At 45.4% G+C, this 144,179-nt stretch overlaps 3 protein-coding genes across 5 annotated transcripts; 2 read left to right on the top strand and 1 right to left on the bottom strand.

Moving 5' to 3' along the window:
• The first annotated feature begins 3,403 nt into the window (after nucleotides 1-3,403).
• Nucleotides 3,404-19,580, top strand: LOC137380367 (caveolin-2-like). The gene is made up of 3 exons (XM_068052298.1): nucleotides 3,404-3,547; nucleotides 8,785-8,972; nucleotides 19,430-19,580. The coding sequence occupies exons 1-3, from the start codon at nucleotides 3,404-3,406 to the stop codon at nucleotides 19,578-19,580; spliced, it is 483 nt and encodes a 160-aa protein (XP_067908399.1).
• A 20,824-nt stretch (nucleotides 19,581-40,404) lies between these two features.
• Nucleotides 40,405-59,059, top strand: cav3 (caveolin 3). The gene is made up of 3 exons (XM_068052299.1): nucleotides 40,405-40,601; nucleotides 47,162-47,278; nucleotides 58,517-59,059. Exons 2-3 carry the CDS (start codon nucleotides 47,165-47,167, stop codon nucleotides 58,856-58,858), a joined length of 456 nt encoding a protein of 151 aa, XP_067908400.1. The 5' UTR covers nucleotides 40,405-40,601; nucleotides 47,162-47,164; the 3' UTR covers nucleotides 58,859-59,059.
• Nucleotides 59,060-83,989: 24,930 nt separating this feature from the next.
• Nucleotides 83,990-126,987, bottom strand: oxtra (oxytocin receptor a). Of its 3 annotated transcripts, none has more exons than XM_068051443.1 (3): nucleotides 126,737-126,987; nucleotides 124,914-126,183; nucleotides 83,990-84,778 (listed from the first exon to the last, which is right to left on the bottom strand). In XM_068051443.1, the coding sequence occupies exons 2-3, from the start codon at nucleotides 125,824-125,826 to the stop codon at nucleotides 84,519-84,521; spliced, it is 1,173 nt and encodes a 390-aa protein (XP_067907544.1). In that variant the 5' UTR covers nucleotides 125,827-126,183; nucleotides 126,737-126,987; the 3' UTR covers nucleotides 83,990-84,518. The 3 variants fall into 3 exon arrangements, with proteins under 3 accessions (XP_067907544.1, XP_067907545.1, XP_067907546.1); XM_068051444.1 differs by having other exon boundaries at nucleotides 126,730-126,987; XM_068051445.1 differs by lacking the exon at nucleotides 126,737-126,987 and adding an exon at nucleotides 126,676-126,709.
• Between the last annotated feature and the right edge of the window lie 17,192 nt (nucleotides 126,988-144,179).

Raw genomic sequence — 144,179 nt, forward strand, 5'->3', positions numbered from 1 at the left:
CTCAGATTCACCAGAATAATACCAGGGCTAAAAGGGTGAAATGCATAAACTCGGCTTCTATTGCTTTGACTATAGAAGAATAAGGGGTGATCTAACTTGAGGTATTTATGATGGTGAAAGGAGTTGATAGGTGAGATAGAGAAGAGCTATTTTCTCCGGTGAGGGAGTCCAGAACAAGAGGGAATAACCTTAAAATTAGAGCTTGGCTTTTAAGGGTGATTTCAGGAAGCACTTCCTCACACAAAGTATAGCGGAAATCTGGATAGAACTCTCTCCCAAAATGCTATTGAGGCTGGGGGTCAATTGAAAATTGAAAAGATTTTTGTGAGGTATGGAACCATAGCCCATGGTAGGTAAATGGATAAGATACAGATTAGCCATGATCTAATTCAATGGTAGAACAGACTAAAGGGGAGGTATGGCCTATTCCTTTGCCCTAAATAGCTCTTGAGACATGAAGATAAGGAGCTGGACTATAGGGCTGATTCCACAATCAGACTCTTGCTGCTGATGAGCAGAGCCTTGTAGGTTATGGAACTTCAAGTGCACGTGCAAGTAGTTCTTAAATGTTATGAGGGTTTCTGTCTACAGTCCTTTCAGGCAGTGTTCTAGACCCCCACCACCCTCTGAGAGAAAAGATTTCCCCTCGAATCCCCTCTAAATGTCCCACCTCTCGCCCTAAATCTATGACCCTTGGTTATCAAAATCAACCAAGGGCCTTCCTATCTATTCTATCTAGACCCTGATAATTTTATACAATTCAATTAGGTCCCCCCTCAGCCACCTCTGTTCCTCTACACTTTTCAGTATCCTACCATTTATTGTGCCTTGTTAGCCTTTTACAAATGCGTCACCTCACACTTCTTCGGATAGAGCTCCATTTGCCACTGTTCTGCCCACCTGAATGGTCCATTGATATCTTCCTGCAGTCTACAGCTTTCTTCTTCATTAACAACCACACAGCCAATTTTTGTATTGTTTGCAAACTTCTTAATCATATCCTCTACATCCATGTCCAATTTATTGATATATACAGCAAAAAGCAAGGGGCCTAGTACTGAACCCTGCAGAACTGCATTGGAAACAGCCTTCCAGTCACAAAACACACATCGATCATTACCCTTTGCTTCCTGCCTCTGGCCAATTTTGGATCCAACTTGACACTTTGCCTTGGATCCCATGGGCCTTTTCTTTCGTGACCAGTCTGCCATGTGGGACCTTATGAAAAGCCTTGCTAAAATCCATCTGGACTACATCAAATGCACTACCTTCCTTGTTACCTCCTCAAAAAATTCAATCATGGTAGTCAGACACAACCTTCCCTTAAAAAATCCATGTTGACTGTCCTTGATTAATCCGTGTCTTTGTAAATGAAGATTTATCCTGTCCCTCAGAACATTTTCCAACAATTTTTCCACCATGGAGGTTAGGCTGACAGGCTTGTAATTACTCGGTCTATCCCTTTCTCCTTTTTAAACAATGGTACAACATTAGCTGTCCTCCAATACTCTGGCATCACACTTGTAGCCAGAGAGTATTGGAAAATGATAGTCAGAGCCTCCACTTTTACTTCCCTTGCTTCCCTTAACAGCCTAAGATACATTTTGTCTGAGCCTGGGGATTTATCCACTCACAAAGATGTTAAACTCCTTAATACACCCTCTCTCACTGTTAATTGCGTCTAATATTTCACACTCTTCCTCCCTGATTGCAATATCGGTATCGTCCCTCTCTTTTGTGAAGGCAAACTCCCTGATGCCGTTCCACCATCGACAAGGCACAAGTTAGGAGTGTGATGGAATATTCTCCACTTGCCTGGATGGGTGCAGCTCCAACAACACTCAAGAAGCTCGACAGCATCCAAGACAAAGCAGCTCACTTGATGGGCACCCCATCCACCACCTTCAACATTCACTCCCTTCACCACTGCTTAGAATAGAAATTTACAGAACAGAAGGAGGCTATTCAGCCCATCGTGTCTGTGCCGGCTGAAAAACAGCGATCCAGCGTAGTCCTACATTCCAGCTCTGCGTCCACGGCCTTATAGGTTACAGCATTTCAAGTATTTTTTGAATGCCACGAGGGTTTAAGCCTCTACCACCCTTTCAGGCAGTTAGCGATGTGTACCATCTACAAGATGCACTGCAGCAACTGAGAAACTCACCAGGGCTCCTTCACAGCACCTTCCAAATACGCGACCTCTACCATCCAGAAAGTCAAGGGCAGCAGGTGCATGGGAACGCCACCTCCTGCAAGTTCCCCTCCAAGGCACGCACCATCCTGACTTGAAAATATATTGCCGTTCCTTCACTTTCGCTAGGTCAAAATCCTGGAACTCCCTCCCTAATAGCACCTACACCAGATGGACTGCAGCAGTTCAAGAAGGCAGCTCACCACCACCTTCTCAAGGGCAATTAGGGAGGGGCAATAAATTCTGGCCTAGCCAGTGATACCCACATCCCACGAATTAGTAAAAAAAGACAAAAATATGCCTAATGCTTTAGCTGAGCGACCCAATGGTGTCTTCTACATCTGAGGTGAAAGGAGGTGAAGGGTCAAATCCCATGGCAGGGGAGAAATAATGATCATTCATACATCTCATTCCGCAGCACATTAGCTCAGTCAGCTAAGCAAGGGAGCTGTATAGAAAGCTGTGAGCCACTTGACTATTTCACAAGCTTATAAGAAGCTTGTATCAAAGAGTGAGAATCGTCATGGATTGGGTAATTCTTTGAGCTTTCCTGCAAATATTGGATACGTTTGACATCAGAACATGTTGTTATACTGCAAAAACTTCATTCTATTACTTGCTCATGGGAATGATAAACAGCTGTTGTTTCCTTTGGCATAAACACAGTGCCCCTTTAAAGGCAGTGCCCCTTTAAAGGTAATACATAGGGCAATGGGGCAATAAATAGAATCAGTGGTGGGGGCGGGAGGAAGAAGCTATGGGAAAACTATAAATGTAGGTGTAAAGTTACAGGACAAGTTGATTGTGGAATATTGCACTCTGTCGTGAAGTGCTCCCAGCTTCATTAGCACTTGAATGAAGAAGTCTGTATATAGTGAGAGAAATCTGTCACCTATGCTTCAAACAATCAGTATTTATACAGCATTAGTCTGAAAACCCAAAAGTTGGCTGCCATTGCTGCATGGGCAATGCAATTGGGCATTCCTTTCCCTGGTATGTCAGAGGCAGAATCTTCTCTGCTGCTTTGGGGAACAGCTGATCCCAGTGACAGGCCTATCACATAGCACAGTCTGTCTGAGGGAGCTATAGGTTTACATGGGATAGGACTGTGGCATCTGCAACTTCAATCAGAACTCTGGCACTACCTCCTGACACTGCTGCTGTGTGTCCCTCCTGCCCGACAACCAAAGCTCTGTAGTCGGATGTGCAAGCATGCTCACAGGCGAACATTTGAACGAAACCAAAATTGACCTTGGCGAGGGGCAAGGGGAACCAGATCAAAATGTTCCAGCACCCAAAGGGCAGATCTCATCGCTGGAAGACCGGGACCCCAAAGGCATCAATACCCACTTAAAGGTAAGTGACGCTTGCCCATATCATGGCAACTGTAAGTAATGTTGCAAGCAGGACTGAAACACATAAAACAGTACAGTCAGGGACTTTTGCAGTAACCTTGAGCAGATGTTGACTATAATCTTGCATAAGAAAGCCTTGTCTGTAAAGCTGGTCACGAAAAATACGAAGTTACATTTTCAGAAACTCCGCCCCCAGTGTGAAGTCTTGTTTGAAGACAGTGCAGGTCAGAGAATCGAGCACAGAGATTCACATACCTCATCCATGGTACTCTCTGTTCACTGGACAATATGCATAATATGTAACGCTTCGTACATTACAACTTGATTCTCTGATTTATGACTTGAACAAAATCCTCTCTATATGGTGCAAATAAATAATCTCTTCATAAAAACACATTGGGCACAAATGTTTTCTTGTTAAGGAGGAGGGGGAAAGAGGCTCTGCAGGAGCCAAGCATCATCTGCAGCTTGGTGATGTCATTCAGTGACGCAATTAGGGTCACTGTGCTGTGTGTTTATAAGCAAACAATTAGGATCCACTAAATATACATTTCTGTATGCAGATCTTGCCATTTTAAAGCTGTGCATCGATATATGACTGAAGTGTTTGCCAATGAGTTGCCAGTTGTTTTTTGTGCGTAGGGCCTATCTGAGTAGGAAGTAGACTAGCTAGGGCTATTAATGCATGCTGTGCTCAGTTGGTAGCCCTCTTACCTCTGAGGCAGAAAGTTCTCAGTTTAAATCCCACTGTAGCATTTATATGCAAAAATTAAGGCTGAAGCTCTAGTGCAATATTGAGGATGATGCTGTCACTCAGATGAGCCAAGTCCCTTTCTGCACTTCTCAGGTGAACATAAAAGATCTCCTGGTGTTATTTTGAAGAAGAGCAGGGGAGTTATAGATAGAGAATCGTACAGCACAGAAACAGGCCCTTCGGCCCACCGCGTCCATGCCGACCATAATGCCTATCTATACTAATCCCACCTGCCTGCATTAATTCCATGTCCCTCTATGCCTTGCTCATTCAACTACCTGTCCAGATGCCTCTTAAATGTTGCTACTGTTTCTGCCTCCACCACCTCCTCAGGCAGCTCATTCCAGATACCCACTATTCTTTGTGTGAAAACAAAATTCTGAAAATAATTCGAAAAGATTTTGTGGTGATTTTGATATCCCTTGCAATTTTCGTTTCATACTCCCTTCTTGTAGCTCTTACCATTTGATTTGTCACCCTTTGCTGTTCTTTGCATCTTTCCCATTTTCCTGGATCTATGCCAATTTGGCCTGTTAGCCAATCCTGTACTAGTCCGCGTGTCCCAATCTACACGAAAATTAAAATCCCCCATTAAAACCATTCTGCCTTTGCTGCATGCTTGTCAAATTTCTACATTTATGCAAGCTACCACTTCACAGCTGCTATTGGAGGGCCTATACACAACTCCCATTGCAATCTTAAATCCTTTTCTATTTCTCAATTCTACCCATAAAGTCTCCACTGCCTACTTACCTCATGATATATCCTTTCTTATCATTGAAGTGATTTCATCCTTAATCAGCGAGGCTACTCCGCCCCTTCTACCATTTTCCATATCTTTCCTGTGGATCTTATAACCTGGTATATTTAGCTCCCAGTCCTGACTGTCTTGCAACCGTGTCTCAGTAATGGCTACCATGTCAGTCTCCAAATTGAATTTGTGTCTGTATTTCATTCAATTTGTTCCTTATTTGTATGAAGAACACTTAGTTGTGCCACACACCCTAATCTGTCCTTCAGCTCTAACATTTTACTCACACATTTCTTATTTCTCTTTTGTAGTTTATTCACTGTTCATCTTTTAGCTTTCTCTTTACCTGTAAAGCCTAAAGCCCAATTTCTGACTGTTACTCTACTCTCTTCCATTTTCTTTTGTTTTTGAACTATTAGTAAAACTAACTTTTCAACCTGATATGTCTGGTAACCTGATCAATATTGATCCCTCAATCAACATCATAAAAACAGAGACAAAAACAAGAAATGCTGGATTCACTCAGCAGGTCTGGCAGCATCTGTGGAAAGAGAAGCAGAGTTAACGTTTCGGGTCACTGACCCGAAACGTTAACTCTGCTTCTCTTTCCACAGATGCTGCCAGACCTGCTGAGTGAATCCAGCATTTCTTGTTTTTGTTTCAGATTTCCAGCATCCGCAGTATTTTGCTTTTATCATAAAAACAGAGGACCTGGTCATTATCACATTACTGTTTGTAGGAGTTTGCTGTGTGCAAATTGGCTGCTGCATTTCCTACCTTACAACAGTGACTACACGTCAAAGTAATTCATTGGCTGTAAAGCACTTTGAGACATCTATGGTCGTAAAAGATGCTATATAAATGCAAGATTTCTTTTTCGATTTTTGTAAACAAATATAAAAAACTGGCAACTCATTAGCAAACATTTCATTCATATATCGGTACACAGCTTTAAAGTGCAATTAATTACCTACATTTAAAAGCGTATTCAGTGGGTCTTTATTGTTTATTCATAAAATATTTCGAATTTTTTTCTATTTTTAATGATTTAACACTAAAAGCTTGAAACAGTTGAAATGAGAGCATCATCGAAAAGGAGTGAATGCCTAACTTTTCATCTTGGGGGGGGAAGAGCAATATTTTACCCCTCCCTCCAAGATCCATTTAAATGATGTCCATGCTTGGGCTAATGCCTGTAGAAAATTGGGCACTGGAAGCAATGTAATAACCATAGAAACAATAGCCATGGAAAAGTGGTATCCACAAAAATGCAATCTACCTTGAGTCTGGGATCAAGAGTTCACTCAGTACCTCTGGTGGCATTTGTGAGTGTGAGAAAGGCACTCAGTACCTTGATCCAGCATTCTTTGGGAAAATAGGTCAAGTTGGACAGCAAGTGCTCTTGGGGTGCTGATGACTGAAAATGCCAGTGCAACAGCTGGACAGCTGCAACTGCAGCAACTTAAAGGCAAAAAGGGAGGTTAAGTGCGTTATCTTCTTCAATGTCTGCTCAGTAAGTTAAACATCTTGCGATTATGAGCAATCCTTGTCCTGGTGGGTAAGATAATCATATCTCCAGGCCTAGTATATAGAAGGTCCAAGATAAGAGTGGAGGATAAACACTGGCATGAACTGGTTGGGCTGAATGGCCTGTTTCTGTGCCATATATTCTATGTAACAAGATAACAATTAGGGCAACTATCTCTCTAGCATAGAATGGTGCTGCAGATGACTGCAAGGGATGGGTTGGGTAGTGAGTGTTAGATTTTAATCCCACCACAGTACTTGCAACATTGACTTTTGCTTAAAGGAAATTAAAAAAAAGGTTGTGTGATTAAAAGTGACCATGCAGTTGCCGTAAAAACCCAAATGGTTCATCGTTGCCCCTTAGGGAAGGAAACTTGCCATCCATACCTGGTCTGGCCTATATGTGACCACAGGCCCACACCAATGTTGTCAACTCTTAGCCATCCTCTGAAGTGGCCTTGCAAGCCACTTAGTCAGGGCATCTAAGGATGGGCAATACCCACATCGTGACAACGAATCAAAAAAAACCAAAGCCTCCTCCAGCCCTCTGAGATTTCTGTGGTTCTTTCCAACTCAGGTCTCTAGTGCATCTCCAATTTCCTTCACCCACCATTGGCACCCTGCCTTCAGAATTCTCTACACCTCTCTTTTTCTTTAAGACAGTCCTTAAAACATACTGCATTGACCAAGCTTTGGCCGCTTGTCTCAATATCTCCTTGCGACTCAGTGTCAATTTTTTTGTCTGATAACATTCAAGTGAAGCGCCTGGGGATGTTTTACTATATTAAGAGCGCTATATAAATGAAACTTGGTGTTGTATTGAAAGAAGGTGTCCTTTTGTACCATCTGATACCCACCAGGAGCAACCACTTTCTCCTCTCCTGCCCAGCCCAATCCCTGTCCCTCTTCCCCTCGTCCATCCCAACCTCCAAACCCCACCGCCCCTGGCCCACCATGCAAATGCTGAACAGAAATTATTTCTGAGAGATAAAAATATCATCAAGGTTGTGACAGGAGTTAAAAAACACTAATCATATTGAGTCCATTGAGTGACATTACACCAGCATTTTGACCATAGTTGCAAGCAGAATATTCAGCCTTTTCACATAGAAAAATGAAGAAAGTTGAGCTGGAAGTTGGAGTTGGTGATATTACAGGATGGACACATAATGGGCTCACGTTTTAACATAGGCTGTAAAGCACTTATTTTAAATGCGATATTGCCTCCCACTAAAATAGCAGACAGAGGAATGTCATCCGAGCACATTAAGCATTCAACAGTGAATGGTAATTTATGGATTGTGCATGATACATTCCACTGTGTAAATGGAAGCTTGCCTTGTACAGGAGCCAATGCTGCAGCTCTCAAAATATACTCCATGGTGTTGTAACCTCTTCTCTTAGTACAACAACAACTTGCATTCATGTAGCACCTTTACTGTCAAAAGAGGTCGCAAGGCGCTTCACAGAGGCTTAAGTTAAAAATGTTGCTGAGCCAAAGAAGGATATTAGGAAGGGTGGCCAAATGTTTGGTCAAAGAGGTGGAGAGGGAGGTGATAAGGAAGAGTGGTTTAGGGGGGGAATGCCAGAGCATGGGGTTTTACTGACTGAAGGCCTGGCCGCCAATGGTTGAGCAATTGAAGGGGCAGTGTACACAAGAGGCTGAGGCCAGAGGAATGGAGAGGTTGGAGGAGGTGATGGGATGGAAAATATTACAAGATTAGGGAGGGGGTTAGGTCTTGGAGGGATTTAAACACAAGAATTAAAATGTTATATTTGAAGTATTGGGAAATCAGAAGCCAGTGCGGGTCAGAGAGGACAGGGGTGATGAGTGAATGGGATTTGGTGCAAGACAATGTGTAAGCAGAAGAGTTGTAGTTTCGTGAGGATGAAGGATGGGAGGCCAGCCAGGGAGTGATTGGAATTGTTCAATCTGGAGGTGATAAAGGCTTGGACGAGGGATTTAAATGGTAAGTGAGCTGAGGCAGGGTGGAGACAGCTGGAAGTAGGCCATATTGATGATGGAGAGGATATGAGGTCAAAAGCTCCGTTCGGGATAGGACAGCAAGGGTGCAAACAGTCTGGTTCAGGCTGAGAGAGTGGGAGGGGAATGGGATCAGTGACAAATGCATGGATGAAAAGTACATTTCCATCTTGCATTAGATCAATTTACAATGAATCCTGCTTTATTTTTGTCTATTTAAAGGTAAACTTTGAAGATGTCATTGCGGAGCCTGATTCGGTTCACAGTTTCGACAAAATCTGGATTTGGAGTGACGCGTTGTTTGAAGTATCTAAATTATGGTGCTATAGAATCATCTCATTTATATTTGCTGTCCCTATGTCTTTAATCTCTGGAATCCTTTTTGCTCTTTTGAGTTGTCTGCATATCTGGTGAGTTGAACGTGAATAAAATTGCTCGTTATCAATGTGACATTTTAGAATTTCCTGTTCAGCAGCTGTTCCCAGTTGTGAATATTGATCACAGATTCAACTCTTAACATTTTCTTTTGGGCAACTTTCTCCCATTTCCTTCCTTCCTCTCCTGAAGGTGTTAACTTCTGCCAGGGAATAGCTCCACAGGCAGTGAGCCTACATGGGCATTACAATAACACCTGCACATATATAGCATCTTTGACATAGTAAAACATACCAAGGCTCTTCACAGGTGTGTCATCAGACACGCAGGCCCCGGTTCAGCAGACATCCATATACGTACACGCCCCAGCAAAAACTTGCTGGATGGCTTGTAGTATAGGAATCCTGGTTGGTTTCCACACCCCCAAAACTCCCCGATTTCAGTACGGCCAAGGCAATTGTAGTATCCAACTACTGCCCCAGCTGAAATAATCTAGTTCAGTACAGAGCAGGAATCAAGCCTAGGGTTGTCTTGATTTATAAAGCTTAGTGCCACAATGGGTGGTGCCTTTAGCCATTGGTTCATTGGGGGTGCTATCGTGATCCTTGACAGATAGGGAGAGATTGTACAAATGAGTATTGTTGATCTAGATCTTTTTTTTTAGAATTAGAATTAGAATTTTTTAGAATTAGAATATTACAGCGCAGTACAGGCCCTTCGGCCCTCGATGTTGCGCCGATCATCTGACCTACACTATTCCATTTACATCCATATGTCTATCCAATGACCACTTAAATGCCCTTAAAGTTGGCGAGTCTACTACTGTTGCAGGCAGGGCGTTCCACGCCCCTACTACTCTCTGCGTAAAGAAACTACCTCTGACATCTGTCCTATATCTTTCACCCCTCAACTTAAAGCTATGTCCCCTCGTGTTTGCAATAGGAGCACAAATTGGAAATTCAGGCACCGATCAGCATGTTCCCCCTCATCCCAAGTCCCCCACCCCTCAAATTCCCATTTGTCATTAACATGCAGGGATTGCTAATTATTAAAATCTACCTCTAAATGCAAGGTTCAGGTCGCTAGAACAGTTCAGGGCACATAGAAAGACTTAAAAGAAGGGATATGCTTGCTGTCGGAGGACCCACACACAGTGCCACAGAATGGACCCATGAACAGCCTCGAGTGGAGCTGGTGAAGGGGAGGAGGGGTCATTAGGAACAGTAGGAATAAAAGTAGGTCCTTCAGCTCCTTGGGCCTGCTCACCATTCATAGAATAGAATCATAGAATGGTTACAGCACAGAAGGAGGCCATTTGGCCCATCAGAATGAGGCCATTTGGCCCATCGTGTTTGTGCTGGCTCTCTGTAAGGGCAACTCAGCTAATCTCACTTCCCCGTCCTTTCCCCATAGCACTGCAATTTTTTTCTCTTCAGGTGCTTATCTACTTTCCTTTTGAAAGCCTCAGTTTGTATCCGCCACCACCACACTCTCAGGGTGTACATTCCAGATCCTAACCACTTGCTGCGTAGAAATGTTTTTCCTGATGTCGCTGTTGGTTCTTTTGCCAATCACCTTAAATCAGTGTCCTCCTGTTCTCGACCCTTCTGCCAATGGGAGCAGTTTCTCTCTATCTACTCTGTCTAGACCCCTCATGACTTTGAACATCAACACGTGATTATGACAGGCTTAGATAAGTTAGACAAGGAAAAACTGTTCCCATTAACAGATTGCAGATTTTGGGCAAGAGCTGCAGGGGTTTGTAGTAATGACCAGGAACTTGCTGCCCACAAGGATGGTGGAAGCGGAGACAATCAATGATTTCAAAAGGAAATTGGATGCGCACTTGAAGGAAATAAACTTGCAGGGCTATAGCGATTGAGCGGGGGAGTGGGACTGACTGGATTGCTCTGCGGAGAGCCGGCATGAACTCAATGGGCCAAACGGCCTCCTTCTATGCCATAAATGATTCTATGACTCTTTATCAAATCTCCTTAATTCAGTTAGATCATGGCTGGTTAGCACCTCAACCTCATTTACCTACATTATCTCCACGTCGCTTGATACTCTAACCTGATAAAAATCTCTTTCAGTCTTGAAACCTCCAGTTGTCCCAGCCCCAGTATCCACAGCCATTTGAGGAAGAGAATTTCAAATCTCTACTCCCTTTGTGTGAAAGAGTGCCTCCTGATTTCACTCCTGGATGCATCCCTTTCTCTAACTCATGATAGTTCGCCTTTAGTTCTTTTCCTCTCAGCACAACATTCTCAGGAAATTCTCCTAATTAAAATGTCCTCATGCAGCATCCTATTACCTCAGTAAATAAAAGCACCCTTCGAGGTGGTACTGAGATATGCAGACCAGGAAAGTCCCAAGTCCATCCCTACAGTGTGCTGAGTTAGTTGATCTTGGTGGGGTTGCCAGGGATTGGTGAAGTCATTGTAATTAGGGAGGGGGAAAACAAAATCAGTCAGAGTTCCCACTCTTGGGCTGGGAATTTCCTTGGAGCTGCTCCTGCCATAACCAGCAACCCCATTAATGCAATGAATAGGATTGTGTCGTACTTCTGGTGAAGCTGCAAGGAAATTCCCAGCCCTAATCATTATCCTGTAGCCTCTAGCGGAAAAGCACACATAATATGGACATGATGAGGACAGAATGAAAGACGGGAAGAACTTTCATTTATATAGCAACTTTCAAGAGCCGAAGAGCCAATGAAGTACTTCTGATGTGTAGTCACTATTGTAATGCAAGAGACACAGCAGCCAATTTGCAGACAGCAAGTTCCCACAAAAAGCAATGTGATAAATGACTGGATAATCTGTTTTCAGTGATGTTGCTTGATGGATAAAGATTGGCTGAGACACCAGAGAGAACTTTCCTGCTTTGCAAAGTAGTGCCATGGGATCTTTTTTAAAAATTCATTCATGGGATGTGGGCGTCGCTGGCCAGGCCAGCATTTATTGCCCATCCCTAATTGCCCTTGAGAAGGTGGTGGTGAGCTGCCTTCTTGAACTGCTGCAGTCCATTTGGGGTAGGTATACCCACAGTGCTGTTAGGAAGGGAGTTCCAGGATTTTGACCTAGCGACAGTGAAGGAACGGCGATATAGTTCCAAGTCAGGATGGTGTGTGACTTGGACGGGAACTTGTGGGTGGTGGTGTTCCCATGCATTTGCTACCTTGTCCTTCCAGTTGGTAGTGGTTCCGGGTTTGGAAAGTGCTGTCTAAGCAGCCTTGGTGCAATGCTGCAGTGCATCTTGTAGATGGTACACACTGCTGCCACTGAGCGTCGGTGGTGGAGGGAGTGAATGTTTGTAGATGGGGTGCCAATCAAGTGGGCTGCTTTGTCCTGGATGGTGTCGAGCTTCTTGAGTGTTGTTGGAGCTGCACCCATCCAGGCAAGTGGAGAGTATTCCATCACACTCCTGACTGGTGCCTTGTAGATGGTGGACAGGCTTTGGGGAGTCAGGAGGTGAGTTACTCGCCTCAGGATTCCTAGCCTCTGACCTGCTCTTGTAGCCACGGTATTTATATGGCTACTCCAGTTCCGTTTCTGGTCAATGGTAACCCCTAGGATGTTGATAGTGGGGGATTCAGCAATGGTAATGCCGTTGAATTTCAAGGGCTGATGGTTAGATTCTCTCTTGTTGGAGATGGTCATTGCCTGGCACTTGTGTGGCGCGAATGTTACTTGCCACTTATCAGCCCAAGCCTGGAAAATGAGCAGGTCTTGCTGCATTTCTACACGGACTGCTTCAGTATCTGAGGAGTCACGAATGGTGCTGAACATTGTGCAATCATCAGCGAACATCCCCATTTCTGACCTTATGATTGAAGGAAGGTCATTGATGAAGCAGCTGATGATGGTTGGGCCTAGGACACTACCCTGAGGAACTCCTGCAGTGATGTCCTGGAGCTAAGATGATTGACCTCCAACAACCACAGCCATCTTCCTTTGTGCTAGGTATGACTCCAGCCAGCGGAGAGTTTTCCCCCTAATTCCATTGACTCCAGCTTTGCTAGGGCTCCTTGATGCTATACTCAGTCAAATGCTGCCTTGTTGTCAAGGGCAGTCACTCTCACCTCACCTCTTGAGCTCAGCTCTTTTGTCCATGTTTGAACCGAGGCTGTAATGAGGTCAGGAGCTAAGTGGCCCTGGCAGAATCCAAACTGAGCGTCACTTTACACTTAAGAGGGTAGATGGGGCCTCAGTTTAATGTCTCATCCGAAAGACAGCACCTCCAACTATGCAGCACTCCGTCAGTACTGCACTGAAATGCCAGCCATAATTTTGTGCTCAAGTCCCTGGAATGGAGTTTGAACCCACAACCTTGAGACAAAAGTGCTACCACTGAGCAATGGCTGACACCTTGGATTGAGGACAGGATTGAGTTTGTCTGTCATGACATCCCACATCCTGCCAACACTCACATATGAAGGATAATCACTTGGGAGATACGAGAGAGTTGCTGTTTCCTTCAGAACTGCACAAGTCAATAGTTTCAGACAATGAGGAGAGAAATGGAGAGCACTCCAGCTTTTCACAGTTGAGACTATTGGGTTCTCCATGTATTGACATCATTGTCGGATAGTAAACCACTCTTGGTGATGTCACGAAAGCAGTTGATTGTAGCTGGAGAATGTTTCAGTTTGAAATAATTTGCTGTAGAGATGAACTACCAATTAGTATTATTGGAAAAGCATCTGCAGGTTAAAGGAATGGGAACTGGACCTTGACTTTTCACTTGAAAATAACATATATACACTAGACTATGCTTTTAATGTCATGGATTATGTGTTTTAGCTCACTGGTGCTGGGGGCTGGTTTAAACTTCTCTTTGTTTCTCTTTGCCCTTGTAACTGATGATGAATGAATGCATTAGTAAATTATTTAAGTCTGAAAAGTTGAAGGTAATTAAGGATACATATATCTTTTGTCCATGTAGTAATATGTGATATTTAAAAAAGAAGTCAGAGTCTATTCAGACAGTTACAGTTTGTAGCTAAATTGTATTACATATATTGCCTACATTTTTGAAGATTTTGATTCCTGTTACATTATGATGTTTAATCAGTGATTAGTATAAAATTTCTCTGACGTGGCCACTGTAAATCAATGAAACCAAGGAAAGTTGGTTCTTTATTCATTAGAAAGGCTATTTGGATTCCATCTACATACATTTTTTATTTCGGTAACTTTCTCATCTCTCTCTGTTACCATCCTTTACTATGCTTGGCCTCAGAGCTAGCAATCCTAGAGAGCCTAGGACACACACACACACACTCACACTCTGACACTGTCAATGGTGCTCCTTCACTGAGTAACAGGAAGTTCACTTCTATGGGGTAGGATTGATCATTAAAGGGCTTTTTTCCTATTTCAAGATTGCTGTAAAAAATGAAAGCACTTCCTTAGTGAAGACTTTGAATGCTACTTTAGGCTGAAACCAAGGACTCATGCCCCTTTGATTAGGAAGTCCTGTGCTCATTTCAACCCAACAGTTTAACTGGCCATTCAGATCCCATAAGCTTTGAGTCCCAGCCAAGTGAATTAGTTATGATGTTCTCATCAGAATTAAAATTGTATCTCTGCATCAAAGATAACTGATGTATATTCTACTGCAAGTATCTTTATGAAAAATCATGGTTGCATTTTAATTGGCCAGTTCTATGGACTGGAATTAGCCTCGCCATTTCATCATGACTCCTTGAGGTCTCACATCTCTCTTGGTTTAGAATCCAGTGCTCCAACCCTACCTAACAACCATAATAAGCTCTTAATCCCAATGATTTAATCTTTGGTTCATACAGTCAGAAAAATGCGAACAAAACACTGAGGTGTTTTAGAATACTGTATACAGTTCTGATCTCGATATTACAAAAGGGATATAGAAGGATGGAGAAGGTGCAAGAACAATTTACAAGAATGATACCAGAACTGAGAGGTTACAACTACCAGGACAGAGAAGGCTGAGAGGTGACCTAATAGAGGTCCTTAAAATTATGAAGGGTTTGATAGAGTGGATGTAGAGAAAATTTTCCTCTAGTAAGCGAGTCCAAAACTAAGGATCATAAATATAAGATAGTCACTAATAAATCCATTTAGAAATTCAGGAGAAACTTCTTTACCCTGAGAGTGGTCAGAATGTGGAACTCATCACCACATGGAGTAGTTCAGGTGAATAGCACAGATGCATTAAAGAGGAAGCTAGATAAATACATGAAGGAGAAAGGAATAGAAGTGTATGCTGCTAGGGTTAAATGAAGTATGGTGGGAGGAGGCATGAGTAGAACATAAACACCAGCATAGACCAATTGGGCTAAGTGGCCAGTTTCTATGCTGCACATTCTGTGTAATTCTGTATAGTTGTTACAGGACCATACACAAGGGATTAGAGTTTTCAATGCCATATTTAGAACCTATTTATGTACATTAGATACTTTGAAGCCTTCATTCAAAATGGCACTGTCAGTTCAAGATATGTGATTTCAACATCCATCTCAACTCATCATGTCCTCTCTCCTCCATGTCCACTGTCCTCCTGTCCTCCCTTATCTCTTCCACCATGTAAATTCCCCGACCCATATTCTCGTTCAAACTTGCCAGCTTATGTGAGCTCTCTACTCCTATTGTGTCAATCACAGATAAGATCATCTCTGAATATTTCCTGGTAATTCTCTCCATTCACATCCTCGTTCCTGCTCCCAACTGCACTTCCTTCTATGTTCATTCCTGGAAAAACTCTTCCCCAGGTCACTTACAACAGGACTTTCAGCCAGACCACATAAATTACTATCGGGTCTTGCTGTCCTCTCCCAAAACTGCTCACTATTCCAGGACCATTCTGGAATGGAAAGATAATCTCTGGCTTTTCTTTGCCGCTACAAATTGTCTTCTTAAACCCCTCTCCCCTGTCTCCTCTGCCCTCACCTCCAATAACAAGTGTGAGGAGCTCATGGACTTCTTTGTCACTTAAATTTTTGACCATCCGATCAATTGCCTCTGCTGTTTCCCTCCCTTCCCCTAGCTTACCAAACCAAACTTCCCCTAAGTTTCCCTGAGCCTCACCCTGTACTCATATCTTTCTCTAGTTTCTCTCTTGTCTCCCCTCATGCCCTTGCAGAGCTCATCATGTCCATAAGATCCACGTTCTGCTCCCTTGACCCTATTCCCACTAAACTGCTCACTACGCAACTTCCCTTCCTGGCTCCCATGTTAGCTAATATTGTTAATGGTTCTGTCTCTTCAGGCACAGCCCCCTCTCCTTCAAATCTGCCACCATCACCCTTCCCCTCAAAAACCCCAACCTCAACCCCTCTGTCCTTGCAAATTATTCCCCCATCTTCAACCTCCCTTTCCTCTCCAAAGTCCTTGAAATGTGCTTTTGGCTCCAAGATCTGTGCCCATCCTTCCCATATCACCATGTTTGAATCCCTCCAATCAGATTTCTGCTTTTGCCACTGCACTTATCAAAGTCACAAATGACATCAACAACAACAGCAACTTATATTTATATAGCACCTTTAAATATAGTAAGACCTCCCAAGGTGCCTCACAGCAGGGTTATCAAACAAAATTAGACATTGAGGCACATAAGTAGATATTAGGGCAGATAACCAAAAGCTTGGTCAAAGGGGTGGTAGGCTTTTAGACGCATCTTAAAGGAGGAACAAGAGATAGTGAATGTCATGGTGTAGAGGGTAACATATTAGCATGGATAGAGGATTGGTTAGCTAACAAGAAACAAAGAGTAAGGATAAATGGATCATTTTCAGGTTGGCAAGCTGTAACTAGTGGAGTGCCACAGGGATCAGTGCTGGGGCCTCAACTATTTACAATCTATATCAATGACTTGGATGAAGGGACAGAATGTATGGTAGCTAAATTTGCTGATGACACAATGATAGGTCGGAGACATAAGGAGTCTGCAAAAGGATAGAGATAGGTTAAGTGAGTGCGCAAAAATATGGCAGATAGAGTATAATGTGGGATAATATGAACTAGTCCACTTTGGCAGGAAGAATGGAAAAGCAGTATATTATTTAAGTGGAGAGAGACTGCAGAACTCTGCAGTTCAGAGGGATCTGGGTGTCCTGGTTAAGGAGTCACAGAAAGTTAGTGTGCAGGTACAGCAAGTCATTAGGAAGGCAAATGGAATGTTGGCATTTATTGCAAGGGGAATTGAGTATAAAAGTAGAGAAGTTCTGCTAAAGTAGTACAGGGTGTTGGTGAGACCACATCTAGAGTACTGTGTACAGTTTTGGTCTCTTTACTTAAGAAAGGATATAATTGCATTAGAAGAAGTTCAGAGAAGGTTCAATCAACTGATTCCTGGGATGAAGGGGTTATTTTATGAGGAAAGGTTGGACAGGTTGCCCCGTCTCCATTGGAGTTAAGAATAATGATAGGTGATCTTATTGAAATATGTAAGAGTCTGAGGGGACTTGATGGGGTGGATGCTGAGAGGATGTTTCCCCTTCTGGGAGAGACTAAAACTAGGGGACAGAGTTTAAAAATATGGGGTCTCCCATTTAAAATGGAGATGAGGAGAATTTCTTTCACTCAGAGAGTCATTAGTCTGTGGAATTCTCTTCCCAGGGAGCAGTGGAGGTTGGGCCGTTGAATATTTTTAAGGCTGAGCGAGATAGATCCTTGATTGCCAAGGGAGTCAAAGATTTTAGGGGATAGACAGAAAAGTAGTTGAGGCCAAAATCAGATCAGCCATGATCTTATCAAAGGTGGAACAGACTTGAGGGGCCGAATGGCCTATTGCTGCTCCTAATTCCTATGTTTGTATGTTCGTATGTATGAAGCGGAAAGGGAATTCCGGAGCTTAGGATCCTTGGTGGAGCGATTAAAATCGGGGATTCGCAAGTTGCCAGAATTAGAGGAGGGCAGGTATATCAGAGGGATATAGGGCTGGGGAGATTACACAGTTAGGGAGGGGTGAAGCCAAGAAGGGATTTGAAAACAAGGGATGAGCATCCTGTATGACTGTGAACATGATAAACTATTCCTCCTCATCCTCTTGACCTGTCTGTTGCCTTTGGCACAGTTGACCACACCGTCTTGGTCCAACACCTTTACTCCGTCGTCCGGCTGTGTGGGACTGCCCTCGCCTGGTTCTATTCATATCTATCCAGTTGTAACCAGAGAACCACCTGCAAAGACTTGTCTTCCCAATACTGCGCCATTACTTCTGGAGTCCCCAAGGATCTACTCTTCAGCCCCCTCCTATTTCTCATCTACATGCTGCCTTTCAGTGGCATCATCTGAAAACATAACGTCAGTTTCTATAAGTACGTTGACAACACCCAGCTTTACCTCACCACCACCTTTCTTGACCCCTCCACTATCTCTAAATTGTCAGACTGCTTGTCTGATATCCAGTACTGGAATGAGCAGCAATTTCCTCCAATTAAATATTGGAAGGAGCGAAGTCATTGTCTTCTGTTCCTGCCACAAACTCTGTTCCTCAGCCACCATTTCATCTGTTTCCCTGGTCTTTGTCTGAGGCAGAACGAGATTGTTTGCAAACTTGAAAGAAAAAAACGGCTCGCATTTATTTAGACCCTGGACCTCCGAAAGCACTTTACAGTCAATGAAATACTTTTGAAGTGGAATTACTCTTGTAATGTAGAAAGCACAGCAGTCAATTTGCACACAGCAAGCTCCCACAGATAGCAATGTGATAATTACCAGATAATGTTTTAGTGATGTTGATTGAGGGATAAATATTGGTCAGGATTGTCATCCGATTTGACCCTGAGATTAGCTTCTGACCCATATATCCACTCTACCAGCAAGACCACAGACTTCCACCTCTGTATCATCACCCACCTCTGCTCCTTCCTCAGTTTATCTGCTGCTGAAACGCTCATCCATGCCTTTGTTACCTCTAGACTTTACTATTCCAACGCTCTCCTAGCCAGCCTTCCATTGTCCAGGAACTTCAGCTCATCCCAAACACTGCTGCCATATCCTAACTCACACCAAGTCTCGTTCACCCATCACTTTACTGACCTACATTGGCTCATTGTTCAGCAATGCCTTGATTTTAATATTCTCGTCATTATTTTCAAATCTCTCTATGGCCTTGTCCATCCTAGCTCTGCAACCTCGTCCAGCTGTACAACAACCCATGAACTTCACTTCCAGCTTCTTGTGCATCCCTGTTTTGAACTGCTCCGCCATTGGCTGCCAAGCCATCAGTTGCCTAAGCCCAAAGCTATGGAATTCCCTCCTTAAACTGCTCTATCTCTCTACCTTTCTCTCTTCCTTTAAGAGGCTCCTTAAAACCTATCTCTTTGGCTTGTGGTTCCCTGTCTTAATATGGCTTGATGTCAAATCTTGTTTGATAATGCTGCTGAGAAGTGTCTTGATGTGTTTAACTACATTAAAGGTGCTATATAAATGCAAGTTATTGTTATTGATTAACACAAAGCTGTTAATATTCTAATACTGTTTCCATTTTGTCACACCTTATCCAGGTGTATCATGCCCTGTGTCAAGAACTTCTTGATGAACATGCCTTCCATTCAGACCATCTGGGGAAGTATTGTGGATGTGGTCATTTCTCCTTGCTGTGAAAGTATGGGGAGATGTTGCAGCAGCATCAACCTGCACATTGCACGAGATTAAAATTCCTTTCCAGTTCGAGTGGCCAGATCCAATTGATTTGACAAACTGGATTCCACATCAGCTTTCTGACCATGGTACATCACTGTATAGGACTCATACAAAGCTGTAAATTCAAAGTCGTCGCTCCTTTCAACAGGTGCACAACACATATTTTAAAGTGCTCGGTTTCCACGGCAACTTTCAAATTCTTTTGTATTAAATAACTTCTGCAAACATGTTATTGCAGGCAAAGTTTAAAAATCATCGACTAAAATGAAGGAATGTATTCAACTATATAATAAGTCATTGTACATTCTGAAATAAACTGAAAAGTCTGCTTGTATGTTGTGATTTTTATTTTGAGTCGAAATGCTATAGCTGGTCTCAACCCAGTTCTGTCAGAGTTCTTTTAATGCTCGCTGTTGTTTTGGCTTAAGTAACTATCTATAACTTTTTAATGTCCTTAAGGCTTCTCAGGCAGTAACCTCAAACCCATTGGTTGCTTTAAATACTGTAACAGTATCCCAGCTGCTGGGTGCCTGGCTGTTTATGGAAGCATCCAGCAATTTTTTTAAATGATCCTTTCAACTCTGTACTACTTTTCTGGTTAAGGCGGCCATTTTTCATTCAACACTGGCGTGAGGGGCCGAATGGCTGTCTTCCACATTGTAAGATTCTACGATTCTATTGTTTTTAATAAACGAAAGTTGTTGCTTATATTACCCTGAACCATGTTGTGTTTTTTCCATTGAAGCTTCCAAGTGTTGATTTACATGATTAATTGACACAAAGTGAATCTGTATGTTTTTTCTTTACTTCCAGCATGATGTACTTGCATAATGTACATAAAACTATATGTATATAAAATTCTTGAGACTTCCAGTTTGTCATGCCTATTTACTGTTGTCATGAAGTAGTAATAATGGTATTGGTATTGCCTAGGGGTTTTGCGTAATATGTAAAAATCATGTCTATTCTATCAACTCCAATTGGTTTTGCCTGCTATGTTGGCTCTGTTGGCAATGCTATACAAGTCATCCAGGTAACCCTGCCAGTTTGTCCGGTTACAATGAGCAGATAAAAGACATACCATGTTTTTGGACTAACTATAGGCAAGACCCACAGGAGATTTATTACTTTATGTATAAAGGGGCTGATTCTCCTGTCTTCTCCTGCCCTTGCAGGACAGGGCCAGTGTGACCAAAGTACGCTGCTATAGTCCAGGCCCAGGTGTGCCTATGTTTCCTGTCCCCAGTCATTAACATTGACCTGGGACATCCCTGGCACAACACCTCCCCCACCCCAGCACTGGGCCTAGCATGGAAAACAGGGCAGGGAGTCCAGCTGCCTGTGCAGCTCAGAGCCTCCTGGTTGGAGAGGAACAGCCGGAATACTCTGAAACCAAACATATCACTGGAAGACTTTTAAAAATTCTTCCACTTACATTTTTGGTCCTTTCAGGCTTGCTGTTGGGCTCCATCACGACTCTGTGGTTAAAGGGGGTTTGCAAAGTAAACTTTCCACTAGCATCACATACCAGCGCTGTGCTTGGGTGCTGAATAGACTTAATAATAGGAACTAGAGGCAGAAGAGCCAGGAGTGCCCCTCCCACCTTATTTGTATTGGTGAAGGGCCTGCATTACTTTGACCCAGCTCTGTTCCAGGGTAGTGCTTTGCAAGTAGAGAGTTGGAGAAATGGATCGCAGCTCCCTTTTCTCTGACCTCTGTACAGATGGAATGGGCATTCCCCGAGAGCAAAAGTCAGGAAAAACGACTCCATGAAATCCTTGAGTTGATAACACTGACCTACCTCAGCCCTCTGAAATCAATGCATAACACTAGCTATTGTTTCTTCCTCCAGAGGCAGCACTATCAAAATCATGGGCGGGACTTGCAGCTTTGGCAGGGTATCAACTGGATGATATTGGATTACCCGTCCAATACCCTGCCGTATTTTCCTTTCCTTTGAAGTCAATTGAAAGAAAATTCGGGTGGGGTGTATAACGGGCGGCTGATCTGAAACCGCCAGCTTTATGTCTTCACCCAAGTTGAAAGTTCCGCCTCATTTTACATCAATGTTTATTATTTTAACTTGTTCAGGATGCAGTGCTATAACCTCTCTCACTCTGTTACAAACACAACTAAATGACAGACGATTTCCTCGGACTGATTGAGCAATGTCAGGGAAGATCCCAGTGATCTAGTCAAGGGGGAACATCAGTGGAAGAGCAGTCAGTCTCAATCTAAACATCACACTCCAGGTTTCATACAATCTAAAAATGCTGAGAGTTCCTGAACTACAATCTGAAATGTACAAGTACATTCTAATCCAGAAAGTTTATTGAGCAAACATTAATGTCAGGCCATATTTATTTATAGAAATTAAACTTTTTTGGCCTTATATGGACAGGTTTGTGTAATATGCAAAACATGGCATTCAATTTGTGGATCGCAAGAACCCACAAACAGCAATGAGATAATCTGTTTTAATCATGTTGGTTAAAGGGTAAATATTGAGCATGACACTGGGGAGAATTCACCTGTTCTTCGTCGAACTAATGTACAGGAACCCTTACTTCCACCTGCAAAAGAAGATGGGGCTCAGTTTAAAATCTCATCCTAAAAACAGCATCTCCAACAGTGCAGCACTCCATCAGTACTGGACTGGAGAATCAGCCTGGCATCAGCTTGCATCTCTGCAGCAGGATTTAAACCCCCAATCTTCAGACTCAGAGACAAGAGTGCTATCCACTGAGCCCATTTAATGCTGCCATTTTGGACTGTGTGTTGGAGGCCCAATAGTACAAATAATTAATCATTTGAAGCAATCACAGGAATGTTCAAGACTGGAGAAACTACTTTGGTTCATCTGCCAGCAACTCTGTCATTTATTGTACTGAATTGTTTCTTTCACCATACACATTCAGCAGCGTCTGTGTAAAGTAGTTGGAACTAGACTGCTCACCTACCTTTTGAACTTGAGTCTGTGCCGTATTGGTTACTGAGTTTGTGGGTCATGCCCAACACTTGTGATTGGGCTTCAAAAAAGTTTGATAGGAATTTCCTGAGCTGCCTTTGTTCGAGGATAAAATTTCCCAGCTTGTTCATTCTTCATAACTATGGTACCTAACCCCAGTTCAGTTTCCTTTCTCTCGATCGTGTAAAAAGCCAAGATACCTGTACTACAGTTTCAGCTTTTTCATATCACCTTTCCCCTGTTTACAGCTAATTTACAAATTCTATAATTAGATTGAAGCTCTTTGAAACAAAACTTGTGTCATTTTCTGAAATGAAGACGGAAAAAAGTGGAAATACGCAGCCGCAGCATCTGTGGAGAGAGAAACAGTTAACGTTTCAGGCAGAAGGAAAAAGTTACAGATGTAACAGGTTTAAGCAAGTACCAGAGATAGTCCCAGGTGCTCCCCGCACACCTTCGAGGCTGGATACTGGGTGACAAGGGCTACCCATTGAGACATGGCTCCTTACGCCTGTGCAGATCCCCAGCTGCCACACGATAACTTGAGCAACCATTGAGCAGGCCATAGGGCTTCTGAAGATGTGGTTCAGATGCCTTGAAAGATCTGGTGGAGCCCTTCAAATGCCCCAGCAAGGGTCTCGCATATCATGGTGGTGTGCTGTACGCTGCACAACCTGATGCTACGGAGGGGAAAATCTTTGAGCAATGAGGACATCCTTGAGCGTGCCGCCATCAAGGATGAGGATATGGAGGGGTTTGGGGACCAGGCGTAACAGGATGAAGACTCCCAAGGACCACAGGCAAAGTGCAATGAGATTCACACAAGTGGGCTCGCAACTCACTAATGCAAACACGTTTCTCCTGAGCCTTTCTTAAATGCCCATGCGAACAAATAAATCTTCTACCTTCTATCGCCCTGTTGGCCTTTCCTTGAATGCCCTTACCATCCTATTATTACATCTGGCCATGGCATGGACAATGCATTGACCTAATGAGCTGTGGTCCTCCCCATCATACCCTTTGTAAGAGCCATCGAACTGTTAATTGTCTAGTTGTGGAGAAATGAGTAAAGGATTCTTTGTGTGGTGCAGCATATCAGATTTTATTAAAGACAACTAAATGGCAAGGTGTCTTCAAACTACATAATATAACACCGTGAAACCTAAGTGCAGCTAGGTGGAATTTCTCACACGGTTGTGGGTTCTCCTACGTGGTGTTCCCCCTGCACTGTCAGCTGAGGTCTCATCCTCTAAGGTCTCCTCCTCCCCAGTGGTGGAAAGCTGCCCCACAGGCTCTGCAGCTGCCTGTTCTTCTACATGACCTGCGAAAGACAGAAGTATAATGAGAGGGCCATGCACATTCCAACACGTCCTTCTGACTACTCATCACCTGGAGCTCAATGTGACCAGTGGAGCATACATGAGCTCTAAGCATTTTGCTCACCAGAGGGTCTATTGCCCCATCCATTCCTCGGGGCTCCACACTCGTCTCACCATTTAGCGATAGGCTGCTCTGCCTCCATGCCTCCTAATTCCAACGATTCTTCTTACATAGGTGTGAAGATATGGGACTCTGTCCCCAGTTCTTCCCCTCTCTCGTGCATTGTGGACTCTGATCTCCTGCAAGCATATAAATTGACATTGTCACTCGCCCATCATAGACACATACTTCACTTATGTTGGTGGCAGCCTAACTCTCCACCATGGTGCCACAGGGATGCCTCCTGCATGCAGCTATTCAGTACTGGCAGTGCAGGTGTCAACTCTGACTGATTGATGTCCTCCACAAAGAGGCTTCCATGTTTGTGACAGGTAATGCTGATGCCTGGGCATTGCCGCTGACTGGGTGGGTATCCACTTCTCCAAATTCATATTCATCTTTTGTCATATTTAAGGCTGCAAGCTTAATGTTATATGCTGCACTCACCTTGCCAGAACTCATTAGGTCATTGATCCACTTTCAACACCGCAGCCATGTATGTGGGATCACCTCTGCTGCTCAACTCCTCTGCTATCTTCATCCATGCCTGTTTGGTCTGACGAGCTGGCCTCCTCCTCCCTTTCCGAGGCAAAAGGACGTCCCTCCAAGCCCATGCCGCCTGGAGGAGCACCTCCAGAGGCATCAGAAAACCTGGGCACCACCCTTGCTTTGCCTGCTGCCATTTCCTGATCACTGCTGTTGCCAGGCATCCCTCTCAGTTTCCTCCGCTGATTGCCTTTTAAAGATGGTGCCAGCCTAGCCTGACCCAGTACTTCTCCCTGCTTGCAAGGCCTAGCTGGCCAGCTCCCACGCCTGCTGGTCTTTCACTGGACGGTCCTGCCAATTACAGTTCAACTTCTGTTCCTCGCCCGCTCGGCCATGCCACCCGCTTTACCCCGGGACTTCATAACTGCTGGCAAACTCCCTGTCAGTCGCTCAGGTTGATTTTTCCCAGAGTGGCCAATTAATGGCCAGAGGGTGGGCTCGCTGTCCAATTAAGCATGATGGGTGGGCTCAAAGGCCTTCCAGCTTGAAAGAAGCAGCAGGCTGCAATGACAGGTAAGTAAGGGAGAGGGTGCTTCAAAACGTAGGCACCTTCGCTTCAACTTTTTAAAGGTTTAATTAAAAAAATGGCTTTTTCAGCCAGGTCACCACTGTGAGGGGTTGGGGGGGTTGGTGCGGAGCCTCTTTACAGTATAGCCTGTGCCTGCTGCTGCACCCAGACAGGCAGGCAGGGCCTCTAAGCCTGCCTGGAGCACTGGCCACCTGTCTGCCACTGGGAGGCCGCCTCCAGGCAGCTAATTGGCCCATGCCAGCTGAGGGGAATCTGCAGGCCAACTGGAAAATCCCAGCCTGCCTCCTTTAATTGGCCTTGTGGCCCTTAACGAGCCGGATTGGATACCCGCCGCAAGCAAGCCGCCTCCCAAAAATGGCCCGGGAGTGGGATGGATCCAGGGAACCAGCATGCCGGTCAACAGCACTACTTTCATCATCCACTTGCTTTTGATCTCAGCCCTGGTGGGTCTGAAAATCAAGCCTATAGTGACAACTCAAACATCCAAAGAGAATGATCAATATCATCTCCTTAAAATTTGAAATCAAAATAGATTGAACAAAATGATGGACCAGATATTCATGTGTAGTGAGATTCACGAGGCACTGAGAATCATTATGAGGCAAACACTGAGGGGGTACCAGTAGGTTAGAAACCGCTGCCCATATTCAAAAAGGGTGATAAAACAGACAGTCAACTACAGACCCTTCATTGGAACACGGGCCCAATTTTAACTCACTCAAACCCATTCACTTACAATTGGGCCTATCCTTTTAGTTCTATACTACAACTGTCAATTTCCATGAGGAATCGATCAGTGCCAACTTGTACTCAATCTTGGCTTGCACTAGCAAAAGTGGTTAGAAAATAGAATAGCATGGGAGTTAGAACTCTATGGTGGCTGTATAGCATGCCTACTGTTACCTCTAATATATTGCCTGTGAAGATTAGTGTATCACTATTAGTGGTCCAGAGTTATACCTCCCATGATTTCAATCCTTGTTTCTGTTCTGCAAGTCTTGTTTTGTTGCCAGCTGCACAAAGATAGAGGGAGTGAAAAGGTTTGATTTAAGATTCAATGGTGTTTATAGAAGTAGAGTTCCTCCCCCTCCCCCCAGTGTGATATCAACCTCCAATAATGGAAGTGAAACATGATTCTACAGATGGGGCATTTTATTCAAAACCATGAGATATATAAAAAAGGAAAAATATGCAGAGCTATGGAGAACGAGCAGGGAAATGCGACTAATTGAATAGCTATTTCAAAGAGATGGCACAGGCATGATGGGCTGAATGGCCTTCTTCTGTGTTGTATGATCCTGTGATTCTACCAAAAGAATACTAATTAAGCTGAAAGCTGTGGGGATTAAGGGTAAAACTTGGATACGGTCAAACCTTGGTTGAAGTATGAACAACAATGGTTATTGTTTGAGCAGTTATGTTGTGGGTTGTGGGGGCGAGGTGGTGTTGGTTGCAGCTGGTGGGGGGGGGGGGGGGACAGAATACTGAGTGAGATACCTTAGGTCTCACTTTTAGAACCATTGCTCTTCTAATTTACATCAATGATTTGGATTCAGAAATGCCACTCAAATTGGTCAAATTTGCAGACGATACCACACTTGGAGGGGTAGTGATATCAAAGACAACAACCCAGATTACTAGGATGACCTAACCAAAATGGGATTCATTATAAACAATGTCACCTGCACGGTAGCCCGGAGGAGTAGATTATCCATCCTTTATAAAGCCCATGTGATTTCATTCTATTGATTGGGCAGCCTCTCCCAGCGAATGTTCCATTACGTCAAGTTACTGTTTAGGCGTTGAGGTTGAAAATCATTGAGCAATGGCGGCTGAAATTTAATGCTAATGTAGAGTTTGGCACATAGAAAAGAAAATGGGTGACCTATGTACTCTATGAATGATGTTGAGATGGCTAAAGATGAGGTTGAAAGAGTCCGAGGGTCCTCGATGACCCCATGCTCAATATGTGCAATCGATGCACGGCAGTGGTCAACAAAGCCAACAGAGTTTAAAAATACTTCGACAAAACAGTAGAATAGAAGTCAAAGGAAGTCATGGCCAAACTATATAGAGTTTTGTTCATTCCACACCTTCAGTACTGTGTTCAGTTCTAGTTTCCAAGAAACGAGGGAGATATTCAAGTTCTGAAGAAGGGCCACTGACCTGAAATGTTGGCCAGAATTTTACACCACCCCAGCGGGTCGAATGGTGGCGTGGGAGCGGCAGACTTTGGGAGACCTCACCGCCTTGATGCCGCGGAGGGTGGGGCGGGGGTGAGAAACGGCCGGCCTGCCCGATGCCAATCAAGACCCTTAAGTGGCCACTTAACGGCCACTTAAGGGCCCTCGCCCGCCTCCACGGGTATTTTACCCATGGCAAGTGGGTGTGCCGGGTCGTGAAAGGCCGCCCAGCTACAGCTGCCGGCCTTTCCGCACTCCGGGAGAGGGGGCCTGGCAATCAGGCACAGGGTGTCCGATTGAGGGCCACCCCCACCTCCCACTCCAACCCCGGGAACCAGGACGCCCCCTCCCCCCAAACGACCACCCCAGCCTCACCAGGGCACGACCGATTCCCCTGGTGAGGCTGCCCGAACTTACCTTCTGTCTCAGTTCCATTGCGTCCTCCTCGGTCGGCTGGGCTGCAGTCTCAGCAGTGGCCACTGCTCCTGTTGGCGCTGCTGAGACTAAGAGCTGCCGGCCCGCTGATTGAGGTCTTCCACCCTCAAGTCTTGCCTCGGGCCAAGTAAAGCCTGGGGAGCCGTAAAATACGGGACAGATCCCCAGGCTGGGCGGGAGCGGGATCGGCACCGACATTTACGTCGGAGTCCGGCTCCCGTCCGCCCCGCGTAAAATTCCGGCCATTAACTCTCCTTCTCTCTCCACAGATGCTGCCAGACCTGCTGAGTATTTCCAGCATTTCTTGTTCTTATTTCAGATTTCCAGCATCCGCAGTATTTTGCTTTTATTTGAGATATTCAAGCAATTTGGGCAGTGCAGAGAAGAGCCATGAGGCTGATCTGTAGTGTTAGGCGTCTGAGTAAAAACTGGAGATCCTTGAGCTTTTCAGACTGGAAAGGAGACAGCTAAGAGGTTATAATATAGAGACATATATTGGCATGGAAGACATTAATTCAGAAAATTATTTTAAATTAAAGAGTGGTCCACTTTCCTAATTCTCCCAACACTTAGTGCTAGTTACTTTAGCCATTTTATTTTTTTTCCTGTCCAGAAAGCACCTTGGGGCTTTTTCTGCCCTCAGGCAGTGATTTTAATTCGAAGTTCATATTGGGATGAGGTGGGGGTGGGGGGTGGGGGGTGGGGGATGGTGGGGTGGGGGCGGCAGTGGTGGTGGGTGACGGGACTGCATTTCATGGCTCGATAATATAAACACTTCAACTATGTTGGCCTTCCACGCCCTAATCTATTTCAGTTGAATGAACAAGACATACCGAGCATATTCCGCACCCGTTCCCCAATTAATACAGCAAGCTTAGCACATTTCATTTTCCACGCGATTTCATATATTATTCACTTGCTGCTTCAAAATGAATCACACTTCATCTCTGTTTTAAAGATCAGTTAGTTTATAACAAGAAAGATTTTAGGCAAACATGATCCCTGGTGCATTGCTCTGCGGGTTAGGTTTAACAAGTTTGTGAATGCGTTTAAAACAACAGGGGTGCGAAATTCAATCTTGTCACACCACCTCTGGGAGACTTACTGCTATCCTTCAGGGACAAGCTGTGCCAGGGGCCACTATCTGCACTGCCCATGTACATATTGTGTAAGCTGCTGTGGTTCAGTTGGTAGCACTCCTGCTTCTAAGTCATAGGGAAATGAGTTCAAATTCTACTCCAAGGCTTGAGCATAAATCAAGGCTGGCACTCCACTGGAGTGCTGCCCTGTCTTTTCGATGAGGTGTTAAACCAAGGCCCCATCATCTTGTTTAGGTGACTGAAAAAGATCCCCTGGCACTATTTTAAAGAAGAGCAGGCGAGCTATCCCCGGTGTCCTGGACAATATTTATCCCTCAATCAACATGACGAAAAACATAGATTATCTGGTCATTGTCCCATTGCTGTTTGTGGGAGTTTGCTGTACACATACTGGCTGCTGCATTTCCTACTTTACAACAGCGACTGCACTTCAAAAAGAACCTTCATTGGCTGTAAAACACTTTGAGACATCCAGTGGTCATGAAAGGTGCTATATAAATGCAAGTCTTTCTTCTTTCAAACATGTGAAAATGGTGCTATCCTGAAGTCACAGCCAACGAGCTGATGGAACACCAGGATACCAAAATTAGGCATGCAGGTCCTGGCAAGGCCTGTATTGTCCACACTTTGAAAAAAGGAGCACGAAACAGCAAGATGAGTCCTGCAGTAGCATTATTTAAAGGGCCAGGCACCCTGATTGCAGGTAAGTAAAGTTAATTGAACTTCTTCCACTGTAAGGTGTCTGAAAGTACTCAGGAGTGTTTTTGGAAGTGTTTTGTTGTATTTGCCAGAGAGTTTTGCAGCATCCTCATGGTGGGGAGAGGGGGGAACAGAGGAATAGGTGACCTGTCCACACAAAGGCTGTAAGAGGTATGGGGGCAGCAATGGCAGTGCCTCTGGGTCTGCAGCACGGCAGATCGAGCAATGGGGCCTCTTGATCACTGCTGTGCTGTTGCTCTTTCCCTCCTTGTTCTGCTGTGGCTGGGCAGGTGGTAGTTCCTGGGTGTCTCAAAGCAGAAACTCAGAAGGGGAAGGTTGGTGTGAGAGCACTGGGGTGTGGTGGGGTGAGAAGTGAGAACTCCACAGTCACACCATCAGCAGCTTGCTCATCATGCCAGACAGCAGGATGAAGATGTACTGGGAGCTGAGAAGGACATAAGGCAGGAAGATGCCATCATTCTCAATGCTCTCAGTGATGCCGGATGCTATAGGCCCAGGATGCTGAGAGCCATCTCTCCTGTAGGGCTCAGGAGATGTAGGCATCCTTGTCTCCCACCAGTTCTGCTCTGCTCCTTCCTATTATGGGCCACCATGTCCTGCAAGAGAGAGGGCAGAATGCCATTGATTGTGTGGCACTGTGTTTGGGTGATGTGCTTGCCATAGCTGAATAGCTGGAGCCATCTGCAGGCAGTGAAAGGTGAATGTGAGCCTTTTAAAAATTCTTTCATTTGATTTGGCAGTCACTGGCTAGGCCAGCATTTATTGTCCATTCCTAATTGCCCTTGAGAAGATGGTGGTGAGCTGGTTTCTTGAATTGCTGCAGTCCTTGGGGTGTAGGTATACCCACAGTGCTGTTAGGAAGGGATGTCCAAGATTTTGACCCAGTGACAGTGAAGGAAGAACGATATAGTTCCAAGTCAGGATGGTGTGTGGCTTGGAAGGGAACTTGTAGGTGGTGCTCTTCCCATGCATCTGCTGCCCTTGTCCTTTTAGGTGGTAGAGGTCATGGTTTTGGAAGGCGCTGTCAAAGGAGCCTTGAAGAGTTGCTGCAGTGCATCTTGTAGATGGTACTCACTGCTGCCACTGTGCGTCGGTGGTGGAGGGAGTGAATGTTGAAAGTGGTAGATGGGGTGCCAATCAAGCGGGCTGCTTTGTCCTGGATGGTGTCGAGCTTCTTGAGTGTTGTTAGAGCTGCACCCATCCAGGCAGTGGAGAGTATTCCATCACACTCCTGACTGGTGCCTTGTAGATGGTGGACAGGCTTTGGGGGAGTCAGGAGGTGGGTTATTTGCCACAGAGTTCCCAGCCTCTGACCTGCTCTTGTAGCCACAGTATTTATGTGGCTGGTGCAGTTCAGTTTCTGGTCAATGGTAACCCCCAGGATGTTGATAGTGGGGTAGTCAGTGATGGTAATGCCATTGAACATCAAGGGGGGATGGTTAGATTCTCTCTTGTTTGAGATGGTCATTGACTGGCACTTTAGTGGCATGAATGTAACTTGCCACTTATCAGCCCAAGCCTGGATATTGTCCAGGTCTTGCTGCATTAGGACACAGACTAGTTTAACATCTGAGGAATCGTGAATGGTGCTGCACATTGTGCAATTATCAGTGAACATCCCCACTTCTGACCTTATGATGGAGGGAAGGTCATTGATGAAGTAGCTGAAGATGGTTGTGCCTAGGACACTAACTTGAGGAACTCTTGCAGTGATGAGACTGAGATGATTGGCCTCCAACAACCACAACCATCTTCCTTTGTGCAAAGTATGACTCCAATCAGTGGAGAGTTTTCCCCCTCATTCCCATTTACTGCAGTTTTGCTAGGGCTCCTTGATACCATACTCAGTCAAATGCTATCTTGATAGGAGGGAATATAGGAGCAGGAGTAGGCCATTCAGCTTGTTGAGGCTGCTCTGCCATTCAATTAGATCATGGCTGATCATCTACCTCAATGCCACTTTCCCACACTATCCCCGTATCCCTTGATGTCATTAATATCCAGATATCTATTGATCTCTATTTTGAACCTGCTTAATGATTAAGCTTCCACAGCCCTGTGGGGTAGTGAATTCCAAAGATTCATCACCCTCTGAGTGAAGAATTTCCTACTCGTCTCAGTCTTAAATGGCCTACCCCTTATTCTGAGACTATGTCCCCTGGTTCCAGACTCACCAGCCAGGGGAAACATCCTGTCTACATCCACCCTGTAAGAATTTTGTAAGTTTCAGTGAGATCACCTCTCATTCTTCTAAACTCTAGAGAATACAGGCCCAGTTTCCTCAATCCCTCCTCATAAGACAATCCCGGCATCCCCGGGATTAGTCATGAACCTCCATTGCACAGCCTCTGTGGCAAGTGTATCCTTTCTTAAATAGCGAAAACAAAACGGTACACAATACTCCAGGTGCAGTCTCACCAAGGCTCTATACAATTGCAGCAAGACCTCTTTACTCCTGTACTCAAAACACCTTGCAATGAAGGCCAACATACCATTTGCCTTTCTAATTGCTTGCTGCACTTGCATGCTAGCTTTTACTGACTCATGAACAAGGACACCCAGGTCCTTTTTGACATTAATACTTCCCAAACTCACACCATTTAAGAAATACTCTGTCTTTCTGTTTTTTCTACCAAAGTGGATAACTTCACACTTATTCACATTATATTCCATCTGCCATGCTCTTGCCTATTCACTGAGCCTGTCCAAGTTTCCTTGAAGCCTCCTTGCATCCTTCTCACAACTTACATTCCCACCTAGTTTTGTGTCATCAGCAAATTTGGAAATATTTCATTTGGTCCCCACATCCAAATCATTTATATAGACTGTGAACAACTGTGGCCCCAACACTGACACTAGTAACAGCCTGCCAACCTGAGAATGACTTGTTTATTCCTACTCTCTGTTTTCTGTCTGTTAACCAATTCCCAATCCATACCAGTATATTACCCCGAATCCCATGTGCTCTAATTTTGTGTACTAACCTCCTGTGTGGGACCTTATCAAAAGCCTGCTGAAAATCCATATACACCACATCCACTGGTTCTTCTTTATCTGTGCTACAAGAAACATTTTCAAAAACTCCAACAAGTTTGTCAAACATGATTTCCCTTTCATCAATCCATGTTGACTCTGCCCACTTGTATCATTATTTTTTCAGTGTCTAGTTATTACATCCTTTATCATAGATTCACACATTTTCCATACTACTGACATCAAACTAACAGATCTGTAGTTCCCCCGTTTTTTCTCTCCATCCGTTCAGAAATAGTTGGGTTACATTTTCTACTTTCCAGTCTGCAGGAACCTTTTTAGGATCTATAGAATTTTGAAAGATAACCACCAATGCATCCACTATCTCTATAGCCACCTCCTTCAATACTCTTGGATGTAGCTCATCTGGTCCAGGGGATTTATCAGCCTTCAATTCAGTTAATTATATGAGTACTGCCTCTTTACTAATACTAATTTCTTTCAGTTCCTCATTTTCACAAGCCCCTTGGTACCCTAGTATTTCTGGGAGATTTTCTGTATCTTCCTCTGTGAAGACAGACATAAACTAATTGTTTAGTTTTGATGTCAAGGGTAGTCACTCACACCTCACCGTTGGTGTTCGGCTCTTTTGCCCATGTTTGGACCTAGGCTGTAATGAGGTCAGGAGCTGAGTGGCCCTGGTAGAACCCAAACTGAGTGCCAGTGAGCAGGTTATTGCTGAATAAGTGCCACTTGATAGCACTGTCGACAACATCTTCCATCACTTTGCTGACAATTGAGAGTAGACTGATTCAGTGGTAATTGGCCGGGTTGGATTTGTCCTGCTTTTTGTGTACAGGACATACCTGGGCAATTTTCCACATTGTTGGCTTGATGCCAGTGCACTGGAACAGCTTGGCTAGGGGCGCAGAAAGTTCTGGAGCACAAGTCTTCGGTACTATTGCTGGAATGTTGTCAGGGCCCATAGCCTTTGCAGTATCCAGCGCCTTCAGCCATTTCTTTTTGCAGCGGCGACAGGGAGAGCGAGGTGGCAGCTGGGTAAGTAAGTCCTATATATTTGGGCAGTGGCTGAACCCGAGACACTACACCTGTAGTGTCTCCCACCCATCCTCCTCTAACCAAAACAAAAGGACTCGGTGGTGTGCAGATAAGGTAAGGCTTTTTCTATTTTTTTTTTCGTGTGATTGGTAAAAACTTTTCTTTCCTTTTTCATTTATCTAAGTTAAGACTAAGTTAAGCTTAAGATTAAAAATGGCAGGAGATCTCAGACCCGTGTTATGCTCCTCTTGCTCAATGTGGGAGCTCAGGGACACGGCTGATGTCCCTGACTCCTTCACGTGCTGGAAGTGTGTCCAGCTGCAGCTCTTGTTAGACCACATGATGGCTCTGGAGCTGCGGATGGACTCACTTTGGAGCATCCGCGATGCTGAGGAGGTCGTGGATAGCACGTTTGGCGAATTGGTCACACCGCAGATTAGGATTGCTGAGGGAGAAAGGGAATGGGTGACCAAAAGGCAGAGAAAGAGCAGGAAGGCAGTGCAGGTGTCCCCTGCGGTCATCTCCCTCCAAAACAGGTATACCGTTTTGGATACTGTTGAGGGAGATGGCTCACCAGGGGAAAGCAGCAGTAGCCAGGTTCATGGCACCGTGGCTGGCTCTGCTGTTCAGAAGGGCGGGAAAAAGAGTGGAAGGGCTATAGTCATCGGGGATTCAATTGTAAGGGGAGTAGATAGGCGGTTCTGTGGTCGAAAACGAGACTCCCGAATGGTATGTTGCCTCCCAGGTGCACGGGTCAGGGATGTCTCAGATCGGCTGCAGAACATTCTGAAAGGGGAGGGTGAACAGCCAGTTGTCATTGTGCACATAGGCACCAATGATATAGGTAAAAAACGGGATGAGGTCCGACAAGCTGAATTTAGGGAGTTAGGAGCCAAGTTAAAAAGTAGGACCTCAGAGGTAGTAATCTCAGGATTGCTACCAGTGCCACATGATAGTCAGAGTAGAAATGAAAGAATAGTCAGGATGAATGCGTGGCTTGAGAGATGGTGCAGGAGGGAGGGGTTCAGATTTTTGGGACATTGGGACCGGTTCTGGGGGAGGTGGGACTATTACAAATTGGACGGTCTACACCTGGGCCGGACTGGAACCAATGTCCTTGGGGGTGCTTTTGCTAACGCTGTTGGGGAGGGTTTAAACTAATATGGCAGGGGGATGAGAACCAAATGAGGAGGTCAGTGGAGAGTAAGGAGGTAGTAACTAAAGCCTGTAAGGAACTAGATAATGAAGTCAGCGTGACTAAGGGAAAGAGTAGACAGGGAGCAGATGATGAACGCAAAGGGACTGGTGGTCTGAGGTGCATTTGTTTTAATGCAAGAAGTGTAGTAGGTAAGGCAGATGAACTTAGGGCTTGGATTAGTACCTGGGAGTATGATGTTATTGCTATTACTGAGACTTGGTTGAGGGAAGGGCATGATTGGCAACTAAATATCCCAGGATATCGATGCTTCAGGCGGGATAGAGAGGGAGGTAAAAGGGGTGGAGGAGTTGCATTACTGGTCAAAGAGGATATCACAGCTGTGCTGAAGGAGGGCACTATGGAGGACTCGAGCAGTGAGGCAATATGGGCAGAACTCAGAAATAGGAAGGGTGCGGTAACAATGTTGGGGCTGTACTACAGGCCTCCCAACAGCGAGCGTGAGATAGAGGTACAAATATGTAAACAGATTATGGAAAGATGTAGGAGCAACAGGGTGGTGGTGACAGGAGATATTAATTTTCCCAACATTGACTGGGATTCACTTAGTGTTAGAGGTCTAGATGGAGCAGAATTTGTAAGGAGCATCCAGGAGGGTTTTCTAGAGCAGTATGTAAATTGTCCAACTCGGGAAGGGGCCATACTGGACCTGGTGTTGGGGAATGAGCCCGGCCAGGTGGTTGAAGTTTCAGTAGGGGACTACTTTGGGAATAGTGATCACAATTCCGTAAGCTTTAAAATACTCATGGACAAAGACGAGAGTGGTCCTAAAGGAAGAGTGCTAAATTGGGGGAAGGCCAACTGTACCAAAATTCGGCAGCAGCTGGGGAATGTAGATTGGGAGCAGCTGTTTGCAGGTAAATCCACATTTGATATGTGGGAGGCTTTTAAAGAGAGGTTGATTAGCGTGCAGGAGAGACATGTTCCTGTAAAAATGAGGGATAGAAATGGCAAGATTAGGGAACCATGGATGACAGGTGAAATTGTGAGACTAGCTAAGAGGAAAAAGGAAGCACACATAAGGTCCAGGCGGCTGAAGAAAGACGAAGCTTTGAAAGAATATCAGGAATGTAGGCGCAATCTGAAACGAGGAATTAAGAGGGCTAAAAGGGGTCATGAAATATCTTTAGCAAACAGGGTTAAGGAAAATCCCAAAGCCTTTTATTCATATATAAGGAGCAAGAGGGTAACTAGAGAAAGGATTGGCCTACTCAAGGATAAAGGAGGAAAGTTATGCGTGGAGTCAGAGAAAATGGGTGAGATTCTAAACGAGTACTTTACCGAGGAGAGGGACATGACGGATGTTGAGGTTAGGGACAGATGTTTGATTACTCTAGGTCAAGTCGGCATAAGGAGGGAGGAAGTGTTGGGTATTCTAAAAGGCATTAAGGTGGACAAGTCCCCAGGTCCGGATGGGATCTATCCCAGGTTACTGAGGGAAGCGAGAGGAAATAGCTGGGGCCTTAACAGATATCTTTGCAGCATCCTTAAACACGGGTGAGGTCCCGGAGGACTGGAGAATTGCTAATGTTGTCCCCTTGTTTAAGAAGGGTAGCAGGGATAATCCAGGTAATTATAGACCGGTGAGCCTGACGTCAGTGATAGGGAAGCTGCTGGAGAAGATACTGAGGGATAGGATCTATTCCCATTTGGAAGAAAATGGGCTTATCAGTGATAGGCAACATGGTTTTGTACAGGGAAGGTCATGTCTTACCAACTTAATAGAATTCTTTGAGGAAGTGACAAAGTTGATTGATGAGGGAAGGGCTGTAGATGTCATATACATGGACTTCAGTAAGGCGTTTGATAAGGTTCCCCATGGTAGGCTGATGGAGAAAGTGAAGTCGCATGGGGTCCAGGGTGTACTAGCTAGATGGATAAAGAACTGGCTGGGCAACAGGAGACAGAGAGTAGCAGTGGAAGGGAGTTTCTCAAAATGGAGACGTGTGACCAGTGGTGTTCCACAGGGATCCGTGCTGGGACCACTGTTGTTTGTGATATACATAAATGATTTGGAGGAAAGTATAGGTGGTCTGATTAGCAAGTTTGCAGACGACACTAAGATTGGTGGAGTAGCAGATAGTGAAGGGGACTGTCAGAGAATACAGCAGAATATAGATAGATTGGAGAGTTGGGCAGAGAAATGGCAGATGGAGTTCAATCAGGGCAAATGCGAGGTGATGCATTTTGGAAGATCCAATTCAAGAGTGAACTATACAGTAAAAGGAAAAGTCCTGGGGAAAATTGATGTACAGAGAGATTTGGGTGTTCAGGTCCATTGTTCCCTGAAGGTGGCAACGCAGGTCAATAGAGTGGTCAAGAAGGCATACGGCATGCTTTCCTTCATCGGACGGGGTATTGAGTACAAGAGTTGGCAGGTCATGTTACAGTTGTATAAGACTTTGGTTCGGCCACATTTGGAATACTGCGTGCAGTTCTGGTCGCCACATTACCAAAAGGATGTGGATGCTTTGGAGAGGGTGCAGAGGAGGTTCACCAGGATGTTGCCTGGTATGGAGGGCACTAGCTATGAAGAGAGATTGAGTAGATTAGGATTATTTTCATTAGAAAGACGGAGGTTGAGGGGGGACCTGATTGAGGTGTACAAAATCATGAGAGGTATAGACAGGGTGGATAGCAAGAAGCTTTTTCCCAGAGTGGGGGATTCAATTACTAGAGGTCACGAGTTCAAAGTGAGAGGGGAAAAGTTTAGGGGGGATATGCGTGGAAAGTTCTTTACGCAGAGGGTGGTGGGTGCCTGGAACGCGTTGCCAGCGGAGGTGGTAGACGCGGGCACGATAGCGTCTTTTAAAACGTATCTAGACAGATACATGAATGGGCAGGAAGCAAAGAGATACAGACCCTTAGAAAATAGGCGACATGTTTAGATAGAGGATCTGGATCGGCGCAGGCTTGGAGGGCCGAAGGGCCTGTTCCTGTGCTGTAATTTTCTTTGTTCTTTGTTTGTTCTATATCATGTGGAGTGAATCGAATTGGCTGGAGACTGGCATCTGTGATGCTGGAGACCTTAGGAGGAGGCCGAGATGGATCATCCACTCGGCACGTCTGGCTGAATATGGTTGCAAATGCTTCAGCCTTGTTTTCTGCACTGATGTGCTGGGCTCCCCCATCATTGAGGATGGGGATATTTGTGGAGCCTCCACTTTCTGTTCGTTGTTTAATTGTCCACCACCATTCACGACTGGATGTGCCAGGACTGCAGAGCTTAGATCTGATCTGTTGGTTGTGGGATCACTTAGCTCTATCTATCGTATGCTGCTTACGCTGTTTAGCATGCATGTAGTCCTGGGTTGTAACTTCACAAGGTTGGCACCTCATTATGAGGTATGCCTCGTGCTGCTCCTGGCATGTCCTCCTGCACTCTTCATTGAGCCATGGTTGGTCCCCAGGCTTGATGGTAATGGTAGAGTGGGGGAAATGCCAGGCCATGAGGTTACAAATTGTGTTTGAATACAATTCTGCTGCTACTGATGGCCCACAGCACGTTATGGATGGCCAGTTTTGATTTGCTAGATCTGTTCGAAATCTTTCCCATTTAGCATGGTGGTAGTGCCACATAACATAATGGAGGGTATTGTCAGTGTGAAAATGGGACTTCATCTCCACAAGTACTGTGCGGTGGTCACTCCTCACAATACTGTCATGGGCAGATGCATCTGCGACATGTGACTGACATGCTCCAGTCCTTCTACATGTGGTAGGGAATATGGGATTAATGTAGGATTAGTATAAATAGGTGGTTGTTGGTCGGCACAAACTCGGTGGGCCGAAGGGCCTGTTTCAGTGCTGTATCTCTCTTTGACTATGACTATGACGTGTCCTGGTGTTCATTTTTCAAGATTTTCCATTTTGGCAAACAATTTTTCCACATTCCCTTTAAGAAGCTTCCTGCCTTTAAGAAAAAGCAGGCTGCCTGTACCATGTGATTGGAAAACAATGTTGCTGATGCTTCCTGCTGTGTGCAGACCACTGGCAGCATTGAGAGCAGGAGACCTGTGCTCGGGGCCCAGGTTCTTGCGCTGAAATTATTCAGATGAGGTGGTTTGACCAGTTTTCTGTCTTACCCACCTCGATCTGAACAGGCGCAGGCACACCGCAAATAACCTCTGTGCCCAGACATCGGAGCAGATGAATTATTTGGTGAAGACGAGGTCAAGTAGGTTTTTCCCTCTTGTTGGCTCCCTCACCACCTGCTGCAGACCCAGTCTCGGGCTCAGGGACTAGGCTAGCAGTGGTGCTACCGAGCCATTCTTGGTGATGGACATTGAAGTCCCCCACCCAGAGTACATTCTACTACCCTCAGTGCTTCTTCCAAGTGTTGTTCAACACAGAGGAGTACTGATTCATCAGTTGAAGGGGGGCAGTAAGTGTGGGGCAATCAGCAGGTGGTTTCTGTACCCATGTTTGACCTGATGCCATGAGACTTCATGGGGTCTGGAGTCAATGTTGAGGACTCCCAGGGCAACGCCCTCCTGACTGTATACCACTGAGCCGCCACCTCCGGAGGGATGGTGATGATGGTGTCTGGGACATTGTCTGTAAGTATGACTGACCTTTGCTTGACTAGTCCTTGGGACTGCTCTCCCAATGTTGGCACAAACCCCCAGATGTTCGTAAGGTGGATTTGGAGGAACACAGGCTGGGTTTGCCGTTGTCATTTCCGGTGCCTCGGCCGATGCCGAGTTCTGTCCGGTTTCATTCCTTATTGACTTTGTAGCAGTTTGATACAACTGTGTGGTTTACTAACCATTTCAGAGGGCATTTCAGAGTTAACCACATTGCTGTGGGTCTGGGGTCACATGTTGGCCAGACCAGGCAAGGACAGCAGATTTTCTTCCCTAAAGGACATTAGTGAACCAGATGGGTTTTTACAACAATCGACAATGGTTTCATGGTCACCATTTCTGAAACTAGCTTTTTTGTTTAATTCCAAATTTATTAATTGAATTTAAATTCCACCAGCTTCTATGGTAGGATTTGAACCTGTGTTCCCAAGCATTAGCCTGGGCCTCTAGATTGCTAGTCCAGGTCGTTACCACCACACTATTGCGGCCTGGCTGGCAACATTGGAACGTGTGTGTGGGTGAGGTGGAGTATCTGGATATTAGGTGTGAGTCCTGAGTGTTAGGGTGTGCTGCTGGGTGAGTGATGGGAGTGTGGTGCAGTGAGCAATGTGAGAGGCTGGTGTTGTGGGTAGGAGATGTCATGTGAAAATGTATTCACTCACCTTGACCACCCTTGTGAGGTCATCAGACTTCTTGCGGTCAGCTCCTTGGGTCCAGACTGTTGCAGTTGACCTCCCTGACCATCTGCTCCCACTCCCATCCGAGGGTGGTGCTTGTGTGCCTCCTGTTCTCCACCCACCCTGCCACAGAACCATGACACCTCTCCTCCTGCACTATCAATGCCTCCAGTGCCACATCCGTCAGTCTGGATCCTTCTAACGTGTCCTGGTGTTCATTTTTCAGGATTTTCTATTTTGGCAAGCAATTTTTCTGACTTCCCTTTAAGAGGCTTCCTGCCTTTAAGAAAAAGCAGGCTGCCTGTACCATGTGATTGGGAAACAATGTTGCTGATGCTTCCTGCTGTGTGCAGATCACTGGCAGCATTGAGAGGAGGAGACCTGCGCTCGAGGCCCAGGTTCCTGCGCTGAAATCATTCAGATGAGGTGGTTTGACAAATTTTCTGTCTTACCCACCTCGATCTGAACAGGCGCAGACACGCCGCAAATAGCCCCTGTGCCCAGACATCGGAGCAGATGAAATTTTAGCCCCGGGTTTGTTGAAACTAGCAGAAAATAACAGGTAATTCTAGTAAGTAGTTTGTTTGAGCTATTGAGGGAAAGAAGTTGTTTCTGTGGTGTTTTATCCAATGAATTAATCATATCAAAGATCCAGGCCACAAAATCCAGCTCTGTAGCACCAGTACATTTGTTGGTTTGAGTGCTGGTTTAGGTGAGGAATGGTATCCCTGCCCCTCCTGACCACTCCCAGCATGACTTGCACCAATTGGCAAATTGTTGAGCATGATCGTTCTGGCATTATGTGTGTGCACTGGAAATATACCGAGTGGGCAGATTGTGACGAGTCAGCGTCCAATGTCGATTTGGCACACAACCTGTCATTTTTGACCTTGCCGCTCTAGTTAAGGCTCTGTCTTAAACAGACACAGTTGAACACGTGTTCATCTGCACAAGGGACTCGCCCACCTCCCCCGACTTAAATAGGATTGTCTAACTTGCAGGTTAGTTGCTTATTATTATCTCCTGCCTCTTGTAGATTTTGTTGAAGGGGTTGTGGAAAGTTGATAAAGTTTACTGGAAATGGTGCTGGACATTGGCAAGGCATTCTTTGTTATTGAATGGCCTCCGAGTACACTACTGGCTGCAGCATCAGAGGGCGGTGCAGCAGAGGCAGCAGACAAGACAAGCTGCTCGGGGACGGAGAAGGAGGAGGACTCTAGCAGGAGGCCTTGCCCACATAGGGTCTTCAGGGAACCATTCTCCTACCTGCACCTAGAATGGTTGCAGCACAGAAAGAGGCTATTTGGCCCGTCGTACCCGTGCTGGCTCTCTGCAAGAGGATCTCAGCTAGTCCCACTCCCCAGCCTTTTCCCCATAGCCCTGCAATTGTTTTCTCCTCAGATAATTATCCAATGCCCATTAAAGCCACAACTGAATTTGCCTCCACCACAATGTCAGGCAGTGAATTCCAGATCCTAACCACATGCTCCATAAAAAATTTTTTTCTCATGTCACCTCTGCCATTCTTTTGCCATTCACCTTAAATTGGTGACCTCTGGTTCTGGATCCTTCAGCCAATGGGAACAGTTTCTCCCTATCTACTCTGTCTAAACCCCTCATAATTTTATACACCTCTTTCAAATTTCATCTTCATCTTCTCTTCTCGATGTAGAACAGCCCCAGCTCCTGCAATCTATCCACGTAACTGAAGTTCCTCATCCCTGGAACCATTCTTGAAAATCTTTTCTGCACCCGCTCTAAAGCCTTCACATCCTTCCTAAAGAGAGGTGCCCAGAATTGGACACACTACTGAAGATGAGGCTAAAATAGTGTTTTATAACAGTTCACCATAACATCCTTGTTTTTGTACTCTATGCCTTTAGGATCCCGTATGCCTTATTAATCACTTTTTCAACCTGCTGTGTACCTTCAATGACTTTTGTACATATATCCTGATATGACCAGATGAGAAAGGTGTCTAGGGGTCCCTCTCAGCCTTCACCCGGTCTTACTGTAACAGGGTTTATTTTTAAACACGCCGTGTTGTTAGCTCCTTCTTGGTGAATCCTTATTTACCGCTTTCCAATTATAAGGCAAAGAAACTAGCACAAACAGGTTTTCTTAGGTTTGAAGAAGAAAAGTTGAAATTTATTAAACTTAAACTCTAATTTAGTTGACGCCTACAGATACACAACGCTCCCACACTAGCATGCCTACGCGATACACACATGCAAATAGAGACAGAAAAGAGCAGAAGAAAAATAAAGTGGAAAAGTTTGAGGCAATATCTGAAGAGTTTTTGTTAACGGTTCTTCGAGCTCACTGTAGAGCCCTTGATTGTAGGTAGATCTTGCTTTTCGTTGGGGCCCAGTATTCTTGTTCGCTGTAGGAGACTTTTCTCTCTTGGGGTTCATGTGTCTTCAGTGGATTCAGAGGCTTGTGAGAAAGAGATGGGAGCAGATGGGAGAGATCTTCTCAGTCCAGGAACAAACAGTCTTTCTCAGTTTAAACTCTCTGTGGCCAGTTCAAAAGAAGACCCTGTAACAGCCAGGTAGTCATATGACCAGCTGGTCTAACCAGTCCTGACCCTTGTGGATTGTATCCTTCCTAGCAGGCCCTGGAATGCACTTCCTCATCTTCGATGTCTGTTCTTATGTAAATGTTTTTTTCCCAGCCATGGCTGATCTGTTTAACAAGTCATTTCCTCACTCCAACAACAGCTAAAAAAAAATCAATGTTCATGACAAAATTGATGTGCCTCATTTTTGACAGGTGGGGGCCTAGCATGACAACCCCCAGGTCCCCTTGCTCCTGCACTCCTTTTAAAATTGTACCCTTAATTTTATATTGCCTTTCCTCATTTTTCTTACCAAAATGTATCCCTTCACATTTCTCTGCAGTAAATGCATTAATCTGAGCTTCCACTGCAGCACCTAGATGTTGCGTGGCTTCTGTTTGTGCTGCAATGGAAGCTGAGACATCGGCCATCAGATGCTGCATCACAGTTATGTCAGCAAAGGTTCTCATGCAATTGACCAACACTTCCACACTAGAAATAATGAGCTCCAAGCTCTGCACCACATTGGAACTGACTCCCCAAAGCTCCTTGACAGTGACAACAGTCTGTCAGGATGCACCAGTGCATCAAGCATTTCTGTACGCATATCCAGCGATGTTTTTTCTGTATCCATTGAAGTCGTCAACTGAATCCTCTGCAGTAGAACTTGTGTGTGATCTTGTCCTCCAGTGAGCTGGTGCAAGTGCTAGCCTTTCCTCCTGGCCTGGCTGCAGCCCTCAAGTGTCCAGTGACTCACCACATGCAGATCTTGCCTCTATACGCCCCTCTAAAGTGTGCACAGTGCCAGTATCTGAGCTGGTGGCTGTGAGCGTTAGTCAGATCAGGAGGTGGTGTTTCTTCCTCTTCAGTCTGCGCAGTCTGTGATGGCTTCAGGGATGCTGCTGGCCATGGCCTCAAAGACGGCCACTCCAGTGATGCCCGGCACCATTTCCTCCATGTGCAGCCTGCCTTCCCCCCCTGGTTAGCTGCTGCTGCCACCTATTATGAGCACTTTATCCTGTAAAACAGAAGGAAGTGTGCCAACGAGTGTGGTGCAATATGTTTGGATGATGTGCCTGTCACAGTTGAATAGCTGGCAGTGTATGGAAGCTCTGAGATGTGATTGTGCAGCTTCCAGCAGTACAGTATGTGAGCGTGAGGTGAAGCATATGAATGTGAGGTTTGGAGTCGTGGTTGATAGTGATTGTTGGTATGTGGGTGAAGTGGGTGTGGTATGTGGAGCAGTGTGTGAGGCTAGTGGTACAGTCAGTAGGATTTGGCATGTAAGGATGCATTCACTGACCTTGATCACTCGGGTGAGATCATTAAACTTCCTGTGGCACTGCATGCAGGTCCTCGAAACCAGATTGTTAGCATTGACCTCCACGGCCACCTGCTCCCACTGCCTTCTCAGCACTTGTCTGGAGGGTCTCCTGGGCCCCGGGAGAAGAGAACCTCTCTCTTCCTGTCCACCTCTTGCAGTAGTGACTGCAGCATGGCATCTGAAAATCTGGAGGCCGCTCTCTGGCCTGTTGCTCCATTTCTGCTCCTTCCGCCTGATCTTCAAATATTGTCCATACAGTTTCAGCCCCTGCTGCAGCTAGAATGCACCTCGTCTTTAAATGCTGCTAGCCTCGCATGAACCTGGGCCCCCTGCTGATGGGGTGCAGCCACTCAGCAGTATGTTCAGTGCTGGACTGCATGCCATAATCCTGCAAATGAGCAGGCAGCACCAAGTTTGCCTGCTGCCTGTATCACTTTGAATGGTGCAGAGTAATCATGCATCATGATCCCCACGCCTGATTTTAGAGACTATCCAATTTAGCACTCTTGATGCCTCCTTTGCACACATCAAAACTCTGAAATTGCATCTAATTACCCAGCACCCAGTACCTAATGCCCAGTCCCAGTTACCAGGATCCAATACCTATCCTCAATAACAGTATCAAACACCAGCCCCAGTTACCAGCACCCAATAGCCATTGTCAGTCACAGTAACCAGGACTCAATACCCATCACACAATACTAGCCCCAATAACCAGTACCCAATACCCAGCCCCAGTAACCACTACCCAACACCCAACGCCCAACAAAAAAAGACTTGCATTTATGTAGCACCTTTCGTAACCAATGGATATCTCAAAGTGCTTTACAGTCAATGAAGTACGTTTGAAGTGTAGTCACTGTCGTAATGTAGGAAATGTGCTAGCCTGTTTGTGCACAGCAAGATCCCACAAACAGAAATGTGAAAATAACCATTAGTTTGTTTTTGTGATGTTGATTGAGGAATAAATATTGGCCACCCCAAATACCCAGCACCCAATACCTAACAACAACAACTTGTATTTATATATCACCTATAACATAATAAAACATTCGAAGGCACTTCACAGGAGCATTATAAAACCAAATGTGACATCGAGTCACATAAGGCGATATTAGGAAAAATGACCAAAAGCTTGGTCAAAGAGTAGGTTATAAGGAGCATCTTAAAGGAGGACAGAGAGGTAGAGAGGCCGAGAGATTTAGGGAGGCAATTCAAGAGCTTAGGGCCTTGGCAGCTGAAGGCACGGCCACCGATGGTGGAGTGATTAAAATTGGGGACGGTCAAGAGGGCAGAATCAGTGGAGTGTCGATCTCAGAGGGTTCTGGGACTGGACGCTATCACAGAGCTGGGGGCGAAGGGATTTGCAAACAAGGATGAGAATTTTAAAATTGAGGCATTGCTTAACTGTGAGCCAATGTAGGTCAGGGAGCACAGGGGTGAACAGAACTTAGTGCCAGTTAGGAAACACGCAGCAGAATTTTGGAATGACCTCAAACCTAAGGAGAATACAATGTGGAAGCCTAGCCAGGAGTACATTGGAATAATCAAATCTAGAGATATCAAAGACATGGATGCGGGTTTCAGCAGTAAGATGAGCTGGGGCAGGGACAGAGTCGGGCGATGTTACAGAAGTGGAAATAGGCGGTCTTAGTGGTGGCGTGGATATGTGGTGGGAATCTCATCTTGGGGGCCACATATGACAACGAGTTTGAGAACAGTCTGGTTCAGCCTCAGACAGTTGCCATGGAGAGGGATAGAGTTGGTGATTAGGGAGTGGAATTTCTGGCGGGGACTGATGACAATGGCTTTGATCTTCCCAATATCTAGTTGGAGGAAGTTTCTGGCCATCTAGTGCTGGATGTTGGACAAGTAGTCTGACAATTTACAGACAGTGGAGTGGTCAAGAGAGGTGGTGAGGTGGTCATCAATGTACACGTGGAAACTGAAGTTGTGTTTTATGATGATAGAAGAGAAGACGGTAGAAGAGAAGTAGGAGGTGGCCAAGGATGGATCCTTGGGGGACACCAGAGGTAACAGTGCAGGAGCAGGAAGAGAAGCCATTGCAGGTGATTATCTGGCTATGATTGGATAGATAAGAATGAAACCAGGTGAGAGCAGACCCACCCAGCTGGATGACAGTGGAAAGGTGTTGGAGGAGGATGGTGTGGTCAACTGTGTCAAAGGCTGCAGACAGGTCTAGAAGGACGAGGTGGGATAGTTTGCCTTTGTCACAGTCACATAGGATGTAATTTGTGACTTTGGTAAGAACAATTTCAGAATGTGGCGGGATGGAAACCTGATTGGAGGGATTCAAACATGGAGTTTCGGGAAAGATGGACACGGATTTGGGAGGTGGCAACACGTCTAGGGATGTTGGGGAGCAAAGAAAGGTCGATGATGGGATGGTAGATTTGAAGGAGGGGGACAGCACCTGAGGACACAGAACTGTAAACATTGTCAGCTAAAATGGGAGACCAGAAGGGAAGCTGGGTGGTCAGTAGCTTAGTGGGAATAGGGTCAAGGGAGCAGGAGGCATATCCCAATACCCAACACCCAATAACCCAAAACCTCTATCCAATACCCAACACCTTGTATCAATACCCAACACCCAATAACCCAAAACCTCTATCCAATACCCAACACCCAATACCCAACACCCAGCATCCAATACCCAGCACTCCATTATCCAGCACCCAAACCCAATACCCTATATGCAATACCCAGCACCATAGACTAATATTCAGCACCCTACACCCAATTACCAGCAGCGAATCTCGAAACATTCCCCAATCTGGGTTAAATTTAGGGAGCTATTTTGCTGGCTGTGTTCCCGCTCTGAACAGGTATTAGAATAATCCATGACTGCAGTTCTGCCTTTGGATTGCAGTGTTAGTATAAAAGCAGCGGGAGGGAATGTGCTATAATTGTGTCAGTGGTGTGAAAGGAGTGGATGCTCTCTGGAATATCGGCTCTGGTTGTGAGGAATGCCACGGGCTGGTGTAGTAGCAAGGCTGCAGATTCTCTCTCAGACCTCACAGTCGTTTGAGAGGAGCCTCCTGCCATGTCAGATTGATCTCCAGGGTGTGGCTACACTTGGGGAGTTGAGAAATCCTGGGCACTTCTTCACACAGTCTGTCCCCCCTTCCACCCACCCCACAAATACACTAGATTTCCCGTCACTTTAACAGTGCGGTGGAACGGTCAAGACATTTGAGTGGTGGTAAACTTTTTTTTGCAGGTCATGACTGCGGCGGAACCCAACAAAAGCGACGAGCCGAAGATCAATCTCGGTTTCACCAAAGAAATCGATCTGGTCAACCGGGATCCCAAGCATATTAACGAGGATGTGGTGAAGGTAAAACTTCTTCCCTCTGTTTTGTAAAGTGCATGTCGTGTGATGCCTTTATTGCCAGTGAATCTGTGCAGAACTATCCTTAGAATGCACAAAGTCCAATAACCCATATCCTTTATACCGTCTACATGTTTGACATTTAACCTTGCTGCACTAAATACTTAACAAACACACGCGGCGCGTGCCTTGAAATATAGTTTGCATTCTTTTTAAAAATGCAAAAAAAAAATCTACAGTGTTATATCCTGCACAATTGGTTGACCCGTTTTGTCTCCCCCACCCCCCTCATCAATTATTTTGGAAGTGTTGCCGCTGTAAGTGTGTCCCTGCTTTAAATATCCCGAGCCTGAGACAGTGATAGCTGATCTATATTTAACCTGCTGTGCTCTGTTCATGTACAGACTCTGGCTTGAATTGTACTCACTGAACTTACAGAATGCGATTTGATATTGACCACAATTGTAAAACAAAACTCTAATGAATACCCTATACGTACTAGTTGCCTCAAAATATCGAAGCACGGGTTAAAAAAGGTGCACATTTATATCGCCATTGTCATAACCTCAGGATGTCTCAAAGTCTTTTACAGACAATTAAGCAATTTTTTTTTGAAACGTAGTCAGCGTTGTAATGTGGGAAACTGAGCAGCCAGTTTGTGCACAGCAAGCTCCCACAAACAGCAATGTGATAATGACCAGATAATCTGTTTAAGTGGGGTTGGTTGAGGCATAAATATTGCCCAGGACACCTGGTAGAACTCCTCTGTTCTCCTTTGGAATAGCGCAATAGAATCTTTTGCAGCCACCTGAGAGAGCAGGGCTGTAATTTTACAGCCCCCCAACGAGTGGGCTGGTGGCCGGGGGAGGGGAGGGGAGGGGAAGGGGGGGCATAAAATTGAGTGGGAGGTGGGGGAGCTGTTCCTGACCCCCTCCCGCTCCTGCTGCAATTTTACGTGGGGCGGCGGTGGCGAGAAATGGCCCGCCCGCCCCAGACCAATCAAGGCCCTTAACTGGCCAATGACCTGCCACTTAAAGGCCTCCTCCCACTGCCGCTGGTATATTACTTGCAGCGACCGGACGGCGTAAGCCCCAAGAACCCCGCCTGTTAAAACCACCCCCAAGGCACAAAACTCCGCCCCCCCAAACGAGCCCCCCTCCTCCAAACGACCCCCCCCAACCGAACCCCCCTCCCCAAACCGACCCCGGACCCGCCCCCCACGAACCCTCCCCTACCAAACCCTCCCGTCCCCTCCCCTTGCCTCGCTGGGGCCTGGCCGATTGTCCCAGGCGAGGCCCTAAAAACCTACCTGAGTTCCAGCCATCCTTCCTCTTGCCTCTGATGCCTGGGTGTAGTCCCAGCAGTGGCCACTGCTTCTGGTGGCCATTGCTGGGACTAAGAGCTGCCGGCCCACTGATTGGCCAGCAGCTCCTTTAGGTGGGACATCCTGCCTCAGGGAGGTGGAAGTCCCGTCCAAGACCAATTAAGGGCCTGGGGAATGAAAAATCCCGGCCTGGCTCTCCAGGCCCGGCGGAGGCGGGCATCCCCTTGACTTTTTGGCTGGTGGGCGGGCCAGCTCTCCCTCTCGTACTACACTAATATGGAAGCCTAAATTTTGTGTTGAAGTCTCCAGAGTCTGGTTTCAGTGCCCCACTGCCATTTACGCATATCAGTGAACATGGTACTGTATATAACCACACTAGAAGAGGAATTGCGATTTCAAGCAACTCAACAATGATGACAAATTGGAGAAGAATTGACAATGGGGCCAAAATCTCAATTGAATTCCTGGTTCAAGGAATTGAGCATCCTTAGGATGAATTGGATGAAATTGAATGAAATGTTCACTTGCTAATGCGTTGAATAACTGGTTACTCAACAGTCAAGAACCTGAATACTTTGATCTATGTTTTGTAAATGGTTTCAATATATTGTTTAGAAATGATCCAATCTGAGCACACGATCCAATAACCTTACATTGAATAATCAATAAGGAGGCAGAGACCGGTGAAACAGTCTTCAACATTTTTCCTTATTTGGGCAAGCATTGAAGCACAAGTCCTGAGAGGAGGGGTCTTGAGGCCTCATAGGTCGACTGGTTTGACCTTTGTTTCTCTGCAAATGCTGCCTGATCTGCTGAGTATTTTCAGTTGGTTTTCTTCTTATGTTTCCATAAAGTCATAATTGCCTTTTGCCATTCTGACAATTATATTGCATGTGACTGACTCATTGATGTGATTATGTCACTGCATTGTTAAATCTTTCCTTTATTTGTTTGCAAACACTTTAAAAACTGTAGGGTCGATTTTAACACTACCTGTCTGGGCAGAAACTGGGCTCACGGATGATCACAAATGAGGGAGTTACTTAACTCTCTCATAACTCAACCCTTTCCCAATGTTGCTCATTTTAAGGTGCCAGGTTGTTCAGGCGGCTGAGGGTTACACCTAAAGCAGGTAGTGGCCTCATGAAATTATGCAAACCAGGGTACTGGTATTATCAGTAGGGCCCCAATTGCTTTTTAACTGAAGTCTAAGTGGGGAGGCTGCCTTGGATCTCCTGCCACATTTTTGTTAGGTAAGGGCATTGAGGGTTATGGAACCAAGGCAGATAAATGAAACCAAGATACAGATCACCCACGATCTAATTGAATGGCAGAACAGGCTCAATGGGCTGAATGGCCTACTCCTGTTCCTAAGTTCCTACGTGGCTGAAGCAGGTCTGCAGCTGGTCTGTGCACAGAAGAGGCCCTCCAAGGTAAGTGAAAAGCTGTCCTTTGTGGGGCCACGAGGAGCAGGATTGCATCCTCTGAACCCCACAAGGAAAGCTGTGGCCTCCCATTTCCTGCACTTCCGCCAGGGCCTTCCTGAAACTCTCTTCTGGTGACGTACTTTGTCTCCACAAGTTTTCCTCTGGTGCTGACCAGTGGTCTCTTGCTGCTTAAACCTTTACTCCTGCCTGCTGGCCAGCTGCCACGTTCCGCCCATTTCCTGCATCAGACTGACAGTATGCAGATAAGGCCTAGGAGTTAAATTACTTTGGACACTCAACCCACCTCACCTCTCCCCATCCCATCCCACCCTGTCTACCCAAAACCCACTGGAGGTTAGAATTGTTCCTCTTTTACATCCACACAATGAGAATCTCTGGGATTGCACTGTTTCTTTGCTTGAATGCTACTCCAAGTCTGGGCTGCAATGAAACACTTGACAGCCTCAATAATCATAGTTGTAATATAAACAGTAAATTCATTGGCTAAAGACACCACATGGTTTGGTACTGAGCCATATAAGCCAAGGTGGTCCCTGGTTTGCTGTCCATGAGGTAGGCAGAAGAAAAAAGAAACATTTGCGAGGGCTCCCACAACCCATGCATGTCCAGCAAACACTATTGGAAGCAGATGACAATAGGATCCGTCTTGACTGTGAACCTTTGTTGCTTATCCAGCCTAGTGTGCTCACTATTCGGTCTCACACATGAGGTTATGTTGTTGTGAACCGGAATGCACTGCCCGAAAGGGTGGTTAACACAGATTCAGTCTGGGAATTGGACATATACTTGATAAGCAAAAAGTTGCAGAGCTACGGGAAGAGCAGGGAGGTTGGGACTCAGGGATAGCTCTTTCAAAGAGCCAGCACTGACATGATGAGGCAAAAGGCTAAATGATTCTATTGTCATTTGGGAGCGGTATGAGAGGGCTGTCACTGAAACCTGACTTTTTAAAAATTCCTTCTCGGTATGTGGGTGTTGCTGGCAAGGCCCGTATTTATTGCCCTTCATGCATTGCCCTGAGAAGATGGTGATTGGCTTGCTTTGGCTACTTCAAAACGCACCTGGAGTACTGTGTGCAGCTTTGGTCCCCTTACCTTAGGAAGGATATTATTGCCATAGAGGGAGTGCAACAAAGGTTCCCCAGACTTGTTCCCGGGATGGCGGGACATACGAAAATACAAACTAGGAGCAGGAGTAGGCCACTCGGCCCCTCGCGCCTGCTCTGCCATTAAATAAGCTCATGGTTGAACTGATTACTCCACATTTCCACCTACCCCCGATAACCTTCCACTCCCTTGCTTATCAAGAATCTATCTACCTCTGCCTTAAAAATATTCAAAGACTCTGCTTCCACTGCCTTTTGAGGAGGAGAATTCCAAAGACTCACGACCCTCTGAGAGAAAAAATTTCTCCTCATCTCTGTTTTAAATGGGCGACCCCTTATTTTTAAACAGTGACCCTTAGTTCTAGATTCTTCCACGAGGGGAAACATCCTTTCCACATCCACCCTGTCAAGACCCCTCAGGATCTTATATATTTCAATGAAGTCGCCTCTTACTCTTCTAAATTCCAGGGGATACAAGCCTAGCCTGTCCAATCTTTCCTCATGAGACAGGCCGCCCATTCCAGGTATTAGTCTAGTAAACCTTCTCTGTACTGCCTCCAACACATTTACATCCTTCCTTAAATAAGGAGACCAGTACTGTACACCATACTCCAGATGTGGTCTCACCAATGCCCTGTATAGCTGAAGCATAACCTCCCTACTTTTGTATTCAATTCCCCTCGCGATAAACGATAACATTCTATTAGCTTTCCTAATTACGTGCTGTACCTGTACACTAACCTTTTGCGATTCATGCACTAGGACACCCAGATTCCTCTGCATCTCAGCGCTCTGCAATCTCTCACCATTTAGATAATATGCTTCTTTTTATTCTTCCTGCCAAAGTGGACAATTTCCCACTTTCCCACATTATACTCCATTTGCCAGGTCTTTGCCCACTCACTTAACCTATCTATATCCCTTTGTAGACTCCTTATGTCCTCTTCACAAGTTACTTTCCTACCTATTTTTGTGTCATCAGCAAATTTAGCAACCATACCTTCGGTCCCTTCATCTAAGTCATTTATATAAACTGTCCTATGAAGAGAGATTGGGGAAACTGGGCCTTTATTCTCTAGAGTTTTGAAGAATGAGAGGTGATCTCATTGAAACCTACAAAATACTTAAAGGGATAGACAGGGTAGATGCAGCTGAGATGTTTCCCCTGGTTAGAGAGTCTAGAACCAGGGGACACAATTTCAAAATAAGGGGGAAGCCACTTAGGACTGAGATGAGGAGAAATTTAATTACTCAGAGGGTTGTGAATCTTTGGAATTCTCTACCCCAGAGGGCTGTGGAAGCTCAGTCATTGAGTACGTTTAAAGCAGAGATTGTCAGATTTCTAAATACAAATGACATAAGGGGATATGAGGATAGTGTGGGAAAAAGGCATTGAAGTGGATGATCAGCCGTGATCATATTGAATGGCAGAGCAGGCTCGATGGGCTGAATGGCCTACTTCTGCTCCTATGTTCCTATTAGATTCAAACACATTGGTGTGGGACTGGAGTCACGTATTGGCCAGACCAGGCAAGGGCCACAGGTTTCCTTCCCTTAAGGACATTATAGTGAACTAGTTGGGTTTTTACAACAACGGACATCTTCATGATCACTTTTACTGGTACTTTTAATTTCTAGCTTTAAAAAAAATTGATATTCTCAAACTGCCTGGGGGGAATTTGAACTCGCCTTTTACTGGATGAATAGTCTAAGTTTCCATGAGTTACTAGTCCCATAATATAACCTTCTCATGTCAGAAAGGACAGAAATACACTGAGGCCACAGCCTTTAATCTACTGGCAGCTCATCGTTCCTGTCTACTGGGGCATTCTGCACAACATTTATTGGGTTGGGGAGGGTGGGGGTGTTGGTGGCGAGGTGGGTGAGACAAATCATTGTCACAGTGTGAGTGCCTGGCAGGTGGCACAGTTTTGCGTCAGGCAGATGATCAGGTTTTTCTCTTGCTGTGATGGAATGCTGGACTCACACGCACTGCGGTGCCCAACGACATAGCAGAGTGCTGAGCGAGGGACATGCCAATCCAGGTGGGCGGGATCGACCGATTGACTGAGCTGCAGCTTGACCCCTGTGACCCTACTGTTTTTGGAGCTGAGGCTCAGCACTTTCACTAATGTTTGGATAGCCTAGCAACAAGCAACACTATAAACTATATGCTTACGATGCAGTTAGACTCATTTTATATTCAGGATTGAATTCAACTGAGGGAAAAAAACTCTGGAAATTAAAAAATTGCTATCTGTAAACGTGACCAAGAAGTTGTTGGATTGTTGTAAAAACAGAACCGATTCCTTCATGTCATTTAGGGAATGAAATCTGTCGTCTTTAATTCATGTAAGAGGGAGCTAATGCCCAAGTACAGCATAAAATTGACAATTCTGAGATCGCTACAAGTCAGCAGCCATCTGCTTGCACTTCTGAAATCGACCCTCTGCAGATGTATTTAATGAATGTGCGGAATTCTGCCCACCCTTCTTTAGTAAAACTTTAAATCTTCAAAAAGATTGGACCTGGCCTTTTTTTAAAAACTTTGTAAGTTTTAAATAAAAGTTGACTCAGGGACATCTGTGGTTATACCACAACTGACGGGTAAAACTGACCTGCCCATCCTATTCTCTTGGGAGCTCGCTGCTGATGTCAAGATGCCGACTTCTCAGATCTATAATGTAGGCTGCATTAGAGTGGCATGAAGGGTTAAATGCCAGCAACACCAAAAGTGCAGTAAAACTCACACAGGCTTCTTTGACAGCATCTCCCAAAACCAACAACTTCTGTCACCTAAAAGGCCAATGGCAGCAGGCACATGGGAATACCACCACCTTCAATTATCCCTCCCAAGTAACACACCATTCCAACTTGGAAATATATCACCTCTTCTTCATCGTCGCTGGGTCGAATCCCCTATATAATAGTGCAGTCAGAGTACCTTCACCACGCGGACTGTGCAGTTCAAGATGGTGGCTCATTGCATCTTCTCAAGGGCAGTTAGGGATGGGCAAGAAATGTCAGCCTTTCTAGTGATGCATATATGTCCAGAATTAATAAAATAAAACTGGGCATGAAGAGTGCAATCTTGTTAATTAACCAGTTATACTAATCTTTTGGGCATTTTCACTTTAACCCTAACTCTTCAGTTCACAAGGAAGATACAACTGCAAATAATAAATCAGAGAATACTCAATATCTGAATGTTCAGTTGGCCATCTAGTAAATTTTGAGGCCAACTATCTTCTTTCCCCCATATTTTCTCCTTTTTCCTGGGTCAATCCCTGGGATGTGGTGTGCAGCACTTCTTCACCTTGAACCCTGCAAACTGGATAACGGGGTATGCATTAGTGCGAACCATTGTAACTTCCTCTCTGCCTCCACCTCGCTCACTCTCTTGCTCTCTGCCCCCTCCTTTCTCTACTGGCAACCTTCCTACAATGACCTGGCTGAGATAAGAGAGGATGGTTGGAAGGGGAATCACAGATGTGAGTTGGCATTTTACCATTATGTCAGGGTTCCAGTGCACTGCACCGACATTACATTTAATTAGTCTTTTTAAAACCACTTTGCCAATTCAGGATGAATTGGAATTGTGAAGGTGAAGAATATGGGAAAAGTATGAAGCATTGTGTTCAGTTTGGAACACTACCTACAAAACATTAGCTGGATCTTGGAAAGGTCCTGAATCAGGACCTAAATCAGTGAGACATGTAGAGGACATTGAAAGAGAAGATGGGCAAGGGACATGAGCCAAAGTTTAAGAATCCCAGAGGGACACAATGGGGTAATATGAAGCTGATTTTAGAAAACTAGGACCTGCTGGAACCTCAAACTAAATGTAGCTTCAGAAGCAAGTATATCTTTTTTCAATAAAATCAAAGTTAAATACTCCAGTTACTGGAAATCTGAAATAAAAACAGAGCATGCTGGAAATACTCAGCAGGTCTTGCAGCATCTATGGAGTCTGTGGAGAGAGAAACAGAGTTAATGTTTCAGGTCTGTGACCTTTCATCAGATGACAGACTTTGCCACAACCATTTAATCGTCTGAGTAAGGAGACCCTGTCACAATTCCTGCAGCAAGGTGCAGCATTGTGAAATATCTCCCTTGTACCTGAAAGTAATTGAGCCAAGCTCCAGTGTTAGTAATCTGCCCTAACAATTCCTATTTACAACCCGCACTAATAGCGGCTTCAGTCAATATGGAAAAGGCAATAATTTAAGGAAAGGTGCAGTGCTGAGCTCAGCCTGAAATGGTTACCGTCTCCATTTCATCAAAGTGTCAGTACTGATTTACCAGCCTGACAACAATAGCATTTTTAATGTAGCAAAATGTCCCAGGCGCTTCACAGGAGCATCATTAAACAAATTTAACGCAGAGCCACATAAGGAGATATTAGGACAGGTGACCAAAAGCTTGGTCAAAGTGGTAGGTTTTAGGAAGTGTCTTAAAGGAGGAGAGAGCGAGGGAAAGGAAAGGATCCAAAAAGGTTTGGGAAGGAATTACAGAGCTTAGATCTTGGCAGCTTAAGGCATAGCCACCAATGGTGGAGCAATGAAAATTGGGGATGTGCAAGAGTCCAGAATTAGAGGAGTGCAGAGATCTTGGATGGTTGTGGGGCTAGCCACAGATAGGGAGGGGTGAAGCCATGAAGGAATTTGAAAACAAGAATGAGATTATTAAAGTCGAGGAATTGCCAGACCGGGAGCCAGCATAGGTCAATGAGTACAAGGGTGATGGGTGACCGGGAATTGTTGAAAGTTAGAGCATGAATTCGGTTGAAACTGGTTTTGCCAAGAACCAACTTTTGCTTGCAGCTGTTATGAATTGCAGGTAAAAAATAGCCAGTTAATAAATCCATTTACACCAAAGTTCAATAAACACCCAGTTCAGTTTGAACCATTCCAGAAAAGAGAACGTGGATATATCAGTGTTGGAGTGCCATGGTAAACAGAATTCTGCTTTTTAACAAATAATTCTTACAACATTTCTCATTGTGAAATCTGCCACATTATTCCACAACACCGAGTTATGATGTATTTCAGATGTTTGTTTAAAATGTAAAATCAATTCATAAAACTGCCACTGATCTCACGTAAATGAAAGTGATCCTGGTAGATGTTCCTGCATATCATGATGGTATTAACTTTATCACATGGTGCGATAACATCCTGGAATTGCTACTCCCTTTCCAAACCTGCTACATTCAGCTATTTTTACCCATTTACATGTTCTGCATGAAACTGAAATTGTTCCTGTTGAGAATCTGATGGCAATTTGATGTATTTTGAATGCTTTGCCTTTGTACAAAGTCATGAAAGAAATAATGAACTTGAATTTATATGACATCTTTCATGACCATAGATGTCCCAAAGCACTTTGCAGCCAGTGAAGTACTTTCGAAGTGTAGTCATTGTTGTAATGTAGGAAACGTGGCAGCCAATTTGCACATAGCAAGCTCCCACAAACAGCAATGTATTAAATGACTAGATAGTCGACTTTTGGCAGTGTTGGCTAAAGGATAAATATTGGCCAGGAGACTAGAGATAACTCCCTGCTCTTTTTCGCAAAGTAGTGTGGAGTCTTTTACATCCACCTGAGACCTCAGACAGAGCCTTGATTTAATGTGCCATCAAAAAGCCTATACCTCTGACAACGCAACACTCCCTCAGTACTGCACTGGAGTTTCAGCCTGGATTATATGTTCAGGTTCCTGGAAAGGGTGAATTTGTACAACAAACTGGAAGTTATGCCTTCTGTGCTTGTGTCAATCTCCATTAAATGGAAAGAATTTTATTCTAAATCCTTCCCATTCTCACTTGTGGAGATGACCTTTGTGGCTACCTCATTGCTTCACCAGTCCTCTGTTTGGGTGTCCGATAGTGTAGTGGTTATGTTAGGAAATGGCTAATTCAGTGAGTTCAAATCCCACCATGGCAGTTTAAGACACTGAATTCTATTTAAAATTTTTTGGAAATAATAGCTATTAACTGGAAACCTAACTGGAGTGGCCACCTAAATACCGTGGCTACAAGAGCAGGTCAGAGGCTGTGAATTCTGCAGTGAATAACTCACCTCCTGCCTTCCCAAAGTCTGCCCACCATCTACAAGGCACAAGTCAGAAGTGTGATGAAATACTCTCCACTTGCCTGGATGAGTGCAGCTCAAACAACGTTGAAGAAGCTCGACATCATCCAGGACAAAGTGGCCCGTTTGATTGGCACCCCATCCACCACCTTAAACATTCACACCCTCCCCCACCAGCGCGTAGTGGCAGCAGTGTGTACCATCTACAAGATACAATGCAGCAACTCGCCAAGGCTCCTTTGACAGCACCTTCCAAACCCGCAACATCTAATGCATGGAAAAACAAAGGCAGCAGGCACATGGGAACACCTTCTGCAAGTTCCCCTCCAAGTTGCACACCATCTATCATTGTTCCTTCACTGTCGATGGGTCAAAATCCTGGAACTCCCTTGTTAACAGCACTGTGCATCGTGTAGTTTAATGATTTGCTGCATATTGCAATTAAATTGACAGTCTCAGTCGGGCTATTTAAATGACTGGTGTGGGAGGTTTACACTGCTGTGGAATTGGGTCCTCTCAGGATCGAGGTAGAGTGGAGGGAGCATGATTTTCTCTCTGAATAGTGACCTTCTAATAGAATCACATTCTGGGAAATTATATGTTTCAAAGCCATGTGTTCGAACAAATTAGGAACATAGGAACAGGAGTAGGTCACTCAGCCCCTCGAGTTTACTGTTCACCATTCAGTTAGATTATACCTCAACTACATTTACCTGCCTTGGTTCCATAATCCTTAATGCCCTTGCCTAACAAGAATCTGTCAATCTCAGTCTTGAAAACTCCAAATGACCCTCAGCATCCACAGCCTTTTGGGGGAGAGGGTTCCAGATTTCTACTACCTTTTGTGTGAAGAAGTACTTCCTACTTTCACTCCTGAATGGCCTCGCTCGAACTTTAAGATTATGTCCCCTTGTTCTAGACTCTCCCACCAGAGGAAATAGCTTCTCTCCATATACTCTATCTATCTATTTTAACATTTTAAACACTTTATAATTTGAAACATAATTTAATTCATGGTTCATTAATACCAGACAATCTCTTATTTCCCCTGGAAACTTCCCTCCTTAACCAATTCCCTCAACTAACATACTGGATCCTAATTGTCACAAAAACTCTTCAAAGTACTTGAAAAAAGCAAACAACTCAACCTTGTGTTTTCTCTGTCCAAAAAAGTGTCACAAATTTCAAACCAATTTTAGAGCAAAGGGGTTGAAGGGAGGCTCAGTGTTTGACAGATGTGGAGTCTGAAAGTGTCATTTTGGTTGTATCCATAGATAGAATTTGAAGACGTGATCGGGGAGCCCGAGGGGACATACAGCCCGGACAGAGTGTGGAAAATCAGCTTCACGACCTTCACTGTGTCCAAGTACTGGTGCTATCGAATACTATCTGTCATCTTTGCCATCCCCCTGTCCGTAATCTGGGGTCTCTACTTTGCCTGCCTCTCCTTCTGCCACATCTGGGCTATTGTGCCCTGCATCAAGACATGCCTGATCGAGATACACTGCTTCAGTAGGCTCTACTCCCTCTGCATTCACACCATCTGTGACCCCTTCTTTGAAGCCCTGGGCAAATTATTCAGCAACATTCGCGTCACTTTACACAAGGAAGTTTAGTTTCTCATTACGTCTGCTATCAACACATGTGCCTTTACAGAAGGGTTGTCTGCTAAATTGCTATATTGCTATATTTCATTCAGAACTTTTTCTCTCAAAATTGTAATTCACTTCTACTGTTGATATGGTTGTAGCATTATCTCACTATTGTTCTCCACTTTTGATCATTGTGAAGTTCTAAAAATGTCTAAGAATTCATAGACAAACATTACTATTCCATTCAGTGCTGTCTGAGTCATTCTTGTCTCGTGTGTCTATTTACAACAAAGATTAGTTCATCACCATTGTGAGCATAAGTATCTATACTCCAGGTTTATTGCCAGTTCCTTCCAAGTGCATTTCCATCTCCTTCCCAGTCCACTCTCTCAGGTTGAACCAGACTCAAGCCAGAGCAAACTTTGGATCCCATATCCTCTCCATCAACAGACTACCGACTTCCATCTCTGTAATATCCCCCATCTCTTCCCGTACCTCAGCCTGCCTGCTGCTGAAACCCTCATTCATGCATTTGCCACCTCCAGACTCCAATATTCCATTCATCTGACTCTGGCCTCTTGTGCATTTCCCTCTCCATTCACACTATGATTAGGAGCAGTTTGTTCGGCTACCTAGGCCCTATGCTCTGGAATACTTTCCCTAAACCCCTCTGATTCACCACCTCCCTCACCTCTGGCTGAGCTTTTGCCAACTCCTCCTAATAACTACTTCTTTATCTCATTGCCCATTATTGTCTAACAGTGCCTCTATGAAGTACCTTGAGACATTAGTTCTACATTAGGAGCATTATATAAATGTAGTTTGTTGTTAATTGAAATTTGTCATGGCCAGCTGGGTGTCTGACATTTGTGGAAATGCATCAACGTGTTGAAGAGTCTTCAAACCCAGAGAAATCTACACCAGTAGATTTTCTGTTTGCACATTCTCTCCCATTAGGGACGGGCACATCTCACCTTATTATTGATGCAGAACTGGCGTGTGCTCACTGTGTGTCCTGCTTCCTGTATTACTGGGCTAATGAGACCAACAGGTCCCAGGAATGCTGCTAATGATTCCGGGGCTATAAATGTTAAAGTATGAGGACAGGTAGCATAGACTAGGCTTGTATTCTCTTGAGTATAGAAGATTAAGGGGTGACATAATTGAGGTGTTTGAGACAATTAAAGCATTTGATGGGGTAGGTAGAGATAAATTATTTCCTCTGGTGGGAGAATTCAGAACAAAGGGGCATGAGCTTAAAATTAGAACTAGGCCATTCAGGGTGATGTCAGGAAATATCCCTTCATACAAAGGGTGGATATTTGGATCTCACTCCCTCAAAAAACTGTAGAGCTGGGTGTCAATTGAAAATTTCAAAGCTGAGATTGATGGATTTTTATTAGGTAAGGGTGTGAATGGTTATGGAACCAAGGCAGTTGAATAGAATTGAGGTACATATTAGCTATGATCTATTTGAATGGTAGAACAGGCTCGAGGGACTGAATGGCCTACTCCTGCTCCAATGTTCCTGCTCCGTGGGGGAATTATCTGACCTCAGCTGTGGTAGCAGTTGGAGTGACACAAATATTCCCAGAGTTCATATTCTGGGGGTACACAGTGCAGGGATGGATAGATCACCAGAGCCTATGTCTCTGACTGCTGTCCTGCCCGATGCAGAGGGTGCATACTTGGACATAAGGTGAGGATAAAATCAGGCTTTGTTCATAACTGAATAGACTACTGATGGTCATCAACTGGGCCCAACAGTAGAGGGCAGCTGACACTTTTAGAGCCATACGGTGCCTTATGGGGGAAAATGTGAAAATATCTGGGGTCATCTGCAGCTAGATACAGTATCTGCCATATTTGTTAGCTATGAGTATTGAGGGTTATGGATCAAAGGCGGGTGAATGCCGTTGAGGTATATGTTAGCAAGGATATAATTTAATGGTGGAACAGGCTCAAGGGGCTGATTTGTCCAGGATTTGTGGGAGAATAACAGTTGTTTGGCTATTAGGAGTTTTGACTCATCTGCTTACCTTGCAAGGCTTGTACCTGCAGCTTCTGAGCAGCAGTGCATCTGTCCCACGAGTCTGTCTTTGGGCGGGCCCTTGCTCTGCCTGCCTCACTGTCTCTGGCTGCCTTAATATGGTAGTTAGATGATTGTATTATACTTTCGAGGGCAGTTCTGCCTCTTACTTTCCCCTCTGCAACTGGCAGCATCTACAGCTGACAGATCAGCTATATGACCTCTCGCAATGGAATTTTGACATAGATTCATAGAATAGCCCCTTAGGACTTCATCCTGGGAGGGTGCCTTGTCGGGAAGCACCAGCCCTATTCTCTGCCTCCCACACATCTGAGATCAGGATGTGGGCATTGTGCCAGTGGACTGCTTGGTGCGGCTATTATTTTTCGCATTTGCTGTTAATCATCAGGGGAACTCAGCCAGCTGCCAAAACCCCAGAACGCTGCACATCACAGGCTCAGCTGAGAGGGAGTGGGATTCCTCCTTTGCGTTCAGTATTTCTTTCTTTGTTTTCATTCTCCCTTCCTAGCGCCCTAGCTGGAGGTCGTGACTTCTTCTTCCACAGGCCCTAGGAGTCCACTAGTTCTTCACGTGTGGTTCACGTGTGGGCCTGGTCAGTGAGTGCCAGCAGTGATTATGGAGGCATCTAGATCTCTAACATCATGACATCAGTAAGTGCCCATTTGCAGCAGAGGAGGAACAACCAGGGTAGTGATCAGGAATGAGAACAGTGGGTGACGTGTTGTCCTCCACTACCCAGTAGCACTGAAGTACCTGCATTCCTACACTGCTCACACATGGTGGAGCAGGAAATTGAACCTAACTTATTAATGTTTTTTACTTCCACACCATTTCAGAATTCTACATGAAAGAAAAGGCTTATCATTTATGGGTAAGTAGCACTATTATCTTTGAATTCCATTAATTAGCATAGTAATAGAAGAATTCATGATGAGCCTTTATAGGACACTGGTTCGGCCTCAGCTGGAGTATTGCGTGTAATTCTGGGCACCAGAATTCAGGAGGAATGTGAAGGTATTGGAGAGGGTGCAGAATAAAGTTACAAGAATGGTTCCAGGGATGAAGGACTTAAGTTATGTGGACAGATTGGAGAAACTGGGGCTGTTCTCCTAAGAGAAGTGAAGGTTGAGAGGAAATTTGACAGAAATGTTCAAAGTCATGAGGGCTCTAGGTAGAGTAAATAAGGAGTAACTTCCTATTGGTGGACAGGTCGTAAACTGGAGGACATTGAATAAAGCTGAATGGCAAAAGAACCAATGGCAATATGAGGAAAATCTTTACGCACTGTGTGGTTAGTATCTGGAATGCACTGCCTGAGAGAGTGGTGGAGGCAGGTTCAATTGTGGCTTTCAATAGGTAATTGGATAATTATCTGAAGAGAAAAGATTTGCAGGGCTACGGGGAAAAGGTGGGGAAGTGGGACTAGCTGAGTTGCTCTTCCAGCGAGCCAGCATGGACAGGATGGGCTGAATGGCCTCATTCTGTGCTGTAGCTATTCTGTGATTCTAAGATGGGTCTTTATGTACTGCTCTATTAAAACAACAGCTGATCTTTTGCGTCGGTAGGCCATGGGTGTTCCGGGCTCTCGGCTGTAACATTTAGCTGATAAGGTGGAGCTGTGTTCCTTTAAGACCACTGCTGAGGCCCTCCCTGTGGTGAAGTGGTCTAAGTGGTCATATCCTTTTGTCACTCAGAAGCTAGTTGCTGGAGGGAGAATATTTCTTTAGATTGGCAGTTGCTTGTAAATACCTGACTTCCTTGGAGGGAATCCAAGTTGTTGAGGTCGGAAAAACAGCAGGAAATGACTTTCTCTCTAAACAAATGTACTTTTGACGCTTTGAAATGTGTCTGAAGTGTGACAGACCCATGCTAGAAGGATTATGTAAATAGGATGGGTTTCTAATGATACACTTGACTGCTTTATGAGGCACTGACACCAAAAGTTGAATTGATACCCTGTTGTTTCACTCCATGAGCATTCCTGTAGGGAGAGGGGGAAGAGTGAGTGTGCCCTCAGAAATTCTACAAATGGCTGAGCACCTTCTGCCTAAAGATTAAATGAGTTGGGGGTGCAGGACAAGATTAGATTAGATTAGAGATACAGCACTGAAACAGGCCCTTCGGCCCACCGAGTCTGTGCCGAACATCAACCACCCATTTATACTAATCCTACACTAATCCCATATTCCTACCAAACATCCCCACCTGTCCCTATATTTCCCTACCACCTACCTACACTAGTGACAATTTATAATGGCCAATTTACCTATCAACCTGCAAGTCGTTTGGCTTGTGGGAGGAAACCGGAGCACCCGGAGAAAACCCACGCAGACACAGGGAGAACTTGCAAACTCCACACAAGGTGAATTGTACATGGGCTGCAAAAGATTTGGGCTTTTCTTGTTCTGTAATTGTGTTGTAATAGGAACAGGAGGCTGAGAAGTTAGGAAACTATCTAGCAAATAGTCCTTCTTTAAACTGGAGACTGATGAAACTTTGTGAAGACAGTAAAGCTAGTCAGCACAAGACTCCCAGCAACTAAACCATCAACCAGCAACAATCCACCATTGGTGCTAATCAATACATATACCACATATTAAACTGCATTCTAATAACAATTAGATTTAAAAAAATTGCATTAATCACAATTTGCATATTTATTCTCGAAGTATAGGTTTGTGTCCTTAATAAGATTTGTGCGTATAGAAAACTTGAAATGACTTATTTAAATTTGAGGCATGCTTTGGTGACACACGTTAGCTGCATTATGTAAACTTCCTCCTTGTACATATCAACTGTGTGATCAATACAAGCACATTTTGAAAACTGACTTTGCTTGGAGCATCAGATTTTAGTTTATTTTTCATTTGTTCATGGGATGTGGGCATCTCTGGCAGGGCCAACATTTATTGGCCCTCCTTAATTGCCCTTGTGAAGGTGATAGTGAGCTGCCTTCTTGAACTGCAGCAGTCCGTGCGGTATAGGTACACCCACAGTGCTGTTAGAGAGGGAGATCCAGAATTCTGATCCAGTGAAGAGACGACAAAACATTTCCAAGTCAGAATGGTGTGTGGCTTGGAGGGGAACTTGCATCTTGGAGGGGTGGTGCATCTGCTGCCCTTGTCCTTCTAGGCGGTAGAGGGTAATGGTTTGGAAGGTGCTGTCAAAGAAGCCTTGGTGCATTGCTGCAGTGCATCTTGTAGATGGTACAGACAGCTGTCACTGTGCGCCAGTGGTGGAGGGTGTGAATGTTTAAGGTGGTGGGTGGGGTGCCAGTCAAGTGGGCAGCTTTTCCTGGATGGTGTCGAGCTTCTTCAATGTTGTTGGAGCTGCACCCATCCAGGCAAGTGGAGAGTATTGCATCACACTCCTGACTTGTGCCTTGTAGATGGTGGACAGGCTTTGGGGAGTTAGGAGGTGAGTTACTGCAGAGTATCAGGTCTCTGACTTGCTCTTGTAACCACAATATTTAATTGGCTGCTCCAGTTAGGTTTCTGGTCAGTGATAACCCCTAGGATGTTGATGGGGGATTCAATGATGGTAATTCCGTTGAACGTCAAGGGGAGGTGGCTAGATTCTCTCTTGTTGGAGATGCTTGTTGCCTGGCACTTGCCACGTATGAGCCCAAGCCTGAATGTCCTCCAGGTCATGCTGCATGCAGGCACAGACTGCTTCAGTATCTGAGGAGTCGCGAATGGTACTGAACACTGTGCAATCATCAGCGAACATCACCACGTCTGACCTTATGATGGAGGGAAGGTCATTGATGAAGCAGCTGAAGATGTTTGAACCTAGGACAAAGCCCTGAGGAACTCCTATAGTGATGTCCTGTGACTGAGAATATTGGCCTCCAACAACTGCAACCACCTTCCTTTGTACTAGGTATGACTCCAACCAGTGGAGAAGATACGAACATATGAATTAGGAGCAGGAGTAGGCCACTTGGCCCCTCGAGCCTGCTTCACTATTCAATAAGATCATGGCTGATCTGATTGTAACCTCAACTCCACATTCCCGCCACCCCCATTAACCTTTCACCCCCTTATCAAGAATCTATTTATCTCTATCTGAAAATTTTCCCCCTGATTCCCATTGACTTCAATTTTACTAGGGCTCCTTGATGCCATGCTTGGTCAAATGCTGTCTTGATGTCAAGGCAATCACTCTCACCTCTCTTCTGGAATTGAGCTCCTTTTTCCATGTTTGGACCAAGGCTGTAATGAGGTTTGGAGCTGAGTGATCCTGGTGGAACCCAAACTGAGCATCGGTGAGAAGGTTATTGCTGAGTAAGTGTTGCTTGATAGCACTATCGATTTCACTTTCCATCACTTTGCCGATGATCGAACGTAGATTGATAGGACGGTAATTCGCTGGGTTGGATTTGATTTGATTTTTGATTTAGAGATACAGCACTGAAACAGGCCCTTCGGCCCACTCAGTCTGTGCCGACCATTAACCACCCATTTATACTAATCCTACACTAATCCCATATTACTACCACATCCTCACCTGTCCCTATATTCCCCTACCACATACCCATACTAGGGGCAATTTATAATGGCCAATTTACCTATCAACCTGCAAGTCTTTTTGGCTGTGGGAGGAAACTGGAGCACCCGGAGAAAACCCACGCAGACACAGGGAGAACTTGCAAACTCCACACAGGCAGTACCCAGAATTGAACCCGGGTCGCTGGAGCTGTGAGGCTGTGATGCTAACCACTGCGCCACTGTGCCGCCCCATTTGTCCTGCTTTTTGTGCTCAAGACACACCTGGGCAACTAGCTGTAATGGAACTGTTTGTCTAGAGGCCAGCATGTCAGTTTCAAAACGTCATTCACGGCGCTGGCAATGTTCACCAGGCGGGGATAGGGTGGGAGGCCGATCCCGTCCATCTCCCGATTGAAGCCAATTAAAGTACTTAAACAGCCCATTAAGAGCTCGGTAGAGGGGGATGTTCAAATTTTGAAGGGGGCGCATGGGTTTCATGCGCTGCCCATTGCTGACCAGCTAATGCGAGGCGGGTACAGTGCGGGGAGCCAGTCATTGCTGCCCCAGGGAATCACCCCGGTCAATAAGCGGGTTGGTGGGGTAAAGGGGGACTCGGTATTGGGAAAGGAGGTGTCCTTGGTGCTGCGCAGGTGACAGGCACAGTGGGCACTCAGTGCTTGGGCATTGAATGGCGCCGTCATCCCCTTGGCGTCACCGGGGCAGAAGAGCAGGGGGCAAGTGTGCCAATCACAATACGGTGGTCACCTGTCCGAAGGAAGGCTGCAGCTGGCAATGAGGCCTGACTCTCAGATTTTGGGCCCTCTGGTGATGAGGGGCTTCCTCCGCAGGAAGGGCTGAACCCCGAACAGCAGGAGGGCACGGGGGAGAAGACGAGCAGGAAGGCAGTGGAGGCCATACTGTCACCACAGGATCTACCGCCGAAGGCGGAGCTACTTGGAGATGACCAAGACCCAGTGCTGCAGGAGACTGCGACTCTCCAGGCAGATGGTCACAGACATCTGTGCCCTCATCACCGAGGACATCACACCTTGCAGCACTGGTTGCCAAGCCCTTCCAGTAACCGTCAGAGTCACTGTGTCCTTAAACTTTGCTTCTGGCTCCTTCCAAGGATCAGCTGTGGACATTATTGGCATCTCACAAGCGGCTGCACACCACAGGTCACTAATGCCCTCTTTGCCAAAGCTGGACAGTAAATTCATTTCACAACAGACAGCTCGCAGACACAGAGAGCAGTGAGTTGCCCATATACATGTAACATACGAATTAGGAGCAGGAGTAGGCCACTCGACCCCTCGAGCCTGCTCCGCCATTCAATAAGTTCATACCTGAACTGACTACTACACATTTCCACCTACCCCCAATAACCTTCCACCCGTTGCTTATTAAGAATTTATCTACCTCTGCCCTAAAAATAGTCAAAGACTCTGCTTCCACTGCCTTTTGCAGAAGAGAATTCCAAAGATTCAAGACTCTCTGAGGGAAAACATTTCTCCTCATCTCTGTCTTAAATGGGCGGCCCCTTATTTTTAAACAATAACCCCTAGTTCGAGATTCTCCCACTTGGGGAAAACATCCTTTCCACATCCACCCTGTCAACAGTCTGATTGTAAAGAAAGAGAAAAGAAATACTTGCATGTATGTAGTGCCTTTCAGAACCCAAGACATCCTGTTGCACTTCTTAGCCAATTAAGTATTTTTGACTGCCTTCAGTGTGTCAAAGGGGAATTTCTCAGAATTCATTTTTCCCTGAGATGGCCGAGGGTTTTTATGTTTCCGTTTCATGGTGATTATATGGCTGCTGGTTGGTGGGAAGTATTGAGGGTCACGGTGCTTGGTTACAACCTGACAGAATGGGACAGGCTCGATGCTGGTATTTCCCATACCCATATTTTTTATCTGGCCTTGCTATTTGGTATTAAATTGTCGATCTGTCTCCCATCCCCCGCACTCCCTCCAGGCCCGGAGGTCGCATTAGATCTAAGCAAACTGTTAGGACAGAAAAGAGAAATGACTTATTCTGTGGCTTTCATGCTGTCTTCCTTTTCAACTGTGGGGCATCTTAGTATGGCTGTCATTTTTCCCAACCCTTTTTAGTTTACATAAGAGAATTAGGAGCAGCGGTAGACCATTTGGCCCTTTGAGCCTATTCTACCATTCAATAATTATGTCTGAACAAAGGAATTGTACGATAAAAGAAGTCTTATTGCAATTATATAGGGCGTTGGTGAGACCACGCCTGGATTACTGTGTACAGTTTTGATCCCCTTACTTAAGGAAGAATATAGTTGGCTCAGAGGGAGTGCAATGAAGGTTCATTAGACCGTACTATCTTCTTGTGAACTACATTTAGTCCATTTTTCCCCAGGGTTTTTTTATTTCTTATGGGAATTGTCTTTGAGTAGAAATTTGTTTGCATAGCGTTGCATCTAATTTCTTCCTGCCCTAGGGAAATCGAGGTTGGTCTGCATAACACCATTAGGAGTGGCATTACATGAACAAATTTAAGTGTTTGTAATCATCACCTCCTCCATGAGCCTAGCTGTATTCCATAATGAACTCCTGGTAAACATTTGAAGTGTATTGGCTATGGGAGACAGTGGGGTGGAAGGATCAGTTTTAGCAGAGATAGGATGGGCTAAATGGCCTCCACTTGTAATACAAAACCCTATCGTCCTATCCCAATTTGTTGTGCACACTGAATAGGGCACATTTGAAACGTGTTGGGTGCATCTTTTCAGGATCTAGGACCATATCGTCCATTCTTTCTCACAGAGCTCAAGAGCTGGGTTTTGTGTTTGAGGTGGGGCTCCCGGCGCTGGGCAGAAAAGGCAGGGGAAAGCCCACCTCTGCCTTTTCGTACCCCACGTCTCCTCCCCGGCGCAATCCTTCCGTCTTTTTAAATCTAAGTTTCAGGAGCCGGGATTCCTGTCCCTTTAAAGACATGGTCCAGCCTCCAAGAGCTGTCGGCCAATCAGAGGGCCGGCAGCTCAGCAGTATCGGCAGTGTCACTGGGAGCGGTGGCCACTGCCGATACTGCAGAGGCCTTGGACCCAGGCCTAGTCCTGGAACCCTGGACCTCAGGTTAGTAAGGCAGGGTCACCAGGAGCAGTCCGGAAGGCCCCCGGCGAGGGGTGTTGGGGGTGTGGTCTCGCAGGCCGGCTTGGGGGGACAGGTAAAGTGGTTGCCGGTGGAGATTTCCCACAGAGGAGGGAGCCCCGCCCCCCTCACAAGCCCACAGGGAGGACGTCTCATGTTGCAAGGCGCCCTCCCCGCATGGCGGAGGCACCCTCCCCAGCTGCTGGTAAGATCCCATCGGCGGTGGGAAGAGGCCCTTAATTGGCCATTAATAGGCCACTTAAGGGCCTCAATTGGCCTATGGGCGGGAAGGCCATCTTTAGCCTGTCCCATCTCTGGGAGGATCGCTTGGCGATGGGCCCTCTGCCCCCCCACCACCTATTGCTATACTCCCTGTGCCACCCATCTCCGACCCGGTCTCAGGTGGCCACATAAAATCCTGGCCCAAGGGCCAAAAGGTAACACAATGTCTGAAAGAAATGGCAAACACATTTTATGTATAAATTGGTAGCTTGAACACTATTTTAAGAAAGAAATTAACCAGCCACTGATTGTAGCAGCATCATATTATTTGTTACAGGCTCGGGTTGAGGTGGAGCCCGTTTTTTATTGGGAAATTGTTAAATATTTGAAGGAGGGCTGGCACAGTTATGATGGGCCAATCTGGACTAATTTTTATGGTTGTGCAGCAGTATGTAGCAGGGCACAAAGCAGAATTCCAAGAATGTGTAGCAATCCACCAGATGCGCAGCACTCGAGATGTCAAGAAGCAGTGCTGACAGGAGATGGTATGAAGGACTGTAATGATTCACTGAGCAACTAGTCTTCAAATCCCAAAAGAATAGACAGAGTTGAGTCATAGCTGCTACCTCATCAACTCACATCCCCATGTAGATCCTAGTGTCGTTTTCAAATCTGTGCACTTGGTGTGATTGCAATCCTCCTCGATTGTCAAAAAATGCCAAACTTTTTAAAAGACGTGTGTTTCCCTTTTTACAACATAACTAGGCCCCGAATTTCCACAATATGAGTTGTGCTACATTTGTGACAGTGTGCACAACTGGTTGTACCAGAATTTTCTGACAGCTCATTTGCATTGGTGGAATCATTGGGCTGAATTTTAACTTCCAGACCTGCTTGCATCAGGTGACAGCAGTGTGTTGGTCAGTGGCTTTTTAACCCAGAAGCTGCATTTGCTACAAGCTAAGAAGGTTCCAAGCCAGCATTCTGCAGATCATCATATTTCAGTGGCTGCTGACATCAAGTCAACATGAGTGAGTGTTGTATACCATATGACTATGTGCTATTTAATTGTGCCACCAGGTAGCTGGGAGACCCCTATCTCTTCACCTCCAATGGCCAGGCATGTCAAGACCCAGCTTATCTTGATTGCCTCCTCTTCTGTAGCTGTGAAGGTGGAAATATTTGGAGGCCTCCTCGAGTTCTCTGCCTCTCCCTGGTCTTCTATGCTCACTTTTCCTGCAAGGGGAGAAAGAAGAGACCTCATGGCTTTCACCGGCTGTTCATATATACAACCTACAGTTGATCTACACAGCATGTTCGGTTGTGCAGATCTGAGTTCCTGATCTCTCCCATTGTCTAATCTAAAATCCAATATACTAAGAAACTGCTGTCTAACACCGTGCAATTCGAAAGGGAAGTTTCATATATATGGCAAAACCATATCATTCGAATGTAGGCAAATGGCAAAACCACTGTGCCTTGTAGAAAACTATTCTCATCATTCTCACAGTCGACGAGGAAGAGGCTCTGCCACTCCCCCTCCTTATCATCTCATCATCTTCCTCTTCCTCTGACCCTTCTTGTAATGGTGGATCTGCAGGAAATGGGGGTAGAAGCTAAGAATGGGTGAGCATTACCCCATCCACTTCTCCTCTTGCAACTAAGGAACACAGGAGTGGTAGCTTGTGGTGCTATCAAAGGTAGCTGCAACAATCATGTAGGTATTCAGTCACTAATCTGGCAGTGGGGCTATGAACCCGCCACTCCAAACTCTCAATTTTCTACTCAAAAACATTCAGTTCCGTGGCCTGCCCCTCGTAGGGGATGAGTTCTTTCAAAACCAGTTATATTCCTCCCAGAGTCCTGTGTCCCATGGATATTATGTGCCAGTTTGTCCTAATTGGCTGACTTGGGTTAAGGCTAACAACTAAGGTGAGTCAGCCAAATAGATATGACACAGCTGAAGTAAGAGATGTGACAGTGTCACCTAGAGGAGAGATTAGTGGATAGAACGGGAATTTTTTTTGCTGTGCATGGTGGCATGCAGGCCCCCAGCTGTCAAGAATGAGGCATATTAATTTTGTCATGAACATTGATTGGGAAGATGAGAAGGCCTGTTACAAGGGCTTCCAGACACTTAGCTGAAAAATATTTGCATACTAACATACAGTGCTTGTGGAGACAAAAGGACCATTTCCTGACATATTCAAACCACAATGGATTTTGACCACCAGACATTGAAGGTGTAAGAACGAGTATTCCAGAGACTGCTAAGGTGATACAATCCACAAAAGTCAGGACTGGTTAAACCGGCTGGTCCAGGGGTTTTTGAACTAGCACAGAGCTTTTGAAGGTAGAAAGACTGTTTGCTCCTGGAATGAGAAGACCTCTCCTGTCTGCTCCCACCTCTTTCTCACAAGCTTCTGGGACCCACTGAGGACACATGAACTTCAAGAGAGAAAATTCTCCTACATCGAACAAGGTTTAAGAAGAATACTGGGCCCCAAAAAAAAGCAAGACCTACCTACAATCAAGGACTTTACAGTGAGTTCGAAGAACAATAACCAAAACCATCTTCAAATATTGCCTCAAACTTTTCCACCTTATTTCTTCTGCTCTTTTCTGTCTCTATCTGCATGTGTGTATCGCATATGCATGCTAGCGTGGGCGTGTCGTGTATCCGTTGGCATTAACCAAATTAGAGTTTAAGTTTAATAAAGTTCAACCTTTTTTCTTTAAACCTAAGAAAAACTGTTTGGCTAGTTTATTTGCCTTATAATTGGAGGTTAGTGAACAAGGATTCACTAAGGGGGAGCTAATAAAAAAACGGTGTGTTTAAAAATTAAACTCTGTTACGGTAAGACCAGGTGAAGGCTGAGAGGGAACCCTAGACCCCTTTCTCACCTGGTCATAACAATGGAAATAATTCCTGTCAGGGAAGGTGGAAACAGATGCTGTAAGATTCTTAGTGCAGAGTGCAGTTTGAAAGATAATTGTGCATTTCTTCATTTGTGAAGTGTGTTGGTGCCTGGAATACCCAAGTAAGAAAAGAGGGTGCGTTTCCTTGACTACTGCGGCCATGGCATTGAACTTCTTGCAGCACTGGTCTGCAGTCCTGAGGATGAGAGAGCTAGTGCCAGTAAAACCTCCCTCCACATGGCACAAGAGATTTATTGGAGGTTTCCTCCCACAGAGACCCAGCAGTTAATCGTCTCTCTGCTCTATTTCCTCCAAGCGGACTTGCAGGTCCAAATCATTGAAGCAGTAGGCTCTACTTTCCTGCATTTGCCATGCGCTTGTGCTTTCTTTGCCTCTGTCAAAAGCTGTAGATGTTTTTGTTAAAAAGGCACATAAACAGTTATGAAACATTCGGTCAAGCCCCCTGACTGTGAACTAAGTATTTATTTGGTATTCCCTAGCCTTTTGAACCAGCGTTTCAATGGTTGCACTTCAATTTCCCAAGATTCCCAACAATTTGCTTCCGTTTTGTACCAATTACGTCAATGGGAGGAATTTTAACCTGCCAAGGCAGGTGCGTTACTCTGTGGGCAGCAAATTAAAACATTTGAATCTGTTGGTGTGTCGGGAAGCCTGCAGGAACCCAGCGAATTCCACCTTTAGTCCGAGCGATTCTTCAGCACACAGGAAACTTCCATGGGACAGGTGCTCTACCATTCAGATATGTTAAATAATCCTCAGCTGCTATTTTAACTCACGAAGATGACTATAAATTTGTGTGCACGGATCTTCTGGGCTTCCTGGAACTCGCCAGGTAAAAGCAGGCAGGTGGACAGCAGGAATTGATGGGGCTGAGCAACTGACATGCAAGAAAGGCTGAACTACTGACACCTGCTTCTTCACCTAAGCGAAAGGATTTTGCTCACAAGATTTGTTCTGAGAGCATGTTTTCACTGCTTTGCAGATGATTTCTAAGATTTTGATCAGTTCTGCTACCCTGGGGTTTTTTGCCTTTGATCTGCACTTTCCAGCTGTCAGTCTCCTCAGCAGCCTGGGTGCTGCTTATGCAGTTTTACCTTAGACCTCACACAAGCAACAAGAAGACAAGGAGAAGCAATATCCCCAACACAGGGTATAGAGGCAGAGGATAAGCTTCCTGGACATGACTGAGTACCAGTGCCTCAGGAGGCTCAGCCTTTCCCATGAGGTGGTCTCTGACATTTGCAGCCTTCTAGAAGAAGATCTCCTTCCAAATGGACCAGGTGGACACGCATGGTCAGAGGCGGTCATTCCTTCCAAATGGACCAGGTGGACACGCATGGCCAGAGGCGGTCATTCCTTCCAAATGGACCAGGTGGACACGCATGGCCAGAGGCGGTCATTCCTTCCAAATGGACCAGGTGGACACGCACGGTCAGAGGCGGTCATTCCTTCCAAATGGACCAGGTGGACACGCACGGTCAGAGGCGGTCATTCCTTCCAAATGGACCAGGTGGACACGCATGGCCAGAGGCGGTCATTCCTTCCAAATGGACCAGGTGGACACGCATGGCCAGAGGTGGTCATTCCTTTCAAATGGACCAGATGGACACGCATGGCCAGAGGCGGTCATTCCTTCCATATGGACCAGGTGGACACGCATGGCCAGAGGCGGTCATTCCTTCCAAATGGACCAGGTGGACACGCGTGGTCAGAGGCGGTCAAGGTCAACACAGCCCTTAATTTCTTCCTGGCTTCTTCAAGGTAATATTTGTCAAATCTCACAATCTGCTGCACACAAGTGCATCTCTCAGGTGACCAATGCCATACTTGCTGCTTAGGTGCACTTCACTACTGATGAGGTCAGTCAGAATGAGTGGGTGCTTAGATTTGCTGCTCTGGGAGTCATTGACTGCACACATTTAACAATGAAGGTCTTCCTGGATCATCCAGGAGTATTCATCAACCGAAAAGGGTTTCACTCCATAAATGTTCAGCTGCTCCGAAACTTCCAAAATATTATCATGTATGTCTGTGCAAGATTCCCAGGAAGCCTTCATTGTGCACCAGTCAAGTCTCCCAGAGATATTCACAGCTCGAAGCAGAATCAGTGGATGGCTCCTTGGAGACAAGGGCTACCCATTAAAGATGTGGTTGATGACACCTGTGAGGAGCCCTATCATTGATGATCAGGAAGAGTACAACAGAAACCACATGAGCACTAGAATTGTAATTGGGCAAGCAGTCAGAATGCTGAAGATGTGATTCAGGTACCTGGACAGGTCTGGGGACATCCTTCAGCAAGGGTTTCCAGAATAGTTAGTGGTCTGTTCTGTCTTGTGCAGCGGTGAGAACTGGAGCTCCAGGAGGAGGAAGGTGATGAACGCCCTGCATCTTCGGAGGAAGAGGAAGAGCAACAGGAGGAGACCGAGGAGCTAGAGGAGGAGGAGGAGGCACCTGATGTGGCGAGGACACCTGCAGTCATTCACTTAGCTGCCAGGAGTGCCTGGGACGGACTAATTCAGACACACTTCATCTAATCTGAGACAGTGCAGGCACCTGGCACACCAATTCTGAACCCACTTTGCCCCACCCTTACCCAGCCCCCAGCACAAATCAGTCCCACAATCAATAATTCATCCCTCTCTCATACACCCACTGCCAAGATCTTGGCAGTCATGTTACACTGGCCATCACCAGTGGTGAGTAGAGTGAGGCCTGTCTCCTAGGATGTGTGGCAGCTGACAGGTATAACTCTTGACTCTGCAGTTCTCATTTGCAGCAAGGGCAGGAAAGATTTTCCTTCATCATAAAACACTATCGGATCCTGTGGTCGTCTGCTAAAACTGCTCAGTATTCCAGGATCATCCTGGAATGCAAAGATAACTCCCGCCTTCTTTTCTGTACTGTAAACCATCTGCTTAACCCTTCTCCACTGCCTTCTGCACCCTCACCTCAAACAGTAAGTGTGATGTGTTTGTGGATTTCTTTGTCACTAAGATCGAGACCATCCGATCGGCTGCCTCGGCCGCGTCCCTCCCTTCCACTAGCCCACTGGGCCAAACATCCTCTAAAGCTCCCCCCTGCCCTAGCCCTGAACTCGCATCTTTCTCTAGTTTCTCTCCTATCTCCCCTCATGCCCTCTCCGAGTTCATCTTGTCCATGAGACCCACCTCCTGCTCCCTTGACCCTATTCCCACTAAGTTGCTGACCACCCAACTTCCTCTCCTGGTCCCCCATGTCAGCCAATATTGTTAATGGCTCTCCTTCCCCAGGTGTTGTCCCTCTCTCTTTCAAATCTGCCGTCATCACCCCTCTCCTGAAAAAAAACCCTTGACCCCACCGTCCTTGTAAACTACCATTCCACCTCCAACCTCCCTTTCCTTTCCAAAGCCCTTGAAAGTGTTCTCCCCTCTCAAATTCGTGTCCATCTTTGCTGGAACTCGTTTGAATCCCTGCAATCAGGTTTTCGCCCCTACCACAGTACTCAAACAGCTCTTATCAAAGTCACAAATAACATTCTGTGTGAATGTGGCAAAGATGAACTATCCCTCATTGTCCTTTTTGATCCGTCTGCAGCCTTTGACATGGTTGACCACACCATCCTCCTCCAGCGGTTCTCCACTGTCAGCCAGCTGGGTGGGATTGCTCTCACCTGGTTCCATTCTTAGCTATCTAATCATAGCCAGTGTATCACTTGATAGGGATAGTGGTGTAGTGGTAATGTTACTGCACTACTAATCCAAAGGCCCTCACTAATGTTTTTGGGACGTGAACCATGGCAGCTGGTGGAATTTAACTTCAGTTAATAATTAATAAATTTGGAATTTAAAAAAAAAAGCTAGAATGAGTAATGTGACCATGAACTACTGGATTGTCATAAAAACCCATCTGGTTCACGAATTTCCTTGAGGGAAGGAAATCTGCCATCCTTATCCGGTCTGACCTACATGTGACTCCAGTCCCACAGCAATGTGGTTGGCTCTTAACTGCCCTCTGAAATGGCCCAGCAAGCCATTCAGTTGTACCAAAAGGTCAAAAAGGTCAAAAAATTAAATTGGATGGACCACCTGGCATCGATCGAGGCATTGGAAAAGACAAACACACGCCCTGCCCAGTCAACCCTGCAAAACCCTCCTTACTAACATCTGGGGACTTGTGCCAAAATTGAGAGAGCTGTCCCAAAGATTAGTCAAGCAACAGCCTGACATAGTCATACACACCAAATCATACCTTACAGTCAATGTCCCAGACTCAACCATCAACATTGCTGGGTATGTCCTGTTCCACCAGCAGGACAGACCCACCAGAGGCGGTGGCACAGTCATGGAATCATAGAATGGTTACAGCACAAAAGGTGGCCATTTGGCCTGTCATGACTGTGCTGGCTCTCTGAAGGAGCAATTCACCGAATGCCACTACCCTGCTTTCTCCTGTAGCCCTGCACATTCTTTCTTTTCAGATAATAATCCAATTCCCTTTTGAATGCCTCGATTGAACCTGCCTCCACCACACTCTCAGGCAGTGCATTCCAGATCCTAACCACTCGCTACAGTCAAGAGGGAGTTTCCCTGGGAGTGCTCAAAGTTGACTGCAGACCCCATGATGTCTCATGGCATCAGGTCAGACATGGGCAAGGAAACCTCCTGCTGATTACCACCTACCACCCTCCCTCAGCTGCTCAGTCAGTACTCCCCCATGTTGAACACCACTTGGAAAAAGCACTGAGGGTAGCAAGGGTACAGAATGTACTCTGTGTGGGAGACTTCACTACCTATCACCAAGAGTGGCTCAGCAGCACCACTACTGACCGAGCCCTGAAGAACATATTTGCCAGAATGGGCCTGTGGCAAGTGGTGTGGGAAAAACCTGCTTAACCTCATCCTCACCAGTCTACCTGTCGCATATGCATCTGTGCATGACAGAATTGTTGGAGTGACCAAGGTTCTGTCCTTTTGTGGAGATGAAGTCCTGTCTTCACACAGAAAATACCCTCCATCGTGTTGTGTGACACTACCACGGGTGCTAAATGGGATAGATTCAGAACAGATCTGGCAGCTCAAAACTGGACATCCATGAGGCACTGTGGGCGATCAGCAACAGCAGAATTGTATTCAACCACAATCTGTAACCTCATGACCCAGCAGATCCCTTACTCCAGTATTACCATCAAGCCAGGGATTCAACCCTGGTTCAATGAAGAGTGCAGGAGGGCATGCCAGGAGCAGCACCAGGCATACCTAAAAATGAGGTGCCAACCTGGTGAAGCTAAAGACAGGACTATGTGCATGCTGAACAATGGAAACAGCATGCGATAGACAGGGCTGAGCAATCCCATAACCAATGGATCAGATCAAAGCTCTGCAGTCCTGCCTAGCGCAAAGGAAGATGGTTGTGGTTGTTGGAGGTCAATCATCTCAGCTCCAGGGCATCACTGCAGGAGTTCCTCAGGGCAGTGTCCTAGGCCCAACCATCTTCAGCTGCTTCATCAATGACCTTCCTTCAATCATAAGGTCAGAAGTGGGGATGTTCGCTGATAATTCCACAATGTTCAGCACCATTTGTGACTCCTCAGATACTGAAGCAGTCCGTGTAGAAATGCAGCAAGACCTGGATAATATCCAGGTTTGGGCTGATAAGTGGCAAGTAACATTTGCGCCACACAGCGCCAGGCAATGACTATCTCCAACAAGAGAGAATCTAATCATCTCCCCTTGACAGTCAATGGCACTACAATCGCTGAATCTCCCACTATCAACATCCTGGGGGTTACCATTGACCAGAAACTGAACTGGAGTAGCTATATAAATACCTTGGCTACAAGTGCAGGTCAGAGGCTAGGAATCCTGCGGCGAGTAACTCACCTCCTGACTCCCCAAAGCCTGTGTACCATCTCCAAGGCACAAGTCAGGAGTGTGATGGAATACTCTCCATTTGCCCGAATGGGTGTAGCTCCAACAACACTCAAGAAGCTCGACACCATCCAGGGCAAAGCAGCCCGCTTGATTGGCACCCCATACACAAACATTCACTCCTTTCACCACCGATGCACAGTGGCAGCAGTGTGTACCATCTACAAGATGCATTGCAGCAATGCACCAAGGCTTCTTAGATAGCACCTTCCTCTACCTCTACCACCTCTACCACCTAGAAAGACAAGGGCAGCAGTTGCATAGGAACACCACCACCAGCAAGTTCCCCTCCAAGCCACCCACCATCTTGACTTGGAACTATATCACCGTTCCTTCACAGGCGTTGGGTCAAAATCTTGGAACTCCCTTCCAATCAGCATTGTGGGTGTACCTACCCCACAGGGACTGCAGCGGTTCAAGAAGGTGGCTCACCACCACCTTCTCAAGGGCAATTAGGGATGGGCAATACATGCTGGCCTAGCCAGTAATGCTGACATTCAATGAATGAATAAAAAAAGGCTTCTTTTCCTACTCCCGTACCATGTCTTCTGTGTCCCTCAAGGATCTACCCTTGACACCTATTTCCCATATTCATGCTACCCCTCAGTGACATCATCCAAAAGCGCCACGTTAGTTTTCACATGTACACTGATAATACTCAGCTCTACCTCACCAGCACCTCTCTTGACTCCTCCACTGTTGCTAAATTATCAGACTGCTTATCTGGCATCCAGTACTGAATGAGCAGAAATCTCCTCCAATTAAGTATTGGGAAGACTGAAGCCACAGTCTTCGATCTCCTCTCCAAACTTGTCTGTTGGGAACCTTGGTGTCATACTTGACTCTGAGATGAACTTCCAACCACATATTCACACCATCAGTAAGACCGCCTATTTCCTCCTCATTACATCCCCTGACTTTGTCACTGTCTCAGTTCATCTGCTGTTGAAACCCTCATTTATGCCTTCGTTACCTCTCAACTATTCCAATGCGTTCCTCGCTGATCTCCGTAAACTTGAGGCCATCCAAATCTCTGCTGCCCATGGTTTTAAGTCGCACCAAGTTCCATTCGCCTATCACCCCTGTGCTCGCTGACCTACATTGGCTCCCAGTCAAACAATATCTTGATTTTAAAATTCTCATCCTTGTTTTCAAATCCCTCCACGGCCTTACCCATCCCTATCTCTGTAATTTCTTCCAACCACTCTGAGATATTGGACCTCATCGAATTCTGTCCTCTTGAGCATCCCTGATTTTAAGCACGCCATCATTGGTGGCCACATCTATTGGTTGCCGAGGCCCGAAGCTCTGGAATACTCTCCCTGCACCTCTCTGCCTATCTATCTCATTTTCCTTCTTTAAGATACTCCTTAAAACCTACCTCTTTGACCAAGCTTTTGGTCATCTGACCTAATATCCCCTTATATGTTTTATAATGCTCCTCTGAAGCTCTCTACAAATATAAGTAGTTGTTATTGCACATACCAATAATGTGCCTGGCAGCTTCATTGTAATCTAAAGCAGACCCCACCAACTAAGAAATGATTAAGATACATCAGTGCCTACACCTCTGCAGAAGCACTGGCAATGGCTCTAGTGACACTTGGGAACAGAATTGGCAATTCCTGGCTTAACTGCTCCCAGACCCTGGTGGCCACAAGCCAATACTCACAGATTCAAGAATTTGATAGGTGTCATTAGACTAGCCATCCCACTAATTAGTGGGGACGCAGTGGTACGGAGGCAACTGGAGCCCACCTGCCTGATCCTGTCATATCTCAGAACACCCAAACACGTCAAGTCTTTGGCATTCCTCAACACCAATGGAGCATGGAAGGTGATTCTAGGTTACCCAGGAACTAGCTGCAGGGATGCAGTCAGCAAGGGATCCTTCACAAGAGTGCCAGCTGCCATGGGTGGAGGGCCACCTCAATCCAAAGAGCCTTTTGTAGAGCATGAGCAGCTGACAGCCTCCTGTGTTCTGGTCTTTAGGTTGCATCTAGGTGAAGAACTTGACTAGGTGACTGAGAGGCATGTTTAGCCAATGGGATGAAGCATGGTCCCCATGAGCTGGCCAGTGTGGCTGGTGTGACTGGGCATATTGACACCAATGCTATACCAGGGATAGGCACCAACATGTTGCAGCACAGACATTTGGCAAAATTATTGTCTCAGCCACGGACATGGGGGCAATTAAATTTGCACATAAAGTGTATAGCCAACCTAATGCCATCAAAACACAAACTGATTTAAAATGCATTTCTCCCTATTTAGAGAGACACCTGGCATTGTTTTTGCTTGCACAAGTAGTCAATGTCTGCTCGCACACTTGATGTATCGATGTGGAGAATCCAGATGGATGTCCATCTGTCAGGACCCATGTCTCTCCCCCTCTCTCTCTCCCCCCTCAGTCTCCCCTTCTCTCACCCTCTCTCTCTGCCCCCTGTCCTCTCTCTCTCTCCCTTTGTGCTCCCCCTCTCTTCCCCCTCTCTCCCTCCTCTCCTGCTCCACCCTCTGTCTACCCCTCTCTCTCTCTGGCCCCTCTCCCTCTCTCCCCTCTCTCTCTCCCCCTGTCTTCCCCCTCTCTCTCCCTCCTCTCACTCTCTCCCCCCTCACTGGCCTCTCTCTCTCTCCCCCCCTCTGTCTCCCACTCTTTCTCTGGCCCCTCTCTTTCTGTCCCCTCTCTCCCTGTTCTGTCACTCTTCCCTCTCTCACTCTCCTCTCTCTCCCCCTCTCTCCTCCCCCACTGGCCCCCCTCTCTCCCCCCCTCAGTCTCCCCCTTCTCTTTCCCTCTCTCTCTGCCCCCTCTCTCCCCAATCTCTCACTCACTTCTCTCTCACCCTGTGCTCTCCCCCTCTCTCTGCACTCCCCTTCCCCCTCTCTCTCTCCCCTCCTCTCGCTCTCTCTCTGCCCCCTTGCTGGCCCCTCTCTCCCTCCCCCCCTTCTCTTTCCCTCTTTCTCTGTCCCCTCTCTCTGTCCTCTCTCTCACTCACCTCACTCTCTCCTCCCTCTCTCCCCGTGCTCTCCCGCTCTCTTTCCCCCCTCCCTTCCCCCCTTCTCTTTCCCCTCTCTCCCCTCTCTGACCCCCTCTGTTTCTCCCCTCTCACTCTCCTCTCCCTCTCCCTGTGCTCTCCCCATCTCTCTACCCCCCTCTTCACCTCTCTCTCTCCTCGCTTCCCCTACCCTCTCTCCTCCTTTCCCCTCTGTCTGCCCCCTCTCTCTCTGCCTCTTTCTCTCCCCCCCCTTTCACTCTTCCCCCTCGCTCTCCTATCTCTCTCCCTGCGCTTTCCCCTCTCTCTCTCTCCCTCTGCCGCATCTCTCTCTGACTGTTACTGAGAGCGGGATCAGCAGTTTCTGAACTTCAGACAGATTCAGGTTTTCTGGCAGGCTTTTAAAAAAACATCAGAATCCGCAGGAAAATCCGAATTTGTCCGATGTTCAGAAACTGTTGTTCCCGCTCCCAGCACCTGTCAGCTGTGAAACAGGGTTGCGATTTATTTTTTTACTGCCACTGGTTGGAAAGAAGGACCCAATGAGAAATTTCTCATCCATGAAGTTACCAGTCATAGACCTCAACATCTTTTACCACTGACACTAGTGTCCGTGTCGGACATGTTGCCAACCCCCTGTGCTACACCAAGACCTTTTGAGGACCGAGGACTCAGAAACTCCTTGAGTTGGGCGTCCTTGTTCCTTCTGGGTCAATGGCTTTTGTTTGGAACAAGCAGAGGTTTCACCCTTGGCAGGTTATTTGAAAAGCTCTGATATAAAAATGAGAATCAGTACAAACAGGACCCTGTGTGGTCCTTCTGTCGCACTCCCACCAGAGTTACAGTGTCAGCCTGCTGAAAGGGTTGTGGAGTGATGACCCTGATATTTGTAATAAAACTGGTAAAAATGAAATATACTGTGGGAACTCAAGTACATTATTGGATAAGAAGGATCTTCAAATCTTCCAACAAAAAAAAACTCTAGGCACAATTGTATGTGGAACAAGGTATGTTTAATAATAAACAGGATCTGTGGTGCAAATCAGAACACAATGGCACTTCATCTTTTGTCCTTCGCCTCACTCATTTCTTCCTCTACCCCTTTCTAGGTTTAATCTTATGCACCCGAATTCTCCGAAGAGCCACATCTCCATCTTTCTACAGCCCAGACTGTCAGATTGTTGCAGCCCACCCTACCCCACCCCAAACCAGACTCACACTGGGGTTTTTCTTGTGGGGATTCTCCAAATGGGTCACCCTAATTTTGGCAGAAGATCCGCAGAAAACTCATTTACATGTTTGGCTGGTGTTTCTGCCAAAATTACAGCGATTGATTGTGGGAGAAAGCTAGAGAAAATTCCCAGAGTTAGTCTCCAACATCCAATTATTTATGACACCTCAAAGTCCCATTGAAAATCTTGTTGAACATTGAAGAAGCATATATAAAAATATACATAGAAAGTGACAATTCAGACCAATTTCTTTTAGTGGACCATCTTTTCCACCTACAAACTCTCTTCCCTTGAATAACATAGATGTTACTTGAGGTGACACTTGTTACTGTAACCAAGCTACAGGGATAAACAGTACACCCTTCTCATTTCAGAGACAGGGCTATGTGAGGACAACGTATCCCAATCACCCAATTTCCTCCCACATTACATTGCCTTATTAAATATCCTCTGATCCAAGGTGAATATACTTTTGGAGAATTTTGACTGCAAAATCACACTATGGACTCAATGAAGGTATTATATCATCCCATTGTGCTGTTTCACATTCATCTATCCAAGATTCCATCTCATCCACCTCCACTGGCATTACCTCTGTTAACCCAACATTACAAAGCAGCACACGAGAGAATGATAACTATTTTGATGCAAACACACAATGAGCGTTGTTCTCTGTCAGGTTTTGCTGTTAATTCCTTGTCTACTCCTTCATGAACTATTTCTCATATCCAATGTGGAAACATATCCCGGACATGGAGACACCAACCATCATGCCTTCTGGTCACCTCAGGAACCTGTAATAAAGGTCCAATCATTTACCAAGTATCCTTTATGGGTCTTTGTAGATAGGAGCTAGTTTAACTATGGTACCTTCCTCTCCACCAATCTAGGATGGCTTCTTAGATTTACCAAGTCACTAAATATCTTTTGTCATATTTCTTTTCAGTGACATGTGCCACCGTCAAGTGGTCTTTTACTAGATGATACATATCTTCCAAAACCATATTATGACTTGTGTTGTAGGAGTCAACAGACCCTCCAATAGATGAGCCAGGACTCTTGGTCAAAAGGGGTAACCAAATCCCTTCCAATGAGGATAAATGCTGGTGCATCACCTGCGCTGACATAAGGTGCAGTTCTGATAAAGGCACATGTTTGTGCTATTTATTATGCTTCTGGCCAACACAGGCCCATGTTGTCTGTAGTCTTTGGCTCACTGTCTGTTTGGTTCAATTTCTAGTGTCCCTGTTCTTTCTGCAGAGACTGCACTTGTAAACAGTCTGCCCCAATTGGACAGCACAGAAAAACTTACTCACCACTACTATGCAACTACTTTGGGATACCTTCATCTATTTGAAAAATAAGTCAACAAATATCAGAGCCATAGTTACTGCTCATGGATGAGGGAAAAGGTCCAACATGTTCACCCCCCATGTACTCCAATTAATTTGTTGGCTTTAGAGCAAACAATGCCTCTGTTGGAGCTCATCGTGAAACCTGACATATATTTCAAAACTTTACATAATCAATGCCATCCTTTCTCATACTCAACCTTGGTGCAGCCATAGCACATTCTTTGCGATTCCTAGGTGAGCACCCATGGGATGGATGTGGCATTTGTTCAGATAAGTGGCGTGCAAATTTCCTGGCAAGTATAGTTTCGGGACTGCCTTCAGCTTCATACTTGACTTGTTCTGATAGTCAAACCCCCTTTCCCTCATTCTTCAGGTAGGTCAGCTGAGCAAGAAGACATTGCAAGGCACTGGGATCCACAACAAACCTGAAATGAAGTTCCATCAAGGTCCCCTCAAGAACTGCTCTTCCGACCCTAAATTTAGGAGCAGTATAGAATCCATGAGGAAATCCCATCCCGCTAGTAGCTGGAAGCAAGATGGTTGCAAAACACATGTCACATACACAAAAAAAGGCCTCAACAACAACAAAATAATGATTGCACAAAAATAAACACAGAATAAGCAATATAATACACATAAAAATACTGTGTCTAGTAAAAATTAAAAAGTGATACTTAAAAAAGCCTACTCTTACAGGCCAATGTTCATTTCAAACTACTGGTGAGGAGATGGTGAAAAGGCACCAAGATGCAAAAAGGGTTCAGCTTAAAAAATATTTAGAACCTTAGGCCTGTGCTGGCCATCAGCAGGACATCAAAAAAAAATCTGATATTTTTCCTGATCACAATATGCAGCCCCCACCATTGCCACCCACTACCCTCCCAAGCTGGGCCTTGTAAAATCAGTTTAGATTAGATTAGAGATACAGCACTGAAACAGGCCCTTCAGCCCACCGAGTCTGTGCCGAACATCAACCACCCATTTATACTAATCCTACACTAATCCCATATTCCCAACAAACATCCCCACCTGTCCCTATCTGGTGTATCAACAGGCTATTCATCCAAAGGGATGACTTATTCTATCCACGCTCAATGGCCACTGGAGGTCAGTGGAAACCAGTTAGGAGCAGGAACCGTGGCCCCATTTATTCCCCTCTTTATTTAATCTCCACTATTGCTAGTGGTAAGAACATCATACCCAACAGGAGCCAAGCTACTATAAGGTCAAGCTTCATCAATACATTAAAGGTCATTTGAGAGGAATTATAACTTATCAATTACAGTTGGCACAGCATTTTACATAATGGATAAGGGCACAAGAAACAGAGAGACCTCAGTGGAGTGGTCCTGGCAACACAGAATTGGCTGCAGTTTGCTTTATTGCTCAAGCTGCTGATGGAGTGAGAGGCTCTTCTGACTGCCCGAGCTCTTGAGGCTGATGGCTAAGGTGGAGGAAGTGCTCTTCTTGCTGCAGGTCAGCTCATTGCTGGGCTGTTCAGTCTTGCCAGGCCTTGAGGTGCAGCAGAGGAAACGCTGTACCAGGTCGTGGAACAACTTGCCAGTGAAGAACATGTAAATCCAAGGGTTGCAGCAGCTGTTGAGGCTCGCCAGTAACATGGCGATGACAAAGGCCCAATCTGTGGGAGGATTAAAAAAAAATTCTGTTGATTCCTTTAGTAATGACCATCACCCTGTGTACACATACCTCATCACATTCATCTGAAAGAGGAAGTCTATGATTTACTGCAGAAAGCTAGCTGGTGAAGGAAAAAACTGGAGCCAATCTTTACACACTTTAATATTTATTGCCAGTTACACATTACAAACATACAACACTGAACCGAACAACCACAGTTTTAGGCTGTGTCTGTTTAGAGGTCTGAGAGGATGGGTGTCTTGCAATGTAATGCTTTGTATATAATATGGAGCTTATTGATTTAATTTGCTTTGAAATTTTGATTGTCTTATTGACTCCAATTTTTATTTAAAGAGAGAGAGGGGTCACTGTATCCCCAGGTAATGCCCACCACCTGCATACAATTAAACACAATTATATACAATTAACAGATTCCCTTCTCCCTCTTTAAATAAAAATTAGAGTTCATATGTACAACAAAAATTTCAAAGCAAATTAAATCAAAAACCTTCATATTCTACAAAGCATTACATTGTGAGAAGCCCCTCCTCTAGGACCACTAATAATTTCTTCATACATGAATTTATTTTTGTAAATTAATCAGACAATTGATTACTTGTATCCACCCATTTAATTTTAGAGATTTCCTTTCTCGCCAACATTTGCTTCAAGCCAGTAAGGCCAGTCTGTAATCATTTCTCACTCACACTTTTCATAGAGTATATATTATCCCACAATGAACGGTTATCTACATAACATTCAATGGGTATACTACCTTCAGTATGCCCTTGTACAATATCTAACATAAAATATTTGACAAATAGAATCCCATATCCACAAGAACCAGTGTTTCAGCAGCTGAAGTACTTTTAACAGCACTTTTTATTTTCTTAGCTTCCCAAGCTAAAGGACAACATTTCTCATCTATGGCCTAAATGATGATACAGCTGTACTAGAATACCCATCAGGAAGATTAGCATGTGAAGCATTGCTAAAAATGACTAGTGTGATGTTCTTTATGTCACTTAAGGAATGGAAACTTAAGTATGCATTTCTCCAGATTTAATTATTTTAATGTTTTACTTGCCCTTAAAACATTATTGACTTTAGGGTGTTACATTATAGTAATTAACTTCACTACATCATAACTGGCATCTGGTGTAGTCTGAGTGCCCAACCAGTTCAACTGACCAATCAAGCTTCGCAATTGATCTGTATTTTCTTTAGCTATAACATCATCTTTCTGTAATGACCTGGTACGATTAACCAGGATGGGAGTAACATTATATAGGATTGTTGATTTAAAGTTATTCCAGATCTACTTTGCTCAATGTCTAAACCAATATATTTAAAAGCCCCACAAGCCTGACTCCCAATTTTAAATTCAACCCTAACTTTATTAATAGCACATTTCTCAAATTCTGCAGCATCGTCCAATAAGAAATCATCAACATGCATCGTGAAGCTGTCTGAAATTTTTCCTTTATGATACCAATGAAACATTGTGGGATCTTTTAGTTGAACACAAACTATTTTCAGCAAAACAGATCTCACCTAAAAATTCCACACACTGTATCATCATTCAGGCCATAGATGCATCTGTTTAGTTTCCATGGTTTTCCTTCAGTATCTGCTGTCTCTTTGGCCGGTTTCAGAAACATTTCTCTCAGAAAAGTATCATGCTGCAAAAATGAGGCTTTTATGTCGATTGTTCTGCACTCCAATAGAGCGAAAAAGATTTTCAAGGTTACTTTTCAGCTGTGAGAGAGTCCACTCTAACATCGGTATCACCCAGTTGCTCTTCAAAACCCCTAGCAACTAGCCTCACTTTAGCCTTATTAAGTTGCATCAGCAAGGACTTTTTCAGTATAAATCCACATTTGTGAAAAAGCTTTTTGCCCCTTATCTGGTACTTCAGCATAAATTTCAAACTCTCTGCAACTATCTAATTCCCTTTGTTTTGCCTCTTTCATTAGTTTATCCTCAAGTTTATTGGCAGCCACTAAAATGTCAAGATCATGAGGACTTCTGCTTCTAGTTCTGTTCAGAGGCTGTTCTGTGGCCTTTATTTCATTGTTTAATCTATTCAAGCTATGGCCTCGATTAGCACTTTGATGTCTGTCGGGACTACGACTGGGAGATCTCACACTATCGGAGGCTCTTTCTCTAGTACATAATCATTTTCGGATGCATGAGTCACTTCCAGACTCATGATCAGCACTTGCACTGTCCTTTCTTACTCTCCTCTTTTTCACCCCATTCTGCCAGTCGATGGATTTCATTTCTTGGCCATCATCCTGAACATTCAACCAATATTTAAACGTGCCAATAGCTTTTCCTCCATGTCCCATTACTGCCAGATCCGTCCAATCACTAGAGCCTTCTGGCATATATGTCACTCTCGTACCCACCCTGGGAAATTGGCCTTTGGATGTGAAAGCTCTGTTATGTGTGTTACGATCACTCACATTACTACTATTCAGCCCTTGATCTATTGCATTCTGCTTCTTCGGAACTTCATCACAAAACACATGAGCATTTGAGGTACAAGGTGTCTCATTTACTTCTATTTACTGCTCAGAGTCGGAGATTTTGTAATTAATTACAATTAATCATGAGGAATGAACCTTACCAGTTTGTTTGCCATTCTTACCGTCACAATCTATTACTTTACCGGGGCCTTTACATTCCCTGTGACCCTCTCTTTTATAATACTCTAGAATCTCCTGAATTAAATTCTGTCTCACATGGTCTGATACGATGCTCTCTGATTTTTCTCTTGAGACCTCAGCCTTGATGAAAGCCTATCCCTGCATATAAAGCATTCAAATGTGCAGAAAACATGGAACTAATTGTAGTATCTTCTAGAGCAGGAGGACAATCACACAGTACAGAAGGCAATTTGGGATTTTGCCCATAGACTAATTGTTAGGGATGATTCCCTCCAACTATCTGGAGTGAATGCTTTGCATGAACTACCAAGTTGTCAATTTGCAGTCTGGTTGATCAGCTAAAATTTTGTGCAGCATTTCATCGATCACTTTTCACAGTGTCCATTGCTGAAAGGGCTTTCAGCTGTGGTATTCAAGACCATAATGTTCATGTTTTCATTCAACAGCTCTCTGAACTCGTCACTGGCAAATTCCCCTCCATTGTCATTGGTGTCCCTAGTCTGGTCCGTATCCATTTCTCCATGAATTTATCTATAATCGCCCTTTTGTGCTTCCTAAGTATTATTGTGGGAAGACTAAATGTGGTCACCAGATTTACAAAATCTGGTCTGAAAATATTTCTGTCTTTGTCCCATACCTTCAGATCCATGGCAACTATCACGTTTAAGGCACATGCCAATGAAAGGCTTAGAATAAGACATGGTGGCATCCTCTGATTTTTTTTTTTACAGATTTCACACTGTTTACTAATTTTTTCTAGTAGCCTTGTATACTGTTCATCAACCACACTTGCAATTTTTAGCAGGATTTGTAACCTTTGACAATTATGGTGAGCAAATTGTCTACGCAATTTTAAGACTATGTTTTTTTTTCTCCCTGATTCTTATCACCTGACGCCATTAGTACTTGTCAAACACTCTGACGAGAAACATCAGATTTTGTTAAGGGGATATAATAATGTCAAGTTTCATTTGTGCTTTTTTCAGAGAAGGTTTACTCAACAGCATAGATATCTCACTAGAGATGGCAACAGTACTTATAAAATGGCGTACTCCAGCTGTTCTACATGGAATTATAACTCTCTTTAGTCACCTCAATGTGTTGTCATCACCAAACATTAAACAAGTAGTACTTTTATGCTCCCTTAACCTTGCGTCGATCCTCACTATTTAATGAATAAAGATAACATGTTAACCAATCTGTTCCAGAACTTTATAAAACACTGTTCGGCCTCAACTGAAGTATTGTGTCCAATTCTGGGCACCACGTTTTAGGAAGGATGTGAGGCATTGGAGAGGGTGCAGAAAAGATTTATGAGAATGGTTCCAAGGATGAGAGACTTCAATTATATGCATAGATTGGTGAAGCTGATGCTGTTCTCCACAAAGAGAAGGCTGAGAGGAGATTTGATAGAGGTGTTCAAAATGATGAGGGATCTAGCCAGAGTAAATAGGGAGAAACTGTTCCCATTGGTGAAAGGGTCGAGAAACAGAGGACAAACCAATTTAAGGTGATTGGCAAAAGAACCATAGGCGACATGAGGAAAAGCTTTCTTGCAGATTGAGTGGTTAGGATCTGGAATGTACGGCTTGAGAGTGTGGTGGAGGCAGATTCAATCATGGCTTTCAAAAGCGAATTGGATAATTATCTGAAGAGAAAAACTTGCAAGGCTATGGGCAAAAGGCAGTCAAGTGGGACTAGCTGAGTTGCTCTTACAGAGAGATGGCATGGACACAATGGGCTGAATGGCCTCCTTCTATGCTTTAACCATTCTATGATTCTATTATTCTACACTGTTGAAGTGCAAGCATTAACTAGCACTGCACAGTTAAATGAGGCCATGACTAACATGTTCATCACAGGACTAAAATTCTTTGGGCTGGATTCTATAGGCCCACCGTTGAAATCGGCAGCGATTGAGAAAAATGGCAGCTTGCATACCCGGGCCGTACGTCGCGGAGCCGCCACGATCCTAAGCATTATGGCTCATTCACATGCCTGGGTTGGGCCGCTCCCCCAGTGAAGTGGAGGAGGCGGGCTGACCGGCTCCGTAAACGGCGTTCACTGACAAGTCAGCAGGTGCTGCTGCCATATTTAAATGGTAGTCAGCCCTGCAGTCATTCAGAATCCATTTAAAAACCTTGGTGCTGGAGCTGACCAGCCAGCATAGAAGCTGTTTATCTACATCTAGAAACCAATACCCAGCAAGGCACAGGGGATGGCAGAGCAGTGAGGAAGGGTGGCCCCATGGTTCAGTGATGCCTCCCTGCTCACTCTCCTCCAGGCTGCATGGGGGCAAGGCAGGAGGTCTTTTACCCAGCGATGGTAAGAAGAGGCCCTCCCGCCTGACCAAGCAAGCCTGGATGGAGATTGCAGAGGACGTAAGCTGCCATGGGGTTACCCGGCAAGACTGGGTCCAGTGCCGCAAGAGGATGAACGATCTCATGCACACGGCAAAAATAAGTGGCACTATTTTTTGCGGCCCCATTTGCCTTGGGTTTGCCCGCACAGAGTGGCACATGGGTGCCACAGCCATGTCAAAGACAGGGAGGTTGGGCGGGGAGGATTAATGCCACATGGGTGGCTGCACATGTGCAAGAACTCACCCTTATTTGCACCCCAGAACATGGCATCTACATGACAGACTGAGTCCATATTACACACTGATTGTCCCCCACATTTTGTTGTAGCTCCCCTGTTGTGAAAAGCATCGTGTTGTTGTTTGGCAATGTTATACATCTGCATCCTTGCTCTTCCAGGCAAAGGGGATGCACAATGCGAGGGAGTCTTCCAGGACTGGTGGAGGAGCGCTGGACATCCGACCACTATCCCAGGCGAAGGAGGAGGCCCTCGAGCTATGTGGCGGCCAGGGAGGACATTCTATTTCAGACGTGGAGCTTGGGATCCCGGGTGAACATACATCTCTTTGACAAATGCAATGATTATTAAAAACGTTTCCTTTGTGGACACAATGCTGTCATATATTAGTGATATGTAGACAAGTGAAACTAAAACTGTGCTCTTCACATTGTATCTTGCAGGGCGACGCTCCGAGATGGCATCAGAGGCCCTGGAGGGTGACAGCACCTCTGAGGAGGAGACAATCTCAGAGGATGCAGCATCCCATGATACTCCCACACCTTCCACCAGCGCAGATACACTCACCTCAGTAGGAATCCGTTCGGCTTTAGAGTCTGGGTCATAAGCTGGTGAGAGCACAGCACACGTGCCTGAGCAGCTGGATGAGACTGAGAAAGCCGAGGCTTCTGACAGTCAGAGGACTGTGGGTGGCCAGGCCCAGGCTGATGATGATCCTCTGGTGTCGGCAGCACAGGGCATGCTGGAGTTGCAGGGAGAGGTAAGGCAAGAACTGGCGGAGATGCCAGAGGCCATGCGCAGCTTTGAGTAGACGATGGGGGAGTCCATCCAGGCCACGACAGCTGCCATGTCCCAGGCAAATGAGCGCCGGTGAGTGCATGGCTTCATGGAGAGGATGGCGATCCTCATGGAGAGCCACATTCCACAGATGTGCACTGACCTGCAAACCCTCGCCTCGGCCATGAGCTGGATGTAGCAGTGGCTGGGGAGAGAGGGACAAGGGGCCTGGAGAGTGTCTCTGCTACTGGTCCTCAGGAGAGCAGCGAGGTTCCTACGAGCCTTGAGAGGGAGGAGGCGAGTCAGAGGTCCATATCTGGTGTCTCCCGTCAAGGTGATTCCAATGTGGACACCGGCTGCTCAGCCCCTCCACTGGTGAGTCCAGCTCCAGCAGCCACGACGTCTCAGGAGAGCCCTGCACTGGTGCAGGAGGCCCTCAGGCAGCCGGTGCCCTCCAGGCCTCGTGTGCCCAGAGCACAACCGCCCAAGTCATCCATAGCCAAAGCATCCAGTCAAGCTGCTTGTGCAGAGGTTGCACTGTGAAGGAGCACCCGCAAATGTGTAAAAAAGACACCATGGCACATATGGGTTATCATGGGCAACACGCCTATGTATTAATTTCTTCTCACTAACTGCTTTTCTAACAGGTGTCTTTTTTACTGTGTGAATGACACATGCCAGCATGTGCCAACCATTACATCATTGACCTGAGAGAAATGCCAATGTATGGAAAAACATCATCGCCATGCCAGTATGCATGATGTGGCACTGCACAATGCAGTCACTTGGGCAATGGCTCAGTCATCTGCTGCCAGTAATGGTGGAGACACAGATGTCACAGATGCAGAAGACTGCCTACCAGATGAAGCACGGTGATGTGTGACATGGGGAGTATATTCTGCTCCTCAGGGATAGGCGTTGTCAAGCCTCCCTTGCTCTTTGCCGCCCTGTCTGCGATGCATCGATGATCTTCGTCCTCCGATGCGCGTATGCTGCTGCACCTCCTCTGTGTCCTCATCGTCCGAGGATGTCTCCTGCTTCCGTCTCTCATCATCCTGCAAGGCCTCCCCCCCACAGTCTGTATTGCAAAGTTGTGCAGAGCACAGCATACAGCAACGATGCGCGCAACCTTTCCTGGTGAGTACTGCAGGGCTCTACCTGATCTATCCAGGCAGCAGAAGCGCATCCTCAGCATGCCGATGGCCTGCTCAATGGTAGCTCTTGTCGAGCCGTGGCAGGCGTTATATCTCTCCTCTGCATCACTGGTGGGGTTTCTCACCAACATCAGGAGCCGTGTCTGTAAGGGGTAGCCCTTGTCCCCAAGAATCCACTCCTGGATCTGAGCTGGTGCAGTGAAGAGCATTGCTACCTGGGACTGGCACAGGATGAATGAGTCATGGCAGCTGCCTGGAAAGCTGGCACACACTTGCAAGAAGCGTTTCCTGTGGTCACATACTAGCTGCATGTTAAGTGAGTAGAAGTCCTTTCTATTCAGGTATGTGGCTGGTTGTCCGACTGGAGCCTTGATGGCCACATGTGTGCAGTCAATGACCCCTTGCACCTGTGGGAATCCTGTGATGGCCCCAAATCCGAGGGCCCCCTCGTGCTGACTCTCAGGGTCTGTCCCACAGCACACGTAGTCACTGGCCCTCCTGTAGAAGGCATCGATGACCTCCCTGATACAGTGGTGTACAGCTGACTGTGAAACACCACACAGGTCGCTGGTGGGTCCTTGGAATGATGCAGAGGCATAGAAGTTAAGAGCCAAGGTGATTTTGAGGAGCAGAGGCATAGGGTGTATAGCAAATCCCATAGGCTGCAGGTCATAATTCAGCAGTGCGCCTTTGACACTGGCGCTCCGACATCTGCAGGTATGTCATGCGGGGCCTGTAGACCTGCTCTCTTCTCAGGTGTCGAATGCACCTTGGTGGCTGCTGCTGCTTGCTTCCTTAAGCTTCCACATGGGCTGTGCCTGCTTCTTGGTTCCGCCTCCGGCAGATATGGCTCCTCACAGCACTTGAATCATGGATCAAGAAAGACAGGGTGGACCAGCCCCATCTGTACCCTGCATCGGTTCCTTCAGTAGGTCAATGGCACCTATCAGCATAGAGAGTGATGTAAATTGGTGCTTCAGCTGCGTTCCGTCATCACCTAAATGACATGCGTGGCTTTGCATAAGAGCGGAGCAGCATGAGGATGGTCATGTTATTGACGTTGCCTGGATGGGACCATCGGCAACATGACCTTCGACCCGCTACCATTTTTGGCCCCCACCTCACACAAAGGGGTCATGGAGTGCTATTGCTCTCCCCTTCCCCAAACAGCGTTGGCCAATTGCAGGGTCAGCCCCCTTCCCCTTCCCCCAAACGTGAGCAGGCGCACAGTGGCCCCCTTTACGGAAGAAGGGCACGGGGTACCTTCCTTCTTACATGCAGAGTTTAAACCCACACATTGTGGTCCCGCACCCACCCTTACATGATCTGAGGACTGACGCTTCAGTGCTGCTGGCTTTTCACAGACGTTAAAGTGAAGGCACGTTAGTGCCACGCATCCGGATGAAGATTGCAACCTGCTGCCTGAATCACAGCGGCCTGCATATTAATGAATGGTAAATGCTCATATGCATATTCAAATCTGGGTCCCAATGCCCAGCGGTGGTGGGGGTGGGGGGGGTGCAGGTGTTGGTGCGACAGGAGGCTTTGCAGCTGTCGACAAAATTGGGACGGGCCCTGCCGGCGTTGAGGTTGGTGACAGGCCTCATCCAGGGCAATCTTCATGCTGCCCCACCATGGATCCCGTCATTGAGGCCCCTATAAAATCCAGCCCTTTGTGTCTAATATAATTTGTTTGGATTCATCATTATCTTCCTCCTCTTCCTCAGAATTCTCTGCATCACGTGTCATTCCGAGGACCCTGCCTCTATGCTTTGCGCAGTTCACTGCACAATGATACTTTGAGTTATAGCTGAAGCACCAATTAACTGTTCCTTGGGCATTCCAGGTATTCATTCACCTATTATTGCTGTTCTAATTCTGTCTTCTGCTGTAATAACCAGATCTGCTGGTTGGTGAGTGTGAAATCATCCACTTTGGGCCTAAGAAAGATAGAATTGAGTATCTTCTAAACAGTGAGAAGTTAGGAACTGATGAATAGAGAGATATCGGGGCCCAAGTACAGGAATCAGTAAAAGTTGGTGGACAGGTGCATATAAAAATTAAAAAGGCTCATAGAGTGTTGGCCTTTATCTCAAGTGGCTGGAATACAAAGGGGTGCTACAGTTGTCAAAAGCTTTGGTTTGACCCCCATCTGGAGTACTGTGTTCAGTTCTGGACACTGCACCTCAGCAAGGATATATTGGCCTTGGGAGGGGGTGCAGAACAGATTCACCAGAATGATACAGAATGGAACTAAAAGAATTAAATTATGAAGACAAGATACATAGACTACATTTGTAATCTCTTGAGTATGGAAAGTGAAGGTGATCTAATTGAGGTGAAGACGATGAATGGATTTCATAGGGTAGATAGAAGCTATTTCCTCTGGTGGGAGAGTCTCGAACAAGGAGACATAACCTTAAAATTAGAGCTAGGTCGATCATGGGTGATGTCAGGAATCACTTCTTCACACAAAGGATAGTGCAAATCTGGAACTCTCTTTTCCAAAACGCTGTTGAGGCTGGGGATCAATTAAAAATTTCAAAATTGAGATTGATGGATTTTTTTTAGGCAAGGATATTAAGGATTATGGTACCAAGGTGGGTCGATGAAGTTAAGATACAGATCTGGAATGATCGAATTGAATGGTGGACCAGGCTGGAGGGGGTGAATGGCCTACTCCTGTTCCTATATTCGGTGCTGTATCATTCTATGGGCTGGATTTCATTCTCCACCAGGCGTTGTGTTCCGTGGCGGGGGGCCTGAAGATGCCTCCGGAAGAGGGCCACCATGCACCCCAAAGCTAGGAGGGCCTGGCGCGTTATTACCGGCAGCAGCGAGGCCTCGCTGCGGCCCCCCCATCGCTCGGCAACGGGACCCCAATTTGAATATTTAAATAAATTAAAATGAATTAATTAATGAAGCTCACGTCGTCACTTGATGTCCCACTGTGATCTTTGGCCTGGTGACCAGCACTCCATTGAACGAGAGAACCATAGAAAAATTATGGCACAGAAGGAGCCCATCGTGTCCGTGCTGGCTGAAAAACTAGCCACCCAATCTAATCCCACCTTTCAGCACCTGGTCTATAGCCTTGCAGATTACAGCACTTCAGGTGCACGTCCAGGTACCTTTTAAATGTATTGAGGGTATCTGCCTCCACCACCGTTCCTGGCAGTGAATCCCAGACACCTACCACCCTCTGGGTGAAAAAGTCTTTCCTCTTGTCCCCTCTAATCCTTCTACCAATCACCTTAAATCTATGCCCCCTGGTAATTGACCTCTCCACTGGGGGAAACATGTCCTTCCTGTCTATCTAGGCCCCTTATAATTTTGTACACCTCAATTAAGTTACCCCTCAGCCTCCTCTGTTCTAAGGAAAACAACCCTAGCCGATCCAATCCTTCCTCATGGCTGCAACTTTCAATCCCCGGCAACATTCTCGTAAACCTCCTCTGTACTCTCTCCAGAGCAATTATATCCTACCTGTAATGTGGTGACCAGAACTGTGTGCAATACCCCAGCTGTGGCCTATCCAGTGTTTTATACAGTTCCAGCATTACATCCCTGCTTTTGTATTCTATACCTCGGCCAGTAAAGGAAAGCATTCCGTATGCCTTCTTCACCACCTGTCCTGCCACCTTCAGGAACCTGTAGACATACACTCCAAGGTCTCTCACTTCTTCTACCCCTCTCAATATCCTCCTGTTTATTGTGTATTCCCTCGCTTTGTTTGCTTTCCCCAAATGCATTACCTCACACTTCTCCAGATTAAATTCCACTTGCCACTTTTCTGCCCACTCAACCAAACCATTGATACATTGGCACTCTTGTGCCTTCAGATCCTTGTCCAGGGAAATGAGGCGCGACACTGGTGGGTGGTGGGTGGTGGGTGGGGGGGGGAGGCAAACTTCTCAGTGCAGGGGTGGTGGGGGGGGAATGGGGTGAAATTAATGTCATGGGTGGAGGGGATGGTGGGAAAGGTTGTAGTTGGAAGTTTCTGCAGTTTGTGGGGGGGGGGGGCGGGAAGGTCAGATGGTAAAGTTAAGTGTTTTGGGGGGGGGGGGGGAAGGTCAAATAATTAATTTAATTGTTATTGGAGAGGGGCAAAAGAAACGTATTTATTTATTTTAATTCACTTTATCTTGAAATATTTAAATTAGCCGGTAGGGCTGACAGCTCTAAAAATGCGTCAGTGCCTGCGCACAGGCAGCTGATGTTAATGCCAGGGACGGACAGCCCGTCCCCTCCATGTGGTCAGGGGAGTGGACGGCCCACCCCAGCTATTTAAATGAGCTGCTGTGCTTAGAATCGCCGCAGCTCCACAGACTGCTGTTTTTTTGGTGGTGGGCACATAAAATTCAGCCCTGTGATTCTACACAGCTTATAGACTTGATGTGCGAAACCATTCTGCTGCCAAGGAGGCCATCGAGCACCCTCTGGTGGTCACCTGATGTCAAGACTGTGACTGAAGGGTTGAGTTTAACGATCTTTTTGCTGTTTGTGTCATGCCATACGATTTTCAGATCTCCGCTAACACTATCGTCAGTTTGTCAAAGCGAGGGAAGGCAAAGTCATCTGGTAATGGTCTTTTTAAACTTCCTCAACTTCTTCATTCACATTCTCCTGCGCACCTTGACCAGACCCTATCGGGAATTCTATGTTCAATTTTGAGCACTGCACCTCAGGAAGGATATATTGGGCTTAGAGAGAGTGGGGTGCAGATTCACCAGAACGATAGCGGGGCTAAAAGGGTTAAATTATGAGGCCAGGTTGCGTAGACTGGGTTTGTATTCTGTGTAGTTTGGAAGATTAAGATGTGACCTAATTCAGATGTCTAAAATGATAAAAGGCCTTGATGAGGTAGATTGAAACTATTTCCCCTAGTGGGGAAATCCAGTACAAGGAGGGACAATCTTAAAATTAGAGACAGGAGGTTCAGGGGCAAAATCAGGAAGCACTCCTTCACACTCCTTGGAAATCTGGAACTCTCTCCCCAAAGGTCTTTGGTCGCTGGGGCAACTGGAGCTTGTAAGACTGTGACCAACAGATTTTTGTTGGGTACAGATAGCAAAGGTGGAGTAAATGTGGGTAAATGAAATTGAGGTAGCGATCAGCCACGATGTAATTGAATGGCAAAATAGACTTCAGGGGCTGAATGACCTACTCCTGTTCCAATGCTCCTACTCCAAAGCTCACCATCCTTAACATGGAGACGTTTCCAGCCCCCACCGCCACCTGAAGCGGAATCAGCACTTCAGCCAATCTACTTCACATCTACTTTTCCTCCATTAGGGGCAGAATTTTTGCCCCAGGTTGTGGCTTCTTGGAGGGTTGTGGGGCTGGAGATTACAGAGATAGGGAGGGGTGAGGCCACGGAGAGATTTGAAAACAAGGATGAGAATTTTAAAATCAAGATGTTGCTTGACCGATGTAGATCAGCGAGCACAGGGCTGATAGGGGAATGAGACTTGGTGTGAGTGAAGACACGGGCAACAGAGTTTTAATACAGACAAGTGGGAGGTGATGCATTTTGGCAAAAGGATTATGGAGAGGAAATATAGACTTAACGGCACAGTTCTAAAGTGTGTGCAGGAACAGAGGGACCTGGGGGTGCATGTGCAGTGATCTTTGAAGGTGGCCGGACATATTGAGAGGGTGGTTAGCAAAGCATATGGGATCTTGGGCTTCATAAATAGATGCCATAGAACCATAGAAAATTACGGCACAGAAGGAGACCATTCAGCCCATCGTGTCTGTGTTGGCTGAAAAAAGTAGCCACCCAATCTAATCCCACCTTCTAGTACCTGATCCGTAGCCTTGCAGGTTATAGCACTTCAGTTGCATGTCCAGGAGTGCATTGGAATAATCAAGCCTGGAGGGTAATGAAGGCATAAATAAGGGTTTCAGCAGCAGATGAGTTGAGACAGGAGCGAAGTCGGGCTATGATACAGAGGTGGAAATATAACAAATGAAATACAACTTCACAGCACAATAGAGGCTAAATCTTGCTGGAAAGTCCTGCCATTGCTGCAATGGAACAGACACGGTAGCATGAAAAGGATTGGATCCCAGCCACCCAAGCATTCCATTCAATACAGAGTTTGACTGTGCTGATCGTTCCCGTGGTGTATATAAGGAGACTGCCAGCAGAAGGCAGCAAAGCACAGGAGACCTGCAAAGCTCTCCAGGCTCCAACTTGCTTCTATTTTAAACTGAACAAGTGCTTCTGACCCAGAAAGGATGCTGGGTTTAAACATGCCAGTTTGATTCAGTGAGCAGCACTGGATTAGATAGGTTGTGAATTCTAAGCCCCACCCCAGACACCTGAGCATATGATCCAGGCTGACACTTCAGTACTGACTTTATAATTATAAAAGCAAAATTTTATCATTTGTAAGTTAACAGCAAATTTAACCCTCACAACATTTAAGAAGTATTTAGATGAGCACTTGAAACACCATAGCATACAAGGCTACGGGCCAAGTGCGGGAAAATGGGATTAGATTGGATGGGTGCGTGATGGTCAGTGCAGACGCATTGGGCCGAAGGGCCTGTTTCTGTGCTGTATAACTCTGTGACTCTATTTTGTCCTCAGGTGCTGCTGTTAATTGTTTACTCATGTCAACATACAGTTTGAAATCACATATTGTGCAATATCAGCAATAAGTATTAATATGCTTCTATTCCCATCATCAACTCTTTTAAGAAAAGTACAAATGCTTTTCTTAAACAGCAGACAGGGAGTTTCACATGAAGGTGTTAACCCATTCATTACCAATCGCACACAGAGAATGTTTTCAAGCAAAAACACATTGAACAGTGCCATTTTCAAATTTCTGCTTCTGTACCAATATTAAAGATACATAAGTCCCTTTCAGATTGGGGTGGGGGGGGGGGGGTGGTTGTACAAGGCAAGCTGGTAAAATATTATTTTTTATTATTCATTCTTGGCATGTGGGTGTCACTGGTAAGGTCAGCATTCATTGTCCATCCCTGAGTAGGTGGTGTGAGTGGATTGCGTGGCTTGGCCAGGCCATTTCAGAGGGCAGTTAAGAGTCGCCCATGTTTGTGTGGGCTTGCAATCACATAGACCTGGCAAGGGTGGCAAATTCTTGCCCTAAAGCGCATTTGTGAACCAGCTGGGTTTCTATGACCATCTGACAGTTTCATGGTCACTTTTGTACTGGTACCAGCTTTTTATTTAAAAACTAAATCCAAATTTTCAAACAGACATGGTGGGTATTGAACTCATGGTCCCTGGATTACTAGTCAAGTAACATACACTCTCATAACCCCCTACTTCCTACTTTATATGAATGGATTTGATGGTGGTCAGCACTGCAACTCCAGCTTGACAATGCCATGGAGCAGAAGGACACAGGATTGATTGTGGGACTCTGGCGAGCTTCTCATTGCCACAGAGAATTGGAGAGCTGCTCATACCTGGTTGACCCTGCCGGATGCGTGGTGTGGCACAACTTTTAAAAATGTGATTGCAAGATCAGGGCTCATAAGCACTTCTGAAAGGGAATTAAACCCTTGCATTTCTACAGCACCTTTCATGACCTCAGGATGTCCCAAAGAGCTTTACAGCCAATGAAGTCGTTTTGAAGTTTAGTCACAGCTATAATGTAGGAAACACAGCAGCCAATTTACACACAAGCTCCGACAAACAGCAATGAAATAAATGACTAGATAATCATTTTTAATAAGGTTGGTTGAGAGGTAGATATTGGACACAAGGCAGAATTCCCATGCTGTTCATTGAGATAGGGCGACTGAATTTTTTACATTCACCTGTGAGGACTGGCAGAGCCTTGGTTTAATGTCTACATCTGAAAGATGGCAACTCTGACAGTGTAGCACTCCTTGAGAACTGCACTGGGTTAACTCAGTAGAATTTCAAGCTGACGCCAATGTATCAAAGGTTTGCAAGTATATACACAGTACACAGAGTTACTCCAATATATAAGAATGTCACCTCTGCAGGCTGGGTTTCTGTACTCTGGCTCAGGGGGTGGGCTGTTGCTTGAGGAACCTTCCACGCTGCAGTAACTGGAGGGGGGCGTGAAGCAGCAACATTCCCACAAATGTTCTCTGCGTGCTTGCCAGTCAACAGATCTCTGAATCACTCACCATAAACCCTGACAACCCTGCATCTGCCCAATGGAACAATGTCAGTCCCTGAGCAGTCAGCTGGTACACACCTGTAGAAATCTGTAACCTACACTGGGCACTTGGCCTATGCTACACAGTCTCCCTTGTTGTCATGCAGACCCCCACCTGCCAAGGATGAGGCATTATTAATTTTGCCACATGGACATTAAATTTCAAATTGTTGCTGAGAAGAGAAGGCCTGCTACAAGGGGTTGCCAGACCCCCGTCTGGAAACATTTTTTGCATATTAACAGACAATGTTTGGAACAAAGGAGCTATCCTCTGCTCCAATACAATCCACAAACAGACATGGTCAGACCAGTTAGTCACATGACTAACTGGCTGTTGCAGAGTTTGAACTGAGAGTTTTAAATTGGAGAGACAGTGTTTGAACCCCTCAGGGGGTACCGGTGTCACACTTCGGCCCCTTGCATCCTCCGATTTAGGAGACATCTGTGCCACAAGGCCCTGTGACAGAGACAGTCCCTGCTATGATCCAGGGGTGTCAGCCTGTGGAGAAGCCCCCATGGGAACCGCCAAGACAAGGACAGAAGCCATGGGCATCTCAGCTGATGACAGAGTGTTGGGAGCAGGCTGCCTCCATCTCATCCTCTGCCACCGGGGAGCACCCCATAGAAGTGGTAGAGAGAACAAGGTTCCATGGCATTGAATTCACTTAATGAGAACCCTGGGTGCTATTGTCTACATCTGTCTGGCATTTTGTTTGCTTCATAATATAACTTCTTTATTTCACCACTCTGATGGGTGTATTGTTGATGTCACATTGTCGGGCAGTTGGTGGGGACCTGCAGACCTCAGACTGCTATATGCCCATGCCTTATGATGTAGGGCGGCACAGTGGCGCAGTGGTTAGCACTGCAGCCTCACAGCTCCAGCGACCCGGGTTCAATTCTGGTTACTGCCTGTGTGGAGTTTGCAAGTTCTCCCTGTGACTGCGTGAGTTTTCTACGGGTGCTCCGGTTTCCTCCCACAAGCCAAAAGACTTGCAGGTTAGTAGGTAAATTGGCCATTATAAATTGCCCCTAGTATAGGTAGATGGTAGGGAAATATAGGGACAGGTGGGGATGTGGTAGGAATATGGGATTAGTGTCGGATTAGTATAAATGGGTGGTTGATGGTCGGCACAGACTTGGTGGGCCGAAGGGCCTGTTTCAGTGCTGTATCTCTAAAAAAAAACGGTGGATGGAGGAACCCTTCATCTGCATGTTCATGGCTGCCAGTGAAACCTCGCAGTTAAGGGTCATAGTGGTGAAATGGTGAGCTTGTAATGTCTTTCCTTCCTGCTCCCGCACCATTACCTCCGGTGTCCCCCAAGGAAGGATCTATCTTGGGCCCCCTCCTATTTCTGATCTATATTCTGTCCCTCAGTGATATCATCTAAAAGCACGGCATTAGTTTTCACATCTATGCTGATGACACTCAGCTCTACCTCACCACCACTTCTCTCAACTCCTCCATTTTTGCTAAATTATAGACTGCTTATCCAACATCCAGTACTGGATGAACAGAAATTTCTTCCAATTAAATATTGGGAAGTCTGAAGCCATTGGGCTGAATTTTACAGATGCCCTAACGTCGGGGGTCATGGCGGGGTGTGGGGTGGGTGGGGGGGGGATGGTGACTGTGGTACTGGTGAATGCAACTCCAATTCCCCATTCACCAAAAGTTCCACACCTTACCATTCTTCTGTTACTGACCACAATACTGAAATAAAAGTCACCACAAGATAACCATTCCTTAACAACTTTATAAATCTACTCATCCAATATTCCATACAAATGTCAACTAATTTTTAAAGGACTTCAAGCCCTTACAAGTCATTTAAATTTTCAAAGAGAATTGCAAGTTGCATTTAACTTTAAACATTCGATCGCAGCCCCTCTTCCAACACCGCCCCCCGCCCTGTGACCAAACAAGTTATTTATTTCCCTCTCCCCCCGAAAAAACATTTTTGCCGGTCCCGAACTTTCACCCCCTAACTTCAATATCTTTGACCTCTGACCCTTCCCACCATCCCCTCAGCCAATAGTAAGAGTTTTCCCTGCTCCTCCCCCCACCCTGAAAACGTTACCCCTCTCCACCATTGTTCCACCTCGGATCTCTGAACGGACTTCTGGCAACCGGCCAGAATATTTGGCGTTGGACGGCCATCGTGGAAAGGTAATTATTCAGTGATTTAAATTTATTTAAATATTGAAATTAAGCTGCCGGTGACGAGCAGCGGGGGGGGGGGGGGGGGGTCACCACGAGGCCCCGTCACCACTGGTAAAATGGGGCGGGGCCTTCTCGACGTCAAGGCCCATGGTGGGCCTCTCCTAGAAGGATTTTCCAGGCCCCCCCCGACATGACCCCTGACGTTGGCAGGCTGGTAAAATTCAGCTCATGGTACACGCTGCTGGCACAGTGCATCAGTGGTGGAGGGAATGAACGTTTAAGATTGTGGATGGGGTGCCAGTCAAATGGGCTGTGTTGGCCTGGATGGTGTTGAGTTTCCTGAGTTTTGTTGGAACTGTACTCATCCAGGCAAGTGGAGAGTATTCCACCACACTCCTGATTTGTGCCTTGTTGAAGGTGCACAGGCTTTAGGGAGTCAGGAGGTGAGTTACTCGCCGCAGAATTCCCAGTCTCTGACCTGTTCTTGTACCCACAGTATTCATGAGGCTGGTCCAGTTCAGTTTCTGATGAATGGTAACCCCCCAAGATGTTGATAGTGGGGGATTCAGCGATGGTAATGCCATTGAATGTCAAGGGGAGATAGTTAGATTCTCTCTTGTTGGAGATGGTCATTGCCTGGCACTTGTGTGGCGCGAATGTTACTTGCCACTTATCAGCCCAAGTCTGAATGTTGTCCAGGTCTTGCTGCATATGGACACAGAGTGCTTCAGTATCGGAGGAGTTCCGAATGGTACTGAACATCGTACAATCATCAGTGGACATCCCCACTTCTGACCTTATGATGGAGGGAAGGTCATTGATGAAGCAGCTTAAGATGGTTGGGCATGCTTACACCATGTGTAGCTTGTAAATCAAAAGAGAGTGTGGAATGAGGGGAAGTGGGATGTGAGAAGGAGGATTAGATAAGAGGATACCCTCATCTTCAATGGTTTCAGTCCTGCCACTGGCCATAGCTCAATCATGGCCACTCCAGTGAAGGCAAGCACCATCTTCTCCATGGGGGTAAGGAAATGCAGCCTTGCCTGCCCCCAGCCATTTAGCTGCTACTGCCTCCTGTTGTGCACCATCTTGTGCTGCAAGAAAGTGGCAAATGTGTCAGTGAATGTGCTGCATTGTGTTTGGGTGACAGTGGAGAGTGCCGGGTTGGGCTAGTTTTCGGCACCCATAAATCCTTTCAAGGATTGGAGCAGTGTCTTTGGCAGGCTCAGGGTTAGAGCCAGAGAGCCGCGGTAGCAGACAGAAGCATGGGCACGAGAAGAGCGAGCTGGAGGGAGCGGCCTAAGGTCAGTGATTGGGAAACAGCGCCGGCAAGTGGGAATTGGGATGTGCATCCAGCTACCAAGGGCCACGGAGGACGAGCTAGGAAGCACGGAAGCCCTAGCAATCGAGAAGCCCTGAAATGCTGAAGAGCCCTCTGGTGAACTGGATATCAAGGTAATCTGTGGCACATGGGTTCAGGAGGAACTAGCGCCAGGAGGGCCATTTATGTAGCTGGTCCAGTTCAGTTTCTGGTCAATGGTGACCCCCAGGATGTTGATAGTGGGGGATTCAGCAATTGTAATGCCATTGAACATCACAGGGAAATGGTTAGATTCTCTCTTGTTTGAGATGGTCATTGCGTGGCACTTGTGTGGTGCACAACAGGAGGCAGTAGCAGCTAAATGGCTGGGGGCAGGCAAGGCTGCATTTCCTTACCCCCATGGAGAAGATGGTGCTTGCCTTCACTGGAGTTGTGGAACATCCCCACTTCTGACCTTATGATGGAGGGAAAGTCACTGATGTCCCATTGTTTAACAAACAAGTCTGCAACACGGCTGATTCGAAACAAAGGGTTAAAACCTCAACGGTTCTCCTGCTTCGGGGTGGCAAGCACTAGTCGTCCACTGTAATGAGTTTGTTTTTCTTCATGAGTGTACTTCCATGTTTGCTGCCAGTGGAATAAAGAGACACTGAACTAGAACCTTCACGCGTTCAGTGTTCTTTTTCCTGCGTTTACATAGTACTAAGGAACCATTGACTGGGGAAATCGCTCAATTTCCCATCTGGTCAGACTGCCCTGTTGTGAAGATAAATTTTCTGATGCCAGTCCTAAAAGTGCCCTCCTCTAAGTTAAATCTGTTTCACTTGTTCAATCCTTTTTTCACGGCCACAGTATAATCTGATGTAGTAATTCAGGTTAACTTTTTCTATACCTTTAACAATCTTATAAAGATCTATTAGATCACCTCTGAGATACCTCCTTTCCAGGCAGAAAAGTCCAAGTCTCTGCAGTCTTTCCGCATAAGCCAGTCACCTGATACCTTGTGGTTTTTCTCTATGCTGCCTCCAGTACTTGTATGTTACCTGGAAACCAGAACTGGATACAATATTCAAGGAGCGGTCTGACCACACCACTGTACACTTTGATCATTGCCTCCTTTAACTTACACTCTACTACTTTGTCTATGTAGCTCAGTATTCTGTTGGATTTAATGTTTGCTGCTCAGCATTGGTTGGACATGTTTAGCATCAAGTCAACTAAGACTGCTTGGTCTCTCTCAGACTTCATCCTTATCTTTTTCAACACCATTCATGGACTCTTCATGTCATCTATTTCCCTTCCTATGTGGAGCACTTGCATTTGAATGCTTTAAATCTAATCTGTCATCATTCTGCCCACTTATATACATTTGGAGCTGCCTCTTCTGAATTCACTGTCCTTCCTAGTTTAGTATCATCTGCAAAAGTGATCACTTTGCATTGAGATTCTGAACCCAGATCATTCATATAAATTAGAAACTGCAATGATCCGAAACTGAGTGCTGAGGTACCCTACTCAGTATTCCCCCCCACCCCCCGCTCTGACTTAACTCTTCCGATTAATACTCATGGTTACCATTCAATCAGTTTTTAAAATCCATTTCCGGCATTTACCTGGAATCTCCAAAGTTTCATGTTTAATTAATAGCCTCTCATATGGAACTTTATCAAAGCCTGTGTTATTCCGTTAGAAGATGGACACCACAATATCCTGTTTCTCATCTAATGACACCCAATGTCCAGTGGCTCCCTTGTAATGATTGTCAATACCTCACAAATCCCCTCCCTTGTCTCTCTCAACACTCTGGGATAAATATCATTCAGCTTTGGGGATTTACTTCCTTTAAGTCCATTCAACCTAGGACTTCCATCTCCTTTACAGTGAAGTTATCGATTATACTTGGGCTATCGTTGTTTGGAGAGTGCATGTTGCTCATTTCTTCCTTTATGAATAGTTGGATAGACTAGTCATACAGTACATTCACTAGTTCATACTTATTTGCATTGCTTATGGTTTTTAACAAAATTACTGCTCAATTTGTTACATCTTTGAGTATCCTTTAGTTGGAGTGCACTATCTGTGATGATGTTATGTTAGTGGTGTCCTACTCTTGCAGTGATTTGTTAGACAGTACTGCAAACAACTGCCATCTTAAAAGTCTAATTCAAAATAGTCCTGTTTTTAAAATTTTAGAAGTTTGTTTCCAGAGTCAGTCACCACGATCAGCTGCCTATCCTGGGGCAAATATTTATCATATAGTTTTCAACTTTTCTCTAAATGACATCTCACCGTTGTGTTATCGAGATCATTTTTAATGTTACACTTAGCCTCAGCTGCTATGCCTTTTCCAAGTTTCTCTTTTCCTCGAATATTCCTTTTGACTGATCACTGCATTTACTTATAATCATTTCAGTGAGTCCCTTCACCTTCTTTCCTGCATGATTTCTACAGCCTTCTTTACAAGGCCCTCTTTTGTACAGTCTTCTTTAAGTCACTTTTAATTTGTTCATTAATACATTTTGGGTCACATATCATTTGTCTGAGTTTCTTAGTTTTGAGCATGTCTTTATCCTGTATGCTCAGAATTATACCTTAAATGGTGTTTTACTTGTCTTCTACTGATTTTTTTTTTTATTAGTTCCTGGGATGTGAGTGTCAGCAATTGTTGCCCATCCCGAATTGCCCTTGAGAAGGTGGAGGTGAGCTGCCTTCTTGAATCGCTATAGTCCTTGTGGTGTAAGTACACCCACAGTGCTGTTCGGAAGGGAGTTCCAAGATTTTAGCCCAGTGACTATGAAGGAATGGTGATATAGTTCCAAATCAGGATGGTGTGTGACTTGGAGGGGAACTTGCAGGTGGTGGTGTTCCCATGTGCCTGCTGCCCTTGTCCTTCTAGGTGGTAGAGGTTGTGGGTTTGGAAGCTGCTGTCTAAGGAGTCTTGGCGAGTTGCTGCAGTGCATCTTGTAGATGATACAGACTGCTGCCACTGTGATGGTTTGAGTAAATGTTTAAGGTGATGCCAATCAAGCGAGCTGTTTTGTCCTGGATGGAGCCTCTTGAGTGTTGTTGGGCAGCCGGGAAGGTAAGTTTCACTATAAAGTACTTACCTCGCGATTTGGCGGATGCGGACACCGGGACTGCTGGGTAAGTGAACTTATATATTCGGGCAGTGGTTAAACCCGAAACACTACACATGTAGTGTCTCCCACCCATCCTCCTCCTCTAACCAAAAAAAAAGGACTCTTGTGTGGAGGGTTTGGTAAGGTAAGGTTTTCCTTTATTTGTTTTTATTCTCTGTTGTCAATTTAGAGCAGAGGGGATGGAAGCTAGGGCAGTTGCATGCTCCTCTTGCAGGATGTGGGAGGTAAGGGTCACCACTTGTGTCCCTGCTGACTTCACCTGTGAGAAGTGCATCCAACTCCAGCTGCTCACAGACTGCGTTAGGGAACTGGAGCTGGAGCTGGATGAACTTCGGATCTTGCGGGAGGCTGAGGGGGTGATAGACAGCAGTTATAGGGAAGTAATGACACCTAAGTCACAGGATAAAGGTAGCTGGGTGACCGTCAGGGGAGGGAAAGGGAATAGGCGCACAGTGCAGGGGTCCCCTGTGGCCCTTCCCCTCAATAATAAGTATACCGTTTTGGATACGGTTGGGAGGGGGGGGGACCTACCAGGGGAAAGCCACAGCAGCCAGGTCTCTGGCACTGAGCCTGGCTCTGCAGCTCAGAAGGGAAGGGGGGAGAATAGGAGAGTGATGGTGATAGGAGATTCAATGGTTAGAGGAACAGACAGCAGATTCTGTGGTCGCGAACGAGACTCCCGGATGGTATGTTGCCTCCCGGGTGCCAGGGTCAGGGATGTCTCGGATCGAGTCTACAGGATTCTTAAGGGGGAGGGGGAGCAGCCAGAAGTCGTGGTACATATCGGTACCAATGACATAGCTAGGAAAAGGGATGAGGACCTGAAAAGCGAATATAGGGAGTTAGGTTGGAAGCTAAAAGGCAGGACGAGCAGAATAGTAATCTCAGGATTGATACTGGTGCCACGTGCTAGTGAGGCTAGAAACAGAGAGAGAGTACAGCTGAACACGTGGCTACAGAGCTGGTGTAGGAGGGAGGGCTTCAGATATGTGGATCATTGGGATACCTTCTGGGGAAGGTAGGACCTGTACAAGAAGGACGGGTTGCATCTGAACTGGAGGGGCACCAATATCCTGGGCGGGAGGTTTGATAGAGCTCTTCGGGAGGGTTTAAACTAGTTTGGCAGGGGGATGGGAACCGGAGCTACGGATCAGTGGATGGGGTAGCTGTTGAACAGGCAGATACAGAGTGCAGAGAGTCTGTGCGGAAGGTTATACAGTTGACAGGGCAAAGTTGCAGCCAGTATGATGGGTTGAAGTGTGTCTATTTTAAAGCAAGAAGTGTCAGGAATAAGGGTGATGAATTTAGAGCATGGATCAGTACTTGGAGCTACAATGTTGTGGCCATTACGGAGACTTGGATATCACAGGGGCAGGAATGGATGTTGGATGTTCCGGGGTTTAGATGTTTCAAAAGGAATAGGGAGGGAGGTAAAAGAGGTGGGGGAGTGGCATTGCTAATCAGGGATAGTATCACAGCTGCAGAAAGGGAGGTCGTCGAGGAGGGTTTGTCTACTGAGTCATTATGGGTGGAAGTCAGAAACAGGAAAGGAGCAGTCACTTTATTGGGAGTTTCCTATAGACCCCCCAAATAGCAACAGAGACACGGACGAACAGATTGGGAGGCAGATTTTGGAAAGGTGCAGAAGTAACAGGGTTGTTGTCATGGGTGACTTCAACTTCCCTAATATTGATTGGAACCTCCTTAGTGCAAATAGTTTGGATGGAGCAGTTTTTGTCAGGTGTGTCCAGGAAGGTTTCCTAACTCAATATGTAGATAGGCCGACTAGAGTGGAGGCTATGTTGGATTTGGTGCTTGGCAATGAACCAGGCCAGGTGGCAGATCTCTCGGTGGGAGAGCATTTAGGTGATAGTGATCACAACTCCCTGACCTTTACTATAGTCATGGAGAGGGACAGGAGCAGACGGGATGGGAAAATATTTAATTGGGGGAGGGGTAATTACAATGCTATTAGGCAGGAACTGAGGAGCATAAATTGGGAACAGATGTTCTCAGGGAAATGCACGACAGAAATGTGGAGGTTGTTTAGGGAGCACTTGCTGCGACTGCTGGATAGGTTTGTCCCGATGAGGCAAGGAAGGGATGGTAGGGTGAAGGAACCTTGGATGATAAGAGATGTGGAACAGCTAGTCAAGAGGAAGAAGGAGGCTTACTTAAGGTTGAGGAAGCAAGGATCAGACAGGGCTCTAGAGGGTTACAAGGTAGCCAGGAAGGAACTGAAGAATGGACTTAGGAGAGCTAGACGGGGACATGAAAAAGTCTTGGCGGGTAGGATTAAGGAAAGTCCCAAGGCGTTCCACACTTATGTGAGGAACAAGAGGATGGCCAGAGTGAGGGTAGGGCCGATCAGGGATAGTGGAGGGAACTTGTGCCTGGAGTCGGAGGAGGTAGGGGAGGCCCTAAATGAATACTTTGCTTCAGTATTCACGAGTGAGAGGGACCTGGTCGTTTGTGAAACAGGCTGATATGCTCGAACAGGTTGATGTTAAGAGGGAGCATGTGCTGGAAATTTTGAAAGACATGAGGACAGATAAGTCCCCGGGGCCAGACGGGATATACCCAAGAATATTATGGGAAGCGAGGGAAGAGATTGCCGCGCCTTTGGCCATGATCTTTGCATCCTCACTGTCCACTGGAGTAGTACCAGATGATTGGAGGGTGGCAAATGTTGTTCCCTTGTTCAAGAAAGGGAATAGGGATAACCCTGGGAATTATAGACCAGTCAGTCTTACGTTGGTAGTGGGCAAATTATTGGAGAGGATTCTGAGAGACAGGATTTATGATTATTTGGAAAAGCATAGTTTGATTAGAGACAGTCAGCATGGCTTTGTGAGGGGCAGGTCATGCCTCACAAGCCATATTGAATTCTTTGAAGATGTGACAAAACACATTGATGAAGGAAGAGCAGTGGATGTGGTGTATATGGATTTTAGCAAGGCGTTTGATAAGGTTCCCCATGGTAGGCTCATTCAGAAAGTAAGGAGGCATGGGATACAGGGAAATTTGGCTGTCTGGATACAGAATTGGCTGGCCCACAGAAAACAGAGGGTGGTAGTAGATGGAAAGTATTCAGCCTGGAGCTCGGTGACCAGTGGTGTTCCGCAGGGATCTGTTCTGGGACCTCTGCTCTTTGTGATTTTTATAAATGACTTGGATGAGGAAGTGGAAGGCTGGGTTAGCAAGTTTGCCGATGCCACGAAGGTTGCTGGAGTTGTGGATAGTGTAGAAGGCTGTTGTAGGTTGCAACGGGACATTGACAGGATGCAGAGCTGGGCTGAGAAGTGGCAGATGGAGTTCAACCTGGAAAAGTGTGAAGTGATTCATTTTGGAAGGTCGAATTTGAATGCAGAATACAGGCTTAAAGACAGGATTCTTGGTAGTGTGGAGGAACAGAGGGATCTTGGGGTCCATGTCCATAGATCGCTCAAAGTTGCCACCCAGGTTGATAGGGTTGTTAAGAAGGCGTATGGTGTGTTGGCTTTCATTAACAGGGGGATTGAGTTTAAGAGCCGAGAGGTTATGCTGCAGCTCTATAAAGCCCTGGTTAGACCACACTTGGAATATTGTGTTCAGTTCTGGTCACCTCATTATAGGAAGGATGTGGAAGCTTTAGAGAGGGTGCAGAGGAGATTTACCAGGATGCTGCCTGGACTGGAGGGCATGTCTTACGAAGAAAGGTTGAGGGTGCTAGGGCTTTTCTCATTGGAACAAAGAATGATGAGAGGTGACTTGATAGAGGGGTACAAGATGATGAGAGGCATAGATAGAGTGGATAGCCAGCGACTTTTTCCCAGGGTGGAAAGGGCTATCTCCAGGGGGCATAATTTTAAGGTGATTGGAGGAAGGTTTTGGGGAGATGTCAGAGGTAGGTTCTTTACACAGAGAGTGGTGGGTGCATGGAATGCACTGCCAGCGGTGGTAGTAGAAGCAGATACATTAGGGACATTTAAGCGACTCTTGGATAGGTACATGGATGATAGTAGAATGAAGGGTATGTAGGTAGTTTGATCTTAGAGTAGGTTAAAGGTTCGGCACAACATCGTGGGCCGAAGGGCCTGTACTGTGCTGTACTGTTCTATGTTCTACACTCATCCAGGCAAGTGGAGAGTATTCCATCACATTTTTCCTAGTTTATTTGTTTAAGTTATTCCCTTATTTCATCAAATGTAGCCTTTTTAAAGTTACAGACCTGGAACATAGAAACATAGCAACATAGGAACAGGTGTAAGCCATTTAGCCACTTGAGCCTGTACACCATTCAATGAGATCACAGCTAATCTGCAACCTAACACTATATCCCTGCCTTTGCTTTATATTCCTTAATACCTTTGGTTAACAAAAATCTACCAATCCAGATTTAAAATTAACAATTGATTTAGCATTAATTGACGTTTGTGGAAGAAAATTCTAAACTTTTACCACCTTTGTGTGTAGAAGTGTTTCCTAATTTCACTCCTGAAAGGTCTAGCTCTAACCTTTAGACTATGTCCCATAGTCCTAGATTCCCCAACCAGCGGAAATAAGTTCTCTCTACCTACCCTAGCAGTTCCCCTTAATACCTTGAAAACTTCTATCAAAAATCACTCCTTAACCTTCTAAATTCCAGGGAATACAATGCTACTTTGCGTAATCTCCCCTCATTATTAAACCCTTAGAGTTCAGGCATAATTCTGCTAAATCTACACTGCCCTCCCTCCAAGGCCAACATATCCTTCCAAAGGTGTGGTGCCCAGAGTTGCTTTCATTATTCCAGGTGTGGTCTAACCAGGGCTCTGAGTAGCTGAAGGATGCCTTTTGCCCTCTTGTATTCCAGCCCTCTAGATACAGAGGGCTGGATTTTACCAAGCCCTCGACGTTGGGCTCCATGGTGGGGGGTGCTGGTCAATGTTACCGGCAGCGGCAAGGCTCTGTGGCAGCCACCAACCACCCTCCCCCCCCACGCGCCGCAGCTGGGTGATGGGACCTGAATTTAAATATTTAAATTAATGAGATGAATAAATTTAAATCAACTTCCCTTGAATCTTCCAGGCCTGCCGTGATCTTCAGCACGGCGGCTGTCACTCCCGCACCTTCAAATCCCCGTCTGGGGAAAGCAGGCGTGACACTGGTGGGTGGGGTGGAAGAACTACGATTTTTACTGTTGGGGGGAATGGGGTCAAATAAGCAGCATCAGTGATCAGTGTAAGGGATGGTGGGAAGGGGTGCACTTTCAACTTTGTGCAGTCTGGAGGTGGGAAAGGTCAGAATTCAAAGGTAAGTGTTTTGGGTGGGGGAAGGGCAAATATTTACTGTAATTTTTTATTGAAGGGTTGGAAAAGGGTATTACAATTTTATTTTGTAAAGTTTGGGGGGGTGGGGGGCGGGGATTCACTTTAAAAATTCAAAGTTGCTGGCCGGGCTGGCTGCCCTTTAAAAATGGAACCAGCTCCTGTGCACTGGCACCTGATGCCATTGCTGGCAATGGACAGCTCGCCCCCTCCATGTGATTGGGGGGTGGGGGGGGGGGGTGGTGGTGGTGGGCTGCCCTGGCTATTTAAATGAGCCGCCGTGTGGGAGATCGCGGTGTCGCTTCGGGGTGCGGCCCATGCATGTGGGCCGCCATTTTTTGAACTCGCCACCGGGAGCAACGGCAGGCTCTCAAAATCCAGCCAGAGGCTAGCATTCCATTAGCCTTTTTTGATTATTTTATGTACATGTTCAAGACATTTTAATGAACTGTGTACCTGGATCCCCAAGTCTCTTTGGATCTGCACTGTTTCTAGCTTTCTACCATTTAGAAAGTACCCTGATCTGTCCTTTTAGATCCAAAGTGGACAACCTCATATTTGCCTACATTGAAATCCATTTGCCAGTTTTGTCCATTCACTTAATCTATTAATATTTCTCTGTGATTTTATGCTTCCATTTACACTGCTTTCAATGCCATCTATCTTTGTGTCATCAACAAATTTGAATATATCACTTTCTATCCCATCATCTAAGTCATTAATAAATATGGTGAATAGTTCAGGCCCCAACACAGGTCGTTTCGGACACCACTAGTCACATCCTGCTAATTAGACTACCTGCCCGTTATCCCTACTCACTGTCTCCTGCTGCTAAGCAAATTTCCTAACCAGGTCAATAGTTTGCCTTCAATTCCATGAGCTTCAACTTTAGCCAACAGTATCATATGAGGGACTTTGTCAAATGCATTCTGGAAGTCCATATATATAACACCCATAGACATTCCCTTGTCTACTACTTTGTCACCTCTTCAAAAAAATCAATTAGGTTCATCAGGCACGACCTACCCTTGACAAATCCATGCTGGCTCTCTCAAATCAGCTGAAAATTTTCAAGATGTTTAGTCACTCTACCCTTAATTATCGACTCTAGTAATTTCCTGACAACAGATGTTGGTGACGTGTAATTTTCCAATCTAAAGGAATGGCTCCCGAATTGAGAGACCTTTGGAAGATTCTCACCCACTTCCTTTAAGACCTTGGGATAGAAACCATCTGGTCCTGGGGATTTGTCACTCGTTAGTGCCATTATTTTCTTCATTTCTGTCATTTTGCTTATGTTAATTTTGATGAGTCCCTACCCTGATTCAATATACATTTCCTTGAAATGGCTGGCATGCTGATCTCTTCCTCAACTGTAAACACTGATACAAAGTAATTAGTCAACATGTCCACCATTTCCTTATTTTCATTGACAATATCACTGTTATCTGCTTTAAAGGCCCACAATGACCCTGATCACCCTCTTTTTCCTCATAAAATTGTAAAAATATTTTGTGTTGATTTTGCAAGTTTCTTTTCATACTCCCTTTTTGTAGCTCTTACCATCTGTTTTGTCACCCTTTGTTGTTCTTTGAATTGTTCCCATTCACCAGATCTATGTTGTGTTTTGCATTTTTGTATGCTTTTTCTTTTAGTTTTATGTTGTCCCTTATCTCTTTGGTCATCCATGGTTGTTTATTTGACAAGTAGAGCTCTTGCCCCTTCGGGATATAAACTGGTTCTGTTAAATTCTTTTTTGAACACCTCCCATTGAACTTCTGTCATTCGCCCGTTAACAAATTACCCTGTTTGTTGTCTGTCTCATCCCTTTGAAGTCAGCCTTGTTAATTGTATATCAATTGTGTTTATTTATATGTAGGTGGAGGGCATTAATTGAGGTTTCACTTGAGCACATATAAAGAGACACTGACTGCAACTGTGTGGGAGTTGGAGTTCAGAGGTATGTGCCTATGATGTTTCACTCTGTAAATAAATATAACACTTAGTAAAGATTGCCTCCAGTATCAGCCTTCACCAACTAGCTTTTGAAATAGAACATGGTAGCAGAGGATGGTTGCCTAAAGGTGAAGATTGGAAGCTAAAGAAATTCAGACAGAAGACTGCAATCCCAGTAGACATTGTGAGAAAGCAAGTGTAAATTGTCCAGGTATGATTACCCTCCAATGTTCTGAACTGCATGGCCAGTGGAAGAATGAAGTGGATATAAGGACTGGGGTTATGTCACTGCCAAAGAGGAAACAAGGTATGGCCTTGGCGTTGTTGCTTCTGCAAGAAGTAATTTTTTTTTTTTAGAGATACAGCACTGAAACAGGCCCTTCGGCCCACCGAGTCTGTGCCGACCATCAACCACCCATTTTATACTAATCCTACACTAATCCCCACCTGTCCCTATATTCCCCTACCACCTACCTATACTAGGGGCAATTTATAATGGCCAATTTACCTATCAACCTGCAAGTCTTTTGGCTTGTGGGAGGAAACCGGAGCACCCGGAGAAAACCCACGCAGACACAGGGAGAACTTGCAAACTCCACACAGGCAGCACCCAGAATTGAACCCAGGTCGCTGGAGCTGTGAGGCTGCGGTGCTAACCACTGCGCCACTGTGCCGCAGAAATAAAATATTTTGTGAGGTGGATGCCTGTTAGTTGGATACTGAGGAAGGTTTGGATCTTCTAAAAGAGGTCTTGAATGAAAATTACAAGGAAGATGATCTAGTAAATGTTTATAAGGCATGGTCAGACTTTGATAGATTTTGGAAAACAGATGGTTATTCAGTGAAGGAATATATCATGGGCTTTAACAGACGGCGTGAAAGATTGAGGAAATTCAATTTAGAGATCCCTGGTTCAGTTCGAGCATTCAAAATACTGGATTGTGCTGTATCTCTCTATGACTATGACTATATAACAAATGGACAGGCTTCTGGTTCTTACTGGTGTTCGGCCGTTGGAGAAAGATTCACTGTGGTATCAAATATCTGCTGCCTTGAAATAATTCCTGGGGAAACAGTCATCTCTTTGGTGAAACAAATGGGACATTCTGCAGTGACATAAAGAAGAGAGGACTCAATGTTTGCTGGATTTCAAAATGGTCCAGATACTGGACGCAGATATCAGTACAATGCAAGGGTGGAATGAGGACGGAAGCACTTTTAGCAGATCTAGCTATTACAGCAGGAGTCAGAATTGTAATAGCGATAATAGGTGAATTAATCCCAGGAATGCCCAAGGAACAATTAATAGGTGCTTCAGGTGTACTCACCAAGTATCATTATATGATGAACTGCTCAAATCAAGAGGCAGGTCCTCAAAATGACACATGACACAGAGAATTCTGAAGTCGAAGATGAAGATAATGATGAATCCGAACAAATTGTATGAGTCACAAGGAGTTTTAATCCTGTGATGAATGTGCTAGTTGTGGACCCTTTCAACTGTGCGATGCTAGATACTGCTTGCACTTCGACAGTATGTGGAACAGATTGGATAAAATGTTATCTTGATTCACTAAGTCGTGAGGATTGATGTAAACCTAAGGAGTATAAAAGTACTACTTACTTTAGGTTCGGTGATAACAACACATTGAGGTCACTAAAGAGAGTTCACTAATATCCTTTAGGGAAGGAAATCTGCTGTCCTTACCTGGTCTGGCCTACATGTGACTCTAGACCCACAGCAATGTGGTTGACTCTTACATGCCCTCTGAAATGGCCCAGCAAGCCACTCAGTTGCATCTAACCGCTACGAAGTCAATAAAAAAGAGTGAAACCGGACGGACCACCCGACATCGACCTAGGCACCGAAAACAATAACGACAAACCCAGCCCTGTCGACCTTGCAAAGTTCTCCTTAGTAATATCTGGGGGCTTGTGCCAAAGTTGGGAGAGCTGTCCCACAGACTAGTCAAGCAACAGCCTGACATAGTCATACTCATGGAATCATACCTGACAGACAATGTCCTAGAGACTGCCATCACCATCCCCGGGTATGTCCTGTCCCACCGGCAGGACAGACCCAACAGAGGTGGTGGTACAGTGGTATACAGTCGGGAGCCCTGGGAGTCCGCAACATCGACTCCAGACCCCATGAAGTCTCATGGCATCAGGTCAAACAAGGACAAGGAAATCTCCTGCTGATTACCACCTACTGCTCTCCCTCAGCTGATGAGTCAGTACTCCTCCATGTTGAACAGCACTGAGGATGGCAAGGGCACAGAATGTGCTCTGAGTGGGGGACTTCAAGGTCCAGCACCAAGAGTGGCTCAGTAGCACCACTACTGACCGAGCTGGCTGAGTCCTAAAGGACATAGCTGCTAGACTGGGTATGTGGCAGGTGGTGAGGGAGCCAACAAGAGGGAAAAACATACTTGACCACGTCCTCACCAATCTACCTGCCGCAGATGCATCTGTCCATGACAGTATTGGTAGGAGTGACCACCGCACAGTCCTTGTGGAGACGAAGTCCCGCCTTCACATTGAGGATACCCACTATTGTGTTGTGTGGCACCGTGCTAAAAAAATGGGATAGATTTCAAACAGATCTATCAATACAAAACTGGGCATCCATGAGGTGCTGTGGGCCATCAGCAGTGGCAGAATTGTACTCAACCACAATCTGTAACCTCTTGGCCCGACATATCCCCCACTCTACCATTACCATCAAGCCAGGAGACCAGCCTTGGTCCAATGAAGAGTGCAGGAGGGCATGCCAGGAGCAGCACCAGGCATACCTTAAAATGAAGTGTCAACCTGGTGAAGCTACAACACAGAACTATCTGCGTGCCAAACTGCGTAAGCAGCATGCGATAGACAGAGCTAAGCGATCCCATAACCAAGTGATCAGATCTAAGCTCTGCAGTCCTGCCACATCCAGCCTTCAACAGAGGTGGACAATTAAACAACTAACTGGAGGAGGTGGCTCCACAAATATCCCCACCCTCAATGATGGGGTAGCCCAGCATATCATCGTGAAAGATAAGGCTGAAGCATTTGCAACAATCTTCAGCCAGAAGTGCCGAGTTGATGATCCATCTCAGCCTCCTCCTGAAGTCCCCAGCATCACAGATACCAGACTTCAGCCAATTCGATTCACTCCGTGTGATATCAAGAAACAACTGAAGGCACTGGATACTGCAAAAGCTATGGGCCCTGACAATATTCCGTCAATAGTACTGAAGACCTGTGCTCCAGAACTTGCCGCGCCCTTAGCCAAGCTGTTCCAGTACAGCTACAATACTGGCATCTACCCAGCAATGTGGAAAATTGCCCAGATATGTCCTGTACACAAAAAGCAGGACAAGTCCAACGCAGCCAATTACCACTCCATCAGCCTACTCTCAATCATCAGTAAAGTGATGGAAGATGTCATCAACAGTGCTATCAAGCGGCACTCGCTTAGCAATTGCTCAGTGACGCTCAGTTTGGGTTCCGCCAGGGCCACTCAGCTCCTGACCTCATTACAGCCTTGGTTCAAACATGGACAAAAGAGCTGAACTCAAGAGGTGATGTGAGAGTGACTGCCCTTGACATCAAGGCAGCATTTAACAGAGTATGGCATCAAGGAGCCCTTGCAAAACTGAAGTCAATGGGAATCGGGGAAAACTCTCCGCTGGTTGGAGTCATACCTAGCATGTAGGAAATGGTTTGTGGTTGTTGGAGGTCAATCATCTGAGCTCCAACACATTACTGCAGTAGGTCAGAGGCTAGGATTCCTGTGGCAAGTAACTCACCTCCTGACTCCCCAAAGCCTGTCCACCATCTACAAGGCACAAGTCAGGAGTATATTGGAATACTCTACACTTGCCTGGATGGGTGCAGCTCCAACAACACTCAAGAAGCTCGACACCATCCAGGACAAAGCAGCCCGCTTGACTGGCACCCCATCTACAAACATTCACTCCCTCCACCACCGACGCATAGTGGCAGCAGTGTGTACCAGCTACAAGATGCACTGCAGCAATGTACCAAGGCTGCTTAGATGGCACCTTCCAAATCCGCAACCTCTACCAACTAGAAGGACAAGGGCAGCAAATGCATGGGAGCACCACCAGCTGCAAGTTCCCCTCCAAGTCACACACCATCCTGACTTGGAACTATATCGCCGTTCCTTCACTGTCGCTGGGTCAAAATCCTGGAACTCCCTTCCTAACAGCACTGTGGGTATACCTACCCCACATGGACTTCAGCGGTTCAAGAAGGCAGCTCATCACTACCTTCTCAAGGGCAGTTAGGGATGGGCAATAAATATTGGCCTGGCCAGCGATGCCCACATCCCATGAATGAATTTTTAAAAAGTTGTAATTCCAAGTAAAATAGCTGGAGGAAGCAATCAGTACTGATGTAGTCCCTGGTAAGATATCTTTGCTGTTGAATAAACCTTCTTTGAAAAAGGCACAAATGAAACTTGACATGGAACATGATAAGGCAATTATTTTGGTAATCAGTGGATCTGCAGTTTGCCCAATTAGCACATTATTGTATCCCCTTACTGAAACCTGATGTTTCTCATCAGAGTGTTAGACAAGTATTAATGGCATCAAGTCATAAAAATCAGAGAGAAAGAAAGCGAATGTCTTAAAGTTACGCAGACAATTTGCTCATCCTACTTGTCAAAGACTAAAAGCCTTGCTAAAGGATACAGGTGCAGTTGATAACGAATTTATGAGGCTAATAGAAGAGATTAGTAAGAGTGTGAAATCTGTAAAAAGTATCAAAGGATGCCGCCATGTCCTATTGTAAGTCTTCCATTGGCACGTGAGTTTAATGAGGTACTTGCCATGGATATAAAGATATAGGACAAAGACAGAAATATTTTAATTTAACATTTTATAGACCTGACAACCAGACTTACAGAGAAAGGACAAAAGGATGATTACAGACAAAATTCTGGAGACCAGACAGGGCACGAGCTAAGTTTCTGACTGATAATGGAGTGGAACCTGCCAACGACAAGGTCATAGACATGTGTGAAAACATGAACATTATGGTGATGAATACTGCAGTTGAAAGCTCTTTCAGCAATGGACTCTGTGACAGGAATGATGCCATGTTCAATGAAATGCTGCATAAAATCTTAGCTGATTAACCAGACTGCAAGCTGACAACTGCCCTGGCATGGGCAGTTCATGCAAAGAATTTGCTTCACTGGAGAGTATAGTCCCTATCAGTTAGTCTATGGGTGAAATCCTGTGCAGTTCGACAGTCCTCCTGCTATAGATAGTTCTATTTTTTTCTGCACATTTGTATGTTTTACTTGCAGGAAGATGGGCTTTCATCAAGGCTCAGGTCTCAAATTCGAAGAGCTCTGAGGTATCGTATAAGAGACAGAATTTAATTCAGGTGATTTGGTGTGTTCTAAAAAAAGGGGCTACAGGGAATGGAAGGGCCCTGGTAAGGTAATAGGTCATGATGGTAAGACAGTAGTTATCAAACAAGGGAGTCAAAATGTTGCAGTTCATTCCTGATAATTAATCTGGATTAATTAAAAAATCTCAGACTCTAGGCAACTGATAGAAGTAAACAGGGCACCTTGTACCTCAAGTGCTCATGGGTTTTGCGACTAAGGTCCTGAGGAACAGAATGGGATAGATATAGGGCTGGATAGAAGTAATGTGAGTGACCATGACACACAGGACAGAGCTTTCGCATCCAGAGACCAATTGCCCAGAGTGGATACTTGGGTGACATATATTCCAGAAGGGTCTAATGAATGGAAGGATGCAACACTTGTGGGACGTACAGGAAAGCTACTGGCAAGTTTAAATATTGGTTGAATGTTCAGGATGATGGCCAGGAAGTGGAGTCCAGGGACTGGCAGAATGAGGTGAAAGAGTGGAGAATCAGAAAGTGCAGTGCAAGTTCTAATAGTGAGTCTGGAAGTGACTCTTGCATCAGAAAATGATCATATACTGGGGAAAGAGCCTCCGTTAGAGCGAGAGGGAGATCTCACTTTAGTAATCCCTACAGATATCAAAGTGCAAGTAGAGGCCGTAGCTTGAATGGATTACACAATGAAATGAGGGCTCCAGAACAGTCTTGGAACAGAACTAGAAGCAAAAGTTTTCATGACTGAAATTTTGGTAGCTGCCAATAAAATTGAGGATAAACTAATAAGAGAGGCAAAACAAAAGGAATTAAATAGTTGGAGAGAATTTGGAGTTTATTCTGAGTTACTAGATAAGAGACAGCCACAGCCAGCCTTGTCATATAGATGGATTTTTACTGAATAAGTCCTTGCAGCCTTGCAGATGGGACTTACAAGATAAAGCAAGGCTAGTTACTAGGGGCTTTGAACAGCAACGTGTGATGCAGATGTTTGAGTGGACTCTCCTACAGTGGAAAAATAATCTTGAAGATCTTTTTAGCTCTCTTGGCCTCATATTCATGGGAGTGTAAATCAATTGACAAAAACATTGCATTTCTGCAGGGCATTACTTTTCAGAAAGAAATGTTTCTGAAATCACCCAATGAGGCAGCAGATGCAGGAGGGAAACTATGGAAACTAAACAAATGCATCTATGGCCTGAATGATGACTCCAGGGTGTGGTATTTTTCAGTGAGTTCTGTTTTGCTGAAAATGGGTTGTGTTCAACAAAAAGCAAATTCTGCAATGTTTTACTTGTATCATAAAGGAAAAGTTTCAGGCATCATCATGATGCATGTTGATGATTTCTTATGGGGTGATACTGCAGAATTTGAGAAATGAATTATTAATAATGTTAGAATAGAATTTAATATTGGGAGTCAGGCTTGGGCGCTTTTAAATATATTGGATTAGATATTAAGCAGAATAGGTCTGGAATAACTTTAAATCAATAACGTTATTTAGAGAGTGTTATTCCCATCCTGGTTAATCATGCCAGGTCATCACAGAAAGGTGATGTGATATATAAAGAAGAGACAGAGCAATTGCAAAGTTTGATTCATTAGTTGAACTGATTGAGCACTCAGATCATACCAGATGCTAGTTTTGATGTGCTGGAGTTAATTACTACAATGAAACGCCCTAAAGTCGATAATATTTTAAGGGCAAATAAAACATTGAACAAATTAAATCTGGAGAAATGCATACTTAAGTTCCCATCCTTAGGTGCCCAAAGAACATTTTTAGTGATGCTTCACATGCTAATCTTCCTGATGGGTATTTGAATGCATCTGGTTTCATAAGATTTCTGATGGGTGAAAATGGGAAATATTTTCCTTTAGCTTAGGAAGCTAAGAAAATAAAAAAGGTTGTTAAAAGTACTCCGGCTGCTGAAACACTGACTGCTGTGGAGGAAGTGGATATGGGTTTCTATTTGTCAAATATTTTAAGTGAGATTGAACTCAGGAGGCATACTGAAGATAGTATGCCTATTGAATGCTATGTAGATAATTGTTCCTTGTAGATAACATACACTCTATAAAAAGCATGAGTGAGAAAAGGTTACGGATTTACCTTGCTGGCTTGAAACAAATGCTGGAGAGAAAGGAGATCTCTAAAATTAAATGGTGGATGCAAGTCATCAACTGTCTGATTGCTTTACAAAAAGAAATGCATGCACAAAGGAATTGTTAGGAGTCCTAGAGGAAGGGTGCCTCGCAAGGTAATACTTTGTATATAATATGGAAGTTTTTTGATTTGTTTTGAAATATTGTTCTGCATATTACCTCTAACCTTTATTTAAAGAGAAAGCAGGGAATCTGTTAATTGACAATTAATTGCATTTAATTCTATGCATGTGGAGGGTATTAACTGGGGTTTCACTTGAGCACATATAAAGAGACAGTGAAACTATGTGTGTGGGGGATGGGGCGGAGGGGGGGTGGTGTTGGGTTAGGAGATATATACTTGTGATCTTTCACTCTGTAAATAAATGTAAGACTGAGTAAAGATGGGCTCCAGTATCATCCTTCGCTAACTGGCTTTCTGGAACAGAGCAAGCCTTACCTAAATCTAGAATCTTAGTATAAAAGCAAAATACTGCGGATGCTGGAAATCTGAAATAAAAGCAAGAAATGCTGGAACCACTCAGCAGGTCTGGCAGCATCTGTGGAAAGAGAAGCAGAGTTAACGTTTTGGGTCAGTGACCGAAGTCAGTTTTCCAAAGAAGGGTCACTGACCCGAAACGTTAACTCTGCTTTTCTTTCCACAGATGCTGCCAGACCTGCTGAGTGGTTCCAGCATTTCTTGTTTTTATTCTAGAATCTTAGTAACTGTTTCATGTTTCTCCCTTTCAAACATTATGTTGAACTTGATCATATTGTGATTGCTATTAGATAAATGTTCATACAAGTTTAGGCTGTTAAATAACTCTGGCTCATTAATCATTACTCATTACTAAATCTAAATGGCCTGCCCCCTTGTTGGTTCTAGGACATATTGTTGCATAAAACTATCCTGGAAACACTCAAGAAATTCACTACCTTTCTGAAATGTAGGAGTCTGCTCATTGCATTCTATATGAAAGTTAATATCACCCATTAATACTATTCTGCCTTTGCTACATGCTTGTTTAATCCCTGCATTTATACAATCTACCACTTTAAAGCAGCTACCAAGGGACCTGTACATAACTGCCACTACAGTCTTAAATTCTTTTCTATTTCTTAATTCTACCCATAAAGTCTCCACTGCCTGCTTACCTCTCATTATATCCTCACTTATCACTGAAGTTATTTCATCCTTAATCACTAATAGTACTCATCCCACTCTATCATTTTCCCTTTCTTTCCAGTAGACCTGATGACCTGGTATATTTAGTTGCCAGCCCTGACTGCCTTGCAGGCATGTCTCAGTAATGGCTACCATGTCATGCCCTCCAAGTTAAATTTGCACCATATGTTTGCATAAAGAATGCTTATTTGGGCCACACACCCTAACCTGTCCTTTTGTTCTACTGTTTTACTCACATTTTTTTTGAATTCTCCCTCCTGGGTTAATTACATTACATCTGTTAATTTTGCCTTTACCTGTAGTGCACAATTTCTGACTGTTACTCTACTCTCTTCTCAGGTCCCAGGCCAGCTCAGGTAGAGCCTGTCTAATTGGTACAATACCTTCCTGTCCCAAAATTGGTGCCTGTGTCCCATGAAATGGAACCCTTTTCCCCACGCTTTCAGCCATGTGTTCAACTCCTTAATCTTCATATCCCAATGTCAATTTGCAATAATTTAACTAATATTAGGCTATCAGTATAATATAACTAATACAACTGTCAGTAGAGCTAATATACATCTGTCAGAATAACTAATAGAGTATCAATATGGCAATATTAATACATTTGATATTGTTACGAAAGTGCCTCTGTGTTTTGTTAAATATATTTTTTGAGGATTCATTTTTGAAGGATTGAAGAAATGTTAAATTTTGGGATTTTCAAAGCGGGTCATGTAAAGGTCACTTGTCTTTGAAAAACAATCCCTGGAAATGTTTTCTAAAAGGGGCACTGAGAGGTCTTGTGAGGAAAACAACCTGACTTCCAGCTCAATGAACAACAGAGAACATTGGACACCCGGAGAAGTTGTTTACAAAGAAGTGACAGGTCAAGATTGATGGAGGTCAAAAGGTTGACCTTCTGTTGTCGGTTTCGCTTTTGAATTGTTTTGAATTGGGGTTGAACTGTATAAAAAGGGAGAGAACATCCAAGGAGAGAAGAGAATTCCCAAGGAAGGAGAGAAGGTTACAACCCAGCTCAGCTTTCCAGCACCTCTCTAAAAGACCCTGAGAAGTCCACTGTGTCAATTCATCTCATCTCCTGTCTTTGAAGAAAAGCCTGCTAAATTAATTCTTAACACTGCCTGAAAAGAACTGTTCTAAAAGATCCCAGTGACCCATCTACGTGTACTCAGAGGCCAGATTGTATGCCAGTTTTGGAACACAACATATCTCATCTGCTGTTTCTTCAAGAATGAGCAAATATTCAGCCCGTGTTTTTTTTGTCTATAATAGAGATCTAAAAACAAAAATCCCTTTAATTTTCTGATTAACCTGTGTGTGTGAATGTGAGGGGGCTAAGGTAAAAAAGGAGCTTTAAAATTTCAATCTGTGTGTTTATGCTTTACTTCATTACTGGTTAAGACTTGTTTTATAATAAACTGACAATTTTGTTGGGAATTAAAGAAACCTGGTTGGGGTGTTTTATTCTGGGATAAAAATAGAGTCTATGATTTACTGTATCGGTAAGTGGGAAAATTTAAATATATGTTGTGACCCGTGGAGAAGTGGGACTAGAATAAACAGTGCACTCCTCCCACCTTGGTCGTAACAACACAAAACTATCACTGTAATATAACTACTAATAGCTGATGTAACCAACATAAAATATTAGTATTACACATATAAAACTATTCATTTAAGATAACTCCTGTGAGACTATTGGTATAACTAGCATCTGGATAGAATACATCCTTTTAAGGGTCCTCAAGTTATTCATGAATGTTCTGACAAGAGTCTATCAGGCTTATAAGTGTGACTGACTTATTTAATAAGTATAACATACAGTTTAAATGTAATAAAAACAGAAAATACTGGAAATACTCAGCAGGCCAGGTCGCATCTGTGGAGAGAGAAATAGAGTTAACATTTCAGGTCTGAGACCTTTCCTAATGACCTGAAATGTTAACTCTGTTCTTTTCTCCACATATGCTGCTGAGCATTTCCAGCACTTTCAGTTTTTATTTCAAATTTCCAACACCCGCAGTATTTTGTTTTAGTTTTAGTTGAAATGTAATTACTGACTTTGTTTTGCCTCCCCACCCGGGTGTAAGCAAAGCTGTTAGCAGAATCGTTAGGGCAGTAACTGGTAAGATGTAACTATTAAATCAGCCCATTGATGAAAAGGAGGACTTACTTTCTTGAGGAGCATGGTCGTCCCATACCTTCCACATCTGCACGATGAAAAACGGTGTCCAACACACCACATAAGCCACCACGATGACAAAGGTCATCTTGACGGTCCTGATTTTGGCCCGGGAGATGATTTTCACGCTGCTGATCCTGGACAACATCACTCCTCCTTTGGACGCCTTAGCTTGCTTCTGGGTCTTTAGTTTCACGTTCTGCCAGATCTTGAAACTGATCAGCGAGTAGCAAATGATCAGCATGATGACCGGGATGACATAGACGGACAGGGTGATCCAGGTGATGTACGCCTTGGCTCCCCAAGGCAGGACGAAGTCTCCCCAGCAGTCGTAAACCCCGGGACTCACTTGCTTGAGGTAGAAAATGAAGACTTGCGGGAGGCTGAACAAGAGGCTGATGACCCAGGAGGCGATGACATAGGCTCGGTTGGAGCGCTGGTGGAGGGACTTCAAGGGTTGGCAGATAGTCATGCAGCGGTCAATGGACATGACAATCAGCAAGTAGGTGGAGGCGAACATGCCGACCACCTGCAGGTACTTGACAATCCTGCAGAGGAAATCCGGCGCGTAGAACCTGAAGGTGATCTCCCAGATAAGCTGCGGGAGGACCTGGAAGATAGCCACCACCAGGTCGGCGATGCTCAGGTGCTTGACGAAGAAGTACATCCTGGAGGGCTTGTGCCGGTTGGAGTGAATAGCCAGCAGGACACCGATGTTACCGGTCAAGGCCATGATCAGGATCAGGGTCAGCACGGCCACCTCCACCTTAGCCACAAGCTCGTTCCTCACTATAAGCTTTGTTGACCCATTGCAAAGCAAGGTGACGTTCTCCAGCAGGCCGGCTGAGCCGTTGGATGAGAGATTTTGCAGCCCGGCTCCCATTTGTTTGCAGTGCGGATCCATTCCATTTATTTGTGAGTCGGCACCGGCGCTTACTCTTTTATTCTTTTCTATTTCCCCCCTTCAATACCTCCAATAACTTTAGTTCATAACTTACTTTTTCCCCCCCACTCATGCAGTTTAGTTCACTTTTCTCTCTCTCTCTCTCTCTCTCGTCTCTCTATCAGTCTGCCCAGTTTGTGGGTTGGGTTGTTAACTTTCTCCCAGGTTGTCCCAATTCACCAGTTACTCCAGGTTCTCTTCCCCTATCCTCAGCTCCCAAAAGTGTCACGGCACCAACAGGTTGTGAACTCCCACACTGGATACTTGTGGATATGTCGATTTCATCTACCGCCTCGTCAGTTTCAGCCAACACGTGTCCTGGGAGCAAAAGGAAGATATAACACACCATGTAAAATTTACATTGTAAATCCCAGAATCAGACAGCACAGATGGACCATGGAGCCCGTGTCTGCTCTTGCAACAATTAGTCTCATTCAGCTCATTCTGTCCCCAAAGCCCTTGTACTTTTTTTCCTTTTGAAATTACTTTTTGCGAGTTAACATTAAATCTGCTTCCACCACCCTTTACAACAAGGACACAATTAAAATAACTCAATCGTGTACCATTCAAAGCAAATTTCGAAACATATCACACCCTTAAATACTTGAAGTGACACGGGGCGAATCGTTTTATCTGTTTCTTTCACAATGTCTTTCCACCGATCTGAACTAAACTTTAACACAATCGACTAGCAATTCTGTAAATTTCAGAGCAGCGCAGATTAGATAAATGTCTAAATTTAATTAATGTCTAAAAATTCTTGCAAGTGATTAAATACTTTAGATTTCACAAAAATAATTAACCACTCACCATATCCTGGGACAATTATGAATTTATAAAAACTGGACACATTTTAAGAGTTACCTGTTACCTTGATGTTTGAACGAACGGCGCAATATCTTGAACTTGTCTCTTCACAGCCAATGATTTGGAAGTTTGCGATTTGCAAAAAGTCTGCCATCAGGGATTTCCCACATCTTCACATCCGATGTATGGGAATTTTATTTTTTTTATTGTTGGCGGGGTTTGTTTTTGTTGTGGTTTTGTTCTTGTTTGTGATAACTGCAACACAAGCGGCAAGCTTCAACGGACTGACCCGATGAGCTTCCAGTTCCTAAGTATTTATACCAGTTTTGGGTTTGGTTGAGGAGCGGACACGGCTGGGCGGCCACTGCCCGATAGGGGACGCAACGAGCCACCGCAAGTCTCGCCCGGAATATCGAAGGTTTCAGCGCTTCATTTTTCCAAGGGAGGGACGAAGAGGAGGGAGAGAAATAGTATGGATGGAGAGAGGAAGAGAATAAAGAGGGAGAGAGGAAGAAGAAGGAGGGAAGAACAGGAGGGAGGAAAGAAGCAGGAGGGATAGAGGAAGGGAAAGAAAGAGATGTATGGGAAAAACATTAAAGAATGAGATAGAGAATTCAAAGGGGAAGGAAGGAGGGAGTGTGGAAGAAAAAGGAAAAAAGGAGAGGAAGCAATTAACTGTTTCTCCCTTGTTCCAAGACAGTTTCCATAAACAATCAGTGAAAATCCGGTGTTTAATCTTTCATTCAGTCTCCAAGACCTCTCTTTAATATTTTCCCCGACAGTTTGACTGGTAGTTCTGTGCAACGACAGGGTGGGGGAGTTTGTGCAGATTTCCTCTGTCTGGTTTTTTGCTGAGAACTGAGGAAAGCTGCTGAAAAGGGAGACAAAAATACTTCTATATCACTCCCTGTGTTAGCTGGGAATGAATTCCAGGCCATGTTAAGAGCTTTTTAAATCACATTTTGATTTTCAAAACATTTTTCTTTACTCCTTTCCCAAAGCCGCTGACCCTAGTTCAAGTTTGGTTCCATAGGTGTTACTCGCCCAAAGGGGCTATTCTTTCGACATGAGTATATATGAGTGCATTCCTCACTTCCTTCATCCCAGCAGTGGTGACTGTGCTTTCAGCAATCTGGGCCCTAAGGCCTGGAATTCCCTCCTGAAACCTTTCCAGCTCTCTCTTCTTGAAGCCACTCCTGGTGTTTTGGTCACCAGTCCTTGGTGATAAAATTTTGTTTGATGATCACTCCTGTGAAACACCTTGGGACAGTTTATTACATTAAAAGTGCTATGTAAATGCAAGCTGTTGTTGTTAACCATCCCATAGCCAATTTTAAATTGGTTGCAGTGGGCCAATCTGCCTGCAAGTGGTGCAAATTTGAGTATTCATTGATAAAGTTGGAGATTGCGAAAAGCCTGCATCCATGATGAGGTCCTGCAGGTTATTGTAAAGGAAGAAGAAAGCTGTGTTTCTATCATGCCTTTCATGACCTCAGGATGTCCCAAAATGTTTCACAGCCAATGAAGTACTTTTCAAATATAGTCACTGCTGTAATGTGGGAAACGCAGCAGCCAATTTGCACACAGCAAGATCCCACAGACAGCAATGAGATACACGACCAGTGGTTAGCACCGCAGCCTCACAGCTCCAGGGACCCGGGTTCGATTCTGGGTCCCGCCTGTACGGAGTTTGCAAGTTCTCCCTGTGTCTGCGTGGGTTTTCGACGGGCGCTCCGGTTTCCTCCCACATCCAAAGACTTGCAGGTGATAGGTAAATTGGCCGTTGTGAATTGCCCCTAGTGTAGGGAGGTGATGGGGAATATGGGATTACTGTAGGGTTAGTATAAATGGGTGGTTGTTGGTCGGCACAGACTCGGTGGGCCGAAGGGCCTGTTTCAGTGCTGTAGCTCTAAATAAAAATAAAAAAAAAAAATAATCTGCTTCAGTAGTGTTGGCTGTGGGACAAATAATGGCTAGAACCCTGGGCAGTACTCCCCTGCTCTTCTTCAAAGTGACAGGTAGCTAATTAATGACCTTTAAAGGCCTATTGTCAGAGGTTATGTAAATTTCCAGTTGGCCTCCGGGCCCCCTGAGGTATTGGGGTCTAGTCCAGCACTCCAGGCAGGCTTTGAGGCTCTCCCTTCCTGCCCCCTCCACAACCATGGCCTGGCTGCTGAAGACACCTTTAAATTTAAAAGTTTAAAAAGTTGGAGAGAGGATGTCTGAAAATGGAGGCACCCTCTCTCTCTCTCTCTCTCTCTCTCTCTGTCTCTCCCCTGAACTGTAGGCGGCAGCTCCTTCAGTGCTGGAGGGCCTCTTATTGGCCCACCAGCTTTGAAAGCCCACTCGCTATCCTTAATTGGATGGCAAGCCTGCCCTCTGGCCACTAATTGGAAAATTTGGGGAAAATCACTGCCGGGTGACTGTTCCCCACACAGTGCAGGGTTGTGACCCCCATTTGACCCTGTGTGGGTGTCCCAACCCAAAGGGCAAAATCCTGCCCGGGGTCTCATCAGAAAGAAGACACCTCCAACAATACAGTACAACTTCAGAAACTCCCTCATTAACTGCATTGAAATGCCAGCCAAGATGATATGCTCAAGTCTCTGGAGTGGCACTTGATGTTTGAACTGGGTACAATCACAGGATGTACTGGAGCAACTCACCAAAATTACTATGACAGCACCTCCCACACTTGTGAGAAGGATAGTGCAGCAATGTCGTGGGAAACATCACCTCCAAATTTCCCCTCCAGGTTGCACACAACATCCTAACTTGCACATGCACAGCCATTGCCTCATTGCCCATATTGTAATGGACAGCTGAGAGCTGATAGTTCCCCCTTTTTCACCTCTCAACTGACCAAAGACAGCGTTTTTTTTTAAATGGTGTTTTTTAACCTCTGGTGCTTTAATGGTTAAGAGCAGACAAATGACAGGTTTTCTCGTAAGTTTAAAAGAAAGATAAATGTTTATTATACAACACCCAAAACATACGCTACAACACCCACTCTCACAGTTATACAGATACACACACACTCAAGAAAAGGTAGTGATTATAAAGGTAACATGTGTTTGTTTGATGATTTTAAAAAGTTCTTTGTTAAACTTGCTTTTCCCTGGGGTGAAGACTTGAAATGGTGAAGGCCTGTAATCTTTTCCCTTGTTCACTGAAGAAAGAGTTGGGAGGTTCAGAAAGACAGATGCACTGCTATGGACAGTTCTTGTTATATTCCAGTCAAAGGTCAATGGTGAAGTCCAGGTATGATTTCTCAGGTAGGGAGTTCAAGGCCAACTCCAGTCGCTGCCTACATGTAGTTCAAAGCTGATAATTTTAGGCAGGGTCCCTCATCTTTGATGGCATAGGTGGATCTCCTTTGCCTGCCCAGAATATACCTTTATTAAAGCTTTATCAGAAGCCTAGTTTCTGTCATGTGACCATAGTTTCTCTTCCCATTGTCCTCATAAATGCTTTCTGATGGTGAGGCCAGTGTTAAACAATGGAGTCTGGGTGTCATTTATCCTCATCTCACCTTGATGAAGTATGACTTTTCAAGCCCATGCTTTGGATTTTGAGTTTGGTGTTAACCCAATCAATTGGAGAGAAGCAGCCATTTTCACAGACTAGGTGATTTTCATTTTAATGACTTCTCCAAGACATGCCCAGGCATGAAGGTTAGCTCAGGGTTCTTGTAATTCTGTGTGTATTTGTGGGAAAGGAGGGGGTCACCTGACCTGTTACTCCATTTTGTTTACAGGAAAAGTGTCCATTTTGGGTTTACTTCATAAGTTCATTTTGTAGGTAATAAGTTCAGCTTGCTTAGGTGTGACAATATCCTGGAAGTTCTCACCTCATATTATTGTGGGAGCACCATCACCCACAAGGACTACATTGGTTCAAGAAGAAGGTCCACCACCACCTTCTCAACAGGCAATGAGTGATCCTACTTTGCCAGTGGCACCCAAATCTCAACAACAAAGAAATAAAAATGTGAGGTGTTTGCAAAGTGCCCAATTCAAGGGCAACTCATGTATAAACACAGGTGCCAGTAGTTGAGAGGGGCCATCAGGCAGTGTCATCAGCATGTAGAAAGATGCGGTTCAGTTTGAAGAAAAGAATCAAACTAAGTAATGAGGAGGACTGTGAATGACTCTCTGAGTATCAAAAAAGATTGCAGATACCACAGAAGCCACATTGGTGTCAATAATGGAAATGCTGGGTGCAGTAGGTTTTCACTATTCTGATGTTGCATGAAGGCACATTGTTGGGGCTGGTCAAAGGGAACTTAACCTTACTCCAAACCCAAATTTGGAGTGAATTTTGCCCTTAATGTGGGCAAGTAGAAGGTGATGCTTCAAGTTGCACAGAACCTTGGATCACGACATGCGGAAAGTATTCCATTCTCCAGCATTGACATCCCTCACCCAAGCAGTAAATCATCATCATAAAGAAAGTACATTTTACTTACAAAGAAAAGAAAAACGAGCTGAGCAGAAACAGGATCCTTCCTGTCATTCTGACAAGTAGTAATTATGCCAAGAGTGATGTTACTTCACTGGTGTTAGCGATGGGCTGAATGCACTAAATAAATATTTATACATCATTTGGTTGATTAAACTGAAAGGGTTTATAGTTGACAAATAGCATTTTGGCTGCAGTACAGTGTTGGATTATTTTTGACATTGAGGTGTGAAGAGGTTTGTATAGCAACCGGCCTTTCTGTAATCGTTGCATAATATAACAGAAAGCCAATTCCCGATTTTGCATTCCAGAAATGGAGTTTTGTTGGCGAATTACATAGGCCTGTAACCATAGCTCAAGTGCTACCTGTGGCTCAGTTGGTAGCAGAGTCAGAAGGTTATGGGTTCAGGCCTTCTCCAAAGACTTCAGCACAAAATATAGTCTGACAGTGCAGTACTGAGGCAGTGCTGCATTGTCAGAGGTGCCATCTTTCAGATGAGAAGTTAAACTGAGGATCTGTCTGCTCTCTCAGCTGAGCATAAAAGATCCCATGGCACTGTATTGATGAGAGCAGGGATGTTCTCCCTGGTGTTCTGACCTCAAATAACATCACTAAGAAGGGGTGATTTGGTCATTATCACATTGCTGTTTGTAGAACCCTGCTGTGTGCAAATTATTTGCCATGTTTCCTACATGACAAGAGTGACAGCACTTCCAAAGTACTTCATTTGCTATGAAGTGCTTTAGGACATCCTGAGGACGTGAAAGGCATTATAGAAATGCCCTATGATTTCAAATGGGCTGCAGGTACAGGAAAAGCTGGTTTAGAGGTCTTGGGCTGGTAGCACACTTGATTGGGCAACAGCTGAGAGGTCAGCATTCCTTAAAAGGGCTGTTGCTTGCTTTGAAAGGGCAAGTTGCTTTGGTAACAGAGATGTTTGCAATGGTACAGCAGTGATATATGGGAACGCCTGCTCCTTGTAATGCTGAAGCATGCTGGTCCTGTTGCAAAAGGTGCACCAAAGGAGGGTAGAGTTATTTCAGGCTGAGTGACACCTTTCAGTAAAAGTACAGGCCATAGTTCAATGGAGGGAGATCACCGACCAAGTCAACGCAGTCCTTTGAGCTTGACTGAAAATGAGGAAGAAGTGTACTTCTATCAGAGCAAGTTAGAGGTGAGTGCACAGTTAACATTTGGGACATTTCTTCTGAAGGTGTCCTAAATCAAACACAGTACAACTAAATTGGGCACTCCCACACCCTCTGGGAGGTATCATTTGAAGCCTTGTTCACAGCCATTGCCCTTTTGCACTCTTTCTTTGTGCCTTAGGTGCGTTAGCAATGAATGGTAGCATAGTGATTATGCTACTGGACTAGTAATGCAGAGACATGAGTTCAAATGCTTTATGACACCTGGGGAATTAAATTCAGTTAATTAAATGAATCTGCAATTAAAAAGTTAGTAATTACCGGATTATAGCAAAATCCCATCAGGATTCTTTAGTGTCTTTTGAGAAAGGAAATCTGTCCTTTATGTGACTCCAGACCCACAGCAATATGGTTGCCCTTTAATTGATCTCTAAACTGGCCCAGCAAGTCATTCAGTTGTCAGGTAGGCACTCCTCCCACCTCGGTTGTAACAATATGGGCAGCAGAGTTTTGGATGACCTCAAGTTTATGGAGGCAGAGGCCTGTTGGGCCCCACTCCAACTTTACTTGTTTAAAACCTATCACATTTCTAACCTTTGCCAGTCCTGATGAAAGGTCACTGACCTGAAACATTAACTCTGCTTCTCTCTCCACAGATGCTGCCAGACCGGTTGAGTTTTTCCAGCAATTTCTGTTTATATTGTATCCTGTGTTGGGCACCTTACTTTCGGAAGGATGTCAAGGCCGTGGAGAGGGCGCAGAAGAGATTCTCTGAGATGATACCAGCTATGAGGAGATGTCAGAGAAATGGGCTTCTCTCACTGGAACCAAGAAGGTTAAGTGGCGATCTGATAGTGCTGTTCAATGCTTTAATAACAAGTATAATTTCCACTGGTCAATGAGTTGATAGCGAGAGGGCATAAATATAAGATCATCACCAAAAGAGAAAAGGTAAAAATGAGAAGAAATGATTTTATGTAGAGGACATGGTGCTACCAGAGACAATGGTGGAAGCAGAATCTATTTCAAAAGAAAGAGGATAAATATTTGAAAAAAGAAGAATTTGGAAGCTCAGGGGAAAGGGCTTGCGAATTAAGTGAATAGCTCTTTCAGACTGCTGACACAAGCACATAGAATTACATAGATTTTACATGTTTCCTATGGTCCCTCAAGCCTCATCCATCTTTACTTCATCTCACCTTATCAACAAATCCTTCTATTCATTTCTCCCTCAAGTACTTATTAAGCTTCCGCTTAAATGCATCTATACTATTCAACTCACTCTCTGTGGTAACAAGTTCCACATTCTGCTCTGAGTAATGCCATTAACATTCTGCTTTTACTTTAAAAATGTAACTGGAGCAACATGATGCAAGTTGCCAACCTTTGAACCAGCCATCTGCATTGATGCCATAATCCCAAGGTCTGTTGCAGCTGCATCTCATCATTCTAACATAGTCCATAAAGCTGCCGGACAATGCCGCTCATCAGGCTTCACACAATTCCACTTCAGCCTGTGATACGTGTGCTCTCGCTCAGGCATTAGAAACTTTTATTTCCCACTTAGAATTTCAATTGTTGGTTTAGTGGTGGCCCAGTGATAGTGCTCTTGTCTTTAAGACAGGAGGTTGTGAGATTAAGTCCTGTTTCAGAGACTTGATCACAAAATTTAGGCTGACAATCCAGTGCAGTACTGAATGAGTGCCAAACTGGTGGAGGTGCTGTCCCACATGAGACATTAAACCAAGGCTCTGTCTTCCCTCTCTTGTGGATGTAAAAGGTCCCATTATTGTTATTTCAAAGATGAGCAGGGGAGTTTTCCCCAGTGTCCTGCCCAATATTTGTCTCTCAAACAATGTCACTAAAACAGATCTTATTGCTGCTTGTGGGACCTCGCTGTGTGCAAATTGGCTGCTGCGTTTATTACATTACAGCAATAACTATATATATATGTAAAGTACTTTGGAATATACTGAAGTCATTGAAAGTTGCTATATAAATGCAACTTAAATATAAATGAAATAGGATCTGAAACAGGTCCTTTAAGCTTGCTCCACCATTCAGTAAGATCATGGCTGATCTCCCACCTCAACTCCACCTTCCTGCACTATCCCCATATCCCTTAATTCCCTTTGCAACCAAAAAATCTATCGATCTTTGTCTTGAATATCAGCAACTGATCATCCACAGCGATCTGGGATATAGAATTCCAAAGATTCACAACCCTCTGAGTGAAGAAGTTTTTGTGCATCTTATTCCTAAAAATGGGTGACCCCTATTCTGAGACCATTCCCCATGTTCTAGATTCCCCAGCTAGGGGAAATATTTACTAGGCTGTGCGAAATTTCCAACTTGACCTGCAGCACACCACTCAAATCTATCAATTCTTCTGCATTTTCAGAAACCAACAAATTGGTGCAATGTATCTGTTCCATGGCTGTCACATGCCAGATGCCACACCTTATTACCCCAGAGTAACCTGCAGCCTGAAACTGACAAGCACATTCCAATCTGTGAAGTTCCTCGACCAAGCAATTATTAATTTTGAATTCATCTTGCCCTCTGCTTAACTAACAATTAGACTCCACTTCAGCAGAATAATACATCGAGCATTAGCACAATCTCAAAGCAAATAGAAAATGAGCCAGTCATGGAGCCTGAAATTTAAAAGATGTTTAGTTCATTCTACATCAATAATTTGAGTTTGTATAATGCCTTTAATGTAGCAAAACATCCCAAGGCATTTCACTGCAGTGATTATCAAACAAAAGTTGACACCAAACCATGTAAGGGGATATTAGGATGGGTGACCAGAAACTTGATCAAATAGGTCGCTTTAAGGAGTGTCTTAAAGGAGGGGAGGTAGCGAGTTGGGTAGGTTTCGAGAGGGAATCCCAGAGCTTAGGGCCTAGGCATCTGAAGGCAGCCGCCAATGGTGGAGAAATAAAAATTGAGAATGCGCAAGAGGCCAGAATTGGAGGAGCACAGATATCTCGGAGGGCTGTGGGGCTGGAGGAGATTGAAAAGATAGGGAGGGGTGAGGCCATGGAGGGATTTGAAAGCAAGGATTAGGATTTTAAAATCAAGGTATTGGTGGACTGAGAGGTCTGAATTTGCGGGAGCGCCGGCATTTTGCAGCTGGTGGAGTGGACCCCACAATGAAGGTGACCTCCCTGAAGCAGGCTGGGCGGCCATTGGAGTTGGAGGTTCCAAGCCCCAAAGAGGGGACCGCAGACCGGAAAGGCTGTATCCTTGGCCCAAACGATCCACTCAGAGGGGTTTTCCCTCTTTCTGAGTGTCCTAACGGCTTTGCCCCTAAAAGCTTTACATTTAAATCCATGCCTCCGAGTGTGCCTCCATGTTGAGGTGCCTTCGCAGACCCCGACCTGCCTCAGCAGGGCCCACCTCTCCTGGTATCAGTGCCAAGGCTCCCGAGCTACCGGCTGTCTGATTGAGCCTGCAGCATCGGGTGCCCACTCGCTGTCCTCGGAATTCTGAAGCCCTTGAGAAAATCCAGCCCCATGGCGCAGCAAGAATCAGTTCTTTCAGGCGAGGAAGGGAGAGAAGTACAATTGTAGAGCTGTGAGGGATTTCTTACTAACCTGACTCTGACCTGGAAATGGCGGGCTAACAAAACCCTCAGGAGAGCAAAACTGAGGGTGATAACTCAGCCTCATGTTATCTAGTCTTTATTATTTTAAGTATTCAGACAGTGCTAGATTTATTGACATTTCAGGTTTCTGTACTTGTCACTGCAATGGACTGAATTGTTTTGTCTGATGCAGCTAGTCACTGATGAGCAATGATTATAATTGTTCAATGAACTCACCCGACTGAAATTCTGCTTCATGTATGGACAGTATATACATTAGGTTTTTAATTTTAAGTGTTTCACCTTGCAAACAGCATGTGAGGCTGAGGGGTCTAACAAACTGAACGTGTGAAGCAGATATCAAGATTTTTGCCAACACCATTCTGTATTTCAAACTGTTCAAAATGCACTTTGCAAATAAACATGGAAAAGAAACCCTGGAAATGCTGAAAATCTGCAACAATTAACCAAAAGAAACGAGCAAAACAAAAAGGCAGAGTAACAGAATCGTAGGGAAAGTCCAGTAAAAACGTAACGTTGTCAAAGTTTTTGGCTTGTTAGCTTTTCTCTTGAAATCTATCTGTAATGCTTTAGCAATATGTAATACTCAGCTGAATGGAACTGTGCATGTAATAAGAAGTCCTGTGACATCCACTGACCTGGCCTGGCTGCCAGACCTGCCCAACGTTGCCTCTCTTGATATCAGGTGATAGGTCGCCTTGCAGAATCTGCTCTTTAAGATACAACACTTGCCCCTTCTGCCCCTGTTTAAAGACATGTTTAAACCGCCGAGCTGCCATCTTAGTTTAAGGCACCCAGCTTAAACAATTCCTCGGAGGAACCTAGATGTCACCTCCAGCTAGTGGACATTGAGGCAAGAATAAGCTTGAGACATGGCCAGTACCTGTTTAGTGACAGATACAGCAGGTCCAGCCACATGGTTTTGACCTTCCATGCTATCTGTGGGTGACGCTGCATTGTGTCACATGTGGAATGATCAGATTTGCTGTAAATTGCTATAAAAGGGGCTTTTCTGACTGGAAGCGAGAAATTTCAGAGGTGATATTGCTGTCTTTAAGATTCCAAAGAGACTAGATAATGTAGACCATGTCAAGCTCTTCACTTTGTCCAGATCAGTAGAAGCAGAGAAAATGGCCTGCAGTTGAAGGGGATAAATTCAAAATTGCTCTGCGGAAACTATTTCAGTGGTTAATCTATGGAACTAGCTCCCTTGGGAGATGATGGAAGCAATTGGTATTGATCCATTTAAATTCAATTAGATAAATTTCTTGCAGAAAATAATATTTTGTTTTCCAGTATATGAGTAATTTGAGACCTGACATGTGGTAAGTATAACACACTTGGGATCTGCAGGGATCTGTTCTGGGACCTCTGCTCTTTGTGATTTTTATACATGACTTGGATGAGGAAGTGGAAGGCTGGGTTAGCAAGTTTGCTGATGACACGAAGATTGCTGGAGTTGTGGATAGTGTGGAAGGTTGTTGCAGGTTGCAACGGGACATTGACAGGATGCAGAGCTGGGCTGAGAAGTGGCAGATGGAGTTCAACCTGGAAAAGTGTGAAGTGATTCATTTTGGAAGGTCGAATTTGAATACAGAATACAGGCTTAAAGACAGGATTCTTGGTAGTGTGGAGGAACAGAGGGATCTTGGGGTCCATGTCCATAGATCGCTCAAAGTTGCCACCCAAGTTGATGGGGTTGTTAAGAAGGCGTATGGTGTGTTGGCTTTCATTAACAGGGGGATTGAGTTTAAGAGCCGCGAGGTTATGCTGCAGCTCTATAAGGCCCTGGTTCGACCACACTTGGAATATTTTGTTCAGTTCTGGTCGCCTCATTATAGGAAGGATGTGGAAGCTTTAGAGAGGGTGCAGAGGAGATTTACCAGGGTGCTGCCTGGACTGGAGGGCATGTCTTATGAAGTAAGATTGAGGGTGCTAGGGCTTTTCCCATTGGAGCAAAGAAGGATGAGAGGTGACTTGATAGAGGGGTACAAGATGATGAGAGGCATAGATAGAGTGGATAGCCAGAGACTTTTTCCCAGGGCGGAAAGGGCTATCACCAGGGGGCATAATTTTAAGGTGATTGGAGGAAGGTTTCGGGGAGATGTCAGAGGTAGGTTCTTTACACAGAGAGTGGTGGGTGCGTGGAATGCGCTGCCAGCGGTGGCAGTAGAAGCAGATACATTAGGGACATTTAAGCGACTCTTGGATAGGTACATGGATGATAGTAGAATGAAGGGTAGGTAGGTAGTTTGATCTTAGAGTAGGTTAAAGGTTCGGCACAACATCGTGGGCCGAAGGGCCTGTACTGTGCTGTACTGTTCTATGTTCTATGTTCTAAACAGATGACTTTGGGCCTATGATTCCCAAAGCTCCCCAACACTGGGGTTTTTCTCACCTCATGTCTGAGTCTGTTGTAGATTAATTGATAGAGATTGATTACTACGATCAGTCAACAACGGCATTATTATTGAATCATGTGACTACCAGGATGCTAGAAAGTCACCTAGATGGATGGTGGTCTGTCTTTGTATAGCAATTCCTATGGTTTTTACTCTGCCGTTGCCAATATGACCATGAGAAGATGTAGGCCATATACTTGCAAGCTGTCCCCATCGATGAGTGCTGTCTAGTTTCCTAATGGACTGACCTTCATTCAGCTATTTAATGATTAGAACACTTAGATTAACACGCTTGGCTTGACAGTCTACGTAAATTGAAGCACAATAAAACTCATAAAAGGAGCTCAGGTTTTATCTCTTGTATGTACTGAGTCAGCCAGAATAAAGATGCAGAAAGTACAATCAACCTTCATGCCTGAGGAAAGGTGAAGTTGTGTCCTTGTTGGCTATCTCAAGATAAAATTTCAGCGTTGGCTCTCCTATGATAGTGAGGGAACCATGACTGTGGCCATGTTTGCCGCCAGTTCCCAGTTAGAATGCTGGACATAGGGGCCCTTTATTCAGCTCTACGTTCAGCACTCAGTGGTCAGTGGAGGTGGGCCTTGGAAAATTAATCATGAAGGAGCCCGTGCAAGCACTCAGAGTGAAGATGTACACATGGTTTGGGAGTAACTCATAACACTTTAAAAAGAGTTTTCTTCAGGTAGCTCAGCAGTTGCATTTTTTCATCTGTTGGACGAGGACCCCAGGCCGACCTAACAAGTATCAGATCCCCTTGATCTACCACAGCAATTGTCATACCCCTGGGTCTAATCCAGTAAGTATCAGATCCCTGGGGCCTACCCAAGCAAGTAACACATTCCTGGGCCTAACCCAGTAAGTATCAGATCCCTGGGTCTACTCCAGTAAGTATCAGATCGTTGGGGCTTACCCCAGCAAGTAACAGACCCCCGGGTCTACCCCAGTAAGTATGAGACCTACTGGGTCTACCCCAGTAAGTATCAGATCCCTGGGTCTACCCCAGAAAGTATCAGATCCCTGGGTTTACCCCAGAAAGTATCAGATCCCTGGGTCTACCCCAGAAAGTATCAGATCCCTGGGTTTACCCCAGAAAGTATCAGATCCTTGGGATAAAAACAAGAAATGCTGGAAATACTCAGCAGGTCTGGCAGCATCTGTGGAGAGATAAGCAGAGTTAACATTTCAGGTCAGTGACCCTTCATCAAAACTGACAAATATTTGAAATGTAATATGTTTTAAGCAAGTAAAGCAGGGGTAGGGCAAGAGATAACAAAAGAGAAGGCGTTGATAGGACAAGGTCACAGAGAATAACTGACCAGAAGGTCATGGAGCAAAGGCAAACGGTATGTTAATGGTGTGCTGAAAGACAAAGCAACAGAAAAATGAATAGCCTTGGCCCCAAGCACAAACATGAATAAAACCTGAAACCCCACCGCCCCCCCCCCCCATAAAAGCCCTGGGGTCTACCCCAGTAAGTATCAGATTCCTGGATCCTACCCCAGTAAGTATCAGATCCCTGGGGTCTACCCCAGTAAGTATCAGATTCCTGGGGTCTACCCCAGCAAGCATCAGATCCCTGGGGTCTACCCCAGTAAGCATCAGATTCCTGGGGTCTACCCCAGCAAGCATCAGATCCCTGGGGTCTACCCCAGTAAGTATCAGATCCCTGGGGTCTACCCCAGTAAGTATCCGATTCTTGGGGCCCACCCCAGCAAGTATCAGATCCCTGGGGTCTACCCCAGCAAGTATCAGATCCCTGGGGTCTACCCCAGTAAGCATCAGATCCCTGAGGTCTATCCCAGTAAGTACCAGATCCCTGAGGTCTATCCCAGTAAGCATCAGATCCCTGGGGTCTACCCCAGTAAGTATCAGATCCCTGGGGTCTACCCCAGCAAGTATCAGATCCCTGGGGTCTACCCCAGTAAGTATCAGATCCCTGGGGTCTACCACAGCAAGTATCAGATCCCTGGGGTCTACCCTAGTAAGTATCAGATCCCTGGGGCCTACCCCAGTAAGTATCAGATTCCTGGGGTCTATCCCAGCAAGTATCAGATCCCTGGGGCCTACCCCAGCAAGTATCAGATCCCTGGGGTCTATCCCAGTGAGTATCAGATTCCTGGGGTCTACCCTAGTAAGTATCAGATTCCTGGGACCCACCCGCAGTAAGTATCAGATTCCTGCGTCCTACCCCAGCAAGTATCAGATCCCTGGGGCCTACCCCAGTAAGTATCAGATCCCTGGGGTCTACCCCAGTAAGTATCCGATCCCTGGGTTCTACCCCAGCAAGTATCAGATCCCTGGGGTTTATCCCAGTAAGTATCAGATTCCTGGGACCTACCCCAGTAAGTATCAGATCCCTGGGGTTTATCCCAGTAAGTATCAGATCCCTGGGGCCTACCCCAGTAAGTATCCGATCCCTGGGTTCTACCCCAGCAAGTATCAGATCCCTGGGGTTTATCCCAGTAAGTATCAGATTCCTGGGACCTACCCCAGTAAGTATCAGATTCCTGGAGTCTACCCCAGTAAGTATCAGATTCCTGGGACCTACCCCAGTAAGTATCAGATTCCTGGGGTCTACCCTAGTAAGTATCAGATTCCTGGGGTCTACCCTAGTAAGTATCAGATTCCTGGGGTCTACCCCAGTAAGTATCAGATTCCTGGGGTCTACCCTAGTAAGTATCAGATTCCTGGGGTCTACCCTAGTAAGTATCAGATTCCTGGGGTCTACCCCAGTAAGTATCAGATTCCTGGGGTCTATCCCAGTAAGTATCAGATCCCTGGGGTCTACCCCAGTAAGTATCAGATTCCTGGGGTCTACCCCAGTAAGTATCAGATTCCTGGGGCCTACCCCAGCAAGTATCAGATCCCTGGGGTCTATCCCAGTGAGTATCAGATTCCTGGGGTCTACCCTAGTAAGTATCAGATTCCTGGGACCCACCCGCAGTAAGTATCAGATTCCTGCGTCCTACCCCAGCAAGTATCAGATCCCTGGGGCCTACCCCAGTAAGTATCAGATTCCTGGGGTCGACCCCAGTAAGTATCAGATCCCTGGGGTCTACACAAGCAAGTATCCGATCCCTGGGTTCTACCCCAGTAAGTATCAGATCCCTGGGGTCTACACAAGCAAGTATCCGATCCCTGGGTTCTACCCCAGTAAGTATCAGATCCCTGGGGTTTATCCCAGTAAGTATCAGATTCCTGGGACCTACCCCAGTAAGTATCAGATTCCTGGAGTCTACCACAGTAAGTATCAGATTCCTGGGACCTACCCCAGTAAGTATCAGATTCCTGGGGTCTACCCTAGTAAGTATCAGATTCCTGGGGTCTACCCTAGTAAGTATCAGATTCCTGGGGTCTACCCTAGTAAGTATCAGATTCCTGGGGTCTACCCCAGTAAGTATCAGATTCCTGGGGTCTACCCTAGTAAGTATCAGATTCCTGGGGTCTACCCCAGTAAGTATCAGATCCCTGGGGTCTACCCCAGTAAGTATCAGATTCCTGGGGTCTACCCCAGTAAGTATCAGATCCCTGGGGTCTACCCTAGTAAGTATCAGATTCCTGGGGTCTACCCTAGTAAGTATCAGATTCCTGGGGTCTACCCTAGTAAGTATCAGATTCCTGGGACCCACCCGCAGTAAGTATCAGATTCCTGCGTCCTACCCCAGTAAGCATCAGATTCCTGGGACCTACCCCAGTAAGTATCAGATTCCTGGGGTCTACCCTAGTAAGTATCAGATTCCTGGGGTCTACCCTAGTAAGTATCAGATTCCTGGGGTCTACCCTAGTAAGTATCAGATTCCTGCGTCCTACCCCAGTAAGCATCAGATTCCTGGGACCTACCCCAGTAAGTATCAGATTCCTGGGGTCTACCCCAGTAAGTATCAGATTCCTGGGGTCTACCCTAGTAAGTATCAGATTCCTGGGGTCTACCCTAGTAAGTATCAGATTCCTGGGACCCACCCGCAGTAAGTATCAGATTCCTGCGTCCTACCCCAGTAAGCATCAGATTCCTGGGACCTACCCCAGTAAGTATCAGATTCCTGGGGTCTACCCTAGTAAGTATCAGATTCCTGGGGTCTACCCTAGTAAGTATCAGATTCCTGGGGTCTACCCTAGTAAGTATCAGATTCCTGCGTCCTACCCCAGTAAGCATCAGATTCCTGGGACCTACCCCAGTAAGTATCAGATTCCTGGGGTCTACCCCAGTAAGTATCAGATTCCTGGGGTCTACCCTAGTAAGTATCAGATTCCTGGGGTCTACCCTAGTAAGTATCAGATTCCTGGGGTCTACCCCAGTAAGTATCAGATCCCTGGGGTCTACCCCAGTAAGTATCAGATCCCTGGGGTCTACCCCAGTAAGTATCAGATCCCTGGGGTCTACCCTAGTAAGTATCAGATTCCTGGGGTCTACCCTAGTAAGTATCAGATTCCTGGGGTCTACCCTAGTAAGTATCAGATTCCTGGGGTCTACCCTAGTAAGTATCAGATTCCTGGGACCCACCCGCAGTAAGTATCAGATTCCTGCGTCCTACCCCAGTAAGCATCAGATTCCTGGGGTCTACCCCAGTAAGTATCAGATTCCTGGGGTCTACCCCAGTAAGTATCAGATCCCTGCGTCCTACCCCAGTGAGCATCAGATTCCTGGGGTCTACCCCAGTAAGCATCAGATTCCTGGGGTCTACCCCAGTAAGTATCAGATTCCTGGGGTCTACCCCAGTAAGTATCAGATCCCTGCGTCCTACCCCAGTGAGCATCAGATTCCTGGGGCCTACCCCAGTAAGTATCAGATCCCTGGGGTCTACCCCAGTACGTATCAGATTCTTGGGGCCCACCCCAGCAAGTATCAGATCCCTGGGGTCTACCCCAGCAAGTATCAGATCCCTGGGGTCTATCCCAGTAAGTACCAGATCCCTGGGGTCTATCCCAGCAAGTATCAGATCCCTGGGGTCTACCCCAGAAAGCATCAGATCCCTGGGGTCTACCCCAGCAAGTATCAGATCCCTGGGGTCTACCCTAGTAAGCATCAGATCCTTGGGGCCTACCCCAGTAAGTATCAGATCCCTGGGGTCTACCCTAGTAAGTATCAGATCCCTGGGGCCTACCCCAGCAAGTATCAGATCCCTGGGGTCTACCCCAGTAAGTATCAGATTCCTGGGGTCTACCCTAGTAAGTATCAGATTCCTGGGGTCTACCCTAGTAAGTATCAGATTCCTGGGGTCTATCCCAGTAAGTATCAGATCCCTGGGACCTACCCTAGTAAGTATCAGATTCCTGGGGCCTACCCCAGCAAGTATCAGATTCCTGGGGTCTATCCCAGTAAGTATCAGATTCCTGGGACCTACCCTAGTAAGTATCAGATTCCTGGGGCCTACCCCAGCAAGTATCAGATCCCTGGGGTCTACCCCAGTAAGCATCAGATTCCTGGGGCCTACCCCAGTAAGTATCAGTTTCCTGGGGCCTACCCCAGCAAGTATCAGATTCCTGGGGTCTATCCCAGTAAGTATCAGATCCCTGGGGTCTACCCCCGTAAGCATCAGATTCCTGGGGTCTACCCCAGTAAGCATCAGATCCCTGGGGTCTACCCCAGTAAGCATCAGATTCCTGGGGTCTACCCCAGCAAGCATCAGATCCCTGGGGTCTACCCCAGTAAGTATCAGATCCCTGGGGTCTACCCCAGCAAGTATCAGATCCCTGGGGTCTACCCCAGTAAGTACCAGATCCCTGGGGTCTACCCCAGTATGTATCAGATCCCTGGGGTCTATCCCAGCAAGTATCAGATCCCTGGGGTCTACCCCAGTAAGTACCAGATCCCTGGGGTCTACCCCAGTATGTATCAGATCCCTGGGGTCTATCCCAGCAAG

This window comes from Heterodontus francisci, chromosome 19 (genome assembly GCF_036365525.1).
Source record: "Heterodontus francisci isolate sHetFra1 chromosome 19, sHetFra1.hap1, whole genome shotgun sequence".
Classification (NCBI taxonomy): Eukaryota; Metazoa; Chordata; class Chondrichthyes; order Heterodontiformes; family Heterodontidae; genus Heterodontus; species Heterodontus francisci.

What these genes read in the sequence shown, in the direction of transcription:
- LOC137380367 (XM_068052298.1), top strand. Translation starts at nt 3,404, where the DNA reads ATGCTCACAGGCGAACATTTGAACGAAACCAAAATTGACCTTGGCGAG. An exon ending in GCATCAATACCCACTTAAAG is followed by an intron (nt 3,548 to 8,784) that starts GTAAGTGACGCT and finishes GTCTATTTAAAG; the next exon opens with GTAAACTTTGAAGATGTCAT. An exon ending in TTGAGTTGTCTGCATATCTG is followed by an intron (nt 8,973 to 19,429) that starts GTGAGTTGAACG and finishes CACCTTATCCAG; the next exon opens with GTGTATCATGCCCTGTGTCA.
- oxtra (XM_068051443.1), bottom strand. Translation starts at nt 125,826, where the DNA reads ATGGATCCGCACTGCAAACAAATGGGAGCCGGGCTGCAAAATCTCTCA. An exon ending in CGACCATGCTCCTCAAGAAA is followed by an intron (nt 84,779 to 124,913) that starts GTAAGTCCTCCT and finishes ATCCTCCCACAG; the next exon opens with ATTGGGCCTTTGTCATCGCC.
- cav3 (XM_068052299.1), top strand. Translation starts at nt 47,165, where the DNA reads ATGACTGCGGCGGAACCCAACAAAAGCGACGAGCCGAAGATCAATCTC. An exon ending in TTAACGAGGATGTGGTGAAG is followed by an intron (nt 47,279 to 58,516) that starts GTAAAACTTCTT and finishes TTGTATCCATAG; the next exon opens with ATAGAATTTGAAGACGTGAT.